General features: G+C 37.2%; 1 pseudogene; it reads left to right on the plus strand.

Annotated features, from left to right (window-relative positions):
- The first annotated feature begins 4,792 nt into the window (after positions 1-4,792).
- LOC132437145 (CWF19-like protein 1) lies at positions 4,793-110,444 on the plus strand (annotated as a pseudogene).
- Positions 110,445-144,179: the final 33,735 nt, after the last annotated feature.

The raw sequence follows: 144,179 nt of genomic DNA on the forward strand, positions 1-144,179 counted from the left end.
CAGAGTTAAGTAAAAAAAAGGAAACTACAGGTTTTTTTCCATTTTTATCATCATTAAAATTGATCAATCAACCATAGAGTGCATGTAATTATAAGACCTTAGAATCAAAATATCTTTCATTTCAACATAAGAATCATAGTTTTCATCATTCATGGGGTTGAGAAGTCAAGGAGTGTGTGTGAGTATGAAGTGTGTCTGTGTGCAAGGCAGCTACCACTTGGCATCCCTGGCATGCTCCACAGAAATAGTAGTGTCTATGATTAAATGCATGAAAATAGCTCAGTATGTTTTCAGCTGAATGCAATTCAACCTACCCTACTTTACTGGTGGCAAACGCCTCAGCATGAACATATTCTTTGTCTATATTCACTTATAAATACTCACATCTATATCACTTTGCTTGTTTGTTTGTTTTTTGACACACAGCTTGGTTTAGCTGTGAAACATTAAATAGAAAATATTCCTGCTTGATTTGGCCTTTCCACCCATGTTCAACGAAACGGGCGTTATACAGTTGTACCCCCAGAGGTTCTGTGAAACATGGTTTTAAGGCCCTTTAAAACCATGAAAAAAACTATGAAGAACTATGAAGAATGAAAACTATGAAGAATTAACTTCTCTTTAAATGGTTTGTCAAGTATCACTACTTTGATTTATAGCAACAAATACTGCAATTTTCATAAATTACACACTTCTCTATTCTTTAGAATCTGAAGAGAGCAAAGGGAAGGTTTACAGAGGTATTGGGGGTGGGAATCAACTATAGAAAAGTTTTTCAGACTATTTTGAATTCCAATTGTCCTGCAGTCATTTTGCATCTGTCTTTCTAATAAGAGTCTAAAATTTCAGTTTTAGAGGGAAGTTTAAAAATGACACCTTCCTTTAAAGTATGAATTTGAAATTAGTTAGCAAATATATTTATACTTTGGAATTTTCTAACCAAAAAACACCGACGGTGTGTGTCTGTGTTTTATCGCAGTTGCCATGGGAATCAAATAAGCAGCCCTAGGCTTTCTCACAGCCTCGCTGTCATTCAGATTACATTTTTCTCACCATCATTTTTCAGCAATACACGTTAATGAAAGCAATATTATCTTTCACTGCAAGTTAATAAAGATCCAACAGCCATTAGTTTCCCAAGCGTTTGTTTTTAATGGTTATGAAGTTTGTGTCGGAATATAAAGTGCCAGGATATTATCCTTCTCGAGGCTTTTGGGCAGAGCGCTCACAGCTGCAGAGCACTACATAATTGCATTTCTTCACTGCTAAGTTCATAACTATTAACCTTTTGGCAAGGATCACCAGAGCCACCATGTCAGAAATAACCGCCTGGCCTCCTTATATCAAACAGCTTGAAAAGAAGAGTTGTGGGCTGTGGCAGCCTGGCATGGGAGGCCCTGCCCCGCCCAGCAAGATGAAGCTTCTTCCTGGCTGACTCTTTCGACTAATTTTAAAATGAAGTGCTTAAACTCTTTAATCAGCATCACACCACTCTACAGAGCAACTCTAAAAATTATGTTTCCATGGTAACAACCAGAGACGTAGTCACAAGTCCTCATATTGCCTACCTAACCTATTTAATTACATGGGAACCATTAAACTATGTATGTATATGAAATTAAAGCTATATATGTATATTCCTGCATGGAATTAATCCTGCACAGAATTAATTGCCAAGCCTCATTACTTTAATAGGATTTTAAAATACATATGTCTAGAAAAATCTTCAACATTTATAAAAAAGACAGCAGAGAATAAAAATCCTCACACTTGTTTTTGGATCTCACCTTAATTGATTTACAAACTCTGCCTAAAATGAAACCTGTATTTTCATTCCTCATAAAAATTACTTTGGAATGTATGCGTCAGTATTCCTAGAAATATTAAATTATTTATCTGAGACATAAAGACCAATTATCCTGCCTTTCAATTCACCTGAATTTAAAACTAGGTAAGTAAATACATAAATTGATAAGATGGGCAGGGCAGGGAGAGTGATAGGTTATCTGCATCACTTTCCCTTTGTCTCCAAAGCATATGTTTATTTCTTTCAGCACATATCAATGTGGTGATCAATCAATGTGCTGATATCAATGAGTCTCAGGTTCTGTATAAGGTCCTGGGGGTAAACCAATGAAATACAAATAAGCAAATAGTTCATGTTAAAATTGATGAACACACCACGTGCAGTGGCAGCATCTAATATAGACAGTGGGGGTAAGCCAAGAAGGCTTCCTGGAGGAGGTGAAATCTGAGCTGAATTTTGATGAATGAGGAAGAATCTGCCCAGCAAAGTAGGACAAGGGAAGGATTAAGGCATCCTCAGAAATAAACAGCATGTGCCAAGCAAGGAAGACACTCTAAGTAAGAAAGCTCCGATTGTGTGCTGTGGCTAGAACATGGAGTGCACTAGGGGTGGCAGGTGGTCAGCCTGGAGAGATACATGGACAGCCATCAGTCAGGGTTTTGAGAAGTGTCTGAAGTTTAGAAAGGTCATTCTGGTGGCTGTTGAACTATGTCCTAAAGGGGGGCTCAAGGTAAAGAGACCCATGTAAAAATTAAGAGAGGCTGGACAAAGGGAATCTGGTGGAGATGGCAGGGATACCTCTGATAAAGAGGTAAAATTGCCAGTTTTTGGTGATTGATTTTATCCAGGAAGTGAGAGAAGTTTTAAGTGGCATCAGGTTCTGTACTTACATTATTGACTTCTTAAAAGGAACACGTGCAATCACTGCCTGCATTTTCAAGTATTATCCTCGTTCCTCAACCCACTTAATTCTGGATTCTACCTCCACCACTCTACTGAAATAACTCACACTAAAACACCTCTGGCGTCAATGTTGCTAAATGCAATGGATCCACACTTTACAGTTGGGCTCACTATACCATATCCACTTACTTAGATCATCTTCCACCCTCAGCGTCCATGATGCTGTACCCCCCCTGCCCGGTTCTCCTCCTCCTCTGCATCATCTCTTCTGAACAACATTCCTGTGTGTCTTACTCCCCGCAGGACTCAGGTTTTTCCAAGTTACCACAACTCAATATACCAAATCCTAAATTCACCATCTTTCCCACCTGCCCTCACTCCAGCCCAACACTACCTTTCTCAGTGCCCCCATCTCAGCAAATGGTTCCGCAATCAACGTTAGTATTTTAAGCCTTAACACTCACGTTTTTTATTAACTGTTTCCTCTCCCTCAAGTCCTCTATTCAACCAATGACCATGTCCTGTTGATTCTACCACCTAAAGATCTCTCATTGCCATCACCTGAATCCAAACTACTAGCATCTCTTTTAATAACGACCCAATTGCCTTTCTGAATTCTCTCTTGCATTTCTCCAATTTGTTTTCCAGACAGCAGTGTGATTTTTTAATGCAAATCTGACTTTATCAATTTGCTACTTAAAATAGTTCAATCGTTTTCTATTGCATGAAGGATAAAGTCCAAAATTGGTAACATGACCTATGCTGACTTTGATTATCTTGCACCTGCCAATATTTCCATTCTTGTCTGGCATTGCTCTCCCCCTAAGATGTCAGCACTTAAGATTTCAGAGATGGAGTATTTCCCACTGTTAACTAATATCCAATAAGTGTTCAGAACGAAAAGACAAAGAGTTAAAGGTCAAGGACATAAGAGATGATGATAGTGTCATCTGTATGGACACGAAATTTACAAAGGATGATGGCAGGAGTTAGGGTAGAAAAAAAGTAATTCTCCATGAATTATTTGTTGGTTTGGTTTGTTGATAAAAGTTTGCTGATTATAGTAACAAGGGAGATAGAGTAACAGTACAAACATCTTGTGAGTTAATGTACCAAGTTTCATTCAAGGAAAGGAAAGTAATGGTTTAGTAACAACAGTAAAAAGCTTAGATAGGCCAGTGTTTACTAACATCCTGCATTCTGGGTACAACCCAGAGGCCACAGAATATTACAGGAAGAGCTAAAAGTTCTGAATTGAGACCTGATTTTGCCCTTCGCTTTTCTCCTCATGCTGGGCATTGAAATACCTGAAACAAAATATTCTCTTCAATAAAATGGGAATTAGGCCAACTTCCCTGACTACCTCAGAGAGATGCTAAGAAGATTAAATGAGATAATGTGCATAAATAAACTCTATGTTCTTTATAAACTCTATAGCCTTGAACAACTTATTTTTCCTCTCATTCTCATATAAGATGGACACACCCCAGCCAACTTCTTAAGGTCTTATTATCTCTAAATAAAGTTTACTATTTTTGTTATCCAGAAGTAATTTAAGAAGTATAACTTGCTTAATATACTATCATCAAATACCTGAGCCCTTCATCATCTAGTTAAGCATCCTAAAGAAATGAATCAGTAAAGCAGGCCAAAATAGCCAACAATGCATCAGGAGGGTGGGCTCGCCACCAGCAGGCTCCAGAGTGTTTGTAAACTGTCCTTTGCAGGTGTACATTTCAGGATGACACCATTTTTGCAGTCTACATCTCCATCAGTGAGGGTCCTAGCTTCCAGTTTTCCACCATCCTCACCAGTGGGCAACCACAACCCTCCTGTAATCCAGCTGGCATTCTGGTCTAGGCAACAGGCAGGAGAAGATTAAGGTCACCCATTCCATAATTAGCATCATGAAATCAGAGCTCAGCATCCAAAAAAGAATGAAAACTAAGATTTTTTTCTGAAGAAGGGCTAAGGAGGAAATATGTTGTCTAAAAATAAAGACTAGCCACGGATTTAAAGAGGCAGCTCCAGGCCTGAATTATGACGTAACTCGACAAGCTTCGTGTCTCCCAAACCCCAAAGCATATGTCTAATGCTCCAAAGCAGGGTGTTCCCCTTCCAAGTCATCTGATCCATTTTCTATTTTGTGTTCCACAGGAACAAGAAGAGGCCTTCAGCAAACATAATTCTTGTATGTAGGTAAGTGTTGATTTAATGAATTACTTAAATTCTTGTTGTTGTTTTTTCAAAATCCACATTCAGGTGGAAAATGTCTGCAAATTTAGTATGTGTTCAAGGTTTTCTGATTCTTAGTTTTATGCTTATATTGTTTCTAGCAGTAACACTCAACCCTTGACAATTGGAGTGCCACTTACTCATCTAGCATAGCTGCAGGTAAGTGACATAATAATGTCTAAATGGACTTGCGCTGACATGTTGAAATCATGCTAATGAGTTTCCAAATGAAGAGATTACAACTGACTCTTACAGACTTCATAAATGAGGTGATTATTTCTTATATCTTATATTTCAGGTTCAGCTATACAAAATAAGTAGCTAGTAGCAATAAGGGATTTAACACTATTTTTTAATGACAAAATAACAGATTGCTTTTTTATCCATTTCAGATTTATACTTTCAACATGAATCCCTTCATGCAAAGATTTTTACAGTGATGACTCTAAGATATTGGCAAGTCTTGTTCAATTTAAGCCCCAGCAATATGATGGGAATATAGTCTTCTTAATTCCCTTTCTAACCACCTAGCCCAGGAGAAAGGGTTATAGGATTAAAGCCATTGCTGTCACATAAGATTAATATATCCATATGTAAATTACATTCAGAACATAAATCTATCATATGCTCAGGGCTGTACCTAAGAAAAATCTTACCAGTGGCCAGATAACTGGACATTATATAAAAAAGGTTACAGAGAATATGTATGAAAACAAGTCATTGTGACAGATCTTGATGGAAGAATAAGACTATAGGAAAGTCATAAAAAATGTCATATTTGTGATATAGTTGGAAGTATGTTGAATATTAAACTGTAATTAATTTTCAGAGACATGGAAGAAATAAAGATTTGTTTAATTAATTCATCCAATAAATATTTATGGTGTCTTTGCTATATGTGGGCGCTGTTCCAGGTCCTAGGGGATCAACATGAAATGAAGCAGAAAAATCCTCCACCTTCATGGAGCTCATATTCTTATGAAGAGACACAAATAATAAATAAATAAATAAATAAATAAAAGAGCATGAAATTCTCCTTCTGGCCAATATGAAGTAACAGGAAATCAATTTAATCTCTCATTTGGAACAATCATAAGATGGAAAAATATATGAAACAATAGCTTTCAAGACACTAACCATCATACAATGAAGGACAGTGATCCCTGAAATTAACTGATTTTTCTCATTGATTATTTTTCCCTCTAGTGGTTTGAAATAAATGCATCTAATTTTCCTGTTTTACCCTTCATTCATTCAGCTAATACTTAATGAGCATCTACTATGTACCTGACAATCTTCCAGGTTATAGTGATGTAGCAATTAGGTAGAGGAGAGGTAGACAGATAATAAATGAGCAAATAAATGTATAGTAAGCCAGATGATGCTAAGTGTTATAATAAATAGAGTAGGGGATTTGTTGTCTGTGGGAAGAACACTTGCTGTTTTAAATGAAGTTATCAGAGCTTTGCTTAGAAAGCAACATTTGGGCAAAGATCTATAGTTTGTCAAGAAGAAAGCTATGCAGGTATCTGAGATAAAGCTGAATGATCAGTGGAAGTAAGGAAAAATGGTATGTGCATGCCACGAACTTTGAGGAACTTCTTCATGATACAGGGTGTATGGTTCAATGTAGAAGGAGGCAACCCTAATTGACTCACAACTCCCCCCAAATATGGAAAACAGGATGCTGGAGAAATAAATAAAGGCATCTCAGAAGAACTGTATATCAAATCCCTAATTTGGCAAGGTAAAGGCAGGCAGTGAGGTGGGTAGCCAAAACCAACCATTTCAGTACAACAGGGATTCCTTTAAGGCTAAAACAAATCAAGAAACTGTGTGGTGTGGCTTCCTTCCAGAGCAGATGTCCCCCACAGGCAAACAATACAAAATAGAGTCATAGAGGGAAAAAGCCTACCCTAGTGTGATTTTCTTCCAGAACAGGCAGCCAAAGACAGAAATCTAAGGTTCTAAGTCCACTGAAATAAGCAACAGAGGAAAATAACATTAAAAATATTAGGAATTTGTTTATTGAGGGTAATGGTTGAGTTCTTTGTCGCAGACCACGCTTACCCACCCTTCCAAGAATGTCTAGAACAGCTGTTCACAATACTTACATACACATGAAAAAAAAATCTATTGGAAGACACCAGAAAGCTACTAAGTCAGATAGGACTTAAGGGGACAGGGGTCACGGAGAAAAGGGAAGCTCATTAGAGAATGATACGCACCCTTGTCTTCTGTGGTAATTTGTAACAAGCTAGACAGAATGAGAAGGTGATCAGAAAGGAGCTGTTAAGAGCCTATGAAGCTGAGCAGTACTAGTGGAAATTTCATGAAGCTGGGAAGACAAAACATACATTTCAGGATACACAAAGGAGGAAGGGCACTGGTAAATACCCCAGGCACCCAACCAGGACATTTGGAAGAACTACACTGTAAAAGTAAGGATTATGGGAAAATGACCAACCCTAACAGAAGTCTAAAAACCAGCTTCCAACCAGCTTAATGCTATTCTGGATTGAAGTAATCTTTTCTACTGTAGCTGCCAACCAGAAAGAAACTTCTCTGTCGATGAAGTTCATTTTAACCAGAGTCCCAGAATATCTCTACACTTTTTCAACTACTATGTCTGGACTTTGAAGAAAAGTTGCCATGACTCAAAGCAAAATAAATAAAAGCCAAGAGAAAAAACAGAAAACAGAAATAGTTCCATACATATCATAATACCAGATATTGGTTTACAAAATATGAACTTTAAAATAAGTGTGATTAACATGTTCAACAAATAAATTACAAAATGGAAAATTTCACCAGAAATCAAAAATATATAAAAAAGAATTACATGGAAATTCCCGAGCTGAAAAATATAATAACTGAATTTAAGAACTCAATAGATGGATTCAGTAGCAGATTAGACAGAGCAGAAAAGAAGATTAGAGGATTAGTGTACTGAAAGATAGGCCAATATATCCAGACGGAAGGGTACAAAAGGAAAAAAAAAAGGTGGAAAACACACAAAAAATTAAATAGTATTACAAGACAGGGCTTGTCAAGCTTTTTCTTTTTAGGTTTTGTGGGTCATATGACCTCTGTCACAACTACTCAACTCTTCAGTTGTAACACAAAAGCAGCATAGATAAGACATAAACAAATGGGTGTGGCCGTCTTCCAACAGCCTTCATTTACAAACAGAGGTGGTGAGCAGAACTGTGCCCTGGAACTGTACTTTCCTGACCCTGATAGAGGACAAAGTGAAAAATTTAACATACATGTAATTGGGGTTCCAGAAGTTGAGGATAGAGATGATGGGGAAGAAGCAATTTTGGGAGAGATATTGACTAAGAATTTTCCAAAAAAGACATGTCACAGATTCAGGAATCTCTATTGCTGGCTCATCACATAAAAACTGATCAGCTATAGCCAAAGTGAACATCTTAAAAGCAGCCATAGTAAAAAGACCCATTACCTTTAAAGGAGCAACAATGATGCTGATGGCCATTTTCTCAACAGAAACAGTGGAAGCCAGAACACAATGAACAAGATCTCTAACGTGAGGAAAGAAAGTTAATTCATGGTCTAGAGTTCTAGAGTTAGCAAAAATACCCTTCAAAAGTAAAGACAAAATAGTGACATTGTCATACAAAAAAAACAAAACAAAAACTAAATCATCACCAGACAATCAACAGCATAAGAAATAAACAATAAAGAGAATGCTCCAGGTAAAGAAAATAATCCCCAAAGGAAGGGTAAAAAAATCTACAAAGAAAAAGATTAATAAAGAGGTTAAATGCACGTGTAAATCTAAATGAATATTTATAGTGTAAAACAATGATAATGTTTTATTGTGGAGATTTTAATATACGTAGAAATAAAATACATGAAAACAGTAACACAAAAGGTGGAAGGAATAAAAGGAGTTAGTGTTCATTCTTTGCTTTGTACAGAAAATGATAAAAGCATTTTTAAAAATATTTGACTCTAATAAGTCAAGCATCCATGCAGTAAACCCTTGTGCAATTCATAGAAGAATATAAAAGGAAATATAACTAAAAAGCTAATAGAAGGGGGAAACGGCATGATTGAAAAAAGGACAATGGAAGTGCAAGGAGGTGAATCACCCTGTAGAATCAGAGTGAGGGTTAAATTACATAATGACAAGAACAAACTCAGAGAGATGAGGGATGAGCAAAGAAAAGGGTAAGGACCTGAAAGAGCCCCCTGCAGGAGTGAGACAAGGCTGAAATAGAGGCTTGTGGAGAGAAATCAGGATGAAAGCGGTGACAGAGTCGGCAGAATTGAGACAGGAGAAAACAGGATAACAGGAGGTCGGCAAGAGAAAAGGCTGTGAGGTCTCTACTATGTGAAAAGGAGAATCACTGAAGTAGTAGAAAGGTAGACAAGAGATATATTTGGGAGGTTTTACCATGCAAAGCTATCTTCTATATCATAAAACACAGATAATGAATATATCACCTTTAGACTGGTTAATATTTAAAGAGGAAAATATCACTTTAGTAGCACTATAACTCATTCACAGAAAAATTCTACCTGTCCAACCCTAGTTTAAGCATCTTTAAGTTTTGACATGCAGCACAAACTTCATATCATGGCATAAAAATAGGCATAAAAATGTTGAAAAAATGATGATACAGGCCAGCAAGGAAAGATTACTAATAATTGAAAGCAAACTTCATTGTAAAAAAGAGTGATGTATTTTGCTACTTTTCTGATGTGACTAAGAGGAATTAACACACCAAATTTCTATGATGCCATGTTTTTTTCATATTACATTATTTCAGTTATTGAAAGTGTGAGAGGATGCAATGAAATAGAATTTGGGATCAGGCTTTAGTTCATTTGAATTTCAATGTCTGGAGCAAGAATTTCTTGTGTTTAAGTTAATCATCACAGGCTGAACAATGGAAATTCTGAATCAGATAGCACTAGTGATGGTGTCTGTATGACTAAAGAAATAATGAAAATATATTAAATGCAGCTTATGAAAGTTGACATTTTGCTTTCCTAATAAAACATTTGAGTTGAGAAACACTGAAGACTTCTTGTCAAAATGGATCTATAGATTCAGACTTTGGTTAAATTTATTTGTTGCTGTTATAGTGATGATGGATATGAAATAGGAATTCCAGACTCAACATCACCAATGTCCAAAATAGAACAAAACCTAAAATCATGAGCAGAACAGAAGGCAGAGAGGCCAATTTGGCCCCTCATCCAGGAGCAGGCAGTTGGGGCCAGGCATTCTGTTCCCCTGGGATAGAAAAGGTCAAAGGTGTTCTTTGTGGGTGGGAGATTGAAGAGCTAGAAAACCCGAGCCTAAATCTGCTTGAAGCCAGGACCACAGGTGTCACTGGAAATGATTTGATGTGGTTTTAGAAGGATGCTGACCCAAGGAAACACAAAAAGCATAAATTTAGGAGCTGAACCAAGTTGCCCATTTGTCTGATAACAGGATCTTCATAATCCCATTAACCATGATGGCGGAGGATCCCAGATGCACTTATAGGACCTGATTCTGGACCAGCAGTCAGGGAGTCTGGAGGGATGCAACTGTTATACAAAACTCAAAGCCAGAAAACTGTTTGCAGAGAGAGTGACAAAAAATATAAAATAAAAAGCAAACACATAGAAAATTTTCTACTCAAAATAAGACTTGAAAACCAAAATTCCAAAATATCTAATGCTAAGAAATTTTAAAAAATCAACAAGCAGCTAATGAATTTACTTCAAGTGAAATTACTTTTATGAAACAGTCTGGAAAAATACCTTAAAATTAATGTAAATTAGATATTTAAAGAGAAAATAGGATAAACAACAAGGTCCTACTGTATAGCACAGAAAACTATATTCAATATCCTATGATAAACCATAATGGAAAAGAATACTAAAAAAAGAATTGTGTATATATGTATAACTGAATCATTTTGCTGTACAATAGAAATTAACACAACAGTATAAATCAATTATACTTCAATAAAAATATATATTGATAAAAAATAAAATTAAAAAAGAGAATAAAAATAAAACTTCCTTTAAAGTAGAACTGAATTTTTTTTTTTTGAAGATGTTGGGGGTAGGAGTTTAGTAATTTATTTATTTATTTTTGCTGCGTTGGGTCTTTGTTTCCGTGTGCGGGCTCTCTCTAGTTGTGGCAAGCGGGGGCCACTCCTCATCGCGGTGTGTGGGCCTCTCACTATCGCGGCCTCTCTTGTTGCGGAGCACAGGCTCCAGATGCACAGGCTCAGTAGTTGTGGCTCATGGGCCTAGTTGCTCAGTGGCACGTGGGATCGTCCCAGACCAGGGCTTGAACCTGTGTTCCCTGCATTAGCAGGCAGATTCTCAACCACTGCGCCACCAGGGAAGCCCCTAGAACTGGATTTTTTAAGCAAAAGCAATGTAACAAGGATCAGTAGACATGAAAAATCTTGGAAGGAAAAAAAAAAGTTGTTAAAAATTTTTAAATGCAGCAGATAAGATACAGTCTACACCAATGCAAATCAAACTAATTTTGGTAAAGAATCATATTTTTTCCAATCTGATACTTTTCTAAAGTAAAATAAAAATGAATTATTATAGTAAGTTAAATGGAAAAAATCCAGACATGCAAAATACAAGCAAATTTTTATGATATTCAATAGACATAAAACTACATTTTAATAAACATAATCAGAATGAATACAATATAAGAAAAAATAAAATAATTTCAAAAATTATACATCTACTTTGAAAGTTTGCATATAGACAATTAAAATACAGAATCAGCACTATTTACAATAGCCAGGACATGGAAGCAACCTAAATGTCCATCAACAGATGAATGGGTAAAGAAGATGTGGTACATATACACAATGGAATATTACCCAGCTATAAAAAAGAACAAAATAATGCCATTTGCGGCAACATGGATGGACCTAGAGATTGTCATAATGAGTGAAGCAAGTCAGACAAAGACTAATATCATATGATATCGCTTATATGTGGAATCTAAAAAAAGGATACAAACGAACTTATTTACAAAACAGAAATAGAGTCACAGATGTAGAAAACAAACTTATGGTTACCAGGGGATAAGGGAGGAGAGGGATAAATCGGGAGACTGAAATTGACATATACACATTACTATACATAAAATAGATAACTAATAAGGACCTACTGTATAGCACAGGGAACTCAGTACTCTGTAATGGCCTATATGGGAAAAGAATCTAAAAAAGAGTGGATGGGGCTTCCCTGGTGGCGCGGTGGTTGAGAGTCCGCCTGTCGATGCAGGGGACACGGGTTTGTGCCCCAGTCCGGAAAGATCACACATGCCGCGGAGCGGCTGGGCCCGTGAGCCATGGCCGCTGAGCCTGCGCGTCCGGATCCTGTGCTCCACAACAGGAGAGGCCACAACACTGAGAGGCCCACGTACCACACACACACACACACAAAAGAGTGGATGTATATTATGTACAGCTGATTCACTTTGCTGTACACCTGAAACTAATACAACATTGTAAATCAACTATACTTCAATAAAAATTTTTAGAAAGATACAGAATCACTATTACATTAGCAACTTTTTGAAATTCTGCAAATATTTATTAGTGAAATAATGATTTCTCCTTCTTAAACACTTTGAATGATATCAATGTATATCGATAAATATTTGAAGTTTTTGATGTGACAAATAGGCTTTCTTTTTGCCTATTAACTTATCTAGTTTAAAATAGATTGGCAAAAATACTCCTCAAAGGGGATAATATACTTATAAAATGTTTCATCTGTTTTGTTTTAATAACATTAGTAGTAGAGAAATCAAATTCAAAAGAGATCTCAGGATTTTTTTAAGCTTTTATCCAAAATGAAGCAAATGACACTGAATTTTCAAAATGTCATCTTCAATTCTTCATCACTATTCAGATCCAACAATTTACACCATAAAATTATAATTTCATTTAAATTACCTTCTGGTAAAAAAAAAAAAACTCTGAAGCCATGATTTTTTTTTTCTGTCCATGGATTTCTTCTGATAAAAAAAAAAATCAAAATAGTCTGCCACAAACCCCAGTCTAACATGAGAAACATTAGATGAACTCAAATTGAGGGACATTCTACAAAATACCAACCCTAGCAATATTTCTCAAAATTATTAAAATTGTAATACATACATACATGCATATATACATAAATAAAACAAGGCAAAACTGAGAAATTGTCACCAATTGGAGTGCACTAAGGAGACATGACATCTAAATGCAGCATGGACTGGATCCTGGAAGAGAAAAAGTATGTTGGTAGAAAAACTGGCAAAATCTGAATAAGTCTGGAATTTAAGTTTAGAAAGTATAGAAAGTATATCTAATCCATAGATGTTCAGGGATAAATTTTTGCAGATGTGCAATAGACAGACAATAACTTATTTCTTTGGTAAATGATATTAACTTACTGAACTTGTCATAATAATCTGTAGAAATGTATTTTTCCTTTCCATCTTATCTACAATTGAAAAATATGTATATTCCTTCCTTTGCATGGAAGTATTTAGATCATTAAAAGCACTGAGCTATGAGACAATTAAACAGGACTGACTATCCAAGTCACATGTTTAAAAAATTGAGACCAAATAGGTTTCTAACCTTTTGGAAACACTAGGAGTTTATGCCCTAGTTCTCATATTCTTAACAGAATATTTCCCCTGGAAAACTATCATCATTACCAAGCACAATGTTGTTTATGACTGGCTGTCATATTACCACATAATAAAGATAATAATAAAAAGAATAATTTTGATTAACACATTAGCCTTTAACTAATTCATAATTCTGCATCATTAAGTGCATGATTCTACTGATGTTTCCTCTCAATAACCATTGAACCTAGCACAAAATATCAGTAATTTATGACAGTTCTTTTTAAAAGCACATATGATTGGTAACTTAAATATGCAAGTCTAAACAGCTTGTTTGATAAAGATCAAATCATATTGGTCATGAAAAAGTATTTAAAATTGAAATTAAAAGACCAACCTATAAACCTGTTAGTTATAACTGAAAGCAGTCTTAACAGAACTAGTATAGCTTTGAATACACTTTTTTAATTACGAAAGGTTTTTTAAATAATTTCAGCATTTAAGTCAAGCAGCTAGCAAAACAACAATAGAAATAACATAAAGAACAAAACAAAAGATATAATTAGGATAAAAGTGAAAATAAATAAGATAATAATTGATTCAACAAAGTTGGTATTATATCAAAAAAGCAAACTACCTAACATAAATATTTATAGATATTGACCAAGGAAAAAGTTGACTCGAATAAAACATATGAATGAAAGGAGGACATGACCACAGCTTCATTAAAGATTTTTTAAATTTTACAAGTTTAAATAGCTGCTCAAGAAAAATTGGAAACGTGAATGAATTAATGACCAGTAAATCAATTGAATTGATAATTAAAAATCTTACCCTCAAGGACTTTCCTAGTGGTCCAGTGGTAAAGAATCTGCCTTCCAATGCAGGGGATGCGGGTTCGATCCCTGGTGGGGGAACTAAGATCCCACATGCTGCAGGGCAACTAAGCCCACATGCCACAACTACTGAGCTTGTGCACCTCAACTAGAGAGCCACATGCTGCAAACTACAGAGCCCACACACTGCACTAGAGAGAGAAAACACCTACATGCCACAACTAGAGAGAAGCCCACGTGCTGCAAAGAAAGATCCCACCTGTAGCAGCTAAGACCCAACGCAGCCAAAAAAAAAAAAAAAAAAAAAGAAAGAAAGAAAATAAATTAAAACAAAAAAATCTTACCCTCAATGACCTCACTTACCCACAGAATCTCCAGGCTCCCACTGCTTCTATATAGGATTTATTTTGCCAAGCTGACAAAGAAAAAAAATAATTTTTTATTGCAAAAAATTATTTCAAAGAATGTTCTAAATGGGTGAAGTGCCTCATTTTATAGTACTAGAATAACTGGAAACTAAAATCAGACAGAGATAGCACAAGATAAGAAATTTATAGGCCAATCTCACTTTTGAACACATGTAAACATGCTACGTAAAATTCTAATATAAAATGCAAATAAAGATGAATCATAAGCAACTTGGTTTTAACCCAGGAACAAAGGAGTATGCAACGTCAGAAAATCTAATGATGTAGAACACAGCATTAAGATGGTAAAAGAAAAAATCCATCTCAGAAGATGTCTATAAGCCTACAATGCTAGTCAACACTCATTCATTGAAAAAACTTAGCAAGCTGAGACTAGAGACTATCTTGAACATATGAAAATTACCTATGAAAAGCCTAAATCTAAAGTAAAATTTAATGATGAAATTTTAAAATCATTCCTTTTAAAATGAGAAAGCTTCCATTCAAAATTATACTTCAAATTTTAGCTATTGCAAGGAGACAATATAAAGAAATTAAAAGCATAAGAACTGAAAGATGATATTAGGCAAAAAAAGTTTATTACCTTGAAGATGATGATTGTTTACATAGAAAATATGAAAGAATCTATAGACAAATCATTAGAACTAACAAAGTTCAACACTTTTTCCAGAATGAACATAAAAAACCAAGAGTTCCAATATATCAGTAATAAAACTTTAGAAACAGCAAAAGAGAAAAATCTCATTTAAAATAGCTACAAAAACCTTAAGATAAGTAGGAGCTGATTTAACATAAAATGTGAAAATTCATGGGAAAAGTGTAAAACTTTATAAAGGTCATAAAATAAACTATAAATTAAGTTTAATTATATAACCTGTGTTATATATTTTATAGCAAGATAATATCATAAAGACATCATTTCCTTCTGAATTATTTGTTCAATGCAATTTCAATAAAAATCTAGAGTTTTTCTTGGAACTTGGTATACAAACCTCAAAATAGAAAAGAAAGGGCTAAACATAGGTAATGGGTTCTGAAGACTAGCCAGGTATAGAGATTTAAAATATACTACTAAATATTAATTCTTAACATAAAGAAAGAATAATATGCAAATAGAACAGAATAATGTGGTGGACTGGAAGATGCTCCATGAGGTCTGCCTTCTTTTCTTTCTTTCTTTCTTTTTTTAATTGGGGTATAGTTGCTTTACAATGTTGTGTTAGTTTCTGCAGTACAGCGAAGTGACTCAGCTATTTGTATACATGTATCCCTCTTTTTTGGATTTCCTTCCCATTTAGGTCACCACAGAGCACTGAGTAGAGTTCCCTGTGCTATACAGCAGGTTCTCATTAGTTATCTATTTTATGCATAGTAGTGTATATATGTCAATCCCAATCTCCCAGTTCATCCTTCCCCCCATTTCCCCCCTTGGTGTCCATACATATAGAGACTGTCATACAGAGTGAAGTAAGTCAGAAAGAGAAAAACAAATATCATATATTAACACATATATGTGGAATGTAGAAAAATGGTACAGATGAACCTATTTGCAAAGCAGAAATAGAGGTCTGCCTTCTTTCGGAAAGACCTTGTATGAGCTGCTACAAACGCTGTGTGTGGCTGGCTTCTGGTGTCAGATCCTTCAGGGTTTGCCTCAGCAGAGGGCTGCCTTCCCCATGGCACACCTTTCCCAGAGCGACCCAAATCCAAGGACTGATTGTGGAGAGGGTATAAAGGCTGGAGCTTTTTGCCCACTGGGGTACAATTTTTAGGGGTTGTTATATTCAGAGCATTCTGTAGGGTTAGCTGAGTCTTTCTTAGCCATTAATCAGTCGACCTAAGAAAGAAATGGAAAATTTTATTCAAGCCAAATTGAGAATTATAACCTGGGAACAGCCTCTCAGAAAGCTCTGAGAACTTTTCCGCCCATTAGAGGTCAAAGCACAGTTATATAGGTTTCAGACAGAGGGCTGTACATTGAATGACATATTATTGACAGTTCACACAATCTAGCGAATAGTGGGCCATGGGTCATCATGGCCCCTTACAAGATTAAGAAGGAATGTTATCTTTTAAGGAGTTGTCTTGTTGGTCTAGGAGAATGTTGCTGTTTGTGGTCAATCAGGTTTTTCTGTGGATGGGAGGTTTGGTTGCTGCATTATGCAGATACACAATGCACAGTAAAGGGGAGAGAGGAGGCCAAAGGGCAGAAAAAATTTTTCATGTTTAAATTTTTCTTTTCTTGCCATAAAATATGAATTTTATTTCATACTATGCATCACAAGTTGACTTCTCATCTGCGCAATCCTACTTCCTCCTCTTCCCTCCATAGATGCCAATCCCTAATAAATACCCTGCACACCAAACTACATCTCAGCACTGCTTCTGAACCTCCAGCCTGTGACATAAGGAGCCAGAAACAATCCACAGGCATAGGAATCCTGATAAATGACCACAGTCACACTATAAACCAGTGGAGATATATTCCATCCATTATAAGGTGCTAAGACAAATGAGTACATGGAAAAAAATTATAACTCACATCATACACAACAATCTACTGATTCACGATCTAAATTCAAAAAGAAAAACCTTAACATTTTAGAAGACTCTACAGGAGAATACTTTTAAGACCTTGGATGAAACTTCCATACGACAAAAGACACTAAATAAAATTGAAAGAGAAACCACAAGCTGAGGGAATAAATTTGATGCACATATAATTGAGAAAGCTGAAATTTATAAATATCTTTTATGAATCACTAAGAAAAGGCAATCAAATAAACAAACGAGTAAAGCTTATGAATAGTCAATTCACAGGGGCAGAAATTTAAATTGCCAATGACAGTGTAGAAAGATGTTCAAATTCATTAGCAATCAGGAAGGAGCAAAAAAAAAAAGGCAACAGGGCTTCCCTGGTGGTGCAGTGGTTGGGAGTCCGCCTGCCGATGCAGGGGACGCGGGTTCGTGCCTTGGTCCGGGAAGATCCCACATGCCGCGGAGCGGCTGGGCCCGTGAGCCATGGCCACTGAGCCTGCGCGTCCGGAGCCTGTGCTCCGCAACGGGAGAGGCCACAACAGTGAGAGGCCCGCGCACCGCAAAAAAAAACTGAAAAGACAACACTTCTCTCCTACTAGTTTGATAAGAATTTAAAACCTTGACAGCGTCTAATGTTAAACCAATTGGATTTCATATACACTGCTCATAGGATCGTCATTATTAACCTCTACAGAGCAATTTACCAATAATTCTCTATCAAAGTACATACACTAGTAACACTCTCCCACATTTTCACAGAGGCTCATACTAGACTATTTATTTAGCATTATTCAGAAAGAAGAATTGGAAACAATCTAAGTGGCAATCAATAGGAAATGGATAACTATATTTTGCATGTTCACAAAGGAATATTATATGGTAATGAATATTCATGAAATAAGATCATTGATATCATCAAGAAAAAGATCTTGAAAATAATGTGGAGAGAAAAAGGTGCATAAATATCTGTACAATATAATACTATTTACTTAAAGTTTTAAAATAATCCAAGCAATAATACATATTTTTATGGGTGTATATATAAGTAAAAGTGTTATAAAGACATAAGTAAGTAATAAAGACAAAACTCAGAGTGGAGGTTACTTTTGGGCAGAGAGGAGAGTGAGTGGGATCAGAGAAAAGTATAGAATGTCTTCAACTCTATCGAAATGGTTTATTATTAGTGTTTTTAAAATCTAAAGCTGATGCCATTTCTTCTATGCTAAGTGTAACGATGGTATATACTATTTAATCTGAAGCTTCTATGGCAAAAAACAAAAAAAGATTTTAAAAGCCTAAGTTAACAGATAAATGTCTATTAAGTTAATCCCCAGAGTTTTTTAAGAGAGATAATAATCTTTCAGCTCTACTGATCTTGGTTAGTGGAACTTATTAGGTCAACTAATCAACAAATATTGGGAAAAAATGGATACTCAAATGTTGGGAAATGACATACTAGCTGCACGCATAGCGCTCAAAATATAATTTTACACTTCTTTACATGTTGTTTATGTGGATTTAGTCTACATTTCAACTGAAACACTTTCCCTGTTTTTCTTGAAGTAAATGATACCTACCAATAATCTGGTATTAAAACAGAGCAAGATATGATGTTGGGTACGTTTACAATCTTTAACTCCTTAGGTACATGCAATATTACAAATGCCCTTTCACTTCTTGATACATTGTTCAATAAATAAGAACCGTTACAGCAGTCCCCAAACTTTTTGGCACCAGGGACCGGTTTCGTGGAAGACAATTTTTCTACAGATGGGGGCGGGGGGGGGGGATGGTTCAAGCGGCAGTGTGAGCGATGGGGAGCGATGGGGGAGCGGCAGATGAAGCTTCGCTGGCTCACCTCTCACCTCCTGCTGTGCAGCCCGCTTCCTAACAGGCTGCAGACCAGCACCGGTTCTCGGCCCTGGGGGTTGCGGGGACCCGTGCCTCAGGACACGTATTTTTAGATAAATTATATTTTTAATTTAGAATAAAAACTTTCTGCTACTTTGATGACATTCTATAAAAATATAACAAACATTAACTCAAGCAAATTTTTTACTTTATTTTGAACTACATTTTCCCTATTTTCATTGTATAAGAAAGGAAGAATAAAAAAGAGAGTACAGGAGAAAAAGGTATTCGTAACTGTTCTACCACAACAATAAAACTTTTGTTAATTTTTTTGTCTTGCATTCTAGTACTTGAAATAATTACATATAATATGTTGCATACATAATCAGAAATAGATCCATCAGGCATTTTTGCTTAAAGTAATTTGCCAGCCTTGCAGCCCAAAGTGTCCCAATATTTGAGTTTAACTATCTATTTGCATCTGCTCAAACCAACAAGCTCTCTGTGGGCCCAAGACTCATAATGTTCTCCAAAATCCATGTTTTCTTCCCCATAAACAAAACCCTCTCGCATCAGGCATAGCCTGGTGACTTATTCTTGCCAGTGGATGTGGGTGAGAGCGAAGTTTGCCTCTTCTAGGCCAACACAGTAAAGCCTAGCCGTGCTTTCTCCACATGCATTGACTCTGAGGGCTTAGGGGGCTGGACAGGCCACTGTAAGCCAGAAGGCTGAGTCCCTGAATGACTATGACTCACAATGGCCTGTGACACAAGCTAAAAGTAAACTTCTATAATGTTAAGAGAATAAGATTGCATGGTTTGCCTGAATAACAGCTAGCATTACTTACCCTAATACAATTTTTAAAAATAACAGAAGACACAACTTCACTTTTATAAAATAAATTCAACAGAAAATATTAACAGGAAGTGTCATCTTAGCAAGAGGCCTCTCATGATCACCTACTCACCCACACCTGGAACTCCCTACTCCTTTCCCTGCTTTGTTTCCTCCACGGCACATATCACCATCTGATACAGCACAAATTTAACTTATTCATTTCTTTATTATCTGCAGCTCTCTATTAGAATGCAAGGTCCATGAGGGAAGGAACTTTTCCCTGTTTTTTGCTCACAGCTTTATCCCCCAAATCTATAACAGTGCCTATCACATAATAGTTTCTTAATAATTACTGACTGAATATCTATTGAAGTACAGTTTCAATTCAGAAATTGTAAAATATCTAATCCCATTTAATAATCAAAACTTCAAATTATCAATATTTAAATTGTCTTTTCTCCCTCAGTTAGGGTCTTCTGTAGGTAGAAGGCCAGAGGAGAGGCAGTCTTTCTTCTCTTCTCCCACCTTCTAGTCTTCAGTCCCATTTAGCTGAGCAAGTTTCCTCACCCCTTTTGGGTTGGAGCAGAGATTGAGGAAGAGACTGGGCTAGTGTTGAAGGAGCAGAGCATTTCTGAGTTGACTGTTCCACATTAAGATGGATCCCAGCAGTCAGAGCCAGGCAGGTGCATAAAGCTGATGTATACCTCGTGAATTCTTCTGAGATCCCTGGGAACATTCCCACGAACAGGTGATTCATTTTCCTCTGTGCAAGTGTTCCTCCCTCACCCCTTCTTGCATTGATGACTTACTCTAAACAGATGCTCCATCATTCTTTCATGTAGTATTCTTGAAAAGAATTAAAAAGGTCTATAGGGCAGGTCTGTCTGTCCCCACTTAACCCACCTCTAAGCCCACAAGAAATTAGCATCCTTTACCCCAACAAAAGGCAAGAGGGTAGTCCAAACTTATCCTAGCATCAAACTCTTTTCCCTCAGCCATCAAAGCAGCTAGCCAGCCATCTCTTGTCCTCTAGATTTCTTACTGCAGTAAGAAACCAAGTTCTCTGTGTGACTCTGTTGGAGGCCCTCTTACATGACTTGAAAAGAATATAGAAGCACTTCTCCCCCACCATGGACACCCAGAAGAAGGTTTGACCAAAGGTCTGGGTATCCGAGGTCCAGTCAAGTTGACACATAAAATTAACCACCAAAAAGTCTTTTTAAAAAATACTGTCTGCCATGATGCATATATCCAAACTATAAATAAAAGAGAGTATAAGTCAAGGGTTAAGATCCAATCTCTCCTCAGTATGAAAATGATGATGCATTTTGCCAGGAATGTCTGCCCTAGACCTACCTCAATTCTCATTCATCCTACTTCTGTGTCATACACTGGTCCCCTTTCCTGTGCCCATTGATCTCTGCTTCCCTGTTTGAGAACTTCTGTGCCTACTGCTGAAACTTCTCAGCAGATCTATCTGCAGTTGTTCAGGGTCAGACTTGGAGCATAAAGCCTTCGTCAGCTATCTTTCTACAGCTCTCAGAAGCCCTACTCCTCATCTGCATTGCACAAAATCTTTGCAGCCCTAGAACTTCAGGGAAGCTTCTTGCTGTTACTGGGTTCTGAAAAATGCCCTGAGCAGCCTTCTGTTGCCAGCAACTGCTGTTCTTCCCTGTATAATTCTAAGTAAATGGGTTTGAGAATCACACAGTCCTGGCTTCAAACACTGGCTCTGCCATTTACAATTTGTATCTCTTTGGGAAATAAAATTAATCACTCTGAGCTTCAGTTTCCTCACCTAAAAAAATAGTTAAGACATGAAATATTGGTGGTGACAATATAAGAAGATGATGAATATTAAATATTTGGCACAGTGGTTGACACAGAATAGAATCTCAACTACTATTATATTGTTATTTTGGTGGTTATTGTTACTTATGTCCTTGTACCAGCTCGGGAAGAGGCCACTTTATATAGGCCACTTTAACTTTGGCAAGAAGAGAATGGCCTCTGGCCAGGGGACTCACTAGTAAGGCCACAGCATGCTTGACTCTGTGAGGCACCCTGGCAAGAGTAAGATATGGTAAGCAACTCCCTGGCCTGTGAGACAGGCCAAAAGTTTACTCTTTAACAATTTTTTGTTACATATTTGAAAGAAGACAAGAGAAATAACATTAATTAGAACCAGATATGCACCTGCCACACTGTTAGGATCTTTCTACTTTAACTTAACCTAACTGAGCTTCAGTTTACTTACTTCTAAAATGAGAATAAGAATAGTACAAACTTCATAGAGCTGCTGCAACAATTAAATGATATAATGGATTAAAATTACTCATAGTGCCTGAGTAAATAATTACTATAGATCATGAAATATCATTAAGTAGAAATATTTTATTTTAAAAAATATACATGTATATAACTCACTGCTTGATATTTGTCATAAGATTTTCTTATTATGCTTTGGGAAAATACAAAGAAGTGAAAGCTCATTCATCAAGTTTGAGTGAGCTTGAGGAATTAGTTAGAAGAGTAGGTTAAGTTATACAAGTTTACACTGTCCCTAAGGCATAGAGCTTAGACTCAAGCCCAACTCTGTACTCTTTTCAATGCACTACTTCCTCCCATACATTCATATAGGTTAATTATTCATAATTTTTAAGTGGTTCTTGTACTAGAAGAGCCCAGCAGTTAAAAAACTTTTAGTCTCTGGACTCTTTTAAACTCTTAAAGTTACTGAGCAACTAGTGTTCAGATCTTGGTTTCTAATACTATTTCTAATAAAAAAGGACCAGGTATCCCTGAAGAAATGGCTGATTCTAGGACTGGGGCAAGAAAGGTACAAGATGAGCCTGGAGCATCTTGTAACGCTAGAAAGTAAGGGAGTGGAAAATAAATAAATAAACTGACATTGATAGAAGTGTGTCAGAGGTATATAGGAGCCAATAGAAGGGTTGCTCAGTGGCCAAATCTGGAACAATTTGAGCAATAAAACAAATAAAACAGAAAAAATTATAACTCAGCATATAAAATAAGTATCCAACTTAGAGGAGGGCACAACTATTTTTAGTGCCCTTCTCTCTACCCATCTCCCCAAGACTCCTGCTGTGCAAAAAAACGAAGCATTCTGGTGATACTGTGCGTTGTTTGACAAGAATGTTAGGCAAGTGGCTCTTTCCCATGTGTGAAATAAGCCTGGGAAGAAGTGGTTCCAGTTTATGGGTACAGTAGTTGTGAAAGAAGTAAACATGTTTTCTAGATCTGTGAGATATTCCAGAGAGGCCAATCTGATAGGAGTAAAACATCAATCAGTTACTGAGATGAGGAAAGAAGAGTAAAAGGGAAAAGCCACAGAGATGGAGGGAGTAAGGGACATGAGCGCCGTGGAGTTTGGGGAAGAGCAGAATTCCCACAGGGCAGAAGTTAAGCTGTAATGCTCTCAGCGGCTATGTGTGGTCAGCAGCCATTCGTTTGCTGGTAGCTCCAATTTAAAAGAGTTAATTTGACCCAGTTACCATGGTGTTCGACTTTGTCCATCTTCCCACACCGAGTTGAAATTCTTTTCTTCCTGAAAGCTATGATGTTGGACTAAACAACACATCCTGTGGGGTACTCTTTGGATTTTAATGAGCATCTGGGAAAACCTGGGAGAGAGCCGTGTTCTCACAGCGCGAGGGCAGGCTCGATGCTTTCAGCTGTTGGCACCGTTCACAGTAGATAGTGTTCTCAGGAGAAAGAGTGTTAGTAAACCTTTATTTGTGTGTGTGTGTGTGTGTGTGTGTGTGTGTGTGTGTGTGTGTGTGGCTGCAGAGAATTGGCTGCAAAAGAGAAGTTCAATTCTCTTGTTTCTGAAAGCAGTAAAGAGGTTTCCAAATGACTTTCTCTAATGCATTTGGTCAGTTGCCCTCAGAGACTATTGTTTGAACCTCTCAAAATATAGGCTTAAAAATCCCTCTAATGTCTTTCATTACAAAAAAATCTGTTTAATATTTGAAAAGATGAATTTGTTTACAAATTTCACCGTTGCCCATATTGGGAATAAGATGGTACCCTGAGAAATTCTGGAAGAAGAGGTTGAAGAAGGGGGAGTTTCAATGAGAGTTGATGTAAGCTCTCCTATCCAGTGTAAGAGCTGTTCAGGAAAATTCTTTTGACCACTCCACCACACAATGATGGAGGTGCTGATGCTGGTATTCCTGGTGCTTTCCCAGGAAGAGAAGAATCAAATATAGCTAGAGGTAACTACAGATGTAGAGTAGCTCAATTTGCAACTCCGTACATTCTATTCCGTTCACCTAGAGTAACTTTCCCTTCTTATCCCAGGCCCTCTTTTATTAAACTCTTACTCATCCCTCAAAATCCAGCTCACTCTGTACTTCCTCAGGAAAGCTTTACCTAAGCATCAGGGAAAACTGGTTTATGCTATCCTTGTACTAAGACCTATGCATCTCCAAAACACTTTTATTGTACCTCGATTGAAGGCCTGACATCTTCTACTCTTCCACTTAATTGTCCCTCATAAGATTTGTGAAATCTTTTAGAACAAGGACCATTTCACTTTTTATCCCCAATCCTACTGCAGTGCCTAATATTTCTGAATGAATGAATGAAAAAACAAGGCAGGACAGAGAAGGGCAAGACAAATAAAGCTGAAGATATGCGACAAAATAGGAAGGAGGAACAAATAGCATAGGTTGAAAGTATGTCAGTCTGGAGAAGCAGACCAAGTCAAGAAAAGATAGAAGGAAAAACAAGTAGTATGAAGATATATGTTAAAGGACAATCAGTCTATATCATAAAAAGAACGTGGAGAAAATGGGAGGAGAAAGACAGAGGCACTGAGCTAGGGTAAAGCAGAGTCTGAAATGTCAGAAGGCCTTATCTCTTTATAGGGAGTCAAACTGGTGCCCTACGAGATAGAGTGCTGGACTCAGCTCCTAAACTGTTGTTTCTCCGGGAACTAGACTGATGAAGACCCTGGCAGAGGAATTGCCTTTGTTGCAGTCAGGGCAGTTAAACCTGGAATTGAAAGGAAAATGAGACCTGTAATAGCAAAGCAGTTATTTCCAGGGACAAGAGAAGATGTACATCAGTCTTTATTCCATGCCTACATTGCTTTAAATTGAGGACAGGAGTGGCCAAAGGGAGAGCTTAGTTCATAAGTTTTGGCCTGCCACAGGGGAATCGCCCCCAGCTCTGCAAATGTGCTCTGTATATGTGGACCATAGGCCAAGCTCTGCTCTACACGGGGTCACCACTGAATTTTGGAAGCAAACAGTATTATCTCATTTCTATCTTGATTTTCTACCAGATTATAATTTCCTCAGGGAAAGAGACTATGGGTGTGCTTCTGGAATCAATCCTGGTATGAAACTGATAGCTGTTCCTCAGAAAGTGATTGGTCCAACATGATGGTAGTCTCATTACTGGTCTAATTTGACCACATAAGTTAGCATTCAGCTAACTTATTCAGCATCTAGATTTCAGACCTTTTAGACCTATTTTCCTCATTGCTTAGTCTCTGCCCCTAATTATTCCATACTTTAACTGGGGGAGGGCTGATCATAAAATTTTATGCCTACATTTTTTCCTCAATTTTTTCCAAGTTCTCCATCTTACTGTTAATTCTATAAAGTCTCATTCTTCTTCCTCAGGACCTCTTTCCCACCAGCTCCAGCCCTCTGAAATCTTGAGTGCTTGCCCTCTAGGCTGCCATAGGCCACTAATGATGGTTCTTCTTATCTTTTATTGCTTTCTGATGTAGAAATTGTTTCCTGAGTCATTCTTTTCCTTAGCTGACACCATTATTTTGTTAATGTGCATTTTCAGATTTTTGAAGAAAGGGTATCTGGTGTATTAATTTTCCTAATCAGATAACGGCTATACTCTGCCATCACACTTGAACAGTATTCTAGGTAAGTTTAGGATTCTAGATGGGAAAAGATTTGTCTTCAGTGTTTGAAGGCATCATTCCTCTATTTTCTATCACCATAATGTAAATGAAAAGTCTTAGACCAGGCTTACTTTCCTTTGTAGCTTAACTTCCTTTTCCTCCCTAAAATTTTAAAAATATCTTATTATTATCCTTGAGGTTCTGAAACTTCACATTGATGTGTTTAGATATGGGTCTTTTTAGTTTATTATGCTCAGTGGTACACTGGCCCCTTTAACATTTATGATACATCTCCTTTCACTCTGAAAAATGTCTTTGCATTATTTCTTTTATAGTTTCCTCTCTCCTAGTTCTTCACTCTCCTTTTATTTTACTCCTACTATTCAGATATTGGATCCTAGCTTGAGATTCTTACACCTTTTATATTTTATTTTTGTACTACATTCGAACTGATTTCCCAAATGTTATCTTCTATTTCTTTTTTTCTAATTTTGGCAAGCACATTTTTAAATTGCCAATAGCTCATCTTGGTCTCTAAAAATCCTATTTCATAGTATGTTGTTCTTTTTCTGTGGTTATAAAATTCTCTTAAATCTCTCTGATTCTAATAATCAGGGTACATATATGTTGGGGTTTTATTGCCTTTAATTTCTTTTCCATTTCTTGAATTTTTTATTTCTATTGGGACCCATTTTTTTCAAGTTGCTTTGCTTCATCTTTCTCTTTTATACTGCACAATTGCCTTGAATGTTAGAGAAAACCTATCTGAATACATACATTTGTATAGACGTACACATATACATAATTATATATATGTATTTAAAAATAAAAAATATGAAGAGTGACCAGGAGTTCTTTGAGTACTGGAAGAACTTGTCAATAGGGCACACTTTGCTTTAAGATGAAGTGCCAGGGCTTCCCTGGTGGCGCAGTGGTTGAGAGTCCGCCTGCCAATGCAAGGGACACGGGTTACAGCCCTGGCCCGGGAAGATCCCACATGCCGCGGAGCAACTAAGCCTGTGCGCCACAACTACTGAGCCTGAGCTCTAGAGCCCTCAAGCCACAACTACTGAGCCCGCGTGCCACAACTACTGAAGTCTGCGCACTTAGAGCCCAGGTTCCGCAACAACAGAAGCCGCCGCAATGAGAAGTCCACGCACCGCAACGAAGAGTGGCCCCCGCTCACCACAACTAGAGAAAGCACGCACACAGCAACGAAGATCCAACACAGCCAAAATCAATCAATAAATAAAGTTATTTTTAAAAAAAAAGATGAAATGGCAGGGGGCTACTTTTGACAGTGCAAGTGTTCGAGTGAACTGGGTCCCGCTGCTTGCCGCTTATCAAATCAATACTTAAAGATGTTGATAGAAAGGAAAAGTGCCTTTAATCAGAATGTCAGCAATCTGGGGAGATGGGGGGACTCAACGTCCCCCCAAAACCATCTGCGAAGATTCTACTTGGCCGTGAAAGGTTTAAAGGGAAGTAGTCTCAGTTAATCATTGAGATAGGGGGTCAGAGTCATCACCATTCCCCACTGCGTGCAGGCAAGTTAGGCAAAGAATTGTGTAATTAAAAGATTTGAAAGGTGTGCTTGGGCTGGAGATGAGTAGAACATGGGGGTGCCCGGTTTAAAAGTTAGTTACAATATAGCTTTGCTAGAGTGACAAGAAAAGGGGCTTCCTGCTGAGGGCAGTTTTTTGCAAAGAGCTGCTTACACAAGGATCCAAATTGCTAGAATGACAAGGACTTACCCTGAGGTACATCCAAGCTAGCTCTCCTCTTTCTCTTCTTTGATTTTGACCTGGGCTAAATTCAATAGCTACAGAAAGGTCTTGTGAGGAAGGGGTTTAATGTGGTTGTCTGTTCTCTACACAGACCTTTAACAGGCAATGAGACTGAGCACAGGCATCCAGAAAGATAAAGAGAGGACAGAGGGAAAACAGTGTCCAGGAAGCCAAGAGAAGGATGAGCTTCAAAAAGGAAGAAGTGCTCGATCCTACTGCAAATAAACCAAGTAAGGTGCTCCATGACGCTGCCTCCTGGTCAGTACTGATTGTTCTCTGGGTGGCATTTGACCCAAATTGGGCCAATAAGTAGTCCCTTTTTCTCTCTTAGATTTTGTTTCTTTGTTATTTATTTAGTTTAGATTGAGGAAAAAGAGTTAGTATAGTATCTCTCTACTGGCTTTGGCTGTAATATTTAGGTGCTGTCATTACCCATGTTTCCACCATGACATTAAAGCTGGTCTGCGGTGAGAGAGAAGCAGGGAGCCCAAGAGCAAAGAGAAATGGAGCTGAGTGATAGAGGGCATCCAGGCTTGTCTGAGATGCTCACTGGACTTTCTCTTCTCACCATGTTGCCGTGTTCTTACCCGTGGGTTCTGCGAGGTACTCAAGCTGTCTTATAATACATTTCCCTTTGCTTAATCAAGCCTGGGCTATATTTATGTCATTTGCAATTGAAAGAGCCCTGATTAAAGCAACAGTATTTCTGCTATCATTTGTCTCAACTTTAAAATGTATTAATACACTACAAAATCTTTTTAAAGAATGCCTAAGTGAAGAAGGAAAAGAAGCTTAAAAATGGCAAAGGAAATATATATGACTTTTCCCTAAAATGTGGACCATGAAGATTGTAAGAGCAAATTTTCAGAGAGGTACCACCCCTTCCAAGATGATAGGAACATTATAAATAAGTTACAAGTAAGTACATTTTAGGGCTGCATATTTGGTATGATTCTAGTTTCATAAAAACCTGATTTTTCAGGTTTCAGTATTATACAGGGCATAAGGTGTGCTTAAAACAGAATTTTGCTAGGAAAAAAAACTGAGGTCTATACATTAAGCCTTAAGAAACTCTTAAATGGTAGTTCTCCATGTTGACCACTTGTTTTTTAAAAGATGTGATTCACTGCCTTTTTCAAAAAACTGTGCTTGTAAGGTACCTACAAGAGCAGAGAATGGCATTCTTTCGTTGCTGTGGCAACAGCAGAATGAGTGAAGCAGGAAAGTTAAATACTTAAGCTTCATCAGGAGCCAACAAGAGTGGAGGGGGAAGGGTGTTTCATTTATATTCTGAGACACGTAACCAGTTAAGTGATGATTTCTGCTAACTTCTGGCTCCTTCAGGCTATCTATTTATGGACTTCATTTACTCAAAGAAAAAACCCAGGAGGCAACCCTAAGGCTTGACAGTTTACTAGCTAGAACCAGATTTGATCTATATTTATGTCTATCTGTTTATACTTTTTATTTCTTTACATATTCATACAGAAAAGAACATAGCACCTATATATTAATAACCCCTCAGTCTCTGCATTTTCTGGGTGTGTAAACTAGGGATGATAATAAACCTACTTCATAGAGTTGTTACAAAAATCAAATTTGTTAACACATGTAAAGTACTTGGAATGGTGTCTGTGACACAGTAACTGCTATGTAAGTATTAACTGTTTTATCAGTGGCACAGTAGACCGTAGCCATTCACAATGTCAACCTGAAGTACAGGCTTTAAGGTTAGAGGGAGGGCTGGCAGCAAGTAGTAGCCTGACCCTGAGAAGACACTGCTGACTACTGGAAGCTTCTGGGAGTTACTGTGCATTCATCCAACAAATATGTATGAAACACATGTCATATCACAGTACTATGCTGTGTGGTAAAAGAGATATGAAAGTGAATGTGACATGGTTCAAATATCCTTTAGGAAAAGCATAAGAAAAAAGGTGAAAACATAGGAGAAAATGGGGGATAAACGATCCTGTATAAGAGAAGGCAGAAATATATAGTATGAAGAACACAGACGGAGAAGTTGGCCTTGAACACAAAAATAGACATTTAACCATTGTTGCCTTCCTGAAGGGCAATAAGGATGAGAATGGGCTTTGCCAAATTTGCAGGTTGGCTGGACAAGCCAAGAAATGGCAATGAGATCCCACCTAATGGGCTCAATTTTCCCAGTTTGTCAAGTGGGCAAGTTATCTGCACAGGGACAGGTGGAAGAGGGTTTTCTGGTAACCTGAAGGAAAGTGGTGAAGGTTTGAAATAGACATTTAGGGGAGTAAAAGTGGAAGCTAAAGCAGGAAAAAGGAAAATGCTGAGAATCACAAGGGATCCAGATGATGTTGAGGTCCTAATTTTATGGGGACACCATTGTACAAGCTTATTTAGTTTTCTCAGCAGTTTTCTACTAATTGGGTAGGGGAAAGATAAAGTGGATAGTAACACTGACCCAGAGTTGGGAATTTGCCTGTTATGTACAGGGAAAGACTAACAATAATACTAACAACAATAATAATACTTATATAGAATCTGCCATACGCCAAACATTGAATATTACATGTGTATTACTCCTTAATCATTACCCCTTCTACGTTTATGACCCATAGTGCCTCCTGTAGATACGTGACTTGTTTAGGACAGTGAAATGTGAGCAGAAGTGGCCATGTGCCAGTTCTTAGCAGAAGCTTCAAGGGGAATCCTGATTCAGCTAGAGTGCCTGCTCATTTCCCACTTCCAGACAAAACTGGTTCCTTTAGTCTGAGTCCCCAGAATGAAAAGACACATGGACCAGATCCATGGCAGCCGACCCACAGCCTCTAACATGTAGCCTGAGCAAAAAAACAAATGTTTTTTAGAAGCTACAGAGACTTGAGAGGGAAGAGGTTGTTTATTACCCAATTATTAATTGTAGATACTAGTCATCCCTATTTTACATACTCCCTCCCTTTCAAACTAAAATATAAGAATATTTTTGACAGTCAGCGTGCCAATAAACACTTTGGGCACCTATGTAACATGACAGGAGGTATAAATAAAATCAATCTGGTTTATCACCTTGGAGAAGAGACCCTGTCACCGCTTAAGAGATTGTTTCAATTGACCGAACAACAGGCAATGAAGTCCTAGACTCTGGCAGTGGCAGAAAAATGGAGAGAAGAAAAGAGATTAGAATGAAAATAAGAATGGCTTTGATGTATCAGAACAAATAATAGGAATCAATTTAATTGAAAATAATCTTCAGAGCAAAAAAGGTGTCAAGAGTACACTGCTTTAAATATTATCAGCTCTCTCGCACAATTAAAGTTGGTGCTGTGCCATTACATCTCAATTGTGGAATTTATAGCTTGAGACTTATCCTGAAATCAGTTCTCTGCTGATGTTTTCACCAACTCATTGATTCTTGATCTTTGTAGACTATAGAAGCTGGGAGCAAAACAAGATTGGATAATGAAGAGAAGATCACATGTCTATCCTAAACTCAAGGTAATCCAGTAAAAAGTCTACTTCATGCCATGGAATCAGAATCCTTTTCAGGATGTGGAGGGCGATCCAAACTGTGTGTTTAGGGAAAACTTGGTTTTTCAGCCTGAAACTAGCCTGAAAGGTGATGCTAGGAGGAAGTGAGACTCACGGAGAGACTGAAAACTGAAGGTGGGAGGAAAGGGAAGCACAGCACCTTCTTACAACATGGGCCTCGTGGCTCCTTATTTTGTTGATGTTGCAAACGCCCAGTTGCATCCAGCTTCAAGAATAAATGCTATGTAATCCCAAAGTTAAATATTCTGTAAGACCTTCCCTGCCCTAACCCTGGTTTTTATTTTCTAACTCCCCTCCCCTGCCATCACTTTATTTGCTCTTAGAGCCCCCAGAGTCTGGCATATTGTATTTTTACATGTATGTTTATTGTCTGCTCCCCAAGAATGGCAACTTCATGGGGGAAGGAACTTGTTTTTGTTCACTGCTGCACCTCCAGAATCTAGAACAGTGTCAGGCATTCAGTGAGCAATTTAACAAATATTTGTTGAATGAATGAATGAATAAAAATATCCACGAACCAAAACCTATGAGCTTGAGAATAATCCTGGAGAAAAATGCCTCCTTGTATGCTAAAACAAGGCAAACAAACACTTTTAAGAAAACAAAACAAAGGAAGAGCCTCTGGTCTTGCTCTCCACAGATCCAATCCCTTCTCAACACTACAGCCAAGTGATCTTTCTAAAACCCAAGCCTCATGATATGCCATCTTGTTGCTTCAAATTCTCAAATGGTTTTGCGTATCTTTGAAGATAAAGGTCACGCTGTTTGGTGTAGTATGGTCTTCACAGTTGGTGAACTGTTGGTCTTCACAGTTGGTCTTCACAGTTCCTACTCAGGTTTATCACTCTAGGATCAACAAGTATGATGCCCTCACATTCTCTCTGTTAAGTCCACTCATAAGAAATGACTGGTGTATTCTTATCACGTGTTTATTCCTGCTTACCTCACTTCCTTCCGGGGATTTATTTACCTGCCCCTGTCTGTCTTCCTATGGCATCAGGTAAAACCCAATCACAGTACTTATGGCAGGAAGAGGCTTCCATGTGCTTAAAAGCAAACAACAGGTAGTTCTAGTTCAGCTACCAATGATGTCACACTTGCTGAGAGGGATAGGCGACCTGAGAGCAAAGTGAGGTTGCTTGGGACAACAGAAAAGGAAAAAACAGCTTTTAGAGATTGTTTGGATACAGGAGAGAGAAAGAAGATACTCTAAGAAGCTGAGAGTCGAATAAGAAAAATAGTAGAGACATTGTAAGGTGATTTACAGAAAGCTTGCTGTGTGGGAATTCACCATCACCTCACAAAAATCCTTCACCAATGATATTCTCCTGCGTTTTAGGTGGTGTTTTTAGAACATTATATTTGCTACATTGTGTGCATGTGTGCATGGGTGCATGCATGTGCGTGTGCTCTGAGAAAGAGCTAGGGCTGTCCTATGGTCCTGCCTGGAACTCAGTCCTCTTATGTAAGATTTCTAATAAGTGAAGCCCTAAGGAGTGAAAGAAGCGTGTTCTGAGGTGGGTGATGCCCCTGGTGTTGCTTCTAGTGAGGAAAGGCTGGTCCTGAGAGGAATCTGGAATCTGGCAGTCAGCCCTGGTGTCTCACAGGCTCCAGGACAAAAGGCCAGTCTGTCAAGACAGAGCCAGAGAGAGCTGAGCAGAGGCCACCCACATGGATCCCATCTCCTGTGGCTGCTGATCTAATTAGCTGCCTCACCTCACATATCGTAGGCAGCTTCGATGCAGGGCCAGTGTTACAGTCACTTAATATCCAAGAGTTCAGGCCAAATAAATGTTTGTTGAGTGAATGAAGTACGTAACCTGGCCTGGAACCTGTCATCAGTAATATCTAGCCCACACTACAGAGAAGAGAATTTCAATAATATTTAGGACTATAAAAGCTTCACCTAAGAAATGACAAGCATAATGTGACTACCACCAGGGCCCCTTCCATAAGCTCAAGGTTTATAAAATTTAACTATTTTATGTTAAATATCCAGACAGAATAAATATGGGTTTCTTTAAATTTCATGGTGGAACCAATGCCTGGACTACTAAGGTGAAAGGCTTTGTTGTTGCTTCTACTAAAATTCTACAATGATTGTCAAGCGTTCTTTATTTATATAACACCCTAAAGCAGGGAGGGGGGACACGGTTAGTGCTGAAACAGAAGAGAAAAAATTGTATGACGCCCCTGTGAGTTACTATCTACTTCAGACACGGAAACAAAGAACCTCTTGGAAATAACTGTGGCATTGAAAACCAAAGTTCAATTTCAGAGCTAGGATTGAATGTCAAGCTCATGGCTTCCATTTCGTGGCTCAATCCAAGACTTAAGTTTATCTGCAATTGATTATCACAGCTAACCTAAGTATTACATCATACTTTAAGTCCTATGGGAGGACACTCTTAAAACCTTATTCACTTTCCACTATCCTAACATTTTTTTATGACATTTGACTCACCTATCTCATTCTAAAGGCTTTCTAAAATGTAGAGATTTTGCAGCTAGTCTTTTATTTTGCTAATTCTTACATTAAAAAGTGAATATATAGGGAACTATATTCAATGTCCTGTGATAAACCATAATGGAAAAGAATATAAAAAAGAATGTATGTACACTTTGCCGTATAGCAGAAATTAATACAACATTGTAAATCAACTATACTTCAATTTTTAGAAAGTGAATATATAGATACCAAACATATTAAATTTGATTTTTTAAAATACACTTTTTAAGTAAAGTTTTCTTAACTGCCTGAAAAATAGCTAGCACTTATTGAACCAGGGTACTTTAACATACGTTAATTCTAATTACCACAGCGACCCTCTTGAAAATAATTATCATTATACCCATTTTAAAAATGGAGAAACTGAGGCTCATAGTATCTAAGTAACTTTCCAAGATAAACCCTGCTAATTTGTGGCTGTGCTGAGATTTGAACCACCACCCGCCTAATTCCAAAGTTCTTGCCATTTCTCCCAAACTGTTACAGCAGATAAATCTGGCAGTCAGGAAATATTCATGAATTAAAAATCTTTACCAGTGTTTTCAAAACTGCAGTGTTTTATGTTTCTATCTTCATGATTTTTGTCATATCAGCACTTGAGTGGCATTTGCTTATACTTTTCTACAAATGAAGTTACCTTTAACATGCTTATTTTATAAAGAAACTATTGCTATAGAACTGAAAAATCACTATTACTTGTTATAAATAGACTATAACTATAAAAATAAATAAGATGAAAAATGATGCTATCAAATAGAAATTAAAGCATAAAATAAATAAATGCATGTAATATTGAATCTAATTAATTTAAAAACAGAATTCAAAATAATTTCCGCAATGATAAGAATAAAACAATTTAAGATTTAATCAGGAATGAAAGGATAACGGCTTGAAATCATTCAAATTTTATATCAATGTGACAATCTCATTTTTAGTTTTGTTGTGACTTATCATTGAGAATTTCATCTCATGTGTGTGTGTTCTAAAATTGTAGAAGGTATTGAACTGACTTTTCTGATAGGGTTGGACACTGAGAAATCATTCCTAACCAAAATGGTGTGACTGTCATTCAACAAACCAAATAATGTCTTGAATCTCTTCTGAATGTGTCAAGTTTGGGTTAAAAAGGTGAAAACAAAATCTGCTTCTTAGCCACTCATAAATGTAGTCTTCTTGAGAAAAATGATTAGAAAGTTTATCAGGTGTTTCTTAGTACTTCTTGGGACTGTTTAAAATAACTATCCTTTAGTATAGTGCCCCTGGATAACTTTATAACCAAGGGGTTCAGAAATAATCACAGGCATTCAACTCATCTTGATCAAGATAAGTAGTCCACTGATCCAGTTTTGTGATTATTGCAATTACATCTTCCGTGGTAATTATTGATAAAATCTCATCTTTTGAAAAGATAAATATTTGGTTGTTCAAATAAGCAAATAAATCTCAGGGTATTGGAATTTTCAAAGCAAGACATTGATGTCATATGATCTCACTCCTCCAAAAAAAGTGAAGTCCCTCAGACAACCTTGACAAGAGAGGACTTTCTGAGAAAACACTAACCAGAGTTACTTCACTTTGAGAAGAAAGTCCAAGATGTATGGGCCTACCTATCATGACTGATAAATTTAACAACCTCAATAAGTGCTCTTGAAAATCTCCCTAGGTTTTCAAGGAGGGAGAGCTCACTTGAACTTGCACAGGGAGTAGAGTTTGTTTTTGCTCTGGGTATGCCCACTTGAATCCAGAAAAACATCTCTAAGCAGAGGATTCAAATCACTCACAATCTACTTTGTACATTGTAGGTCATCACAAACTTACTACTGGGTTAAAATTCTCTTCTTCAGTCGCATGAATTGTCAAGTTTAGCAAAATAACATATTTTAACGGATGCCCTTGTGTTCACTTCTGTTCGAAAGAAAAATATTATATATAAAGCTGAGTTCACAACATAAGTATATCCATAAGTCTACAATGAATTTCTGGCATAAAAGCTTATTTGGGGGGCATAGTTATAACATTACCACAATCTGTGCTATTTTATAAAACCCCCAGATCATCATCTTTTCCAACATTTATTTTCTAGAAGTTTTTATGTGTCTCACCAATAATATTTGTAAATGTAGATCAAGCAGCAGTTTTAAATAATTGCCTTTAAAGGTTATGCTAGTTTTTAATAATCTACAGTCCCACAAAAAAATAAATAGATAAATAAAACTACAACAGGATAACAACAGATGTTTTATTTCCAGTTTTTATTGAACTTATGGCCTATCAGAGTTAGCAGCTCTTGCCTTTACTTATATGTTACACTATAAATGAGGCTACTGTGGATTCTGCATTTTCATCCTGGTCATATTGTGCATGACTGATCAGGAGACTTGACTATCCTTTTACTTGGTGAAGAAAAATTCTATAGTTTTTCCTGGTGTTCATTGTTTGTTTCAAAATTGAACTTGAGCTTGGTGGATTTATCTTAGAATTTGAGAGTGTCCTCAAACATAATGGAATATGTTCACTCTGTTACCAGTAATAAACATTCACATTTCAAATAATTTTCATCACATTGTCAGAATTATTACTTTTCACTTGGTATTTTATGACAATAAATAAGATTCAGGCCGGTTCATTCATTTTGTCCTCACATCTATCTGAAGGCATGTGGCTGATTTCATCACACTCACCACTACTGCTAACATTTTCATCACAAATTTCATCTTTTCTAAACTTAAAAATGTCTTCTCTATGATGGATAATAAAACTCTACCATAGAGCTCTAATTTAAAACTATGCATATTAATACATTATTCCCACACCTAATAAGTTTCAACATGTGGAAACAAGGTTTTAATGAGCTACAGAGATGTGAAACTGGATGTGTCTGCTATGTACACACAAAAAAGCACAGAGAACCATTCTGCAGAGAACTGGAGAAAGAACTAGTTTCACAAGGAATAACAGGCAAAAGACCATATGGTCTCAGTGGAAAAGAGATTGAGACAATAAGTGTGTTAGATGCTGACAACTCTATAGTTTCCTGTCTCATCTCTCCTGAGACTTGATAGCACTTTCTGCCCTTGGGTTCTAGGAGATAGTTTAATATCCTAACGATAAAGTTCCCAGTTTTGCTTAAAGTAACTCGAATAGATTACGGTTACTTGTAATCAAATGAACCTTTTCTAAAATAATTTCTGACCTACCTTTGTGTTTGGTTAGGTTAACTGAATGGCTATGAACACGCAATCCAAAGTTAAATGAGTTTCTGTAGACTCAGAGTATGAAATCTTTTAAGAATCATTAGCATGAAGTTATACTATTTTTAATAATAAAATATTTTGACTTAGGCAATAGCCTCCCCCCCCACCAAAAAAAACCCTAATGGTGTAGTTGGGAAAACTGACATAAAACGAATACAGCCAACGTACAGGGTTACTGAAAATTTTATGGCCAAGAGAAATCTCAAGAATCCTCTGATAATTTTGAAAGATTGATGTAAATTTACTGCATAAAAATCCTAAATTCAGGAAAATTGAAAGCCAGAGACATCAATTGTTATAATCAATGCAAGATTTCACCATAAGTTCCTTAAGGTCCTGGCAAAACTACAACTGCTTGTGGCCATGCATCTCTCTGACTGTCCAAGAAATCAGGGTAGATGTGCACCACATGCGTAGCTCTTGACAAAATCAGGCCTACAAGTCTGTTCTGGAAACATATCATTAACCACTGGATATACTTTTTTTAAATCACAGCATATGTCCTAATACAAAAAAGGGAATCCTAAAATAATGAAATATACAGTGTATTGGCTTAATTTCAGCAAAACCAAAGAAAATATAACTAGCAAAAAGCCTAATCATATTAATGTTTAAACGCAGAAATCAGTGACCACTTCCATTCTCAGAACTAATAGTGATGTTATATAAAACCCTTATATTAAATAAAGTATTCTCAAATTACCTGCACATGTTAGACCCAAATAAACACTACTTTATTTCCTTTCCCCCAATCTTTGGATAAAAGATTAGCAAAACTCTTTAGAGGACACAGATTAGAGTTTAAATTTTCCCAATATGAAAAATATACTTGGAGGGTGAAAGAACTGGCAAAAATAAATAAATGAAAAGCCAAATTTATAAACATGACTTTGTAATTAAATCCCTTCCTTAAAATAATCAGATTGCTTTAATCGTATACTCTCATATTCAAACTTAACTGATTCTCATCTTTATGGAAATTGAACTTAACTCCAAAACTTCAAGGTATGACGATGCATTTGTGTGTGTTCTCTTCTAATGGTATTAATCCCTTGTCCTTAGTAATTATCTCTAATGTTAGTTGGAGGAATCTCTCCAAAATATATAGCCTTAGGTATTACTTAAGGAAATTATGTTAACTCACAGTTCTGATTTTAATTTAACTATTTTTAATCTATAATCACATTACCCATTTGAAGTTATATTAATTCCAAGAATGTGACTTTGGAAAAAGCTCTGACTACATATATGGAGAAAGGATTTTTTTAATTTGATATCGAAGAGTTCAATCTCTGGCATTTATGTTATGAAAGCCATTGCCCTTTTGAAAGTGGTAAGCCCTTCCTTCCCTGGGGTTTCAGCTGCAGAGATATATGGAATAGAAATACGCATACTTAGGTCAGAGACCTATTTTATAATATGAAAATAATTATGGATAGAAAAGTCCAAGTCCAGGAAAAAAAGTAAATTCCAATGACTCCAAATATATATTTAAAACAACAGCAAGGATTTGGAGACAATCCGATATTTTCAGGAAAGGACCACTTGGCCATTCTACCACCTAAGAATGGTTTAGTCATTCAGGCTAGCACCCATCCAAAGAACGTCCTAGCTCCTGGTTTACAGCATCACACCAGATACGAGAGGAAATGGAATAGGGTTGATGTATTAGTCGAATGCAATTTCATGAAGTTCAGTTCAATGACAATGAAAATTCCAAACACTGATGCCATTCCCGAACCAGCCCCTTTTGGTCCATCTGGCCCTCATTTAGTGGGCCTACTGCTCAGAAAGTCTGGATATCCTAGAAGCCGTACACACAAGAGCCTGCTGGAACCACACCAGATTTCACAAAACCTCTTGGACCAACTAGTCAGTATCCATATTTTATCCAAGGACATATACTATGCTGGTCTCAGGCCTCAAAAACTGCCCTGGAAACAGAAACAGTAACTAACATCTTCTCCAATAATCTCATTTATATTAATAAGTTGTTAATGAAATAGATAGCAAATATAATATTTTGTTCATTTTTATAGACAGAGATACTCAGAGACACAAATTAAGAAACTTGTCTGTTCTTGTCATCTACATTATAGTAGCAAAAGTTCTAGCATCCTTTCTCAAACTCATGATGGCTTCCAAAAGAACGCTGTCACTTGCTCTAATTCAGAGCACACTATTTCTGGCCTATGTGTGTAGCTGAAACCGCCCTTCACACAGGTTGTTGGTATGTGTGCCCTGACGAAGGGAGATGTTTTTATAAAATCTAATTTAAACAATGACCCAAATTATAGCCTCCCTTGACTCCCCAGAGTTCAATGGATCTCTGAGTTGCCCAGGGTACTTGTCTTATAAAAATAATTGAACAACAACAACAAAAAACCCAACCAGTTCCATGTTATATAATCTCATATACTCTCATGAAAAACTAACTTTATTGAAGTCATTTTATTTAAACTATTATGTTCATTTTCAGAGATTCATGTTTTCCCTTATGAAAATGAAATCATAACTTGGGGCTGGCTGTGGTGCTTCTTCTTGGAACTTAGGTATTAAGAGGCAGGGTCCTAAAGGGTCTCATTCATTCAGGCACAGCGTGTATTAGAGTCAAATGTTTTTTGCAATTGTTCACCATTAAGCCTTGCCTTTTGGAGACAAGTCCATGGCCTGGGTGTTACACCATTCACCAAAGAATGTGAATAATACTCATATAGAATGATAATAGTGGTATAACAAGGCAGCTCTACTCAGTTACTGAGCACCAATTTTGTGGCATGTTCTGTTTTTAAAAACCAGAATTTTTTAATCATTAGAAGTTGATCCTATTAAATGATTTACTTGACCAAGCACTGAGAGTATTTTCTTGATAGTTCAAGTTGTGAGAATTCCATACTCAAAGTATTTTATTTTAATTTGGCTTCTTTGGGGATACAGATTTGTGAACATTAATTATACTGGTAATAAGGCAACCTGAGTTGAGATAGGTCCATAGTTCTCAAATTTGAGTGTGCATCAAAAGTGTCGGGAGAGCTTATCAAAACAAAGATTGCTAAATCAGAGTTTTTCAATAGGTCTGAGGTGGTGTCTGATAATTTACATTTCTAATAAGTTCCCAGGGACCACATTTTGAGAATCTTGAGATAGAGGGCACATATCATCATAAACTTTTAAGAGAAAAACCCAGGGGAAAACAGTGAAACAAATTTTCAGAAGAGAATTTAGGTAACCTTTCTAAAATTTAGGGTTGCCAGATAAAATACAGAATGCCTAGTTAAATTTGAATTTCAGCAATTCAAAGGAATATCATAGAGATGACACTGAAATGGGGTTACAACTTCTGAGTAATGCTGTCAGAATTGTAGAACTCACCAGAGAACCAAACTTAGGCAGTGGTATGTGAGTTACCAAGTGTAGGAAATTTATAGAAAATTCCCCATGGAATGGCAAACTGTAATTTTGTCTGTTTCCGCATCCTCCATGGCTGTTTGCTAGAGGCTTCTACCCAGCTTCACCAGCTAAACGGGATCCCCCAGGATTAGTCACAACCCAGGGTCCTGAATTAAGGAGGCCTTGAATCTTCTGCTATAGACTAAGTGTAACCATAAACTTGAGCAGTGCAAGAGAAAAGAACTTGAACTGTGTTATAACATGTCATAGAAACAGTACAGGAATGGATAAATTTAAAGGCAAAGATGGGCTGCCATTTATATGAAAGGCCATGCACTGAGAGTTTATATAGATTCAAAGTCCTAAAGGCAAGTATGTGTGTGCAGGATTGTCTCACTGTCCTAAAAGGAAGGCATGGTCAGAATTTCAAGGACTAGGACACATATCTTTGTGTAGTGAGTGTGAAAAATATGTTCCATCTTCACGATAAAAGTAGGAGAACTATTCCAGCAGGCTCTCTACTCCAGGCCAGAGGAAAGAAACTTGGAGGCTCAGAAGTTTAGTTCACATAAGGGTAACTTACAGACAGACAGAAACTAGTAAATAATATTAAATGGCATGGTCACCCTAAATAGGTCCCCAAATTCTCACTGACAGCAAAGTCAATTAGGGGAGAAGGAAAAGGAGGTAATTTAGTCAGACATCATGGAGAAAGACTGACAAATGGAAACCAGGCCTGAGACACCGTGGTATCTGTAGGGAAAAAGGAAGCTATGCAACTATATGCCATAAACACAGAAAACCAACAAGCTGGTCCTAGTGCACAGAGATAAGAAAGTACCCCAATCTTGGTTGAAGATTACCCACAAACTTGCTTCTTATATGTATGGTATAGTGGTACAATGCTAGATTAATATCCTTGTTTGTCCTTTTACCTCCTGGAATTTTTCAGACTTCAACGTACTTAGGATAAAACCTGAACTTCCCCCAACTTTACTTTGGTAGTGACAAAGACATAAATTTAGTGTCTAACTGACCCAAAGCATCTTTTCCTACTATAACCAAAGAAGTCAACCTTGGAAGAGAGGAGCTTAAATCTCCATGTTTTCCCCATCTCTCAGCTCTAAGATTTGAACATGAAAATACGAAGGCCATACTCTGATCATGGCACTATCTCCAGAGTCTCCAAAAGGACTCAGGTTCAACTAGAAGGAGAAAGAAAGCGAGGGAATGGACTCTAAGTAAAAGGAGTACCAAGGCGATCCAAACAAATATCATTCCACTCGATGTGAAAGATCTCAAATATGCAGAGCACTGAAGCGAAATGGAGGACTGTATTCACCAGCAATGCTCCATGAGCATTTCACATAAGAAAGTAATCAGCGTTAAGCAAAGAACCTTTTGTGCCATTGACCATGGAGTCACCTGGTCCTCTAGCCATCTTAGAAATCCAGCACATCAGTGGGTCAGGAGCATGAATCCCAGTGGCTCCTTGTGGCCAGAAAGTGGTATAGTGTGACAGGGTATGTGGAGGATAGGAAGGGGTAAAGGAAATGAGTCAGCTAAACATGAGAAAATCAGAGCTATTTCTAGCTACTGTTCTTTGTAGGAAACTTCATGGAAAGGGTATGATTTCTGGGAAGCTTTATGTATTGTTCAAATAAAACCATACATTCATGGTTTGTATAAAACCCCAAAGTCAGTCCCTTTTAAAAGATAAACTATAAAAATCAACATTATTCTTTCAGGTTGCTGGACTGTGGTTGTACATATGTTATTAATACATTCATTCATTCAGTCATTCATATACTCAGAAGTAATTCTTGAGTCCCTACCATGTACTAGGCACCATTTAGGGACTTTATATGTGATTTTTCTACAGAGAATGTGACAAATGGGTGCCCTAGATTTATTAGGATCATGTAATAAGGAAATAAATCAATCTGCTGATTATACACTACACAAACCCACTGAGGGCTGGCTTCCTTTCATGAATTTATAACAGTTATGAAAACAACCCTATGTAAATTCTTCGAAGTTCTATCGCACCACCTGAGGGGGAAAAATTCTGAAAACTTTTACATAATTATCTGTTCACATTTAAAAGAATCTTCACAAAGCATATGACTTAATGCCTCTGAAGGAGACACTGAATAAATAATACACCACGTTCTAGAACAAAAAAAAGGAAGTTCCGTAGGAGAGGTTTTGTCTACAAATAATGTTAAACCCAATTCAAAGTGGTTTAAAAGTAGAGAACTCAATGGCTCATGTAATTGGAATTCTAGAGAGAAGGAGGCTTTCAGAATTTCCTTAACTTAGATGGGTCTTGCTCAGTTTCTTTGTGGTCTCCTAACTGAGCCCCCCGTTATGTTTTTGGTCCATCCCCAGGCCGATTTGTCTCAAAGTAGGGAAGTGGGTGTGCTGTTCCAGGCCTTACATCTACAGAGGATGGCACTCAGAGGAAAAGAAAGCTCCTCTTCTGGTGCCTTTCTTTAAAGAATGAAGAAACTTCCAAGAAGCCCAAGGAAACCTTCCCTTCCTTCCCTTTGCCTGAATTGAGTCACATGCCCAGTCATGGAGCGACTCCTCTCGCCAGGGGAAATGCCATTTGTTGAACAGCCAAAGCTTGACCTTCTGAATTACTTACTCTGGAAAGGAATATGGATTACTTTTCAACCAATTAGGTCCACTCATAAAGCCAGGGAAGGGATAGAATTCCACTGAAACTTCTGAGCTGCATGGCAAGGATTAGACTTCTGTTTTCTGTTTTTATTTTTTGGCGGCACTGCATGGCTTGTGGGATCTTAGTTCCCCGACCAGGGATTGAACTTGTGTCCCGCACACTGGAAGCATGGAGCCTTAACCACTGGACCGCCAGGGAAGTCCCAAGGATTAAACTTCTGAATGAATACCAAGATACTGTAATGAAGACGGAAGAGGGAATTTATGATTAACAGGTAGCAAAAATCCACTACAGGAAGTCTCTCTATCCACAGAAATGCCTCCTGATATTTCCCACCTAAAGAAAAGAGAAGAGCAATTTGGCATCCTGGCAATACATTTGACCCCATAGATGTTCCGCATCATTTAATAAAAGTGTCTTCTTTGGGATGTAATGTACAACATGATAAATCTAATTAATACTGCTGTATGTTATACATGAAAATTGTTAAGAGAGTAAATCCTAGCAGTTCTCATCACAGGGAAAAATTTTTTTTCTATTTAATTTTGTATCTACATAAGATAGAGGATGGCCATTAAATTTATTGTGATAATCATCTCATGATATATGTAAACCTAATCATTATGTTGTATAACTTAAACTTATACAGTGCTGTGTGTCAATTACATCTCAATAAAACTGGAAGAAAAAATCTTAAAAAAAATAAATTGTGTACCTTCTTCTTTAAAAAGGTGCCTTGTAAACAGGCGTTAACAAGTATACACTCCCATGGATTTTACATTTCTAAGCATTTCAGTGTGATTGTGTTAATGCTCTAAAACTAAGATGAAATGAAGTCAATTTGCTAGATGCCTTCCCTTGATGAATCAGGAATGGAAAGGCTTTGGAAGGCCATTTGATGTTTTCTTGAGTGTGGTTATTTATTTACAACATAAAAACCTTTCCCTGGTTATGGCAACACTAATGTTATCTGAAAGGTAGCACCACATGGGGATTGTACTATCTTAAGCATTCAGGCCAAGTTTGGTAACCTCACTGCACATTATTCTGCAAGAAACTTTATATTGACTTGTCTATGTGACATTTATTACCAATTTAAAATATTCCCATTGTGACTGCAGGGAAACATTAAGAGAAAGTTGCTCAGTCAGCTCTGTTCATGGACTCTGCAATACCATAACATTTTAAGATAAGATGAAATAAAATTTATTGACCATTTATAGTTTGAGAATGCCTACAATAAAGCCTGCTTACTTTCTCACAGATATTTTGTACAGGATTCGACATTATGCCCTTGAGGTAATATTGCAATAAGAACCAATCTGTGTCTGAATTTTCAAGCTTGTTACAGGAATTAATTTGGTGAGTAAATAATATGTTTCTTTTTTTTTCTCTTTCCTTTTAAACTGATGTCTTTACATAAATCAAGAATACATTTCTATGTTAATACAACTAAATGAAAATATTAACCAATAATTCCAACCAGTATATTACAACAGACTATGACAATAGAACCAAATTAGGGAAATTCAAGTAGCTGTTGTCTTTTCTTTCTATTTAACCAATCCTCAACTGTAAGAAATCATTGCTTACTTTAAATTTTGTTTTTCCTGTGCTTGAGTGCTTTTATAAACTATTCGAGAATTTTTCTTCTTCTACTCAAGTATCCGTTTAGGAGTATATGCATCTTCAATATTTTATTCTCTTTTAATATAATTCAGGTTTTTTTCCTTGGTAACTTGTCTTGGACTTTCTCATTTAAAGAGTATTGTTTATGACAACATCTACCTAGTCAGCCACTGAGACTTCCTATATTTTAGCAGTAGGAAGAAATCCTCTTTCAAGCCATAAAGCTGGGAAAAAGAAAGGACTCTGATCAATATCTTTGTTGGCCTTAGGCAATAAGTTAGCTTGAATCTCAGGCACATGTGTCTGTGGGTAAAGGGTGGAAGCCAAGAATAGGATGATTAGAATTACAGAGACTGATCATTTTGAGAACAGCATTTGTTGACAAAGTCTAAAATAAAATCAGATTAAATTTGTCAATCTTGGAAAAAATATTCCATTAAGATTCTGTTACAAAAACAGAATCAATACTATCCAAATTTTTGAAAATTTATTTTGAACCATCACCTTGATTAGCTAAAACTTCAAAAATAACAACACACAAAAATCTTAGAAAGGCATACTTATAATTCCTGATACAGAGCATTTGATTATTCAGTTTTTGTTTCATGACTGGAAATCTTTAATTTCTTCAGAAAAGAATAACATATTTGTTGAATGACACCTTCTGTTTAGTGACTTATTAGATAACCACTCAAGATGTATTAGGTAAGTGCTCAAATTGTTTTTATGTAATGAAAGTAAAAAGATATTTGGAAATGTTCTTTATGCATTATTTTTAGGCCATAATTTACACAGTATAAAACTTAGAAATAAAAACCTTCTCAATTAATATTCTCATTAAAGTTAATTGAGTCAAATGGCAAATAATACTAAGCTAAGCCCTGTCATTACCTTTAAAATCTAAGTTTCTAAAAAACTACAAAAATGATCGGTTCACAACATTAACTGTCAGACAAACTTTGTTTAAAAACTGAATGTAATATTTTTCCCAAGACTAATACAAATTTAATCTGATTTTATTTTAGACTTCGTTAGCTTCCATTTAAATGATAGCAGCATTTTTTGTTCTTCAGACAAACTGAAGTAATTTTAATAAGGTTTAGTCATATTTAAATAGCAACCTTCTGTACTGTTTTTAAAACTCTAGTCTTTTGACCATTTTAACTTTTTAAATTCAAGGCATCTTTACCAAGTACACTGGAAGGTCTATCATTGGGAGAACTTGTTGGGAGACAATAACAACTTTTGATGATAAGTCATTATTTGATAATAAACACCACAAATACTGCATCTTGTGATTTATGAAATTATAAAGAGAACACTTCTGTCAAGCTCCAAAATTCGTATATACTTTTAGGCCATAAGAGTTCATAGTTTTATTTATGACTTTGTAGATTAAGTTATTTCTGTATGAAAAAAGGCAGGAAAATATTAAGGAGTTCTATTTACAGAGAATTTCTTTAATATGTTACATTTCTTAAATGTAAACATATATTTTTAATGTATACCTAAGTAATATTTAAGGAAGCCAAAGTAATGATCCAATCACAGTAACATGTTGTCAATGACAAAAATAAAACCACTTCAGTGATTAAAAAAAAAAAAATGGAACACCATTTGTTAAAAAGCATTATGGAACACCATTTGTTAAAAAGCATTATGGAACAGACGTGTCAAAATAAAAGAAAACCATTAAAATAATGATGCATAGCTATCTCTGTTGATCTATAGAAAATCCAGGATATAGCAAGTAAAAATAATAAACTACAAAGAAGCATATAAAACGACTCTATTCTTGTTTAAAAACACATATTTATATATAAATATTTTGTGAATAGCGTTTATCCCTGGAGGTGAGATTAAAGGTGATTTTGCTTTCTTTTTTACACTTCTCTATATTTTCTGAATGTCTTAAAAGAGTGCATATGAATTGTCATTCCAAAAAAGGTTATAATTCCATTTTCTTTTCCAAGTACAGTTAAAAACTTTTAAACAGAAACAGATATAATGTGATTTAAGCAAATCAAGTAATTATGAACTTAATTACATGTTTTTTTTTCTCTCTCCTAACCTAATTCTCACTATACTGATTAATAGTTGATATTTTTGAATTTTTGCCTGGTAACAAAGGACAATAGCTTTTCTAGGCAGCAATTCTGTATCATCCAATAATATGTTGTAATCCTTTTCTAGCCTTGTATTAAACTCATCCTTGGTTAATCTCAAACTGCCTTTTAAATGAAAAGACATGCTTTTTACCTAATATGTGGACTGTTATTTTCCAGAAGGCTAACTTAGCTGACAGATCAGCTGACTCTGTCTTTTCTTAGCTGCCCTTGGTGTCTTTCCTTCAGGTATAATACCCTTGCCTCAATGTAAGGACCAAGTAGAGGAAAGAGCCTCAGCTTTCTATGCCTGTGACCCTCCCAACCATGGGTTCACTAGAGGTTCTCAGCATTCAGCTCTATCTCTTACTAAATTTCTTCTTGCTAGGAATTCTAGGCTTGTGACCACAGCGGACCTATAGCATGTAACTGTTTCTACATTCTAAAATGCCCAGAGTAAATCAGACTCCCAGTGCTACTGCTAATTAAAATAAAGCTTCTTGTGGTCTTCAGACAAGACCTCCCCTAATTATTTCAGAGGCCTGAGTATGTCTCCCATAAGGATAACCTCCCTAGTGTGTTTTCAAAGCCCAGTATAATATTTAACAACTCTCCCAGCCAAGAAATTCTCAATACCAGCGCATTTATTCATCCATCTCATAGAAATTTATTGAGTGCCTACTACATACCAGGCCCTGGGGAAGAAGCGGTAGACAAGAAAGGCCATGTCTCTGACCTCATGAACTTGCAGTCTAGAAGGAAAGCCTGACTTCCAACAAACTCTTTCAATCCAGTGTGATGTGGGTTATGAAAAGCAAGAACAGGGGCCATGGGGGCAGCAAGCAGGGGGCCTATCATTATCTATGAGGTCATGGAAGTGCATTAATTTCCTGTGGCTTCTGTAACAAATTATCATGAACTGGGTGGGTTAAAACAACAAAAAGTTATTCCTTCACAGTTCTGGAAGCCAGAAGTCAAAACAAGGTGTCTGCAGGGGCGCACTCCCTCCAGCGGTGCTAGGGGAGAATCCGTTTCTTGAACAATGACAAAAAAATGTTTTGCTGTACTTTTTTCTAGTTAGATATTGTATTCTTTTGTTCAATATTTAATTTCTTTTCTTTCATTTACACTTTTTAACTAATAGGTAAAAAGCATTCCTGTTAATGTGCCTGATGAGACAGAGCAGCCCAGCTCTGCAAAGGCAGACTGCACCCCCAAACAGGCCTCTGACTCGAGAGACTGTCTCAGGACCCTGAAGATAGTTCTGTGGGGAAGCTTGACAGTCTCCTCCCTAAATCACTGCTCCTGAGAATTCAGCAGGTCTTCCAGCTAAAAGGCTTTCCCCAAAACAACAAAAAAAAAACCTCTAGATCCTATTATAGCTTAGAAGGGCTACTAAAATTTTGGTTTTGTATCTTCTATATAGAAAAGTATGGGCAACAAGGCAATTATCCCATAATATGGACTAAGAAGGAAATAGAATATATAACAACAAAACCCTCAATGTAATCATCTCCCCAGTTTTTTTTTATATTTTTTGTTTTTTTCTTCCAGTTTTATTGAGATATAATTGACATAGAGCACTGTGTAAGTTTAAGATGTAGAGCACAATGATTTGACCTACATACATCATGATGTGATGAGCACAATAAGTTTAGTGAACATCTGTCATCTCATACAGATGCAAAATAAAAGAAAAAGATAATTTTCCTTGTGATGAGTCTTTTAATGATAATAAAACTGAGTCCTAAAACATTTCAAAATAAGTTTTAAGAAATTTTACCAGAGTTACTTAAGAAAGATACTAGAATATCTCTTCTAATGAACAGCCTTTTAGGGAAAAAAAAAAATTAACTAATGGTCAACCTTCTATCAGTTTAAGTTTCCAAAGAATTCTCAGTGTGTACAGTTATTCTCAATTCCTTTTTCTCATCAATAAAAAACATAATAAATAAATAAAAGATGAGGCTAATGCAAGTGGAGGTGTTTTCACCAACTTTAGAACTGAGGTGGTTATGATTCACCTAGTTTGGTAAGTTCCTTTAAAGAGACAGAGCCCCAAGCCACCTAGCCATGCCCACCATTGCAGTGTCAACCAACAGTAGAGGCCCTGTAGTACTACAACCATACTGTGTAAGACTCCAAACCTCCATAAAGGACTTTCTCCTAACTATTTCCCTTAGGATAAACAGAGCAGTGTGATGTGAAAGGGGTCTTAAATGGAGCAAAAGATGGGGGGGGGGGGCATGTCAAGGAGCTCACTGATCACTGGCAAAGTGCAGCTGGTTAAAAATTAGCAGACATCAGTTTCTGATAGAGAATGAACAGACTGTTAGAGCTCATTGGATTTCTTTCCCCAAGGACCGAATGAGGAAAAGGGAAGAGGAGTGAGAAAGAAAACCCACACTGTGTAGGATAAAGGGAGATGAGCTGCCGCTGGTTCTATCCCTGCCCTCAGCACAGGGGTCTGTCTGATTCAGACAACAGAGTGAACCCAGAGGAAGAAGATACATCAGTACGCATCTGCCCAGGAAGTAAGGTGTGCCAGAAGGTTGGAGCAGCTGGATCATTCCTGTCTAACCAAGAAGTGAAGTGGAAAGTGGATGGGAGCAGGGGCTAGGAATTGAGACGAGACAACAGTTTTCTGAGACACCCCAGAAGACAGTGTGTTTTTTATTACCCTGTTCTCTAAACTTAGGTTTAGAGAACTTAGCTGCTCTTTGTTCCTGGTTCCTGGAGGTAGCCTTTAAATGCTTGGAATTTCTTGGGTTATAAGAATATTTTTGTTATTCGTAGTGGCCCCTGGCATCTCACTGGAGTTTATGCTAATGAAGTGACTCATGGTGGTCCCCTAGATAATTTCAGGATGGGGACTGGCCATGCCAGAAAAACCAACCATGTGATTAGAGAGTTGGAACTTTGATGCAGCCCAGTCTCTGGGGAGGAGAGCGGTGCTAGAAATTGAGTTCAATCACAGAGCCAATGATTCAATCAATCATACCTATATAGGGAAACCCCAATAAAAACTCTGGACACCTGACCTCCAGTGAGCTTCCAGGTTGGTGATATATATCGATGTCCCAGGAAGATGATGCATCCTGAGGAAACAGAAGCATTTAGGATCCTCCTAGACTTGCTCTATGCATCTCTTCTCTTGGCTGGTCCTTATTTGTATGATAAGTACGATACTTTTCTGAGTTCTAATGAATCACTCCAGTGAATTATCAAACCTGAGGGGGTAGTGGAAACCTCCAAATTTGTAGCCAATTGGTCAGAAGTTCAGATGACTGGGGAACTCCAGAGCTTGCAGATGGCATGTGAAATAAAAGAATACTTGTAGAAGGAATACCCTTAATCTCTGAACTATGACTTAACTCCAGGTACAGTCAAAGCAGCACTGAACTGAGAAAGTTCCCATTGCTCTTGAGTAGCTTTGAGATTCTTCCCTAAGAACTAATGTTTAAGGCACCAGGCTCTTGAGACACCATCTGGTATTATTTTTGCCAGTCAGATTTCCCCATATCCAATTTCTGCTTGATCATTCACAAATTAAACGTGGCCCCCTTTCATGGTGATTGACCTGCCCTCTGCAGGCTAACAATTTATCTTGGTCACCCTACCCTTCTACATCCACCCTTTCTACCATTTATACTCAAATATTTCCAAAGCAGAAAACTCTCCTCTGTGTTTACCTGAGTTCTTATCTAACCCTTACTTATGGTGTTAATGCAGAGAAGCAGACTAAAAGCTATCTCCTTTTTCACCCCTATGTGTAACCCCTTAATTGTGCCCACAATATCAGGAAGGACAGGTAACAACAGGCCATGAGCAGAAAGGAAGTCTTACCATTAGACTTTCTCACATACCTTTGGGGCACAGGCGTAGTGGCAAACACTTCTCTCTAGCCTATTGAGCCTATTGAGTCAGTTCTCAGCCTTTAGGGACATATTTTGGATGGACCTTAAGAAGTTCTTTCTTTCCCTAGTCTCCCCACACTCTTCCTTTCTCACCATCCTTTCAGGCTATTCTATCTCCCCTTCAAGCTCCATGGAGGGAACAGAAGAGCAGATCCATTGAGTCTTCCATTCCACTGAAGGTAGCTTTGTATCCTTCAGTGTCTTCAGAGATAACACCTACTAGAAACACACATGTTCCTTGCCATTATCAAAATCTTTCAATAACAGCATGACTCATCAAGCCAACAGAGTCAGTGTCTCTTTTTCTCTTTCACCAAAAATATCCTCCATGGAGAAAAGAGGGGAAAAAGGAAAAAAAGGGGGGGAGCAGTGAGTAAGAAAATCCTATAGAATGACAGAATGTAGCCTAAAAGGATAAGTTGTCATCGTTTTCACTGCTTCTGACCCTGATGTTATCATTAAAACTACAACCTAATAGCTAAAATCACTCTCCTAGGATGCAGTAGGATGGTAAACCATATACAGAACCCCCTTTCTTCTCAGACTTTAATGACTTTGCTTGATAATAGAAAGGAGCAAATAGTATGTGGACAGCCAATTATATAACTACCTGAATGTTAGTTCTGTCAGCTATAACATGAAAGCAATAATAATAATCTTTCAGGATTATTGTAAGGATAAAATGAGATAAAGTATATAAAGGATATGACCCAGAGTAGGCTTGAAAAAAACAGTAGCTATTATTATTGCTGTTATTATTTTCTTTCTTGATCTTATTGCCACAGTTAAAATTTCCGGTTTAATGTTAAATAGAAATATTGTTTGGTTTCTCATTTTAAAAGAAATGCTTCTAAAATTTCATCATAGCCTTGACTTTAGATTTATGTTTTTCATAGGTGATTTTTTCTGCTCAAGGTAGTTCCCAGTTCCAGTTTGCCTAGATTTTTTTGAACATCTTCTGAGATGATTCTATGGGGTTTTTTTTAGTGTACCATCTTAATGCTGTGTTTTATATTACTAGATTTTCTGATGTTGCATGCTCCTTCAATATTTGGGTGAAAACCAAGTTGTTTATGGTTCATCTTTATTTGTATACATTTTATATTGGAATTTTATGTAGCATATTTGCATCTGTTCAAAAGTGAGATTGGTCTATAAATTTCTTATCTTGTGCTATCTCTGATTCTAGTTTCAAGTTATTCTAGCTCTGTAAAATGAGGCACTTCATCGATTTTTAAAAATTCTTTGAAACAATTTGTTGCAAGAATTTTTTTTCTTTTGCTAGCTCAGCAAAAGAAATCCCATCCAGAAACAGTGTGAGTCTGGAGATTTGGGGGGTAGAGTGAAGTGATCGGGGGTAAGATTTTTGATTATCAATTCAATTGATTCACTGGTCATTAGTTTATTCACATTTCCAATTTTTCTTGAGCAGATGTTCAATGGTTATAAATATAAGCAGTATACTAAATGGTTATAAACAGACTGTTTTCGAATTGGGCAGCACAGGTTTGAAGGCTGTCTTTCCCAGTTTCTATCCATAAACCTTGACCAATTTGCTAAGCCTCTCTAATCATTGATTTCCTCATCCATCAAAGGTGGATAATAAATACTGGCTACCACAGTTGTTTTAAGCATTAAATGAAATAATACATATGAAGTGTTCATCATAGTATTTGGAAAACTGTGAGTGTTCTGTCGATGTTAGCTATTATTAGCAGTGGTTGTGGTATAGAAAAGAATGGATTTTTAGGAGATAAATTCATTTTGATCAAGAACCCATACATTTTGCACATACAACCATTCAACTGGGTAATTTTGGTGAAGGCTGGACATGCCAACCTCCCTAACTGGAGAGATTCTGCTTTGATCTACTTGCTTCAACATTTAAAAATAATAAGATATTTTTCCTTCTGATTCTGACCCATCTTCCTGGATATGACAGAAAGACAGACAGATAGATACCCCTCTATCCATGTGCATCCAGATTCTCCAAGTATACCCAAGATGACTTAGAGTGCATTCTAGAAGGATTCCTCTTGCCTCCACGCTGAGGACCCTGGTTGTATAATTAGTGTTAAGTGGCTCTATGCACAAGTCCACATTCAGTGAAGGCAGGTTCCACAGTTGATTTCAGTGTCCCCTGGACTCACGCTGACCCAGGCCCGCCTCTACTACTCACTCCCCATAGCCTTGGGCAGGTTACTTAAGTTTTCAAACACCAGTTTTCATTCCTAGAGAATGTGAGTACAGGTTGTAATCCCTTATCAGAAACTCTCAGGGTCTAGTGTGTTCTGAAATTGAGACTTTCTGAAGTTTAAGTTAATGGGGCAGACATATACCATATATTATGTAACATCCTAGCTGGAGTCTTGAGAAGTTCCCTAAAATCAATCACATGGACATTTCATAAAAGAAATGTAGCATTATTCACAATAAGTAGGTACCTACACAATGGTGTTTTGTACACACTGAATGCAGTTGTGTACAGTAAAGTGATCCTAAGCCATATTTCCACTACCGAGAAGTGCTCTTCAAACAGAGCGTTTATAACCCCAGGGGCACTTGACGCCATAAAAACAAATATAGTATGTCTTCCTATAGCAAATTCTCTTGTAATTATCTTTTTATTCCCTTTCTCTCTCCCTCTCTCTCTCTCTCTCTCAAATATATATTTATATATCATATTATATAAATACATTTATGTATTATTTATATAACATTTTTATAAATATATACAATAAAATATATTTATCATAAATTTTACAACATATAAATCTTATATCTATATTTTCTAATGGTCTATCTTGAGCATGAGTAAGGGGAGCCACAGCACTCCACCTGCTGTGGGAAAGACCACTGTTCTAATGTCCCCCTTCCAGCAGAAGGAGTAAAGAGGGAGCTCCTGAGCAATGTGAGTTTCATGAAAATGCTGTTTCCTGTTTCCTGTGCCTTCATACCACCATTGGTAGAAATTAAGAAAAGACCTTCAAATTCTACACCCTCCAAATTCTAGACCCACCCCTGCTCCGTCTGCCAGCACTCCCAGTCTCACACCACTATCTGCCTTGGCACTTTCAGAATTAATCTCATTCTGCCCTACATTTCTGTTTACATCAAACCCTCAAAGAAGCCCAGTACTCCCAGGTCATCTCTTAATCCCAAGACTCTAATCCCCATAGATGACTCCATCTCCCACTCCTACCCAAATTCTGAAACTCAACCACTATGCCCTTTGGCACTCCTGGTCAGTTATCCACAAGATTCCCTATTTCTTCAACATCTTCAGATTTTTTTCTTGTACCAACTGAAACTGTAACATTGCTTCTCCTGCAATTTCTTAGGAAGTGATTGTTTTCTGTCCCTTAAAACTTTTACCTCATTGCATAGCTTCCAGAACATTTCCATTCTCTCCTTTCTAAAAATCCCTGATTTTGAATCCCATAAGATCAAACTAGAGCACCCGTTCATTCTTGTTATGGTCAACCTCAGAGCTATAAGTGACTCCAATTCATGCCTTCAGAAATCTGAACTCCTGGATCACTTTTTTTCTCTTATTTAATTCTTGTCATAACTGATGGTGATTTCAAAATTTACATGTATAACGTCTGTCATATCCTGTCATCTCAGTACCTTGACCCCCTGCTCTGCAAAGATCCTGTTCTTCACCCTAAGCCACAGACTTCTATTGTTGCCTCCAGGACCATTTCATTATCAATAACTGCACCCCTTCCAAAATTCAATTGTAAGCAACACACCTACTGTCTACCCAGAGTATATCAACAATTCTCCAACTCAAAGGAACCTAAAATCCATTTATTCAACTACATTTTCACCATCTATTACTACTTTGACATCTAATTCTTCATCTCCCAGCTTAAATTCCACAGTTTTCATTAGAATCACTTCCTTGCATTCCCTCAACTCCCTTGCCCCCCATTAATTCATCATTCTCATCTGTCGAAAGCCCAGTTCTGGTTAAATCCAACTCTCTACTCAGTTTGTATTTTCACTCACACAGCTGAACAGTGCTGGAGCAAACAGCATAACCACACTGAATGGCCCCATGTTAAATTCATGACCTTGAATTCAGATCCACAAAGCTTTCTGGGTATGAAATGCAATGAACATCTACTAAAATAGAAAGGCAAAGTTTATTGAAAACACAGGTTACAAAAGAGTATGTACCATGTAATCTCATTTGGGTTCAAAAATGTGCATGTGTATGTGCATAGTTAGGTAGGTGGATAGTTGGCTGGATAGACAGACAGATCTGCAAGGATGCACAGTCGTGATTTCTGGAATTATGTCTTAATTTTTTAAACTTTTGCTTCTCTGATTTTCTGCAATGTTCCTGTGCTTCTTCTGTAAAAATAACAGACTATGTAAAATAAAATAAAAATGAAGTAATTCCCCAAAATCAGTCAATCAATAAACAATGTCTTAGATCCTAAAATAAATAGCCTAGTTCAAGGTGGCAGATGAGGAAATCTTACTAAAATAATAGTAATTTTTAAAGATATAAACCCTAAAAATAAGGAAAGTATGAGGGAGGCCATCTCCAGATTGAACCATATATATATATATGGTCATATACATATATATATACACACACACATACGTATTTAAATTGGGATAGAAAGAGAAAGAAGATTATGGAATATTTGATAAATGAGACAAGGCAGAGAGAGTTGAAGGCTTTAAAACATACCGAGTGGTTAAAGCTGAGAAAGGAGGTCTTTCCAGCAAAAATCTAGGGATTCCTCAGACTCATTTTCGGTATTATGGAGGATGGAGTGAAAAGTGGGGCTAAAAACGAATTAATTGAAGGTTTTGAAACCAGTTAATACCTCTTCCCACTCATCAGTCTCTATACTGAAAATAGAGTCTCTTAAGAATTTACCCCTAGGCAAAAATAATATATACGTGTATAAAAATGAAAATTTGAGAGAGAAATTTAGAGATTCAGTTCAGAAAGTCCAACATCCAACTATTAGGTTTTCCAAACAGAGAAAACAGAGGAAAAATGTGAAGGAACTCAACAACAACAAAAATATACAGAAGAAAAATTCCCAAGCGTTAAGAAAGACATGAGCCTTCAAACTGAAAATGCCCACCAAATGCGTGGTTAATTTTAAAGTACTGCCTATCTTATAGCAGTACTGTGAGACGGTATTCATTCACTCAACACATACATATCAAATAATTATTACATGCACTGCATATGAGTACTCACAAAGTAGGCAGGCTTGCTGCTGTCCTCAATCTAGTGGAAGGAAATAATGAAAAATTCTTAGTAAAGTCCTCTTAAAATTGTTTTAAAATGTATATTCAAGTAAAATATTACTTTTAAATTTAACGTTCAAGTTCATTTAAGGCTTTACGAAGCTCTGGTACTATACTATCCCAGTATTTTCAGTAAGCACATATATTTCAATGTATACTTTCATAAGTACTAGACAATCTAAAGTTATTTATATAACACTAAAATAGGACTTTCTCATATCATTTTGGCTTAAGAACTTTTAAGTAAGTCAAGATACAAATTAATAATCATGATAAATATAGAAATTCTGCTACCACATTAATGTTAAAAACAATTATAAACTGTTGGTCCACAATAAATAACCAGAAGCAAATGATCTTTAAGAGATTTGGGGAGATTGTATTGTGTTAGTTTTATCTCGCAAATAAGTGTAAGATATCTAGTGCTGTTCTGTGAGTGAAGATTATAAAAAGAATTGATTTCCATATCATATTCCATCTAAAATGTACTATAGTTCTTTGGGTCATAAAACATAGACATTCCATTTGGTTTACAATGCTTAAGCAATCTGGAGTCAGGTTTTTTTCTTTTTTTGCCAAGGGAGCTTGTGCTTTTCCCTTGTTTTGAACAATAGATCTTTCAAAGACAAGAATCCAATGACCTTCTTCAAGGGTCATTTGGAACCTTGGGCAAAATGTAACAGTTCTTACTGATGGATTTCCACACACAGTTACTGGAGACGCAAAGTCTATGGTAAATAGAGTCTAGGGAAACACAAACCTGGATCTGTCTGCCAGCTCATTATTAATACATCTGAATGGCCTGAACCTCTGACCTATGCACTGATTCTTTAAGCAAAACTTCCCTTCTTCCTCTCTCTTCTCTATGGCACTGTGGTCCTTGCTGGCTTTGCTTACTTTCCTCTCTACTTTGTATTCATGTAATCTCCATTATAATATTAAGTCAGATTTATTTTGTTTTCCACATCTGCTCTTTTCAGCCCTATTGATAGCACTTCGTGACAAGACGAGCTCGGGAAAGAAAATAACCAGAGCGTGTGGGGTTTCAGGAGTAAAAATGGAGCTCTTTGCCTTTGATCTCCAAAGTCCTGTTTCTCCTACAGAGCTTCCTCTAATGCACCTTGGAAAACTTTAGATGCTAAAGTCGTACTACTGTGAGGTTTGGGAATAGAAAAGGAGAAAGAACAGACAACAAAAACCCTGGAATTAAAAACAAGGACTCTTTACACGGCTCTTAAATATTAATCTAAACATTCAAGAAAAAACTCAAGTGAATTTGTGAAAACTACGTAAGAAACTGTATGCATAAATAAAATTATTTGACATATTTAACCTAAGACTCAAAACAAAATTATTACTCAGATGATTATCTGATAGGAAAAAGAAGAATTCTGTCATCAGCAGGAGCATATTAAATGTTGCTACAAAACATGACATCTTCCCCTGAAGTTCTCTACTAGTATTGCAATATCAGAACTTGAAGGATTTAATTTTCTGTGATGGTTCATCTCCACAGACTTAGTTGTTGAATAAATAAAGAAATCATTAGTAGCAACATCGACATGTTCATTGCCTGGTTCCTCACTGGCTTAACCATAACAACTTAAAATCTAATCTATATGTTTTCCTTAAAAAGCTAATGAAAGTTCTCTGGTCATTGAAATCTATGCCTAAATGTGATTTTAATTTTGCTTCACTATTATTTCACTCCCCACTTTTCTTCAGGTTAAGAAAAACCCCATCAAATTGTAAGTCTGGTTTTGCCCATTAATTTGGGTCCCAAAGAGATTATAGTGAATCATTTAAGTTTTTAAATTACATTCTTTTTAGGCAGGAACTGTACCATTCCTTCCCTACAGCTCCTCTCAAAAAATCCAGAAATGGGTTTATGGCTGTGAATGTGGAAGAAGTTGTGCAGAGTGTTTTGAAGTGTTAAATCTGAGCTGAAAAACATGAGTCCTTCTGCAAGCAGTGAAAAACCAGGGAATCCTTTCATTGTCACGACCCAGTAGCCAGCAGATGCTTAGAATTCCATGTATTTTAAGGACAAACCATTCAGTGAACTCCTTTGACACCCAAAGTATGCCAATAATTCAATGTATTAGTTGGATGCAAATTTTATACAATAAGGTATGGAAAGCAAACTGTAATTGGGGCTGCCAGAGTGAATGGAGCTCTATCCTCTGACAGGGCCCATTGTTGAACTCCAGCCTGAACCTCCGACCCGTTACTTTGCAGGGATACAATAGCCTTTGATATGAGATGGTGGGAAACGGACTTAGAGACTCATTTCACATTCAGTTGCAATTCATCAGTTTGGCGAGGACTTTTAGCAGCTTTAATGACCACAGCAATTGATGGTTAAATCAATTTGTGCCGGTGACAGCATGGCTGGCCTGTAGACTGTAACAATCCAGGATTGCACCAGGCAGAAAAGACTCTGTTATTCAGATGTGCACGGCTCCTAACTCAGTTCACAGTGAGAACAACAGGGAGACAGTCTCTCACAGGGCAGGCCCCAGAGAATACACGCATTCACTCCAGTTGACCACACAATGCCGGGGCCTCTCTGTAAGTGGTGCCATAGATTTTTTTAAAGTATTGTTGCAAAAGCAAAAATATACAGTAGAAGACAAAGATTTCTAATATTTAACTATATCCTAAGAGAAAGTAGCAAACCAGAAAGAATTTAACCTTTGTTCCCTTGATCAAAATGGGTGGTCCTACTCCCGCCACCACTAGACTTCCCTCCCCGCTAAAAACAGAAAGAAAGGAATAGAAAATCAACAGTGGAGATTATGACAGAGGAGGTTACGTTTACAGGAAAAAAGAAAGGTGAAATAGGAATTTACAAAACACCACTGCATTGTGTCAAAAAGAAGGAAATACTGCTCCCTCTGCTGTTTATCAGAGGGATTTTTTTCCAAATAGAAGACCTCTCTTTTTAAATTTTTAAATATAAATGTTCATAATGAAAAAATGGCAGTGTCAGCACAGTGGGACAGCTGACGTGACTTATTTATAATAAAAAAATGTTAAACAAATAAATACTTTGCTGAGCCTACATTTTCATGTTTGAGAAATATATAACCAAAATTGACATTTTAAAGGTGGGGGAAGGGACAAAAAGTCATTTCACATCAACAAAACTTTTTGTGTCAGCATAAATCAGTGTTAGAATGACTAATTAAATTATATACAATACAAGTCTGCATAAAATGTACTAAGTAAGGCATCAAACTATAAGTTCAAGTAATGGGGGATGCCAATATATTATTTAAACGTCTGAATTATAATGGCTGAAATAACCTAGGGTCCACAGATGTACTTTAATGGACTTCTAAGCTATGAGAGATAATTTACATTACTGCCTGGGTTTTTTTGAAAAAGGCATTAGTGCTACAATTTTCACAAAATAGAAATGATCTCCCAAAGTACAGAAACAATGTATATGTAGTATTAAATTCAGGATGTAATAAAACACAACAAAGATGGAATATCTGTAATCCTGAGTTACCTTTTATGCCATATTAAAAATCAGACCAAATAATACAAGTTTTTTAAGCTATGGTGGACAAGGCGGGGCGGAAATAATCTCCTTCAGGACATGGATAGATCCATGGGAAATGTGTTACACAAAACATACAGCTGTAGTACTGTGGAAAAAAAACCATAAACAACATTTTCCACCAGATTTGTCTAAACACTGAAAGAACATTGAGGTTGTACAGAGGAGGTCTTGGCACTGAGTCCAGAAGCTGTACTTGGTAACTGGGGAGGGGGAAGACAAGGAGGCGAGTTTCCATGGCAACGCTGGTGCTGAAAGCAAATGGAACTAGCAAGCATCTTCCCAAGGGAGGAAGGGAGCATGGAAAGTGGAAATGGAGGGGGAAGGGCAGTGGCAGCTTCTGAAAAGCTAGTTTATGCTGAATAAGTGTTTTGTGTAAAGATGTGACGTGATCCATATCAGAGTGTGTATTCTGAGAGATCTGACATCCTCTTGTAATGTACTGCTTCAGTGATTAAAGATCACTTTGCCTGGGAATATATATTTGTCTTACAATTTCCAGTTTGGATATATAAAGATACTGAAGTCATCTTGATGCTTACACTTCTCCTGCCTTTCCAATAAAATAATGAGATGAATAGAACTTTGTGTGTCTTTGTCTTTGTATCTGGGAGTCAAGTTTATATGTGGGGGAAAAAACCTTTTATTTCCTTCTCTCAGCATTCAAAGGCAGATAGCAGTGGTTTCTCATATTTGTGACTATGAAACTCTGATTCCCTCCTGACAACAGTGTTTCATGTGTCACAAGGCAGTACATTATTCCTAAGGAATAAGACTACCTAAAAGCTAATCTTATTTATCTGATTTAAATGATCATGATTAATATTTTCATTTCATTATAAATGGCTCATTGTAAAGATTAAAACAGTAATGGCACCAAGAGGAGGTGATAGATGGAGGGCTAACTCTCCTCAATGCTCTAGAAATAAACACATTACCACAGAAGAAAGCCCTTTCATTAGAGGTCAGATTAAATTACAAATTAGCACTGAATAGAGCTGCTCTAATAAAATATGGGTTTGGCTGCACAGGAGTTAAACTTACACCATGACCTGATGGTTTTAATAATAAAAATCTGGATCAGACTATACACTTGGTCTATAAGCTCTGTGAGGGCCATGGCTATGTCTACCTTTTTCCCATAGACATACATAATATTCCCAGCACTCCACAGAGCCTGCACTTAGCAGACACTCAATACATATTTGTTTACTGTTGAAAGAGCAAGATGAAGCATTTTTCAAAACTGTGAGATATAACTTGTAAATGCACAGGACAGAAATGCGCTTTTTATTCACTATCTCCAACATAATTATTAAGGCAGCATGCTCGTGTTATTTTAAGACTCACAAATACCTGGAAAGGTAGTTATTATTATCCTCATTTTACAAATGAGAAGAGAATCCCTGGAAGGCTAAGTTATTTTTCCAAATTTACACCCCTGAAGAAGCTGAGACTCAAATCCAGTCCTGTCCAAATAACGCCTTTGTGATCTTTCAACTTGTCCACACTACTTACTTTACACCAGAAAGCATGGACTAACTCCCACTTTGGTCTAATCGGAAGAACTGAAATGCAAAGGATTTACTCATCATACTCATACTCTCCTTGGGACCCCCCTGAAAGCGCAGGGAACAAGGCTTTGGATCTCCCATCAGCCCTGCCCCTTGGAGGCCAGTATCTGAAATCCAATGTTGAATTAACCAAGTATAACTCTTACCCTTTGTATATAACTGGGGTTGAAACTCTGTAGAAGTAAAAATATTTGTGTTCCTAAGTTCTGATGGGATCTTGGTACAACCCACATTTCCACTGTCCACTCTAATGCGCTGCTTCCCACATTCTGTGATTCAGTCTCTGCCAAGGCTGAGCCCCCCTGGACTGGCAAAGCTTTCCCCAGATCCATCTCAACCCCTCCTCTTCCTTATCCTCCCTCTACTGATTCAATGAAAAAACATCAGTTCCAGTGATTCCAATGGAACCTCCATCCATTATCACTATGTTTTACTATGAACTTAGTTTCTTCATAGAATAATCCCTCTAATGCATCTTCATGGTTTTCTCTTTCATCTGAAAAAGTTGTTCGTTTTTCTTCTCCTTATATTTCAACGGTCATAACACTCCTGAATTCCCACCAACATTTTCACACCATTATTCTTTCACCCTTGTTCCAAAAGATGGGACGCACCTATAAGTGTCCATATATTATGAGCAAATAATAACATGACAGGCGTTGTCTGAAGACATTGGCTTATTTTCTGTAAATCTCACTTCAAACCCATGAGGCAGTGATATTTAATTTCCATATAACACTCCTTGGAAGTAAGCTTCAAACAGGTTATGTAACTGACCTAGCTTTTGAAGTGGAGTGGGAATTGAACCCCTAGTCAGGTTCTCTTCACAGCATCATTGTTCCTCTCCAGCTGGGTAAACCAATCTCTTTCCACCCTCATTTCTGCCACCCATCATCTCCACACTACTCCCTACAGTCACTGAAGACGCTTACAATTAACTCACATTGTACCTCTCCATTGCCAACATCTTGGGGCATGCTCACATCCACCTTGATCATGCATCTTAGTGTAGCATTAACCTCTGCCCTGACGATCTTTTTTTATATTTCAGAAAACCACTCTCATGGGTATGCCCTAAGCAGTTTCTCAAAATGTGGCCTGGAGATCTTTGATGATTACCAACGATGTCAGCAAATATGTGGCAGTTTAAAACAAAAGATAATGAAACCGTTTAATTTCACAAATCTCATTCATTTAGTCCCTAAATTTCATTATGCATCAACTAATGGCCAGGCACTATTGTTGCACTGAAGATACAGCAGTGAATAAGACAGATAAGATCCTGTTCTCATGGAGCTCATGATCTCAGAGTTAGGGGAAGGGAGAAATAAAACAATTACAAAAAGAAAGAAGCAATACATTATCAAGTAGCCAAATTTAATATTTATCTATTCAACAAATATTTCTTGAGTTTCTAGTCTATATTGGTCACTGTTGTACACAGAGGGGATGCAGCAGTAACCATAAAATGCTAAAGCCAGAGAAACATTTACCCCAGGAAATATAATGGTATGAAACTTATCATATGACCTTATTACTAGAGGAAAAATTATTTTAGCCAGCTTTGGTCCATGACCTTGGTTTCAATATATTACAAAACCTTGTTCTTTATCATTTACCATTGTCTGGGATTAAACATGCAGGTGTTTGTGTCATCATCTGTTCTTTTCTGTGTGTATAACAGGCTTTGTTCATGTGTTTAGCTGAGAACTTCTTGGAAGCATGAGTTTCCTTGGCCATGAAGTTGAATAAGCCAAGCCTAGGTTTTTTTAATCTACTGAACAGAGTGTTTCGTTTGTTTTTCCCAGGATAATCAATGCCCTTGCTATCTTGGAGATTCATTTTTAATCAAGGGGAATCATCTATAAGTAAACACTAATAAATTTATTTTACAGTACAGTGCATGAAGAAATAAAACATGGTAGTGTGAAAGGGAGAGGTGAGGGTTAAGGTTTGAGGTCTGGGAAGAAGAGAATAAATATGGCGCTGGGGGAAGGCCCTTCAGAAAGAGGAGACTTGAGAGCCGAAGAATAAGAAGTGCCAGAAATCCTATTATGTTCTTAAAAATCATCACATGCTTAATGGATGCACATGTACAACTGAAACAGTCAATAGTTTTTATCTAGCATTCAAGTTTAGAGCCATCTCAGCTAATATATTGTTTCAGAATGTATCTGTTTCTGTTTGCAGTTGTTATTATCCTATAACATATTTCAAATTTAGGGAAAAAATGGATCAATGGCTCAAAAGTTGTTTATTGAGGCACAAAAGTGGCAAAAGTAATCAACAAATTACTAGAGCCAGGCAAGTTATCAACAGTGAACCAAACTTCATGATGACATCTGATGTGAGCCTCTATGAGCAAGGCAAATGACTCTGCAAGTGTAATCATTTCACATGAATAGAAAAGGACAAAATGACAATAGGCTACATAATAATGAGTATCTGAAAATTCAATTTTATTGAACCAGTGATCAATTAGTCTCAGCACATGTTCTGTTGAAAGTATATCAAATAACATTATAAAGTCGTAAAAGCTTTTATATTGTTTTCAGAAAAGCACAGTGACCTCTCTGGTAAACCAACTGAGTTCTTCCAGAATGAGGAAAAAATAATGATGAATTTGCTTGCCAGAGGCAGAGAAGAAACTAAAACAACAACAGCAACTTTCAAAGTCGTATGCCTCATAGCACAAACAGGTATAAGACATACTATTGCTGAGAAGCTTATAAGGCCATCATCATAGTCAATTTAGTCTCTCTCTCTCTCTCTCTCTCTCTGTGTGTGTGTGTTTTGGAAAGAAAGCAAAATAAGTTGAATACAAAATACACCAGTGTATTTTGCATAGTATCAATGATGTATCATTTAGAGGAGCAACTGCTCTTCTGTTTGTGTTAACTGTGCTGATATTCTGTTTTACAGTTCTATAAATGTCACTAATACATAGAACATGAATTAGGTCCAAGTATGTGTGGGATATATGAGGACAAAGTGCTATGTGATTATTTGTTCTGCACTGACAGAGATGTGATTTTTGGTAGATGATGATGACTTTGCAACCCAGATACAGACTGGCGAAGTTCATTTAGATCAATGCGGACAAATTTTAACTATGTGTGTGGCAACAGGATATGTTGCTGCACAAATAAAACTAAGCGCACCTGCGCATCAATCAATACACATACTCGTTCACAAAGAGCTGTTGCTAATGAACACCGTACCCCTCCTCATATGTAGATTCAGTGTTGAAAGAAACATGAAACTTTGTGAACATAACTACGCGGGATCACTGGGTGTATGATATTTGAACACTTTAAGGAGAAATAGGTAGGGCAGTGAATATAAGAAAGTTTGCTGGTTGTTAAAGGGAAAGATACTGATACATCTATTTTTGAACTAAGGAATAAGATATAAACACTTCATAATGACACTGATATTGCTCAGAACTATTTCAAGTGGCTTTCTCAAATGTTCTGCCTTGGATAACCTGCTTTTATCACTTAAACATTAAAAAACTCACACGTTTTAATGTTGAGAATCATCTGAAAAAACTACGAGGATTTCTTACAAAGATGGAACTGCTGTATTTTTAGGTCAGTTGCTGCAAGTTTCATGCTTCCCCAACACTTCATGATTTTTTTCACACATTGGAGATATTGATACCATATTATCAAGTTTTTTAAAAATTGTGGTAAAAAAAGTCATGAAATTTACCACCTTAACCAACTTTAAGTGTGCAATTCAGTAGTGTTAACTATATTCACATTGTTTTGCAACAGATCTCCAGAAATTTTTTGTTTTGCAAAAGTGAAATTCAATACCAGTTGAACATCTTCCCATTTCCTCCTCCTACCTGTCACTTTCTATCAGTCTGACCACTTCAGGTACTTTCACACAGTGTTTGCATTTGTGTGACTTGCTTATTTCACTTGGCATAATGTCCTCAAATTTCATCTATGTTGTAGCATATAATAGGATCTCCTTTATCAAGAATGAATAATATTCCATTACAAATATATATATATATATATATATATATATATATATACCACATTTCATTTATCCATTCATCCATCAATGGACATTTTGGGTTGCTTCTACCTCTTGGCTATTGCGATTAATGCTGCAATAAACATGGTTGTGCAAGTATCTTTTGAGATCCTGCTTTCAATTCTTTTGGATATCTATCCCAAAGTTCAGTCACTGAATCATATGGTAATGGTATTTTTAACTTTTTGAGGAACTTTCGTACTATTTTTCCATAGAACCTTCACCATGTTACATTTCCACCAACAGTGCACAAGGATTTCAATTTCTCCACATTCCCACCACGACTTGTTATTTTCTGGGTTTTTTGATGGTAGCCATCCTGATAGGTATGAGGTAATAGGTCATCAGGATTTTGATTTGCATTTCCCTAATGATTAGTGATGTTGAGCATCTTTTCTTAGCTTGTTGGCCATTTATATATTTTCTTTGAAGAAATGTCTATTCAAGTCCTTTGCTTGTATTTTAATTGGGTTGGATTAAAAAAATTGGATTTTTTTGTTGTTGAGCTATACGAGTTTTTATATATTCTGGATATTAACCGTATATCACATATGTAATTTGCAAATATTCTCCCAGTTTGTAGGCTGCCTTTTCACTCTGTTGATTGTTTCCTTTAATGTGCAGAAGTTTTTAAGATTAATGTAGTCTCATTTGTCTACTTTTGTTGCGTATGCTTTTGTTGTCATAAGCAAGAAATCATTGTCAAATCCAATGTCATGAAGCATTTCACCTGTTCTCTTCTGGGAGTTTTATAGTTTGAGGTCTTACATTTAGGTCTTTAATCTACTTTGACTTAATTTTTGTGTAGGTAAGGATCTAACTTTATTGTTTTGCATGTGGATATCTAATTTTCTAACACCATTTGTTGAAGAGACTGAGCTTTCCCCATTATGTGGTCTTGGCACGATTGCCAAAGATCTTTTGATCATATATGAGAGGGTTTTATTTTTAAACCACATTCAAATTCTATAAAAATTAAAGTATAATTTACAGAGATAAATGTAACTAAATAATGGGTTAGAAATCTGTTTGCATGTATCTTCCAATGTCTACTTTGAGTGGGAAATGTTTGTTAACAGTACTGTAATTAGTTTACATGAGAAATCTCTCTGAATTTCTGGACGCACATTCATTCTGAAGAGCCAGCACTATTTGACAGCCACCAAGTAATTATTTCTATTCTGCAAACTCACGATTGGAAGTATAGGGCTTATTTAATACAAATAAAGATTAAGAATACAAAACTGCTGAGTATCATACATAATCTATGTATTAAACTATCTACAAATGAACTTGATACCAAAACCTTGGTGTAAAGCTAGGATAACTCCCTCAATTACATTAAGCAATTATCATTATTATTAACACATATTAAAATACTTATTTATTCTTTATTTTATGTGGTCATAATTTTTCTATTTTCAAAATATTGCTCAAATATGTTCCATATAGCCATTAAATTATCTAAAACCACATTTTGAAAAGCTGTCTTGAATCTATAAATACACATCCACTAACACATCACCATCCAGTAGAAATATAGCATATAATACATATATGCAAGCCACATATGCAATTTTAACTTTTCTAGTAGCCACATTAAAAAAGTAACAGATAAAAGTAATTTTAATAACATATTTAACTAAATATACCCCAAATATTATTATTTCAACATGGATTAAATATTTTAAAATATTGAGATATTTTGCATTACTTTTTTCATACTAAGTCTTCAAAATCTGGTCCATATTGTACACTTACAGCACATCTCAATTTGGAGTAGCTGCATGGGACTAGTGGCTACTGTACTAGACCACATGGTCCTGAAACCTAGCCTTAACAATCACATTCTCTGATCTTAACCTTCCATCCATTCACTTCTTTCAGTATTTTTCTCTCATTAAGTCAAAATTTAAACCTCAGGAGACCCTGTCCTTTGACGCTCCCCTTCTCAGAGTCCAGCAATTCCCTCTGGCTTATGTTAGGAAAGCTCTCTGTTTACTTGCTCTCTAACCAGCATGCCTCGCCTGCCAGACCATGTGACAATGCTGGATCCGTTTGAGCACTCAATTTTCTATTTCTTCTCCAGGACCATGAGCACTACTGAAGAAAGTACAGAGCATGTTGACTGGTACTATCTCGCATTATCTCTTCCACCCCCAGCTGGTGCAGGGGGGGGGGGGGTCTTCAATACTCTATTACAAATTACAATACTTGTATTCATTCTTAGTGGGATCCATTTTCCACTCCTTCAGCACACAGTCCAAACTGAGATCATGCTGCTAATGGCCCATCCCCCTCCTTCCCCCTAGACCTTGATGGACAGTCTAGCTCCCTACTTCAGAGAAAACAGAGATGCCTGAGCACACGCAGCCCTTACCTCTTCCAGGCAAATGCCTGGAAGCTTTCAACACATCCTCTCTGAGATTCCTTAATGACTGTGGGTAAAACAAGAGGACAGAGGACATCTAGGTTAAATACTGATGTGATGTGATTACTCAAGTTTTTAAGGAAATTTTACATTATTGTGCCCATTCTGGTACCAGATATGTGACTTTAAGCAAGTATTTCCAGACCTCAATTTTCTCCGCCTTAAAGGCAGGCTGGATGAATTCTCTTTTAGCTCCAGTGTTTTTTTTGTGTTTTTCTTTTTAACATCTTTATTGGAGTATAATTGCTTTACAGTGCTGTGTTAGTTTCTGCTGTATAGCAAAGTGAATCAGCTATATGCATATGTATATCCCCATATCCCCTCCCTCTTGAGTCTCCCTCCCACACTCCTTATCCCACCCCTCTAGGTGGTCACAAAGCACCAAGCTGATCTCCCTGTGCTATGCAGCTGCTTCCCACTAGCTATTTAACATTTGGTAGTGGATATATGTCCATGCCACTCTCTCACTTTGTCCCAGCTTACCCTTCCCCTCCCCATCCTCAAGTCCATTCTCTTTGCCTGTGTCTTTATTCCTGTCCTGCCCCTAGGCTTATCAGAACTTTTTTTTTTAGATCGCATATATATGTGGAAGCATACGGTATTTGTTTTTCTTTTTCTGACTTACTTCATTCTGTATGACAGAATCTAGGTCCATGCACCTCACTACAAATAACTCAATTTTGTTTCTTTTTATGGCTGAGTAAGAGTCCATTGTATATATGTGCCAGATCTTCTTTATGCATTCATCTGTCAATGGACACTTAGGTTGCTTCCATGTCCTGGCTATTGTAAATAGTGCTGCAGTGAACATTGTGATACATGACACTTTTTTTTTTTTTTGCGGTACGCAGGCCTCTCACTGTTGTGGCCTCTCCCGTTGCGGAGCACAGGCTCCAGATGCGCAGGCTCAGCGCCTATGGCTCACAGGCCCAGCCGCTCCGCGGAATGTGGGATCTTCCCGGACTGGGGCACAAACCCGGGTCCCCTGCATCGGCAGGCGGACTCTCAACCACCGCGCCACCAGGGAAGCCTGAAACTTTTTGAATTATGGTTTTCTCAGGGTATATGCCCAGTAGTGGGATTGCTGGGTCGTATGGTGGCTCTATTTATAGTTTTTTAAGGAACCTCTATGCTGTTCTCCATAGTGGCTGTATCAAATTTACATTCCCACCAACAGTGCAAGAGGGTTCCATTTTCTCCACACCTCTCCAGCATTTATTGTTTGTAGACTTTCTGAAGATGGCCATTCTGACTGGTGTGAGGTGATATCTCATTGTAGTTTCGATTTGCATTTCTCTAATGATTACTGATATTGAGCATGTTTTCATTTGTTTGTAGACTATATATCTTCTTTGGAGAAATGTCTGTTTAGGTCTTCCGCCCATTTATGGATGGGGTTGTTTGTTTTTTTGATATTGAGCTGCATGAGCTGCTTGTATATTTTGGAGATTTTGGAGATTAATCCTTTGTCAGTTGCTTCATTTGCAAATATTTTCTCCCATTCTGAGGGTTGTCTTTTGGTCCTGTTTATGGTTTCCTTTGCTGTGCAAAAGCTTTGCAGTTTCATTAGGTCCCATTTGTTTATTTTTGTTTTTATGTCCATTTCTCAAAAAGGATCTTGCTGTGATTTATGCCATAGAGTGTTCTGCCTATGTTTTCCTCTAAGAGTTTTATAGTGTCTGACCTTACATTTAGGTCTTTAATCCATCTTGAGTTTATTTTTGTGTATGGTGTTAGGGAGTGTTCTAATTTCATTCTTTTACATGTAGCTGTCCAGTTTTCCCAGCACCACTTATTGAAGAGGCTGTCTTTTCTCCATTGTATATTCTTGCCTCTTTTATCAAAGATAAGGTGACCATAGGTGTGTGGGTTTACCTCTGGACTGTCTATCCTGTTCCATTGATCTATATTTCTCTTTTTGTGCCAGTACCATACTGTCTTGATTACTGTAGCTTTGTCATATAGTCTGAAGTCTGGGAGCCTGATTCCTCCAGCTCCATTTTTCTTTCTCAGGATGCTTTGGCTATTCAGGGTCTTTTGTGTTTCCATACAAATTGTGAAATTTTTTGTTCTAGCTCTGTGGAAAATGCCATTGTTAGTTTGATAGGGATTGCACTGAATCTGTAGATTGCTTTGAGTAGTATAGTCATTTTCACAATGCTGATTCATCCAATCCAAGAACATGGTATGTCTCTCCATCTGTTTGTATCATCTTTAATTTCTTTCATCAGTGTCTTTTAGTTTTCTGCATATAGGTCTTTTGTCTCCTTGGGTAGGTTTATTCCTAGATATTTTATTCTTATTGTTGCAATGGTAAATGGGAGTGTTTTCTTGATTTCACTTTCAGATTTTTCATCATTAGTGTATAGGAATGCCAGAGATTTCTGTGCATTAATTTTGTATCCTGCTACTTTACCAAATTCATTTATTAGGTCTAGTAGTTTTCTGGTAGCATCTTTAGGATTCGCTACGTATGGTATCATGTCATCTGCAAACAGTGACAGCTTTATTTCTTCTTTTCCAATTTGGATTCCTTTTATTTCTTTTTCTTCTCTAATTGCTGTGGCTAAAAATTCCAAAACTATGTTGAATAATAGTGGTGAGAGTGGGCAACCTTGTCTTGTTCCTGATCTTAAAGGAAATGGTTTCAGTTTTTCACCATTGAGAACGATGTTGGCTGTGGGTTTGTCATATATGGCCTTTATTATGTTGAAGTAGGTTCCCTCTATGCCTACTTTCTAGAGAGTTTTTATGATAAATGGGTGTTGAATTTTGTCAAAAGCATTTTCTGCATCTATTGAGATGATCATATGGTTTTTCTCCTTCAATTTGTTAATATGGTGTATCACATTGATTGATTTGTGTATATTGAAGAATTCTTGCATTCCTGGGATAAATCCCACTTTATCATGGTGTATGATCCTTTTAATGTGCTGCTGGATTCTGTTTGCTAGTATTTTGTTGAGGATTTTTGCAACTATGTTTATCAGTGATATTGGTCTGTAGTTTTCTTCTTCTGTGTCATCTTTGTCTGGTTTTAGTATCAGGGTGATGGTGGCCTCATAGAATGAGTTTGGGAGCGTTCCTCCCTCTGCTCTATTTTGGAAGAGTTTGAGGAGGATGGGTGTTAGCTCTTCTCTCAATGTTTGATAGAATTCGCCTGTGAAGCCATATTGTCCTGGGCTTTTGTTTGTTGGAAGAGTTTTAATCACAGTTTCAATTTCAGTGCTTGTGATTGGTCTGTTTATATTTTCTATTTTTTCCTGGTTCAGTCTCAGTAGGTTGTGCTTTTCTAAGAATTTGTCCATTTCTTCCAGGTTGTCCATTTTATTGGCATATAGTTGCTTGTAGTAATCCTTCATGATCCTTTGTATTTCTGCAGTATCAGTTGTTACTTCTTTTTCATTTCTAATTCTGTTAATTTGAGTCTTCTCCCTTTTTTTCTTGGTGAGTCTGGCTAATGGTTTATCAATTTTGTTTATCTTCTCAAAGAACCAGCTTTTAATTTTATTGATCTTTGTTATCATTTCCTTCATTTATTTTTCATTTATTTCTGATCTGATCCTTATGATCTTTCCTTCACTAATTTTGGGGTTTTTTTGTTCTTCTTTCTCTAATTGCTTTAGGTGTAAGGTTAGGTTGTTTATTTGAGATTTTTCTTGTTTCTTGAGGTAGGCTTGTATTGCTATAAACTTCCCTCTTAGAACTGCTTTTGCTGCATCCCATAGGTTTTGGGTCATCTTGTTTTCATTGTCATTTGTTTCTAGGTATTTTTTGATTTCCTCTTTGATTCCTTCAGTGATCTCTTGGTTATTTGGTAGTGTATTGTTTAGCCTCCATGTGTTTGTATTGTTTACAGATCTTTTCCTGTAATTGATATCTAGTCTCATAGTGCTGTGGTCGGAAAAGACACTTGATACGATTTCAATTTTCTTAAATTTACCAAGGCTTGATTTGTCACCCAAGCTATGATCTATGCTGGGGAATGTTCCATGAGCACTTGAGAAGAAAGTGTATCCTGTTGTTTTTGGTTGGAATGTCCTATAAATATTAATTAAGTCCATCTTGTTTAATATGTCATTTAAAGCTTGTGTTTCCTTATTTATTTTCATTTTGGATGATCTGTCCATTGGTGAAAGTGGGGTGTTAAAGTCCCCTACTATTAATGTGTTACTGTTGATTTCCCCTTTTATGGCTGTTAGCATTTGCCTTATGTACTGAGGTGCTCCTATGTTGGGCGCATAAATATTTACAATTGTTATATCTTTTTCTTGGCTTGATCCCTTGATTATTATGTAGTGTCCTTCTTTGTCTCTTGTAATAGTCTTTATTTTAAAGTGTATTTTGTCTGATATGAGAATTGTTACTCCAGCTTTCTTTTAATTTCCATTTGCACGGACTATCTTTTTCCATCCCTTATTCAGTCTGCATGTGTCCCTTGGTCTGAAGTGGGTCTCTTGTAGTCAGCATATGTATGGGTCTTGTTTTTGTATCCATTCAGCCAGTCTATGTCTTTTGGTTGGAGCATTTAATCCATTTACATTTAAGGTAATGATTGATATGTATGTTCTTATTACCATTTTCTTAATTGTTTTGGGTTTGTTATTGTAGGTCTTTTCCTTCTCTTGTGTTTCCTGCCTAGAAAAGTCCCTTTAGCATTTGTTGTTAAGCTAGTCTGGTGGTGCTGAATTCTCTTAATTTTTGTTTATCTGTAAAGGTTTTAATTTTTCCATCGAATCTGAGTGAGATCCTTGCTGGGTAGAGTAATCTTGGTTGTAGGTTTTTCCCTTTCATCACTTTAAATATGTCTGCCACTCCCTTCTGGCTTGCAGAGTTTCTGCTGAAAAATCAGCTGTTAACCTATGGGGATTCTCTTGCATATTATTTGTTGCTTTTCCCTTGCTGCTTTGAATATTTTTTCTTTGTATTTAATCTTTGATAGTTTGATTAATATGTGTCTCAGTGTGTTTCTCTTTGGGTTTATCCTGTATGCTACTCTCTGTGCTTCCTGGACTTGATTGACTATTTCTTTTCCATGTTAGGGAAGTTTTCAACTATAGTCTCTTCAAATATTTTCTCAGACCCTTCCTTTTTCTCGTCTTCTTCTGGGACCCCTGTAATTCAAATGTTGGTGCAGTTAATGTTGTCCCAGAGGTCTGTGAGACTGTCCTGAATTCTTTTCATTCTTTTTTCTTTATTCTCCTCCCTGGCAGTTATTTCCACCATTTTATCTTCCAGGTCACTTACCCGTTCTTTTGCCTCAGTTATTCTGTTACTGATTCCTTCTAGAGTATTTTTAATTTATTTAATTGTGTTGTTCATCACTGTTCGTTTGCTCTTTAGTTCTTCTAGATCCTTGTTAAATGTTTCTTGTATTTTCTCCGTTGTGTTTCCGAGATTTTGGATCATCTTTACTATCATTACTCTGAATTCTCTTTCAGGTAGGTTGCCTATTTCATCTTCATTTATTTGGCCTTGTAGGTTTTTACCTTGCTCTTTCATCTGTAACATATTTTTTTGTCGTTTCATTTTTTTTTTTTTTAATGGGTGGTGCTGTTTTCCTGTCTTACTGATTGTTTGGCGTCAGATGTCCAGCACTAGAGTTTGCAGGCAGTTGGATGAGCTGGGTCTTGGTGCTGAGATGAGGACCTCTGGGAGGCCTCACTCCAATTGATATTCCCTGGGGTTTGAGGTTCTCTGTTAGTCCAGCAGTTTGGACTTGGACCTCCCACAACAGGAGGTTGGGTCCGACCTCCAGCCTGGGAACCAAGATCCCACAAGCCTCATAGTGTGGTAAAACAAAAAAACAAGGAAGAAAGAAAGAACAAAAGGAGCAGTACAATATCAAAGAATAAAAAACAGAATAAAATTAGAAAGATAAAAAATATATTAGGAAAAATAAAACTATAATTGAAACAACTGCAACAAGGTAAAATAAATCCACAGCAGAAAAAAAGGAAAAAAAAGCAGGGGGTAGGGGGGCAACAAGCCAAAAGGAGAGAAAAATAACAAAGTATAAAATAAAATTAGAAAAATTAAAGATTTATTAGGAAAAATAAAAATATAAAAGAATCAACAACAATGAATCAGCAAGGTAAAACAGAATCCCAATCTAAAAGGAAAAAAGAAAAAAAAAAGCCTTGGCTATGGGGGCGGAGTTTAGGTGGGGGTGGAATTTGGGCAGGGGTGGTGTTTAGGGTGGGGCAGGACCTAGGCGGGTGGGGGGGGACGTTTGAGCGTGGGGCGGGGCCTCTCCTTTGGACCTGCGCATAAGGGGAGAGGCAGCGCGTGGAAAGGAGGGCCTCTGGAGTGTGGAGTTCCAGAGTTTGGAGGTACGTCTCTGAGTGAGGCTGTGTGGGCGGGGTTTAGGCCCAGCGCGTTGAAGGACGTCTCCGAGTGTAGAGGTGGGGCCCTGGGTGGGGGTGTAGGGGCGGGGCTTGGGTTCTGCCCATCAGGTGGGAGGCTCCGAGGGCACAGGATTAGGCCCGAGAGCCCAACAGGCTTCCCGGTGCCTAAGCGCACAGGGAAAGCGCTGGCTGTGTTCCCTTCTGTTCCTTTGTGCCCTTCCCCCACTGTCTCCCCCAGGGCCTCCCCCATCACGGCTGGACCCCTAACCGTGGGTGGGTCCCGCTGGGTGTACGAACTCCTCCCCTCCCCCAGCCACCCCTCAGGGGTGCCAGTCCCAAAGGTCCAGTCTTTACTTTCGCTCCCCCTTCCCTCCCTCCCCCTCCCTCAGGACCCACATGGCCTCGGTGGGCAAAGGGTCAGGCCCGAGATCTCAGCAGGCTCCTGGGGGCCCAAGTGGGCAGGGGAAGCCTGGCCAAGCTCCCTTTTGATCCTCTGCCCTCCCAATGGCCCCCCAATTTCCCCCTTAGGGCGTGTGATCCCTTCCCCTCCCCCAGCCGCCCCTCAGGGCCACCAGTCCCATCCCGCCAACACTTCTCTTCCCCCCCTCACTCCCCCCATGCCCCACGTCCTACCCTGTCAGTGGGGTTCCTCCTGTCCCCTTAGGTGTCGGTGGTCCCCCACTGGTGCCTGGTAGGTGCCCTAGTTGTGAGGAGACGCGAATTCCGCGTCCTCTTAGTATGCCATCTTGACTCTGCCCCTCCAGTGTTTTTAAATCCACAATTCCAGCACAATAAAGAGTGAGCTTTGAAGTGCTGAACAGATGCAGACTACAGGATGAGTATGTATAGAACCAGGTGGCCTCAGTTCCTTTCTGGCTCTGCAACCTCAGACAGAGACCTGAACCTCTGCAGGATTCCATTTCCTCATCTATAAAGTTGAGATAATAGTAACCACTTCACAGAATTGCTTGGAAAAATTAAAAGGCATGGCCGCAGGTGGGCAGCCTCTCCCAGTACAGTGCCTGTGCCATTCACTGTTTCAGGCACGGGCAGAGGCGTTGCAGTGATTGCTGCCCATCTGTACACAGGTGCACCCCTGCCCTGTTCCTGCAGACTGTGTTTTCCAGGCTCCCTTGCCAACTGGTTTTCTGGCATGCTTGGCCAGTCAGAGGCACTGGTAGAAGACTAAAGGTAGAAGGAACAGAGAAATACAGAATCTCTCCCTCTTTTCCATGCCTCACACAGCATTTTACATGGTTCTAGGTCCCTACCTTAATGGTCCTGGCTTTTTGTCACAAGAGGCAGCCCTTTGGGTTCTGCTAACACCACCTCTTGTGTCCCTCCACCTCTCCTGAGGTTCCTCCCTTTGTTTAAAATATTTAGTGATTCCTGCTTCCTGGTTGGGCCCTGGCTGGCACAGCTCTGATTAGTGTCAGCTATGGCTGGAGAGGAGGTGAGGATTTTAACACTGAGGTAAAGGAAGGAGCCAAGTAACCCATTGAAACCCCTATTTGATTTCAATGTTCTGATTCTTATACTTTGTCAAATGTTCATTACACTAATTTCATGGCCTGAAATTAGCTGACAACTGACAATTAGATGGCTTTATGCTTAGTTTCAAAGTTTCACAGAGAAGTGCTGAGTTCCTAGAATGTGCGAAATTCCAGGATATAAATTTTGGTGAGTCCAATGCACTACAGCTGGTCCTAATAGCAAAGCCACAGGGTGGAAATTGTACAGACTGAGCTACACTGAGCCAGACCAAATGTATTTTATGATCCCAGGTCCAGTTTTCCCATGGCATATCCTCCCACAGCTAATGGCTTAGGTGATTCGAAACTCTTCCCCCATTCCTCCAGGCCTTGCTGTGTTGGAATGTTAAGATTTCTAATGCTAATCTTAACCACATTCTCCCCTCTGTGTGCTGCACCAGGATGGTCCAAAGCAGATGCATATATAAAACAAGATGTGGAGGAAAAAAAACCCTTAAACTTCCCTTGGGCCTAGATACTGTGTGGGAATTAATTTCTTTTTTTTTTTGAAAGAGTAAAAACAACTTTTACTATTAAAGCATTACTATTGATTTCTATAAACATGAAAATAATATTCCTTCTAGGCCCATTACACAGGTAATAACAACCATTCATTTAATTAATACTGACTCACAGTGAAAAATTCAATCTGAGTACTTAAAACATACACATTAATATCAAGAAGATTCATTAGAATTAATACCACAATAAATATAAAATGAATTAGTAATGATTACAGCATTATTTTAAAGCATTCCTATTTGTACCCCTGTATTTACTTTAATCACCATCGCTCTAAATAGCAATTAACAAAAGCTGGGCTGGGCATTTTTGTGTAGAAATAACAAGGCATATAAATGCAACCCAGTGCAAGCCCTGCACATTTTTATCTGCCCTCATGCATCAACACACCCAAGAGTACGGCACATATATACAATGGAATATTACTCAGCAATAAAAAGAAACGATATTGAGTTATTTGTAGTGAGGTGGATGGACCTAGAGTCTGTTATACAGAGTGAAGTAAGTCAGAAAGAGAAAAACAAATACCGTATACTAACATATATATATGGAATCTAAAAAAAAAAAAAAAAAGTGGTCCTGAAGAACCTAGGGGCAAAACAGGAATAAAGTCACAGACCTACTAGAGAATGGACTTGAGGATATGGGGAGGGGGAAGGGTAAGCTGAGACAAAGTGAGAGTGGCATGGAATTCATTTCTTGAACATCAGTTACTCAGAAATACTCTGCCTTGAGCTAATAGTGAACTGCCTCGCCAGAAGTTCCAGTCGCTTAGAAATGTCACATTACTGGTTTCCCCTGACACCCTAACCTCTCTACCCCTGTGCTCCTCGGTTGCAATTTCAGACATTCCATCATTATAACTTTTTGCTTCTCCCTTGACCACTAATTTGTCTAAGCTCCTGCATAGCTGACAACTACATGGCTTTATATATAGTTTCTTACCTAGAGGTAGAACTAATGACATTGTACTTCATTCTAATATTCCCTACATAACAATTGTTGCTGCACAAATAATTTTCATAATTCTAACAAACATTTATTGAATCAGGCACTTTTCTAAGCACTCTATGTACATTAGTTCATTCGATATTCGCAACCACACTACAAAGTAGGAAGCACTGTTTTCTTCATTTTACAGATAAGGAAACTGAAGCACTTAGAGATTGATTTGAAAGTTATGCAATTAGCAGGTAGTGGAGCTGGGATTCAACCCCAGGAATCCCAGTGCCACAGCCTCCATTCTCAATTACGACCCTGACTGAGATGTAGGTTTATTAGTAATTGCCTCGGTAGTTGTCATTTTTTACCTAAATTTTTTAAATTTAAATTTTAAATAATTTCAAACTCGTAAAAAAGTTACAAAATAGTATAATTTTCACATTACCTTCACCCAGACTCCCACAGCACAATTACCAAAATCAGGAAATTAACATGAATACAGTACTACTAATTAATTAATATGGTACTAATCTATAAATATTATTCAAATTTTGCCAATTATCACACTAATTTCCTTTTTCTTACCCAGGGATCCAATCCCTTCTTTGTTTTTCATGACCTTGACACTTTGACCTCACCATTTTGTGGACTGTCCATTTGAGTAACCAGAATAATCTTGAGGCTTGGGAAAGCTGGGTATGAATCATCAGGAAGTCCTCCCAACATCACAGAAAGGCCCAGCATGGATGTACATCTAACCTTATATCTGATGGGATGTAAGATCTGACTTCTCAAGGAGAATCCAGAGGTTGGGTCTGGGATCTATTGCTGCCCCTCCTCTGCATGCCCTTCCCCCACCAGCACTCCTTTTTCAGAGCACTATTGGTTTGTAATGAATTAGAGAAATATTTCATTCTGCTGAGTAATCTGTAGGAATGTGATCTCTCAAGCATTTTCTGCCCTGAAACAATTACGGGGAGAAGCATATGAAGGAATTTAGTTTGTTTTCCTATATAGGTTCCTCCTGAGTATTTCTACCTAATTGGCTCCAGATGAATTCCGTGCATGGATAAAAGCCATAAATGCCACATTTCTATTATTATATAGGTATCATAAGCAATGTCTCCATGTTTTATAATCTAAATTGAATACAACTATTTGCCATCTTCAGGTTATTACCTAATATTTCCCCTAGATAATCAAGGCAAAATGTGTAGCAGTTGATGCTGCTTAGACTAATCCCTGTGTCCACTATAATTATCACACTAGAATTTTTCTCAGTGGACACTCTATATACTGTATGTAACAACATGGGGAAGGGGCAAAGAAAGAACCCTTATTAATGTTAGGTAACACATGTAATATAAAACAGACATGCTTAAAATTGGTGGGTGCCAGGGAGTGAGGGCTTCCTCATAAAGTTCAATGAAAAATGACCCGTTTTCACCACTACGACCATTCTCAGTTTACACTGTCCCTTCTCTTAATCAGGGGAGTTATCGTTCATTAATCAATGTGCTTAAATCTCCACTTTTCCACATAGGTGGAAATACACTACTACTTTGTAAAGTAACAGCAGCTCTCATGTTTATTGGTCTTAGGACCCCTTTATACTCTTAAAAATTATTGAGAGCTCCAAAGAGCTTTTGTTTAAGTGGATTATACCTGTCGCTATTTATCATACTTGAAATTGAAACGGAGAATATTTTAAAATATTTATTTATCAATTACTTAAAGTAATAGTAAACACAAATAACATCTTTGTATTATTTTGAAAATGTTTTTGACCTCACAGATCCCCTAAAATGGTCTCAGGGATCCTCAGGGTTTCCAAGATGACATTTTGAGAACTGCTGTATAATAGACATTTCCTGGTAGATCCCTGATGCATCACCAGGAAAAATTTAAGTCACAGCTAAGTTTCCAAATTATGATATTTTTAGTAGATAGATTTAAAAACTGCTAAACCAAGTTCCTCAGGCTGAGAAGATAAGACTCAGTAAAAGATTCCCCTAGAGGAAACTGACAGCCACTCTTTATGTTGGTGGGGATGGAATTTTAGGCAACATGAAAGCTGAATATAGAGTAGTGATTATTTTTATCTTTTATTTTGATTCCCAATTCTGTATACAGCATTATTCTTCTTTGATCATCCAAAGATGGGCAATAATATAGTTAATAAAATAATCTACATAATACTTTCTTGCCTACAAATAACATCTTTCTTTACTACTTTTAGCACATGTACTTAGAAAATAGCAAACTGATTGGAAGATTACAGGTTAGGACCAAATAAAAATGGTACTAAAATTATCTAGAAACTAGATTACTGACCTAAGAAGCCAAGAGGTGACAACATTTTGTAATGTATTATATCACTCTGAAATGTGTTACCAAGATTTCTTAAATCATTTTCCCACTGTATTTTCACTTATCAAAATCAAATCCTAAAGACTTTGCTATCACTCAGTTCAAGAACTGTTTCATATTGCAACTTCTCATATATTACTGTTTTAAATTAACATCATTTAGCTCCAGTATTCTTACAATGACCTACAATGCATAACTACTTAATTGTCATAAACAAAACCTTTATCTTTATTAAAGTCCTTTAAAAACTAAAAGAAAGGTGAATTTAAATCTTCAAGCCACAGAAAAGGGATGAAATAGTACTTTACCACCATTCCCCTTGTCTAAAGCAGCAGACTTGCAGACAGTTCTTAGCTCTGCTTTAGCCTGGCTCCTGGCCCAACCATTTCTCATTAGAGGCTCTATAAAGTGTTTGCAATAATTAAATATGTTCCTGGAGCATAACACAACTCAATAGAAATAACCTTAACCAAAACACAGCCTTTTTAGTTGCAGAGTTGTTAAATTTTATGAAATATTTATTTCTGATATATTTTTTCTAGAAATCACCTTCTGTATCACCACCACCACCACCACTACCACCACCCCCAGACATTTTTAAAACATAGATCAAAGTGATAAAATCTAGCCCTTTACTTCTATTACCTTATAATCACTGCTGCAAACATAAACCGTTTACAGGTTTCAAGTGGAATTGACATATCCGCAAATGCTTCACTTCCGATTAATAACCAAAACAAAATGTTTCAGTTTATCTGATGACGCTTTCCCAATCTCATTGGGAAATACACTAATTAGGATTCTAGTTACAGATGACATTAACCCAACTCAAACTATCTTATGAAAATAAGAGTCCGTTGGGTGGATACCGGGCCAATTCTTTGACTCAGTGAAGAAATGCAGAAGTCGAGACAGCTTTACAGACTTTGGGGACTGTAATGAAGGATTCAGATGCCGAAGCCATTGTCTCTGTCTCTTTGTCTCTCTTTCTCCATGTCTGAAGTGTGCACGCACACCTCACCCTGGCTGCTCACTGCTTGTCAGCTCTATTCTCCCAGGCTTTATCTTTACTGGGGAATATGGCCACCTGCAGCTCTGAGGTGCAATCTTTACAACTCCAACCGCATAGAGCAAGGCCTGTCTTGGGCCACTTATCTACCCCTTTAACCAAACTAGCTAGGAGGTGCAGAGCCCTGATTGGACAAGCGTAGGTCATGTGGCCACCCCCAGGTCAGGAAAAGGAAGGAAGGAAGCCAAGGGAGCCACCACGAAAACTACTTGGTTGGAATCAAGGAGAAGGTTCTCAAGGGAAGATGAGAGCTATTTCCAGAAGAATGGGGGAAAGTCATAACTTTCAATGAAAACAAAAGATTGCAACTATAGAGAGCTTTTTTCTTTTACAAATATTGATTTTGAAATTATTACATATATGTCTTAGATTTAATTAATCATTCAATTCCATTACCTTTTGTTTTTCTTAAAATAACTAATATCTTTCCTTTACTTGCCATTTCACAACTGCTATCCTACTACAGTCCCTCAATATTTGACCCATTCATCTTCCCCCAGATGGCCAAACGACTGATTCCTCTTCATTCGACATCCTGAAGTGTCACTTTCACACTACCCTGCCTTAGCCAAAGCCGGTCCCAGGAAGAGCTTTCTGACAAGTGACATAGTTCTTGCATTTCTCAGGTCTTAGAATGCCCCTCCCTCCCCCACCTCTGTCTTCAACCCTGAACCCTTCCTTTACTTCTCTATGAAGTCCCAGTCCCCTGGGAAGTATTTCCCGTTTAGTCAGCTCCTCTTCTACTAGCACATATAATTGATGTGCACATTATATAGATCTTTACTGTTGCAATTCTCAGGCACTAGATCGGGTGCCTGAGGAGAGGTGTCAGTTTTTACAATTTGTATCTGCTGCTGTATCTCCCTGGTCTATAGCTCTTTAAGCTTTTATTGATTCTGAGTGTACTCTCACCATACCTTTCTTAGGTTTTATATCTGCCTTATATATTTCAGCTTTATTGTTCAAAGTTTTTCTCATACTTATTTCAATGAAATACTTCCTAATCCATGCAATATCTTAGCAAACCTTGGATAGCTGAATACAATCTCAATGCAAAGCTTAAAACGCTCTACTTTTTAAATAGTATTTGCATTATCTGGATTACAGGTGTCTTTGCTTACTAAAGTACATTACTAAGACTTCAACCCTAGTTTACTGGGTGAGCACAATAATGGTTAATAAAGGAAATAATTTGAGAAAGAGAGAAATGGAAATATACAATAGTGGAATCTTATTGTACAGACATGGATTTATTTCAGACCTAAGAATATAGAGGGAAATGAGATAATCATGAAAGGTAAACTATCTCAGTTGTGAGGGAAGGTAAAAGAGAACATAAAGAAGCCAGGAAAAAAAAAAAGTAAAAAGGACCATAAGGGCTTCCCTGGTGGCGCAGTGGTTGAGAGTCCGCCTGCCGATGCAGGGGACACGGGTTCGTGCCCCGGTCCGGGAGGATCCCACATGCTGTGGAGTGGCTGGGCCCATGAGCCATGGCTGCTGGGCCTGCGCATCCGGAGCCTGTGCTCCGCAGAGGGAGAAGCCACAGCAGTGAGAAGCCCGCGTACCGCAAAAAAAAAAAAAAGGACCATAAGCCATCACCCATTCTTCAGCCTTTATGATATATCTGCTTTGCACTTATAACTTAATGGCTCTTTCTTCTTGGAGTAGTCTCCCACCTCAAAGTAGTTTCTGGATACTACATTTAAAATGAAAGTTAAATAGTGGGAGTGAATTAAACCACATGGGCCTTGCCCCTTAGTACATACAATTCTGATGATTGTTGCTATTTAGTAACTAGCTCTGCTATGACAAAGTCTTACAATTTCCCTGTGTTTATATAATTTCCTCTGTGAATTGGTGTAGGTATGCCCAAAACCCTACCAACAGGATATGTGCTAAGTATACCGCACATTGGACCTCAAAAATAAGACCTCCTGGGCTTCCCTGGTGGCGCAGTGGTTGAGAGTCCGCCTGCCGATGCAGGGGACGCGGGTTTGTGCCCCGGTCCGGGAAGACCCCGCATGCCACGGAGCGGCTAGGCCCGTGAGCCATGGCCGCTGAGCCCGCGCGTCCGGAGCCTGTGCTCCGCAACGGGAGAGGCCACGACAGTGAGAGGCCCGCGTACCACAAAAAAAATAAAATAAAATAAAAAATAAGACCTCCTAAGGCTCAGGCAAGCACACCAAGTGAGCTTTTATTTTTTCTTCCTCTTTCAGCCACCACACCAAACCAACCCTACTAGTATTCAGGGCAGGGAAAATCATTCCCTTTGTTTTGCTTTTTATAATTATTCCCTCTGCTATTTAGAAACCAGGACAACGTTTGTGGCATTCTTTTTTTAGGCAGAAAGCAGATGATACTCCAGTGCGTGTGGAATTGTAATATGACATTATTAAGAGACATAAAAGCATTTAGATCATTTAAGTCAAGTACCTTGTCCAGGACTTGCCTCCAATGATAATCACTGCTCTGTAGAGCATTTTGTTAGATGGGGAAGAAAAATCCATTACACCCATTATTTCAAATAGCTCTCACTGATGTGAATAAATTTGAAAAAGAGAAAAAGAAACCATCTAATGAAGAGATCTCACAGAATGCCATACTCTGCTGGTTTAGAATGCTGTGGTCTATAATGTGATAATGGATTTATGAAGTATATAGTCTACAGAGGTGATGGTGTGAAGAGATCTTGGTGTGACAGCATTAGGTGCCTTTAAAATATTTTTTTGATGGCGTACAGTTCTTGCTGCAACATGCGACTACCCTGTTTCCAGTGGGAGGAAAAAAATAGACAGGAAAAAAAAGTGCCGACACCGGTTGCTATGACAGCAAGTGCAAAGATTGAGCCTGAATTCTGGGCCAAGTTAATGAATTTAGCATTTACAGGAAAAGAAATGGATTTCCTGTCACACACTGTAAATCCACCACAGGAAATGAACACATTGTAGACATTTTGGGATGTTTAAAACCCATTTAAGATGTGCAAAAGTGGTAGAGAAAGTGCATCAGATTACCTCAAGGGGCCCAGTCCTTCCCCATCAGTGTGTTTCCATCCATATCTGTAAGAGGGAAGAAGAAAGAGCCTTCAATATTAACCTGGCAGTTTGTACACAGCAGGTCCCAAAGGAACAATGACATGGCCCGATTTTTCCTCTGAGCCTCATGGTTGCTCTGGACTCCTGAAAGCCTTCTCTCAGGGAATGCTCCTCAGAAGGACATTTCACCCCTTCCTTGACACTTGACGATTCTCTTGTTCTGACTTCTGTCCATTTACAAGGTCATCCTTTAATGAGGCTTCCTGAGCCCACTCCTAGGCTCTCTCCCCCCGTCACAAAAATAGTTGTGATATGTTTGTCTCTGGGCTGCTAAGCTGGCAACCAAACAGGCCATTTTCAAAATACGTATATATATGTTTGTACATGTGTAAGTACAAATGCTGTATCTTATTGAACTGAGGAACAGACATAACACATAATTTAGAAAGTGCTAAATATTCAGAGATCCATGGGTAATCCCTCTTAAATAACATTCACTCTCACAGATACAATCATAACTACCTAACTAGGATTATACATTACACTTAGTAATGATGTTGAGATGCTTAATATGTGTTACAACAGACCTAAGTCTCAGAAATTTAATACTAAAAATATTTATTTTTTATTGATGGGCCTGCCTGATGTAAGTAAAGAAGCCCTCTTACATTGTAGCTTTGCCATCTAGAGCACTTGACCTCCAAGGCTGACTAGGGAGGGGAACAGAGAAGGCTGAAAGAACAGCCTTGGAAGTAGCATCCTTTACTTCTAACCACATCTCATGGTCAGAGACCACTCACAAGGCAACCAGGACTGCAGGGAAGCATGGAAAACACAGGTAAACATGAACCATTTCTACAACCCTAATTTTCTAACACAGACTTTAATGGACAGTATGTTATATTTTGAACATTGGAGTGACCTTGGTTATTGATTGAGAAATACAAGTCAAACTTAGGTAAAATGATATGGTGGCTCAAAAATCTACCTAAGAAATGAGTGGCCTTCATTGGCAGCTGCAGTGAGCCTCTTTATGTCAACATTATTCCTTCTGTATGATTTCTTTATGCCTCACCTGTTTTTTCTAAAACGTAAAGGTGCAGAAAATGATATCTAGACTTTACTAGAGAAATATTTCTATATTGACTAGAATATTTCTGTAAGGAACAAGAAACAAAGGTCATGATGACAGTCTTTCACTGTACTTTCAGGAAAAATTTAAAACTCTTACATTCCCAGGATCCTCTTTCCCACCTTTCAAGCATCCTTAGACTTAATTTTTAAAGAAGTCCACATAAAAGTGCTATTATCACAAAATATCTTCATATCACTTAGCAATCCAGTAACTGCATCCTGATGTCAGTATAAGTGCCTTCTCACCATTGTTACTTCTATTCTCTCTGAGGATAGTTAGTGTAGTCAGAATAAAATAGAATATCAAATCAAATACTGTTTATTTTTTATATTTCTTTATTAAACAAGGCAGAAAGCATGAGTTGTCTCAGTCCATTTAGACAGAAAGCAAAGAAACAGAATTCCCAAGTATAAACTTGCCTGAACCCCTTTGGAAGCCCAACTTGCCTATTGCTTTAGAAATTAATGGACTGCAGATGTTACTATATTTTAACAGCATATTGTACCCAGATCAGAGTCTATGCATGGTCCCAGCAGGACAGATGTTTTGTTCAGTCAGTGGAAAATTCAATCAAATAAGCTGTAATTGCAGAAGTAAAGTTCACTACTTACAGTAAATACACTCAGAAAACTTCAATAGTTAAGGAAAAGCAACTTTCTTCTTCTACCATCACATCAGACAAAATTAAAAATGAAAGAATTTGATCACTAGGGGCAAGGCAAAGGATTCTCTTCCAGTCCAGAGGTAAATAAATAGTTGCAAAGAAGTAATAAAAGAAGTTAAATTAAAATGCTCAGGGATGCTTCTTATAATAAATAATTGAGATGACAAAACTATGGGGCACAGAATATTATCAAGCACATTGATGGCAGATTTGGACATATAATAAACTTCAAAATAGTTATATAATTTCAAAATTGTACTATCGGGAATATTATGTAAGAGGTTAAAAATATGGTAGATCTTGCCAGTTTCCTCCAAGCTCAATATCTGGTCTTTTAGTATAGCTCTGAGGAGTGACTGGGGATTTCTTGTCCTTAAAAGTTCAGTGAAGTATCACCAATCATGCATTTTATAATAGTATCACAATAGTTAACATTTTTTAATCTACTTCCTGTGTACCTGGCACTGTGCTAAGAACTTTACAACAAACCAGTGAGAGAGGTTCCGTTATTTTCCCCATTTTACAGATGAAAATAATGAGATTAGAGAAGTTAGGAACATCCAAACATCACACATAAATGGAGAAGTTGCGATGACAAACGAGGCAGTTATACTCCAGAGGCCATGCTCTTAAATACTTCATTATATTGATCAGAAAGTCAGCAATATGAATCTTACTCATTTAAACATTATTCATCTACAATAACCATTTGAGGTAGCTACAACATTTTTTAAAATCACAGGCTATTCATGAATATCTTAGAATCTCCCTTGAACTCATTTACATCTTCAGCCTCTCTGATTGTTATGTAAAGTGTCCCCTTTGATCCTACTACTATTTCAAACTTCAAGATTCAAAGAGAGCTGCTCTATTGTACATGTTCTGAATTTGAGGAATTAAGGATCTTGCTCACATTTTCCATGAATTAAAACATTTTAGATATGTCTTTATTTATTCTTGTGTTTCCTTTTAATTCTTTTTAGTAAGCCCTATTTTTTTCCCATTTGTACTAATATGTAACCCATTTACCCACTTTATCAAACCATTATTATTCTTCAAATTATTCTATGTGACATTACAGTTCTTTTATCCTTTAAGATATGGCAAATTAGGATTACAAAAATTCTAACTTTGAGTAAGGCCAAGCTAATGTTTTCAGTTTTGCTCCCCTCCTGGTAATACTTTTTAACCATAACTAACACCTTGGGTTAGGTCAAGAAATAGGCAGTTACTTCTTCCTAGAAACCTTTCCTAGGCTGTAATTTGTAATACATTCATTTCCAATTATTGTTTGCATTCTTTTCAAAGTATCTCATATTTACCAATATTAAGTTTTAAAATTTCAAATTCTATTACCCTGAATTTTTAAAAATGAACTAATAAGAAGAGTTTTAAATGACAATGCTAGCTTTTGATGATATTATTGATCTTTTATTAACAGATTCCTTTCTGCGCATGGTAGCTTAGTAAACACTGAGATTGAGGTATCTGCTTTCAATTACATTTTGCTAGAAATAATTCCCTACACTGGAGGTAATTTACAAATATGACAAGAGAAAAAAACAAAATGCAAGGTAAGGAAATAGCCTGAAAAATTAACTTCCAAAACCATTCATATATAAAAATCTGATTAATCTACTGCTTCTTAAATGATGGGTCTCAGAACATTAGCTCAATAACATTAAACTTAATGGGTCTATTGTCTTAGAAATCAGTAATTAAACAAGTTAAACAAGTTTTTATACTCCAGATATCAGTTCTTTAATTATACTTAAGTTCATTATGAATTTCCAAGAGAAAACATGATATGAACTATTTCCCACATTCCTTTGGCCCCAGAGCCCTTTTATTCACAGACTTGCTCTCAGTTCTAATACTCTATAAAGCACACACTGGTAAACACAGAGGTAACTATTATGTTCCACAACCTACTATTCGAAACTAGAATGATTTCAACTTATAAAATGTCTAGCAGTGGATAATCTAGGTACCATCATAATATAAGGATTTATTCCAATTGGAAGGACCCTGGAGATGGTCAACATAGAAAAAGACGTTGCTGAGGAGAGATGAAGCAGGGTGACAGGAAACACATGCAATTAATTATCAATATAACCTCAAAACTTAATTTCCTTAACTTTTCTCTTGTTTTCAGATTGTCATTCCCCTGTAAGCATTTGAAATCAAGACACTTTTTTCACTAAAATTTAACTTTCATTTTACTGCTATATATGTTAACACAGATGTAAATAGTATGTAAAAAATTTTCCTGTCCATTCAAAGTTTTTAAGTTGTTAAAGCACAGTGTTAGTAGTGTCTATAACAAACAAACAAAAAACCTGGTTTTCTTTAAACAGAGTAAGTCTCTAATGGGCTCACCAGGATTTTTTTCTACCAAAAGTTGTTAAGATTCCTAAGATTTCTTAAAAATCTATGGGAAATAGGAAACCTGCCAGTTTAAAACAAAACAAAAAAAACCCCACACAGACACACACACACACATCATTCTCACTTATATCAAATTGTTGAATTTGTATGAAATTTGTTTATACCATATGCCAAGGAATTAAAAATATGAAAAAATGCTTATCTTTTGGTCACAATAGGAAGGAATTTAAAAAACAAATTATTAAAGATTTTTAATTTTTTAAATGCCAGCACTACTAGCAGCTTTTCTTGTATAATATTGCAAGTGCTGCAAGGCTGAAACATCTTTTCTTGTCCAGTAAGGTCTTAGCTTCAACAAATATCTTCAATTCCTAAGGTAAAATTTGATGTACCTCCTATTTAAAGATATTTTTTTGGCCAAAAGGAGAGAGCTATATTTAGATTTAAGATGAGATTTGACCAGTTCTGAGCAGTGTCACTGGAATTTGATCCCATTGCCCATTTCTTTACCATTATAAATAGCATCATTCCCTTGGATACTGAGGAATATTCTGTCTTAAAGCATGAGCTAGTAGATATACAAATGCTCTACAGTAGCAGTGACGTCAAATGATAAGAAGACAACAGTGAACAAGACGTTTTGCTTAGAAAGGGTGAGAGGGCGGAGGGGAGAAGGGAGAAATAATATGGAAGTGAAAAGTACAGAGGAAAAGTTTCACCTCCTTAGAAAATGTCTTATCTGTGGATACAATAATTTTCCAACTACAGAACAATTAGTGGCAAATAAGACTGCAGAAAAGACACTACAGGGGGAGAGGGCAGACAGCAGAAGCAAGAAGAACTACAATCCTGCAGCCTGTGGAACAAAAACCACATTCACAGAAAGATAGATGAAAAGTCAGAGGGCTATATACCAGATGAAGGAACAAGATAAAACCCCAGAAAAACAACTAAATGAAGTGGAGATAGGCAACCTTCCAGAAAAAGAACTCAGAATAATGATAGTGAAGATGATACAGGACCTCGGAAAAAGAATGGAGGCAAAGGTCGAGAAGATGCAAGAAATGTTTAACAAAGACTTAGAAGAATTAAAGAACAAACAAACAGAGATGAACAATAAAATAACTGAAATGAAAACTACACTAGAAGGAATCAATAGCAGAATAACTGAGGCAGAAGAACGGATAAATGACCTGGAAGACAGAATGGTGGAATTCACTGCTGTGGAACAGAATAAAGGAAAAAGAATGAAAAGAAATGAAGACAGCTTAAGAGACCACTGGGACAACATTAAATGCAACAACATTCGCATTATAGGGATCCCAGAAGGAGAAGAGAGAGAGAAAGGACCACAGAAAATATTTGAAGAGATTATAGTTGAAAACTTCCCTAATATGGGAAAGGAAATAACTGCCCAAGTCCAGGAAGCTCAGAGAGTCCCATACAGGATAAACCCAAGGAGACACACAGTACTCAAATTGGCAAAAATTAACTACAAAGAAAAATTATTGAAAGCAGCAAGGGAAAAACGATGAATAACGTAAAAGGGAACTCCCATTAGGTTAACAGCTGATTTCTCAGCAGAAACTCTACAAGCCAGAAGGGAGTGGCATGATATACTTAAAGTGATGAAAGGGAAGAACCTACAACCAAGATTACTTTACCGGCAAGGATCTCATTCAGATTCAACGGAGAAATCAAAAGCTTAGAGACAAGCAAACTCTAAGAGAATTCAGCACCACCAAACCAGCTCTACAACAAATGCTAAAGGAACTTCTCTAAGTGGGAAACACAAGAGAAGAAAAGGACCTACATAAATAAACCCAAAACAATTAAGAAAATGGTCGTAGGAACATACATATCGATAATTACCTTAAACGTGAATGTATTAAATGCTCCAACCAAAAGAAACAGGCTTGCTGAATGGACACAAAAACAAGACCCATATATATGCTGTCTACAAGAGACCCACTTCAGACCTAGGGACACATACAGACTGAAAGTGAGGGGATGGAAAAAGATATTCCATGCAAATGGAAATTAAAAGAAAGCTGGAGTAGCATACTCATATCAGATAAAATAGACTTTAAAATAAAGAATGTTACAAGAGACAAGGAAGGACACTACATAATGATCAAGCGATCAATCCAAGAAGAAGATATAACAATTATAAATATATATGCACCCAACATAGGAGCACCTCAATACATAAGGCAACTGCTAACAGCTATAAAAGAGGAAATTGACAGAAACACAATAATAGTGGGGGACTTTAACACCTACTTACACCAATGGACAAATCATCCAAAATGAAAATAAATAAGGAAACAGAAACTTTCAATGACAGAATAGACCAGATAGATTTAATTGATATTTATAGGACATTCCATCCGAAAACTGCAGATTACACTTTCTTCTCAAGTGCGCATGGAACATTCTCCAGGATAGATCACATCATGGGTCACAGATCAAGCCTCAGTAAATTTAAGAAAATTGAAATCATATCAAGCATCTTTTCTGACCACAATGCTATGAGATTAGAAATGAATTACAGGGAAAAAAATGTAAAAACCACAAACACATGGAGGCTAAACAATACAGTACTAAATAACCAAGAGATCACCTAAGAAATCAAAGAGGAAATTAAAAAATACCTAGAGACAAATGACAATGAAAATACGATGATCCAAAACCTATGTGATGCAGCAAAAGCAGTTCTAACAGGGAAGTTTATAGCTATACAAGCCCACCTCAAGGAACAAGAAACATCTCAAATAAACAATCTAACCTTACACCTAAAGGAACTAGAGAAAGAAGAAAAAACAAAACCCAAAGTTAGTAGAAGGAAAGAAATCATAAAGATCAGAGCAGAAATAAATGAAATAGAAACAAAGAAAACAATAGCAAAGATCAATAAAACTAAAAGGTTCTCTTTAGAGAAGATAAAATTGATAAACCATTAGCCAGATTCATCAAGAAGAAGAGGGAGAGGACTCAAATCAATAAAATTAGAAATGAAAAAGGAGCAGTTACAACAGACACTGGAGAAATACAAAGCATCCTAAGAGACTACTGCAAGCAACTCTATGCCAATAAAATGGACAACATGGAAGAAATGGACAAATTCTTAGAAAGGTATAACCTTCCAAGACTGAACCGGGAAGAAATAGAAAACATGAACAGACCAATCACAAGTAATGAAATTGAAACTGTGATTAAAAATCTTCCAACAAACAAAAGTCCAGGACCAGATGGCTTCACAGGGGAATTCTATCAAACATTTCGAGAACAGCTAACACCCATCCTTCTCAAACTCTTCCAAAAATTGCAGAGAAAGGAACACTCCCAAACTCATTCTACGAGGCCACCATCACCCTGATACCAAAACCAGACAAAGATACTACAAAAAAAGAAAATTACAGGCCAATATCACTGATGAATATAGATGCAAAAATCCTCAACAAAATACGAGCAAACAAAATCCAACAACATATTAAAAGGATCATACACCATGATCAAGTGGGATTTATCCCAGGGATGCAAGGATTCTTCAATATACGCAAATCAATCAGTGTGATACACCATATTAACAAATTGAAGAATAAAAAACATATGATAATCTCAATAGATGCAAGAAAAGCTTTTAACAAAATTCAACACCTATTTATGATAAAACCTCTCCAGAAAGTGGGCATAGAGGGAACCTACCTCAACATAATAAAGACCATATACAACAAACCCACAGCAAACATCATTCTCAATGGTGAAAAACTGAAACCATTTCCTCTAAAATCAGGAACAAGACAAGGGTGTCCACTCTCACCACTATTATTCAACATATTTTTGGAAGTCCTAGCCACGGCAATCAGAGAAGAAAAAGAAATAAAAGGAATACAAATTGGAAAAGAATAATTAAAACTGTCACTGTTTGCAGATGACATGATACTATACATAGAGTATCCTAAGGATGCCACCAGAAAACTACTAGAGCTAATCAATGAATTTGGTAAAGTTGCAGGATAGAAAATTAATGCACAGAAATCTCTCGCATTCTTATATACTAATGATGAAAAATCTGAAAGAGAAATTAAGGACACACTCCCATTTACCACTGCAACAAAACGAATAAGATACCTAGGAATAAACCTACCTAGGGAGACAAAAGACCTGTATGCAGAAAACTATAGGACACTGATGAAAGAAATTAAAGATGATAGCAACAGATGGAGAGATATACCATGTTCTTGGATTGGAAGAATCAATATTGTGAAAATGACTACACTACCCAAAGCAATCTACAGATTCAGTGCAATCCCTATCAAATTACCAATGGCATTTTTTATGGAACTAGAACAAAAAATCTTAAAATTTGTATGGAGACACAAAAGACCCCGAATAGCCAAAGCAGTCTTGAGGGAAAAAAACGGAGCTGGAGGAATCAGACTCCCTGACTTCAGTCTATACTACAAAGCTACAGTAATCAAGACAATATGGTAATGGCACAAAAACAGAAACATAGATCAATAGAACAAGATAGAAAGCCCAGAGATAAACCCATGCACCTATGGTCAACTAATCTATGACAAAGGAGGCAAGGATATACAATGGAGAAAAGACAGCCTCTTCAACAAGTGGTGCTGGGAAAACTGGACAGCTACATGTAAAAGAATGAAATTAGAACACTCCCTAACACCATGCACAAAAATAAACTCAAAATGGATTCAAGACCTAAATGTAAGAACAGACACTATAAAACTCTTAGAGGAAAACATAGGAAGAACATTCTTTGACATAAATCACTGCAAGATATTTCTTGATCCACCTCCTAGAGTAATGGAAATAAAAACAAAAATAAACAAATGGGACCTAATGAAACTTAAAACCTTTTGCACAGCAAAGGAAACCATAAACAAGACGAAAAGACAACCCTCAGAATGGGAGAAAATATTTGCTAACGAATCAATGGATGAAGGATTAATCTCCAAAATATATAAAGAGTCATGCAGCTCAATATTAAAGAAACAAACAACCAAATCCAAAAATGTGCAGAAGAGCTAAATAGACATTTCTCCAAAGAAGACATACAGATGGCCAAGAAGCACATGAAAAGCTGCTCAACATCACTAATTATTAGAGAAATGCAAATCAAAACTGCAATGAGGTATCACCTCACACCAGTTAGAATGGGCATCATCAGAAAATCTACAAACAACAAATGCTGGAGAGGGTGTGGAGAAAAGGGAACCCTCTTTCACTGTTGGTAGGAGTAAATTGATCTAGGCACTATGGAGTTCAGTATGGAGGTTCCTTAAAAAACTAAGAATAGAATTACCATATGATCCAGCAATCCCACTACTGGACATATACCCAGAGAAAACCATAATTCAAAAAGACACATCCACCCCAATGTTCACTGCAGCAGTATTTACAATAGGCAGGTCATGGAAGGAAACTAAATGCCCATCGACAGACGAATGGATAAAGATGTTGTGGTACATATATACAATGGAATATTACTCAGCCATAAAAAGGAATGAAACTGAGTCATTTGTTGAGACATGGATGGATTTAGAGACTGTCATACATAGTGAAGTAAGTCAGAAAGAGAAAAATAAATAGCATATATTAACACAAGTATGTGGAACCTAGAAAAATGGTACAGATGAACCGGTTTGCAGGGCAGAAGCTGAGACACAGATATAGAGAACAAACGTATGGACACCAAGGAGGGAAAGCCGCAGGGCGGTGGGGATGGTGGTGTGCTGAATTGGGCAACTGAGATTGACATGTATGCACTGATGTGTATAAAATCGATGACTAATAAGAACTTGCTGTATAAAAAAATACATAAAATTCAAAAGAATAAAAGACACTAGAGGGGCAAACAGTGGGAAACAAGGGAAAGAGTCCCATTTTTTACTATGGGTACCATTATTTTTCATTTTTTTAACAAGGAAAGTAAATAAATAAATAAATAAATAAATAAAATAAATAAACATTTTTAATAAATGTTTTTTTAAATAAATAATAAATAAATAAATAAAACATTTAAATAAAACATTTTTTAAATAAAACATTTAAATAAATAAAACATTTTTTAAATAAAACATTTTTTTTTAATTTTTAAGTTTGAGGGATTAAAATCTCAAGCAAGGAAACACAAAGTAAAGGAGAAAGAATACCATGAAGCCTCGCATCTCATGCAGCCCATCCAGAGGTCAGATGTCAGGCTAATTCCAAAAGCAGGACGTGACCAGTGGAGGCAGGATTAGACCCAACCTCACTCTTCCTACAACAAAGATTTGAAAGAGGGTTTCTTTTTCTTCCCAAATTTATTGCAAATTCCACAACTGCACAGATAATGAATGAAAGAAAATATAAAAATGAAAGTGCATTATCACTTCTTCTCAGGAATGGAAAACAAAACACCTAAGTTAATGCATCAGCATTGAACACTGAAGTGAATACCAAAAAATCTTTCCTAATGCAATAGTAAAGTATTAGTATAATCAGTGGGACTCAAGTAGTAAGTAATGTGGCAAAGAGTTTTAAACAAAATACCATCACTGCCAAAACTATAATTCAAAAAGATTCATGCATCCCGATGTTCATAGCAGCATTATTCACAATAGCCAAGACATGGAAACAACCCAGATGTCCATCAACAGATGAATGGATAAAGAGGATGTGGTACATATACACAATGGAATATTACTCAGCCATAAAAAAGAATGAAATAATGCCATTCGCAGCAACATGGAGGGACCTAGAGATTATCATACTAAGTGAAGTAAGTCAGAAAGAGAAAGACAATACCATATTATATCACTTATATGTGGAATCTAAAATATGATAAAATGAACTTATCTATGAAACAAAAACAGTCTCACAGACATAGAGAACAGACTTGTGGTTGCCAAGGGGTAGTGGGGGTGGGGGAGGGAAGGACTAGGAGTTTGGGATTAGCAGATGCAAACTATTATATACAGAATAGATAAACAACAAAGACCTACTGTACAGCACAGGGAACTATATTAAATATCTTGTAATAAACCATAATGGAAAAAATATTAAAAAGAATGTATGCATATGTATAACTGAATCACTGTGCTGTACAGCAGAAACTCACACAACACTGTAAATCAACTAAACTTCAATCAAAAACAGTTATCACTCCTTTAATTACAAGTCTTAGCAGAACACTTAAAAATGAGATGGATTTTTCCTTTTTGCAATGTACATCATAAACCTCCAAAGTTTTATTACCCATCAATTTTCTCAACATATGAACGATATTAAAAAAGTACACTTTTTATTGTTAATTTATATATATATATAGAACAACCATGCCCATGGAACCACCACTCATAATTTAAAAATATTATTTGTCTGCCACATTTGACACTAATCTTTTTTCTTCACTAAAGGAAATAAAATATTAAAACTCAATTCACCTTTCCCCAGTTTTGTTCCCTACCCTTCCTGTCCCCAGAAAATCATTACCCAGAATTCATTATACATATATATATTTATAAATATATTTACATATATTTATATATGTATAACTCAAGGCATTTAAAAAATAATCATGCTACACATATATACATCTAAATGTAATTTTGGGAGTTTTTTACTTAGTGCATTGCTAAATATTTTTGTGCAAGTTGGATTTTTATTAAATATTATTTTTCATCTAACCTATCCATATTGGTACATAGACCTAGTTTATCCATTTCAATTGCAGCAGAATATTCAAATTTTATTTTTGATGTACTTCTTAAAGAATTTCACTACTTTAATAGAGTTTTCATATAATGGCTTTTTCTTCTGCTTCCCTGTTTCCCTCCCTTTCTGGCCTTTCTGATCCAACACACACACACACACACACACACACACACACACACACACACACTCAGAATTTTTATTTTAGGGCTCTTAAGCCCCAGATTCTGTTGGAGAATGTTCTCGTATCAGGTTCCCTGGCTCTAAGTGTACAAAAGGCTGAGATGTAGAGTGTGGACAGGAAATACCTGAACTTTTGTCTGGACCCCCTTGGGTACAGTAATTATATATCACTCAGAACCTGTTTGCAATTGAGTGTGAACATGTGAAAATTTAGTGACTATGTTTGGAATGTCACGTTAATTTTCCCAAATGGTTAAGTGGCACTTAAGGAACAAAAACTAGGGTAGGATAGGGTGTTATAGATCACTGACTTAACAGGGTGCTTCCACTGACAATGCTTTTCAGCTTTGTAATTTGGAAAGGAAAGTGAAAAGGAAGGGTGAGCTCATCAGCTCACTCAGAAAACTAAACTCTCTCATAAAGGTTTGCTCTTGGGATTGCTTTGGATGAAAGAATGCTGCAGCCTCCCTGTCCCCGGGTCCCATTTCTTCCAATTCTGGATTTAATTAGTATTACATTCTTTTCCTACACACACACACACACACACACACACACACACACACACACACACACACACACACACACGTATCTCCAAGGTCAAACTATAAACCTGAATATTCAAAATAATTTAACTATATTTTTATGAGTAAGATTATATTTGTCCCACATATTGTGACAAATCTTACTTCCACCTCCTTTATGTTTCAGAATTGAATGTCAGTCGATTAAAATAATTAAATGCCTCAGAAGAGAGCAGCTCAAGCTAATTTTCATCTCCTCCCCTCAAAAATATCATATTTTACTTTATAACTATCCACAGGCTACTGATTACATTTATGGAACTTTATATATACAGTGATTCTGTATTGTACAATTAATGTGAGCAACACTGTGCTATGGATGCTATAAAATAAAATAAAAACAACAACAAATACAAAAATGATCCTTTTCCTCAGGAAGTTTACATTCTAATAAGTGGAATGACACAATCAGAAATAAGTAGCATTGACTATTAATATATTTTAATAGGGAAGAAGGGAAAATTTTACCCATTAAGAAAGAAATGTGGCTGGAAGCCCAGGAAGAGTTTTGTCAACTATACTCATCAGGAAGCAAGGCACCATGGAACAGGACAGGATTGGAGACTGGGAATTCTAAAACGTTTTTCTCCACCCTGGCTCTACTCTTACTTACTTAGCATCATGCCTGACACACAGTAGGTGCCAATGAAAATTTGTTGACTTACTGTGTGGACTTGAGAGCAACACAGTTTCTCACAGTCTTTGTTCCTCTCCCAAAAATGGGGATAGGAGATAATTCATAAAGGTCTCATGAGGATCAAATAAAATAATATATATGAAAACATATATAGTAAGCTTAAAGGCACTAGAAATATATTGCTTACCATTCTTTGGGGAATTTTAAAGTGAGTCGCAGAATTTTTAAACCCTGTGCATCACAGTATGAAGGTAACTTTTCTGTGAAGAGCCCAGGGTTGGGAAAGGGAAAGAGAAACTTAGCTCACTGTTATCCTCTTCCTTTGGCCTCAGCCATCCCCCAGCCCACCTTCCCTCCTTCCCCTGGTCAAGAGGTGGCTGACCTTCCAAACTTGTGATTTCCTTTCCCATGGGTGAGTGGGACTTTTCCCAGAAGAATGTTAAACACAAACTACCTCCACACCTAAACCGACCCCACATTGAAGCCAATCAGTATCTCCTCTACAAGCCCCAGCATATAACAGTCTTAGAGAGGAAGATTTAACAACTGGGTTTGTAAAGCTGTGGCATTATCTGTGATTTAAAATTCTCATTCTAGGCCAAACTGCTTGCTAGAAACAATGGAAGAGCTGTGTGTATACTACCTGCAATTTCCATGTTCTGTGGTGGCCTGAGGAAAGATGCCCGGATCTGGAAATAAAACACAGCACAGTGTAACCACAGTGATCAAGAGGTAATGAGGAACCTGCTCTCACAGGTTAGACATCTAAATCACACCCTTGGAGATAACATTTATTATCTGAAAATAGGAACATTCTGAGCATTGTGACATTGACCAAACCTTCTGTACAATTCCTCAAAACAGGCATTGTGTGAATACAGTATGTCAGGGGATTGTATTTCATGTGCTAATCTTTTCATGACACTCTCCTTCTACAGCATTTCAGTGATGGTGTAAAGAAAAAAAATATGAGTCAACCAAAAAGGGAGATGACTAGGATTATCCCAAAAGAAAAAGAGACAGAGGGAAAGGAGGAGAAAGGAAGAAGGGGAGAAAAGAGGGAGGTGGGAGGGAAGGAAGAAAGGAAGGAAATGGAAATAGGATGGTCCCTAGTGGAGCAGGTAAAACAGATTAGGCAAAACATAGGACAATGTATGGTGCTCAATCTACCTTGGCGTATTTGAGAGAGACTATTTTATTAGGGTATTTTACTATTGACAGACTTTCTATTAAAATGCAAATTGTGTACATATTAGTAGTAACCCTCCACCTATAAATCAAATTGGTTCTAAGTACATGCCATTCTTCTCAAAGATGCCAATAAAGTGTTGGGATTACAGCAAAAATAAAAGAACAGTAAGGTCCTATAAATTTCCATGAGCTGTATGATTCATTCCTTATCAATCTAACTAGTTAGAATCTTTTCAATCTTTTGTTTAAATTTCTTCTTCCTCATATGTAAACACATCTAATACATTTATAGTTATGACATTCTGCACAGTGTCCAACACACAGTATTTGTTCCCTTCCCCTTTTCCTCATATCTTTCTTTTTTTCTATGGTATCTGCCTAAACTGGTGTGTATGTGGTACCATCAAACAAGGTGGCATGAGTAAGAAGAAGTGACTGTGAAGAATAAATAGAGGTGATTTCAAAAATAGAAAAGTTCTTGGGTAGGTAGTTTTCAAAAAGGGTAAACTGACTTTCCGATGATATATAAGTTGTTTCCCTCAAAGTATTTTCCTTCTTTTAACCCTCACGTGTCCCCATTTCTTTGCAATCTTTCTCTCTCTGTTCTCCTTTGCTTTCAGATGACTTTTTGTCTTTTTCTACTACTTTTTTCTCTTTTTTTCTGTTTTCCTCTCAACATTGGAGGCTACTGCTTTAAGGGTGTTTCCTCTCTTCTTTCCCACGGGATTTTTCATGGGAGTCAATTTGTGGGTGAACCTCAGTATGTCGAGATGCAAGCGGATGAATATATTGCCAGATTCTCACCACAATGCAGTTTTTTAAGAAAACGTTAAGAGACTGTATTTACAAATGCTTCATAGAGAAAACCTTCAGAAGCCCCCAGGTTTCGGAGTGGATCTCTAAATGCATACCAACGTATCAGGGGCAGCGTGGTGCAGTTTTCTTCAGCCACATCCCTCACGCCCCACTTAAGGATGTTGCCATTCATTGGCTCCTCTGTGGTTCAGGTTTTTACAAGTAGAGCCAAGTCCTCAGGCATCTACTCTTCTTTATCATCCTTTCCCCCAGGCCGGACAGCGCCACACCGGAACAGCCCTGAACCAGCAGCGCACGTGCGGTTGGCAGCGGCGACAGAAGGTCTGTGCAAGTTTAGCGGATGAGCAACCTGAAAATTCGTCCTGTCCGCAGGCCACCGGACAGGACACAGCCAATCCAGAGCTAAAGCGGGTTGTTCCAAAAAAAAGGAGTTCTGAATCCACATCTTACAGGGAATCACTCTAAGCAGATGGCATTTTTCTATAGAACAATAAATACACTGTTTGGGGTTTTCATTCCTAAACGGAGTCAGACTTCAAATGAATCATAAACATGACCAGCAATGTCTTTAAAGTGAAGGTACAGTAACTGTAAACTACTGGAAAAGCTAGTGAAATTCCAAGTCCTAAGAAATAGATTTTAAATGTATAATTTACATGGATGATTATGTTATAAATCCCTGTTATAAAGTGTCTCTCCAAAGACCGAGGACTCTCCTTAATTTAGTTTAAACCTAATGTTCTAGGTATAAAAAATACAGGCCAGGGGCTTCCCTGGTGGTGCAGTGGTTAAGAATCCACCTGCCAATGCAGGGGACAGGGGTTCAAGCCCTGGTAGGGGAAGATCCCACATGCCATGGAGCAGCTAAGCCTGTGCGCCAAAACTTTTGAGCCTGTGCTCTAGAGCCCGCGAGCCACAGCTGCTGAAGCCCGCGCGTGTAGAGCCCGTGCTCCGCAACAAGAGAAGCCACCGTAATAATGAGAAGCCCGCGCACTGCAACGAAGAGTAGCCCCCACTCACCGCAACTGGAGAAAGTCCACGTGCAACAACGAAGACCCAAAAGCAGCCAAAAATAAATAAATAAAATAAAAATAAAATTTCATTATATTACTAACATAAGTTCAGCATAAACCCGCTTGTAAGTAGGTGTTAAGCTGAATGTAAAAGAGAAATTCTGAAGGATTTTTCTGCAAGCATGTCTCAAGTATCTGCCCTCAAAGCTCTCTCTCAAAAGAAAATTAGCAAATAGGCTATTGAGTTTCACAAGTATCTTCACACAAATAGTTCCTCCCCACTGGCCACAACCGCGCGTCTCAGACTTTGGAACAAAACTTCGAAAAACATCCTTTATTTTTCGAACTGTAGTTTTGCTTTTGGAGATGCAACATTGCCTTGAGGAAAGTATTGGGTTGGCCAAAATGTTCAGTCAGGTTTTTCCATAAGATGTTACGGAAAAACCAAAACAAACTTTTTGGCTAACCCAATAATTTGGATTGGAATCCTATTTTATTTGAATCTTGGTTTCACTAATTATTGGTCTTAAGCTAGAGCAGGTCCTGTGAGCCTCTGAGCCTGTTTACATACCTGTGAAATCATAATACAATAACACTGGCCCACCCACCTCACAAAGGATGTTTAAAGCACCCACTATAATAATATATAAGAAAATAATTTGCAAACTTTGGTTATGATCCTTGTGGATATTTCACGTATCACCCAAATACTGTCCTGATAGTGTTTCATAACAATTTTCACTCATAGTGGTTTTGTTTTTTTTTTTCCTAGCTACAGGATAACTCTATTAAGAACAAAGACTAGATTGTGTGAGAAATTCATGTATGTTGCTATAAGGATAAAACTGTGACTGTCTCCTTAGTGAGGAGGTACGTAAATGTTCTACAACAAGGGATGAACTGGAGATTTTCAACAATAAGTTCCTGCCTTTATTAAGGCAATTCTTGCCAACAGAATCTTCCATCAGGGCAGCTCTGGGTGCCAGCAGCTCCAGGGTGGTTGTTCTTAAAGGATTAACTCCTAGCAAAGACCTTCTATGTAATTCCCATTTGCTCCCCAGAGGTCCCAACACCTTCTCTTAAGAGTGACTCTGGTCAGCTCTCTGAAAGACCTCCACCTTTCTTGTCAATTCCTAGTCCAGTGTCACTGTCTCAGTACCATCTGTCCAACAAGTATTTATTAAGTTCCCACAATTTGCCCAACACTGTGTTCAATGCTAGGGATAAAAGAATGCAAAGCAATATGAGAAACTTATAGGCTAGTGTTAGCTACAGACTCACCTCCAGAGACAGATATGCCTAGCTGACATTCAGGTGACTGCCAACTCATAAGGATCCCAGCTAAAACCAGAACTAGAAGATTATGAGCTAAATAAATGTATATATTTTTAACTCACTAAGTTTTGGGGTGGTTAGTTAAATGGCAAAATCTGATAAAATAATGATAAAATGAGGATGAAATAAATATTGTTCATAAGAAACTATGCTAATTATATTGCTGATGGTGATAGAAATGGCCACTACTATGGAGCAAATACAGGGCATCACAAATGGCACATTTAACCAGAGATGTTTAGGTTTTACAGCAATGCATTTTTAGCTCTTTCAGCTCAGGCTGTCATAACAAAATACCATAGACAGGGTGGCTTAAACAACAGAAATTAATTTTCTCACAGTTCTGGAGTCTGGAAAGTCCAAGATCAAGGTGGCAGCTGATTCAGTTTCTGGTGAGAGCTCTCTTCCTGGCTTGCAGAGGGTTATCTCTTCATTGTGTCCTCACATGGCGGAATGAACTCTATTGTCTCTTACTCTTCTTTGTAAGGACACCATCCCTACTGGGTTACGGGCCCACCCATATGACTTCATTATTCTTTATCACCTCCTCAGAGGTCTTATCTCCAAATACAGTTACATTGGGGGTTCGGGCTTCAACATATGAATTTGGGGGAAACATAAATGTTCAGTCCATAACATCTCAAAAAGCACTATTATTGTTGAAATTCCTATAGAAAAATTCACTTTGTTATTGCAAGATTGAAACTTTCTAGTCCTTAACTCCTTTTTCCCTGTTAAACAATTACTTTTAATAACAAAATTTCTTAGGAATGCAACTTTTGCAATATTAAGCTGAACATATAAAACTAATTCTCTCTAAAATTTTTGCTATAGAACCCAATATTTTATGTAGAAAAAGCATTATACTTGAAGAAATAACTTGAGCTTTAGTAGCTTTTTAGAAGTGAAGGTAGTCTTTAAAACAAGTAAATCAGGGACTTCCCTGGTGGTGCAGTAGTTAAGAATCTGTCTGCCAATGCAAGGGATACTGGTTTGAGTCCTCGTCTGGGAGGATCCCACATGCTGTGGAGCAACTAAGCCCGTGCACCACAACTACCAAGCCAGTGTCACAACTACTGAATCCTGCATGCCTAGAACCCATGCTCCACAACAAGAGAAGCCACTGCAGTGAGAAGCCTGTGCACCACAACGAAGAGTAGCCCCCACTCACCGCAACTAGAGGAAGCCTGTACACAGCAATGAAGACCCAACACAGCCAAAATAAATAAATAAATAAATAAATTTATTTTAAAAATAATAAAAATAAAACAAGTAAGTCATGTTTGATGTTTTACTCCTTAGAAAAACAATCCTCCAAGGTCCACAAACTCATCTCATTTGGCATTTTTATTATTTCCCTTTCTTCTCATATATTTTTATTTTTACATTTTAGAAATAAAATGTCAACTTGTGATATTATTTGAATAACAAAATAGAAACAGTTATATTAAGTAAATGGCAAAGAATGTTTAAAGCCTGTTAGATATTTGTTTATGCTTAGTGCAATAAGGTAGACAGAGAAAGACAAATAATGTATATCACTTATACATGGAATCTAAAACATACAACAAACTAGTGAATATAACAAAAAAGAAGCAGACTCACAGATATAGAGAACAAACTTGTGGTTACCAGTGGGGAGAGGGAAGTGGGGAGGGGCAAAATAGGTGTAGGGGATTAAGAGGTACAAACTACTATGTATAAAATAAATAAGCTACAAGGATGCATTGTACAGCACAGGGAATATAGCCAATATTTTATAATAACTATAATTGGAATATAAGCTTTAAAAATTGTGAATCACTATGTTTTACACCTGAAATTTATATAATATTGTAAATCAACTGTACCTCAATTAAAAAAAAGAAAAGTCTATTAGGTATTTGAATACTATAAGTTTACCACAATGCATATAAAGAGACATTTTTGCAAATTTTGTATTTCTCATGGCACCATGCTACAAAAATATCACTGCCATACTGTTTCACATTTGAAGTGTTTTGTATTTTATTAAGGAAAGAAGGCTAACGTATACAACATAGTGGCTACATCTTAAAACATAAAAGAATGGCCTATTCAATTCAATAAATATTGTTGGTTGTCTACTATTATATTATTTCCTTTTTTTATACACCAACATGAAGTCAATAGATATAGATTATACCCTACCCTGATATCATGAAGATATTTTCCTGTGTTGATAATTTTGCCTTTCAATTTCAGGTCTTTAATCAACCCAGGGTTCATTTTATGTATGATATAAAGTAGGATTTTTATTTGTTGTTCATATGAATACAGGTGTCCTGAATAGAATTTATGAAAAAGATTGTCCATCCTCCACTAACCCTCCATGTCATCCCTGTCATATATATGTCTATATGTGTGTGCATCTGCTCTTGGGCTCTCCATTTTATTTCATTAGCCGGTCTATATCTATATCCATGCCACATTATCTTAATTAATATAGCTTTATAATGTCTTTTTTTTAAATCTAATTTCCCCTCTTCCTACCCCCCACAACTCTGGTAATTACGAATCTTATTTCTTTTTCTATGAGTTTGTTTGCTTGTTTGTTTGTTTGCTGAAGTGTAATTGACCTACAACACTAAGTTAGGTCCTGGTGCATAACACAGTGTTTCCATATTTCTATACATGTGTATCTAGGCAATAAGTCTTAATATACAGTAGAGCAATTCTTTGCAAGACTGTATTTATATGCAGTCTCTTGAATTTACATATGCATTTTTTATCAACTTGTCAATTGTTATGGAAAAAACATGTTATGATTTTGACTAGGATTGCACTAAATCTATAAATCATTTGGAGATAAATTAATATAATTTATCTTTTCATTTATTTAGGTATTGTTTAATATCTTTCAATTATTTTTTAAATCTCCTCATAGAGTTCTTGAACATGTTCTGTTAGATATGTTTTTATATAATTTGTATGCTTGGAGCTATTATAAATGGTATCTTTAACTTTTTTGTCTGTATTCTTACCATTTATTATTCTTCTATAGGGATGTAATTATTTTACTATACAGACTTTCATTTAGCAACTTTGCCTTCCTCTTTTATTAATTCGAGTAATTTATTTGTAGGCACTTTGGGTTATTCCTTGTACAATTATATGATTTGCAAATAAGTTTTCACATTTTTGTTCTTTTCTATCCTTAAACACATTTCTTTTTCTTGTCATACCACACTGTCTAGAAACACTGGTAAAATATTGAACAAAAAAGGTAGTCCTTAGAATCTTGGTCTTTTCCCAAACTCAGAGATCAAGGCTTCAGTTTGTTCTCACTGTATATAAAGTTAACTGTTGATTTTAAGTCAGATTAAGAAAGTTGCCTTCTGTTTCTAAGTTGCCAAGAACATCAACATCAATGAATATTATACTTTATTGAGTGCTTTTTCTGCAACTCTTGAGGTAATTTTATGGTCTCCTTTAATCTTGTATTATGGCAAATTATATTAATATACTTTTTAATATTAATACAAACTTATCTTCCTGAAATAAACTCAACTTTGTCATGGTGGATTATACCATTATGCCTTATAAATGTTCTAAATTCTTTTTGTAAGTATATTATTTATGATTTTTGCATCCTTGCCTCATAAATAAAATTTGCTTATGTCTTTGTTACCTTACTATCTTTGTTGCATTTTGGTATTGAAATTACACTAGCTTCATAAATAAATTTTTAGTGCCCTGGAAGAGTATGATTAAGCTTGAAATGATTTGTTCCATGAACACTAGTTTGAACATATCGATAGAGAGAATCTGTGCTTGGAATTTTCTTAGAGGGAATATCTTTGGCTACTGATGCAATTTTTTAGTAATTATAGCACAATCCAGATCTTCCAACTGTTTTTTAGGTAAATTTGCTAATACATATATATATACATTTTATAGAAAGTTGTCAATTTAGTTAATATTTTAAGTCAATTAAAGCATAAGGTTAAAGCATAAAGTTTTCATAAAACTGTCATAAATGTTAAAATTCCTGGAAATATCCAAATAAGTTATAAACTCATGTCCAGACAAAAAATCTGCACATGAATGTTTACAGCAGCTTTGTTCATAATTGCCGGGACTTAGAAGCAACCAAATGTCCTTCAATAGATGAATGGATAAGTAAATCATGGCACATCTGTATGATAGGATATTATTTAGCAATAAAAGTAAATGAGCTATCAAGCCATGAGAAGATGTGGAGGAACCTTAAATGCATATTGTTAAGTGAAAGAATTCAATTTGAAAAGTCTACATACTGTATGATTCCACCTCTGTGACATTCTGGAAAAGGTGAAACTATGGAGACAGCATAAAGAGCAGTGGTTGCCAGGGGTTTGGAGAAGGGAAGATGGGATGACTAAGTGGAGCGCAGAGGGTTTTTCAGGGCAGTGAAACTATTCTGAAATATACTATGACAGTGAATAGTGTCATTATACATTTGCCAAAACCCATAGAATATATCAATACAACACAAGGCGTGAACCCTGATGTAAACTATAAACTCTGGTTGTTAATAATGAGTGAATAAAGGCTCATCAGTGATAACAAATGTTCCACACCAATGCAAAATGTTAATAATAAGGGAAACTATGTTCAGGGAGGAGGGGTATCTGGGAATTCTCTGTATGTTCTGCTCAATCTTCTGTAAATCTAAAACTGAATTTAAAAATAGTCCATTAAATAAGTTAATTAATAAATAAGCGTTACATTCATTTACTTTTTCCCATATGATGTTTCCTAGTTTCCTTTAGAATTGCATTAATCTTTGAACATATGTTTCCATTACTATATTACATTTTTATAAGGATGGAATCCAAAGCTAAGTCCTGGATCCAGTTTCCTCTTTTACAAGCTCTTTCTGTGTAATTAAAACACCACATTTTTTCCCTAATTGACTCATTTTTATGAATATGTTACTTTGATAGACAGTTTTGAGAAATGTTCTCAAAACTGTAGGTTTCCTTCCTGAATAACGTTTTTTTAAAAAATTAAAGTTTCATTACTGTTGGCAAACTGTGACATTTTTTAAGGTCAATAACATTTGTTAAGCACCAGCTACACCAACTAAGATAATTCTTAGCTTACCTTAGTGCACATTTGCCTGAAATGGTCAATTTAATAAATTTATTTATTTATATTAACATAGCAGTCACATAAATCCTTCAGAGCAGATATTCCACAACTTTAGATAAGTTCCATAACTCTGATGGATTGATGATATTTTTCCAATGAGCACGGGAAACAGAAAGAACCAATTCAAGCAATTAAACAAAGACATATGGCTCAGGACACACTGAATGTCCGATGCTCTCTTTCCTATTGAATGCAGCCCATCTGCACAAAGATGAAAGTTATGCATGTGGTCCTCTAATTGCCTGAGAGAATCTGGTTATGTTTTATTTGAGATGTTTAGTTAAAATGATTTTCCTAAACTTCAGAATTTAATCCACTTTTTTCCTTTGGCAGCTATTTTTCCCTCAAATTACAGATGATCTACGAAGTTGAAGGAAATCGTAAGTTTGATTCTTCTGCATTGACTTAAGCAGCAAGTTTGAAATATCAGGATTATTTTATGAGATTCCCTACAACTAAGCAGAAAATTTATTTGCTACTATTAGTTATCTTTTTGAAAAATATTTGATTAGAACGAACATTCTTTTGTTTATTCTTTCTTTTGTTTATTTGATTTGGAGGAACTATATGAATGAAGGACAGAGGAAAAATAAACTATCGTAATACATAAAGTTTGAGGTTTAGTTTATAATTCCAAGCTCTTTTATTTCGGATAAACTTGAAACTAATTGAACTATTTCTACTTCAAACTCCTAAATATCAGGAACTATGATACTAACAGTAAGAATGAAGAAAATAAAGAGTCTTTTTTCCGTCCTCTGGGCATGTGGTTATGTGTTGGACTTCATTGTATTTTCTTACCTGTAAGTCTCAGGCACAGAATTTCTACTATATAGCTATTTGCTAACAAAATCAGTTAGTGGGCTTCCCTGGTGGCGCAGTGGTTGAGAGTCCGCCTGCCCATGCAAGGGACATGGGTTCGTGCCCCGGTCTGGGAAGATCCCACATGCCGCGGAGCGGCTGGGCCCGTGAGCCATGGCCGCTGAGCCTGCGCGTCCGGAGCCTGTGCTCCGCAATGGGAGAGGCCACAACAGTGAGAGGCCCGCGTACCGCAAAAAAAAAAAAAAAAAAAAAAAAAAAAAATCAGTTAGTGATCAAAGTCTAGAGCAGGAATTTTTTAGCTTTCTTGAATAAAGAAATGAATCATATTTCAATACTTATTTTTGTAAATGTCCTCTCAAAGGCGAAACTCACTAAAAGTCAAATTTCTACACTAGGTCAGTTGCTTAGAAAACAGCTGTGGAATCACCCTGATTGAATCAGTCAGGTCTAATCAGCAGAAGAACCCAGACCAAGTAGTCCAATAGAGGTTATTAATAGAGACCACTAGTTACAAAGGAATAGGAGGAGCTAAAGACACTGAGGGAATGGTGAGGATACTCAGAGTTCAGTGTCAGCACACAGAGATTAGTATCAGCCGAAAGTTCTTCTAGAGCTGAAGAGATAAAGGAGGTGATGCTACCAAAGGCCTGAATACAGAGCATCCAGACAGAAGCTGAACCCACAGAGGAGCAGTCACTGAGACCTGCCCAGTGGAAACTGTGACCACAGAGAGGTCTGCCAGAAAGAGATGAAATAATGGAGACTCAGATTATGCTAGAAATGCAGCCCAAAGCCAAGGGAGATGGCAAAGAAGTAACCTAGCTTCTCTCCCTTAGTCCTCCAATTTCCCATTTTTGTCTCCCATTAGCCATATCTTTTCAGAAAACAAATGGCAAAGGGGGTGTGGAAAATCAAGTTCGTAGAGATCAGTACTTTGAGACACTGAGTAGGAGTAGCAAATGGATCCTTTCTCAAAGTGAAGTAGTCATGATTTGGTGGAATTCGGCAAAATATGCAGAAGCTTGGACTAGGAAAGAAGGAAGAAATGTAGGATTGGAAATTCCCATAATAACTCTAAGAGTGACATTGTAACAGACAGGAATATTCACATTATTAGTGTTTATATTAAGCTTTATAGCAAAGGACAAAGGTTTCAAAAATGTTTTAAAAATATCTATGAGCTCTTGAATAAGTAATAAATCTTGCTTATGAAATTGTTGCCAAATTTCTTGTAATAGCAGCCATTTGTTGAATGCTTATTATGTGCCAGGCATGGCACTATACATGCATTTTCTTATTTATTCCTCACAAGAACTCTATGAAGTAGATATGATTATCTATCTTCACTTTGTAGATAAAGGGACAAAGACTAAAAGAGGTTAAACAATTGTCTGAGTTTACAATGGTAGTAAGTGGGAGAGTTCCTATTCAAACCCAATTTTCCCAATCTCCAAGCTGTCATGATCACCATGCAATTCTGCCCCAATCAGTGCTGGCCAAATGAAGCTTCATTATGTTACTCATAATCACCTTTCTGGAGCAGATGGCTCTCTCCCACTTCCACAAGGCTGGCTCACAATAATGATGGTTAAAATTAAACAGGTGTTTTATATCCAACCCACACACAGAAGATGAAATCATTCTTACTTATATGACCAATGATTTGTTTAAAAGCTGTATGTACATTTTCTATCATCTCTGCACAGATGCAGGAAGGAAGCACCCATCTACTGGCAGTGATAACAAGCCTTCTCCTTACCCAAAGCAGCCTTGCAGGCCTCCCCGGACTCCAGGCCCTTGCTGGTTTTGCCTTGCCAGCCCTGAAGTAGAAAGCGTCTGGTGGTCAACACTGGCACGCATTGCTACCTTGCTCTGGCCAAAGGAGGCTTATCTGATGACTGTGCCCTCATTCTGCCCATTGGACACTACCATTCAGTGGAAGAGCTTTGGCAGAGGTGGTGGCAGAGGTGAAGTGTAATGCTACACTGGGGCAGTTTGTTAAGAGCCGAGGGAAACGGTGTGTTCTATTTGAGAGAGATCGTTGCCAAAGCTACTCAAAACCCATCAACCCCCATCTTTAGCAGGAGTGTCCTTGCTCAAAACCTGCCAACTCCCCACCTTTAGCAGGAGTGAACATAAATCTTTAAGTTAAAGGGTCCAGAGATAAGAAAAGAAGCTACACACACACACACACACACACACACACAAAACAGAAGGAACCAGCTGGGACCAAGATGGCAATGAATCTGACCTCCAACAGACCCTGAATCTCATTATACATTGATTTTACTATATCAGCATATTAAATGACACGCCTACCAGTAGCCATGACCAGACATTAAGGACCAAAAAAGGATAAAAATGGGGTGGTATCCCACTCCCTCAAAATAGCCCTGTCCCTTCCCCGGCAGACTAATGCATACACCTCCCCATCATTAGCCTCACTTCTCCTCCCTTTGTCTTTACTCTAAAATTAAATCCCTCTCGCCAGGTGGGTGAGAAGTTGATTTGTGAACTGCTTCTCCATTCTTTGGCCACTGAATAAAGCTTGTGCTGTGTCCATCTCACCTTCGGTTTTGTTATTCACCTACTTTAACCTGAACAGAAAAAGAACCTTCCCCTTCCAAGGCAGAGAGCCTCGGGCAGGCTTGGGCCTAAGCAGGGTCCATATGCCTTAATTCGGTAACAAGATAATAAGAGACATCACCTCCAACACCAGGTCATTCTTGTGCCATCAGCCAGGACACCACTGATGACATTAGAAATGCCTTCATTCCCCGGGCACAGGAACGACAGATAGTGCTCTCGGACACCCCAGCACTCTGCCGTGAAGCAGATGGCAGAGCCAGGAGCAGCAGCATATTTTTATGTTGTATTTGACTCGGGAGAGAAGCTTTTCCACAGAATTAAAGGAATTTTCCTTTGCAGTTTGGAAGAGAGGTCATGGCCAGTAAAGCCATCCTTAATATTCCTGACAAGTCTGACTGAAGGCAGTGTCGGAGCTGCAAGGAAGAGGAAGAGAGCCTGACTCACCAGGCTTCATTCTGGATGACTAAGCAAAGGGAGAGGGGCTTTATGAACTTCACAGGAAGTACCAGCAGCCTGTTTTTAAAGAAACTACAGTCTCCCATGGGGACTGTGGCCCTGCTTCTTTTTCGTGCATTCCCATGGAACCTACCTGCAGCAAAAGGCCTGAGATTGAATGGTTTTCGGAAAAAGTCACATTCTCGGATAAAAATCCAATATGTTGAAAGCATGTCTGTCACCCAGCTCCAAGTACAGCTTGTATTTATCAACATTTTCAAAAACGTTTAAAGTATAAAAATCCAAATGCTTTTCCATGAAAAAAAATATGTGTGATGGGTAGGAGCAACACAAATTCTGATATTTTTACTTTACACTAAATTAGACAGGTATTTGGTTGGATATTTAAGCTTAAAGAGCTTGATTAATTAATACTTATCAACTTCTGATACACTATATAGGGTGTATGTGGGGTGTGTGTGTGTGTGTGTGTGTGTGTGTGTGTGTGGTATGTGTGTGTGTTTAGAAGGAAAGTGTGCAGTGTACTATACCAGAACTCTCTCAAAATTGGATAAGCCAATGGCATTTAAGAACCTTATTTTTAATGGGTATTAGTATTCAGAATAATAGAATATGTGCTATATAGTAATGAAATTTAATCCTTATATATATGTATATAATGCTACCCAGGTTACACTGGACATGTTTCTCAAAGAAATGTACTTCGAAAAAAAGTAGTAAAGAGAAGAGTATCATTCTTCAGTTTCACCCATTGAGTATCATAAAAATATATTTTCCATCTCTGGGGCCAGCATGGCATTGGGTAAAGGAATTCAGGTGTCCCACCCGTCTCCTCCTTTTCCGTATAACCTTGGACATCTCACTTAGCCTTTCTTGTTCACAGTCATTTCTCCAAAGTGTGAGGCAATTACTTCCTCAAAATACATTCGAGGTAGGAAAATGTAAAACGAGATGGTTGATGTTAATGCACTTTGCAAATTATAAAATGCTATACAAATTTTTAAGTTACAACAAAAATTCTTCTGAGTTCTTATGTGCTGGTTTAGATATACAGACACATCTATTATAAATGATTTCAAGCATGTGTGCACGCGTGCGTGCGCGCGCGCGCACACACACACACACACACACACACACACACACACACACACCCCTAGAGGCCTGAGAACCAAGTGTCATGCCAAGTATGTGATGCACACTTTTATATGTTAGGATGCATGGATCATAAGAGGTATGATAGCGTACCTTGCCCTGGCCTCTATCCTACTGCTGATCTCTCTTACTATGTTAAACAAATAGAGAGAATCGTGTGCCATTCACTGCTGGGAAAGGTATCTGTGGCAGAAAATCAATATTCCTAATTATATTGTGGTCCCCTCAAGGTTTTCCTTAGTGAGACTGGAAAAAAACACATTACCATCTCATCTCCATTTAGAAGAATATGGGATGGTACTTTCTCAGATAAATTACAAAAAGAACTTTCTCATGATTGACGTCTAGAAAAATAATAAGAAACATCGATTGTCATAAAGAGCAGAACTGTATTCACTATTATTTTAAATAATATTTCTCTATACAAGATAATTCTACTAACTGAAAATTGGAGAAATGAGAAATTTTCAATTTGGGGGAGTTAATTCCAGCCAATTTATTTTCTTTTTTTATCCAACACAAAAGTTCAAAATGCCATGTCCTCTGGTTGAATTATTAGGCCATCTTTTCTGTAGCTGTTGCCAAACAATTTATCATTATTAACTTTGCTTATTATTTCCTAGGTTTTTGGTTGTTTGTTTTAGATATGCCAGAGAGCAGTCCTTTTGATTGTCTTTATTTCATGAACTACTTCATGGAAAATTCCAATCTACTCATTTATGTGTTGGTCTTAATTTTCTTCTTGACTTCATAAAGTTTTTAGTTATTATTTTTCCTAAATTCTGAAATAAAATATGTCACACACCAAGTAAGGGACATAGTACAGAAGGAAAGCTGTATGTGAAAATGCTTAAACTCTTAGACTTCAGAACATCTCTCACACATAATAGAGAAACATAATTAAATAGATTTGGCCACATGAAAATAATAGCTCCTGATTTGGAAGTGCTGATTATTATATTTTATTCTGGTTTATTTCCTAAAGCAGCAGAGGTTTGCATTTGTCTTTTGTAATCAACCTGAATTTATATTACAAATAAAACTGACAAACTTCTGGGCAGAATAACATGATTTATTTGGTACCGATACCAGGTTTCTAGATAGTGGGACTGGGAGGGTGTAATGGCTGACAGTAGGGCTGGCCATCTTTCAGTTTCAGATGACCAGGACATCTGTGGTGAAGCACAGGTGAACCATTAATGGTTCTAAGTATAGCTCTGTTCCCTATTTAATTAGTATAAAAAATGTTCACAGATCACCCAATAATTTGTCAATTTTTATTTGAGGTATTATTGAGTTTTTGTCTTTTTCTATATCTTCATAGACATTTGTGCTGCCAGAATGATGACTGAAATACAGATTCAAACAGAAATTATAGAAAAGAAAGTAAAATATTCTTGAAGAATGAGAAATTCCAGTTGAGAGATGGAAGTAATTGTTTAACTTTAAAATGGGAAATTAAAGTCTCTAGTTACCTACTGTGGCATTTGAAAGGAATAAAACTGAGGCTTAAAATAACATTTATTGGCTCACAAATCTGCAGTTTGGGCTGCACTCCACTGAACAGTCTTTCTGCTAATCTCACCTGGGGTCACTCATGCAGTTTCTGGGATTGAGAGCTTTTCTGGGAATGGATGGTCCAAAATGCCTTCACTCATGTGTCTAGTGGTTATCCAAGACAGCCACCCAAGGCACCTCAATTATCCTATCCAAATTTTCTTATAGGGTGAAAGCAGATATTTTAAGGCCTCTCAGGATTCAGGCATACAAACCATACAAGGTCCCTTCTACTATTCTATTGGTCAAAACAAGACACAGCCCCATTCCAATCCAAGAGGTGGGAAAATAGATTCTATTTCTTGATGAAGAATAAGAAATTCACATTGCAAAGGGGCATGGACACAGGAGTATGATTCACTGGAGGGTCTTATTGTCCCAACCTATCAGTCAAGACATAAAACTACTTTTTCACAGTAATGATTATAACAACTTCTAATATGTATTGAAAAATTTACATGTGTCAAGCAACTTTTCTAAATAATTAACATATATTAGGGACTTCCCTGGTGGCACAGTGGTTAAGAATCTGCCTGCCAATGCAGGGGACACAGGTTCGATCCCTGGTCCAGGAAAATCCCACATCGCAGAGCAACTAAGCCCGTGAGCCACAACTACTGAAGCCCGTGTGCCTAGAGCCCATGCTCTGCAACAAGAGAAGCCACCTCAATGAGAAGCCTGTGCACCGCAACGAAGAGTAGCCCCTGCTCACTGCAACTAGAGAAAGCCTGCGTGCAGCAATGAAGACCCAACGCAGCCAAAAATAAATAAAATTTTTAAAATATATATATATATATTAAATTTCAAGCAACTCTCTAAGATAGGTACTGATATTTTCATAATTTTATGGATGAGAAAATAAGATCATGCAGACATAAATGTATTAAAATTGTTTCAATAATTAAATAGTAGTAACATGAACCCAATGCAGAAGTAGACAGACATAATTAGAACAAAACAGAGAGTCCAGAGTTAGGCTAAACTATATGTGAGAATTCAATCTAATACAAAGCAGGCATTTTGCAAATCAAAATTACAGTCAGAATGGGCATCATCAAAATATCTACAAACAATAAATGCTGGAGAGGGTGTGGAGAAAAGGGAACCCTCTTGCACTGTTGGTGGGAATATAAACTGATACAGCCACTATGGCGAACAGTATGGAGGTTCCTTAAAAACTAAAAATACCATACAACCCAGCAATCCCACTACTGGGCATATACCCAGAGAAAAACCATAATTCGAAAACAGTCATGTACCATAATGTTCATTGCAGCTCTATTTACAATAGCCAGGACATGGAAGCAACCTAAGTGTCCATTGACAGATGAATGGATAAAGAAGATGTGGCACATACATACAATGGAATATTACTCAGCCATAAAAAGAAACAAAATTGAGTTATTTGTAATGAGGTGGATGGACCTAGAGACTGTCATACAGAGTGAAGTAAGTCAGAAAGAGAAAAACAAATACCATATGCTAACACATATATATGGAATCTAAAAAGAAAAAAAGGGGGGGGGGGTTCTGAAGAACCAAGGGACAGGACAAGAATAAAGACACAGATGTAGAGAATGGACTTGAGGACACGGGGAGGGGGGAGGGTAAACTGGGATGAAGTGAGAGAGGGGCATGGACATATATGCATTGCCAAATGTAAAACAGATAGCTACTGGGAAGCAGCCACATAGCACAGGGAGATCAGCTCGGTGCTTTGTGACCACCTAGAAGGGTGGGATAGGGAGGGTGGGAGGGAGATGCAAGAGGGAGGAGATATGGGGATATGTGTATATGTATAGCTGATTCACTTTGTTGTGCAGCAGAAGATAGCACACCATTGTGGAGCAATTATACTCCAATAAAGATGTTAAAAAAAAAAAGCAGGCATTTCAAATTACTAAGATAAAGTATACTATGCAACAAATTCTTAAATTATTTGGTAATTGTTTCATAAAATAGATGATCAACAAAATGGTCAGTCATTTGGAAAAAAGTAAACTCCTGATAGACATCTCACTCACCAAAATGAATACAAATAGACTGAATACATAAGTATATAAATATTAATACTATAGAAGCACTGAAACAAAGTGTGAGTAAATACATCTAAAATCTTAGACTGCTCAAGAACAATTTTTTGAGTTTTTTTATTGACATATAGCTAATTTATAATATTATATTAGTTTCAAGTATACAATATCATGTTTCAGTATTTTTATAGATTATACTCCATTTAAAGTTACTACAAAATAATGGCTATATTTCCTTGTGCTGTACAATATATCTTTGTTGCTTATTTATATGATACATAGTAGCTTGTTTCTCTTAATCCCATATCCCTATCTTGCCCCTTCCCCTTTCCCAAACACATTTAGATCACAAAATCTTAGGGTAAGGCTGGCTATGAAAACCTGAACATCAGAAAAATAATTATAGATTTTATTACATAGCAATAATAATAGCTAAGACTCATTAATAACTTATAGGCAGTACTCAAAATGTTTTACAATTATTATAACATTTAACATTCACATAGTGTCTCCAAGGTAGGTGCTAGCATTACTCACAATTTACATAGGAGAACACTGAGGTATAGAATCGCTAATTTTCTATTGTCACATAGCTTATACTCGGCCAGCTAGAATTGGAACCTCAGCACTTTGACTACATAGCCTGCACTCTGCCATAAAAATAAAGTAGTTTTTTTTAAAAGGCCAAAAAAAAGAAAAAATATAAAGTTGAAGACATGAAAAAAGTGGGAAAGGGAAATAGATAAAATACATGGTAAATGAGAAAAAGTCCTAACAAAGAAGAAAAATACCAATAGAAAAAAAAATGGGCAAAGAATAGAAAATGGGAAATTCATACAGAAAAAGAAATACAAGTATTCAATAGAAACAAAAAATGTTCAATAGCATTAGCAATCAAACACAAACAAAAGTAGGAATAAATTATCAAATGCCAATTATTAGCTTGGGAAACATAGGAATAATGAATAATGCCCAGAGCTTACGAATATTGTGAAATAGCTACATATATGCATTGATGGAAGGGATATAAATTAGAGGGTGATTTAAAGAAATATCCCCAAAGTTAGAATGATCACACCCTGAAAACTGATAATATTTCCTGTAAAAATTTATCCTGAGAAGATACCTAGACATTTGCACAAAGATGTACTTTTATCGCATTGTTGTTTGTAAAATGAGAAAGAAAAGAGGAAGCCATTTTAAAACTCCTCAGTAAGGGACTGGCTAATAAATTTTAGAACAACTGTGTCATAAAATGGAATCCTGTCCAGGCATTAAAATGGATGATGTAAATCTATTCACACTGACACTGAAATACCTACCCACTATCTTGGTGAATGAAAAAAGGCTGTAAAACATTCTGTAATGTGTGGTCCTCTTAATATAAAAGTACATGTTAATGCATTAAGAGAGTATGAAAGAATATTCACACTGAGGTTAATAGTAGTTGTAGTTGAGATACAGAGGAATTGATTTTTATTATTTATCCCTCTATGCATTATTTAACTTTTTTACAAGAAGCAATTTTTTTTTTTTTTTTTTTGTAAAACAGAAAGCTTGGCTTTCTGGATGTGGCAGCATGAAGACAGTGTAGAATCCTCTCCCCCACCAAGAAAAGCATAAAACTGGACAAAGTTGTTAAAAACAAACATTTCAGTACCATAAAAATACTGACCAATGATAAAAAACAAATTGAGACATAATTTGGATTTAAAGACACAATTAGGTTGAAAGTAAAAGGGTGAAAAAAGATATACCATACATTCAGTAGCCATAAAAAAGCTGGAGTGGCTATACTAACATCAGGCAAAACAGAAGTTAAGACAAAAAATATTTCTAGTGACAAAGAAGGTCATTTCATGATACAAGGGTCAATATATATGGAAGTTATAAATGCCTAATATTAGAGCCTCAAAATACATAAATATATACAGAACTGAAAGGAAAAATTGACAGTTCAATAATTACAGGTGGAGATTTCAATATCCTACGTCTAGCAATTGATAGAACTGGGCAGAAAATCAATACTGATATAGAAGATTTGAACACCTCAATCAATTTCACCTGACATTTACAGAACACTCCACCCATAAACAGCAGAATACACATTCTTTTCAAGGACGAAGGGAACATTTCCCAAAACAGACCATAGTCTAGGCCATAAAATGTCTCAATAAATTTAAAAGAATTGAAATCATATAAAATATGTTCTCCGAGCACAATAAAATTAAATTAGAAATTAACAACAGGAAAAATTTTGAGAGATCCCAAATATCTGGAAATTAAACAACACATTTATAAATAACCCAAAGATCAGATAAGAAATCACAGTGAAAATAAGAAAATATCTTGAATACTTGAAAAGGAAAACACAACATATCAAAAGAGAATGCAGCTAAAGTAGTGCTTAGAGGGAAATTTAGTGCTTTGAACACTTACATTAGAAAGTAATAAAGATCTAAAATGACTAAGCTTCTAAACAAGGAAATAATAATACTAAAAACAAGGAAATAATAGAGATTACTGCTGAAAGCAATGAAAACAGAAAACCAATAGAGAAAATCAGTGGAACCAAAAGTTGGTTCTTTGAAAAGTTAACAAAATTGATAAAGAGTTGCACTGACAAAGGCAAGAAAGAGAGAAGCACAAATCAATAAAATCAGGAATGAATGAAGGGGCATTAGTAATTCTCCAACAGAAATTTAAATGATTATAAGAAAATATTGCAATCTACTTTATGTCAACAAATTTAACAACTTAGATGAAATAGACATACTGATACAAATATACTTATTACCAAAAGAGACACAAGAAGAAATAGAATATCTGTATAAACCTATAGCAAGTGAAGGAATAAAATTAGTAATTAAAAAGCCTCCCACAAAAAAAAAACAACAAAAACAGATCCAGGTGACCTCACTATGCATTCTACATAACATTTAAAGAAAAAAATGATACCAACCAAACACAAACTCTTTCAGAGAAGGAAGAAACACCTTCCAATTCATCCTGAGGCCAGAAAACTGTAAAGAAATATCCTAAATAAATATAGATACAAAAATCCTTTTATAAAATATTAGCAAATCTAGCCAACATAGCAAAAGGATTATATACCATGTCCAAGTGGGATTTTCTCAAGGAATACAAAATTGGTTTAACATCCAACAAAAATCAAATAGTGTAATACACAATATCAGTGGAATAAAGGACAAAACCACTTGGCCATCTCAGCAGAATCAGAAAAGCATTTGAAAAAAATCCAATATCTACTTATGATTAAAAACTACTTTCAACAAATTAGGAATTGTAGGGAACATTGTCAGTCTCACAAAGGGCATCTAAAGAAAAGCTGACAATTCTTAATAGTGAAGGATTGAATGATTTCACACTTAGATCAGGAACAAAGAGAAGATGTTTGCTCTCGTCACTTCTATTCAATACTGTGTGAGAGGTTCTAGACCGTGCAATCAGGCCAGAAAAATAAACTAAAAGCATATATCGAAAAAAAAGAAGTAAAACTGTCTTCATGGGCAGACAACATGGTCCTGTGTGTAGAAAATCTTAAGGAACCTCAAAAAAAATAAGACAAAAGAAAATGTAGAATTAGTAAACAAATTTGAAAGGTCAAAGGATACAAAATCAAAATTAAAAACACAATTATGTTTCATAATACTAGCAAAAACAATCAAAAACTGAAATTGAGAAAACAGTTTCATTCACAATAACATCAAAAACAAATACTATACTTAGGAATAAATTTAATAAAAGAAGTGAAAGACCTGTAAACAGAAATCTAAAAAGATTACTGAAAGCATTTAAAGGAGATCTATAACAAAATAGAAACCCATTCTATATTCATGGATTGTAAGACTCAATATTTTTAAGATATCAGGTCTCCCCAAATTGATGTATATATTTAATGTAATCTCTATTAAAATCTTTATAGTCTTTTTTGAAAAAGTTGACAAGGTGATCCAAAAATAAGTGGCAAAGCAAAAGGCCTGGAATACCAAAAAAGCTTCGAAAAAGAACAGAGTTGGAGGACTTATACCACCTGACTGCACAACTATTTATAAAACAACTATTTATAAAACTATAAGACAGTGTGATATTGCATTAGGAGACATATAGATCATGGATCAGAATAGAAAATCCCAAAATAAAGGTTTACATATCTGGTCAATTGTTTTGTTTCGTTTTCTAGGCATGGATATTTAAGTAAATGTTTATTTCCCTGGTTATGTTAAGTTTTCTCAAAAGTCTTTTTTAAAAAAATAAGTGTTTTGTTTTAGAATAGTTTTAGATTTACAGATAGTACAGAGAGTTTCTGCATATGGTGTACCCATTTTCCCCTATGGTTAATATCTTACATTACTGTGTTCATCTGTCATAACTAATAAACCAACCTTAATATAATATTATTACCTAGACTTGAAACTTTATTTGAATTTCCTCAGTTTGTACCTAATATCCCTTTTCTGTTCCAGGATCCCATCCAGGATACCACGTTGCATTTAGTCGTCACGTCTCGTTAAGCTCCTCTAGACTGTGACAGTTTGTCAAGCTTTCCTTGTTTTATTGACCTTGACAGTTTTGAGGACTACTGGTCAGGTATTTTGTAGAATGTGCCTCACATTAAGTATTTCCAATGCTTTTTCCCCATGGATGTACCGTGGTTATGTGTTTTGCAAAGAAAGATCATAAAGGTAAAGTGTCCTTATCACATCATATCAGGGATACATACTATCAACATGACATCATGGACGATGTTGACCTTGATCACCTAGCTGTGCTAGTACCTGTCAGATTTCTATAGTGTAAAGTTCCTCTTTCACATCTTCCCACCCCCATCCATACTCTTTGGTAGGAAGTCACAATGTAGCCCTCACTGAAGGGGTGAGGAGTTACGCTCCACCAGTGTCAGCTGGCAAAGTATTTGTTACTATTCATTAATTGTTTTCTAAAGAAACTTTATAGCAAGTTAGAGTAATTTTTATCTGCTAAATGTAGACTTGTGTTCTAATACATCTTTCTTTTATCACATGTTATCATCCTTGTTTTATCACATAATCCTTTTTTATTGTATTTTAATTAGACATATGATAGGCTGAATATTAACAAAAACAACAACTTATTTACCAGAGTTGGAGAAGCAGTGATCTTTAACTAGGTGAGTAAGCATGAAAAAAATCTGAAAAATATAATACTGAGTGAAAAGAGAAAATTTGAAAATTATATGTACAGTGTATCACCAATGATTTTGCAAATAAATATATACTTGGTAAAATATTTGTTACATGTATAGTAAAATGAAATGGTAAAATATACACAACTGTATAGTAAAAAGTGTAGATATGTACTGATGAGCCATGCATGAGAATGATATACACCAACCTCTGAGTAGAGGTACCCTCTGCAGAAGGGAGGGAAGTGGGGAGGCAGATAGACTCGTGGAGGATTGGAGGCTTCAACAGTATCTGCAGTATTTTGCTTCTTTTTAAAAATATATCTGGGACTTCCCTGGTGGAGCAGAGGTTAAGAATCCACCTGCCAATGCAGGGGACATGGGTTCGATCCCTGGTCCAGGAAGATCCCACATGCCGCAGAGCAGCTAAGGCCGTGCGCCACAACTACTGAGCCCACGTGCTGCAACTACTGAAGCCCGCGTGCCTAGAGCCTGTGCTCCGCAACAAGAGAAGCCACCGAAATGAGAAGCCCATGCACTGCAACAAAGAGTAGCCCCTGCTCGACACAACTAGAGAAAGCCCGCGCACAGCAACGAAGACCCAATGCAGCCAAAAATAAATAACAAATTAATTAAAAAATAAAATAAAATAATTAAAAATAAAAATATATCTAAAACAAACATGGCAAACTCTAAATTTTTTTAAAGCTTGCTTGTGGGTATGTGGGTATTCATTAAATTAGTCTCTACCTTTTATGTTTGAAATATTCTATAATAAAATACATAAAAGTAAATCACAGTTTTTTTTCCAAATGCAATATAAATTGCAGATTGTTGGACATTTTCCATAAAAACAGGAAAGAGATCTAAGAGAAGATCAAAGTTTTTCTGAAGTATCTGACAAACTTTAACAGATTAGGTGTCTTTCCAAGGTCAATTATTGAATATCAACTATGTATGAAGAACTCTGCAAGGTATTAGAAGTAGAGAACACTATGTGCTGAGGATATAGGAAAGACTATTTGAGAGAAACCTGAGACTAAACCAAGTGCTTATGAAGCCAGATGTCTTGATACATTCCCAAAACAAAACTAGATCTGTATCTTAGATGGACAAGATTTTACCTTGAAAGAGACAAGATTCCCACTGTTATTACTTCATTTTGCCACATTACCATTATCTCATATTATACTGGTCTTAGCACTATCACCTGGTGAACTGGCATTTCTAGGAATAGACAGTCTGAGGTTCATAAGAGAGACAAAGTTTCTAACAACAGATGCTGGGCAGATGTTCTCCCCTCTTTTCTTTCTTTTATCTTTTTCCTTTTCTTTTTAATTCGGAAGTTGGGCAAGCGTGATCTTTATGCTGTTGTTTAACTCTGCAGGCCAGCTGCCTCCACAGCAGCCTCAGAACAAGTGGATTTCCTCTGTGGGTCTGAAATCATCCAACACCAGATGTCAGCCTAGAGGTTTCCATCCCTCTAGAGTACTGCGCTGCCACATTACCGAGCACTGGGAATTATGTTTCAGAAACAGTGATTTCCTATCCCATTTCATTAAATTGAATGTGAAGTGAGAGGGAATTTGACCTCCTTGAGAGGATGGTTTCTTTGACCTATGAGAAGTTTGCTGTTATGAAATGAAAATGCAATCACCGGAGAGACGTAAAATACAAAGCTAAGCTGGGCAGCTTGTAAATCATTTAAGAGTCTGCATGTGATTTAGTAGTAATAGGGTCAAGGTTTCCAGAGAAAATAATTTGATGCTGATTACAAGATACTAAAAAGTAGAGATGCTTCTGTGTGTCACTGAACAATGAGGACATAGAACAGCAATAAACATTCTTTATTATGACTCTGCCCCTCTGGGGTCTGGTCACTTCAGATATCCTTCAATGGAAACTTGAGCAATTAAGATGGCTGATTTCCCAGGGAGAGAGCTTTGTGTTAGCAAAGCACAACTGAGCACAAAAGCTGAGAAGACTGTCCTAAAATAGCAAACTCTATTGACTCTAAAATTCCTCTTCTCTTAATTTACAGCCTAAATTAAAACCGACCGTTTCTCAGAACAAATTATCCCAACTGTTAAAGTAATCTGAAAAGAAAATCTGGATTGTTGACATGAATTTAGAAATTTGCCTTGCAGAATTTTGCAGGGCTCTTTTAGAGTCATTTTTCAGATCTAAAGGAAAAAAATCAGATCCATTTTACTGAGAAAAGGAAAATGAAATCTGCCGCAAGTAAAAGTTGGGAGCTATTCGTGACATTCTCTTTTTTATCCTCTGTCACGTTTAAGGAATAAAAGCTGAGGCAAAAACCCAGTCTGATAGAAACCTTGAGATCAATGGTTCCTAAGCTGGTTTTGTAGCACCACGGCGTATCTCCAACAAACCTCCAGATTTCCTAATTAATTTTCCACCAATTAAATGTTTATGTTAAAACAGAAATGCAGGAGCAGAGGAGTGTTTCAGGGAATTGCAAGCCCGAATCCATACTCTGTCCACTCTCGCCCTGTGGATGTTAAAAGCAATGACTCTCCAGCAGGCCTAGAAACTTGCTTCTGCTACGTCATAGTAGCAAAATCACTCAAACCCTCTGCATCTCCTTTCCTCATCTATAAAATGGGAAATCACCTATATCACTATTCTGAAGAGTAAAAGGTTTATTTTAACATGTGGTAAGTACACAGTGCCTCTTATAAGCAACATGTAAACATTAGCTACTCTATTATTAGCCTTAAAATTTTGTAAATATCTATCTGCATTTTAATATAGAGATATAGATATACATGTTTTAAAACAGAAGGGAAATGCCAGAAAATGTGGAGTGATTACGGGTATAGTGACATTTTTTTTGATATGTTTTTCTATTTTCTAATTTTTAAATAATATCTCCTATTTTCCAAATTTTACTTTTGTAATACAAAAATAGAATTTCATGAGGGAATAAAAGATAATAAGTTAAAGTTCTAGCATTTGATACCTTGTCCTCCAGGACACCTGAATTCCATGTTCTTTTAACAAGCTGGACTCTGATGTCTGCTATTTCCTAATTGAGGGACAACTTTCAATTTATGTATCTGACACTACTCTTCTAAGAAGAAATTTCCAGCTACTTTTAAGATTGAACTCTACTGACAACATCTCTAGGAATGGGTTTCTCATTTAGTGTAATTATAACCATTTTGAGTTCTTCTTTTGTCTACATTAGAAACATCTACAAATATAATTGCAAATACTAGGGATTAGTCTTGAAGCAGCCACTCTAGTATTTGGTACTGTATTCACTTTATTCACTCCTCTCTGAAGGAGCTGAGGCACCAGGTTAACAGGTGGCCTAAGTGAGGGCATAGGAAATTTGGTTTCTCTTCAGAACCACTCTGAGATCTTTTTTTAAACATGGCTTCCCCCTCTCCAATCCTATTGAATTAGAAACTCTCAAGAAAGAAATGAGAAGGAAGGAAAGACCTGCATTTTTGAATGCCACTTAAGTGATGTTAGTAATTGGGCAACTTTGTAAACAGTTATAGTTTGGGACCAGGTAATATTAGGAGAAAGGCTCACTAATAATTGTATGTAGCTCTATTTTATATCATATGTGTTATGTACTATAACATACATATACTACATCTATACATGTTTTGTATATTTGATGTATTTTTTGATTTATATGATCAGTTTTCCATCACCTTGAGTAAATGGAGATGTTCATAATTCCTGGTAGGCAAATAATCCTCACTCAAAATATTACCCTAGGTTCATTTATTTGGTCCAATATTTGGGTGGTTAGTCCTCTACAATTTCCCTCAGAAGATTTCTTTGTGTTAAGCCTAGCAGTTTTCCGTTACAGAAATGCAAAGAGATATTCTGGCAGGACACTCCGTACTTTCGGCTCCTTGCATTTGGACCACTTCTGAAGTTGAAAGGTGTTTGGAAAATGGTTCAGAGGAAGTGCAAAGTGACTCTCTAATAAGGCATTAGGCTTCAGGTTTATGTGGACAGCAAATGAATGTTGTTACTTGTATGTGAATTGTTTGGCTACCTTCCAGTCCAGCTATAATGTCAAAGCATTATATAAGTACGCTGCGGTACAACTGTACTGATTTTAGGTGCTTGAGTTTGGGCTGAAAAGTTCTTTTTCAGTCAAGTTACAGACATTAATGTTACTTAAAGAGTGGCCGATATAATAATGAGAAATTCCCAAATATTTTGCCAATTCCTTTCCCCCAAAATTAACCTTCTGCTTTTTCCACTTATGTAAATTTTATGGGTCTTGGGAAATAAATATAAAATTAAAATGCAAGCAATTTTTCCCCCACTGAGGGAGAAAGATGTGATGGATATAGAAAAGTAGGAGTTTCCCACACTCAGTTTTTACCATAAGAACAATTTGACCAGGCAGGTGACTTGCTAGACTATATCTCCCTATACCTTGGAACTTGAATAGCATCAATCCTGGTGATTCAAGTCAGGGTTATTTCTAATCCTCATATTTAAAAAGTCATGTCTATTAAACTAAAGAGAAGATTCTTGAAGGATTTTATCATCCCCCAAAATAAGTCCATAGTGATATTCTTGTTTTATAGGTTGAGATTGCTCTTTAACTAGGCCAAAAAAATTTCCAAGATTTAAATTTTAACATTCAACTTTTCAAGTAACCTGTCAGTATACACTCTGATGCCACATTCTCAAAATTAAAATGCCAAAATTTCAAACAAAGGAATTATCTGAGAAAAACGAATGATGAATTCATAGTGCTCTGGTATGCCGGTTTTGATTGCTGTATCTTAAAAGTGATTCTAAGATAAAAGCTTAGTTTTTAATTACAAGATTATTTATCATGTCACTAAGGATGAGCTTTTTCCATATGATGAGCCAGGTTTGAAGAGATTCCAAGCCAATAATTGAAAAAACCCAAGTCTGAATCCAAAGATATTGAGTGGAAAGGATCCTGCTTTGATAAATCTCACTTGAGAACGCTTTAGTCTGAGGACCTTGGGAGAAAGCAGCAGAGTGCACTATAATTCCTTTCCAAATCACTTTCACTGGAGAATAAGTGACCATCCATACTGGGAGAGACCAAAAAAGGGGTCCCTAGTAACTTCAAGAAACCAAAGGAAGGAGCAGATCAAAGGAAGTGATATTTTTTCTTTCCTTGATAAAAAGCTGCTACTTTACAAAGTTGCCCCAAACCAAAGGCCTCTTGTGTTCCAATTTATTTAGTATTCTTTTTAATACCATGCATTCAAAGAATTCTTTCCTTCTCAGGGAAATTCAGAAAAAAATCATATTTAATTAACCAACCAAATGAATGAAAATTTCATTTGAAGTTAAATATTTTTGAAATATTTGGCTTAGTCCCATAATGCAATGCCCGAAGTGCCTTCAGATTTTTATTCCTAAGTGGGTTTTCAAGTTCAATTAAATTCTCTGGCTTCAAAGCTACTTAAGAAATATTCTGGGCCAAAGATATTTCAGTTACCTTTAAGCCCCCTGGGGAACACCCCTCCAAAAAAATCAGGTCATTTATTCTTGAAACTCATAAATGTCAATGCAAACATCTCCTGAAGGTTCATTTATCACACAGAGGTTGAGTGAACCTATGATTGGAAGTAGAAAGAATAGTAATAACTTCTGAATATGTTCCATATTTTTGCACACCCTGTAGTCTCCAGTATCAGTTTTCATTTGGTACTGCAGAGCTGGAATTTATTAAGGTGTATTAGGGATAGGATCCAGATTCATATTTCAAATATTTCTGCCAATCTCTCATGCAAAAGTAAAAAATAAGTGTTCATTGATACTGATAATTCCCACCACTGTTGACAAGTTTCACTGTTTTTTCTTATTTTTCCCAGCTGAGAAAATACTTGCTGTTGAACATCTGGCTAAGGAATGTGGAAAAGTCCAAAGGCCTGGAGTATCCTCTGAAGTGGACTTTTTGAAGAAAAGTAACATGGAGTATTAAGCAGTTTCCCAGAAAGGGATTTTCAGAAAAAAAATGTCCAGTGACATTTCATGAAAGTCAGAACATTCTGAAAATGGAAGGATGGAAGAAAAGACTGTGATCAGTATGGTGAGTTATTGTGATGTGACTATTGAAATGTGTCATCATGGGAGGCTCAACTGAGAGCCATGTAACAGCCACAGCTGACAGATGCAGGCAAAGACAGTGCCAGGCTGGTACCGACGATAGCATCATCTACTGACATCTGTGCCTAGCAGGGAAGAACAGGTAAAGCTCTCAGATTAGGATGAGAATGTTCTTCCCCACCTGTGTTAGCACTCCCCCTGGGAACCAGGAGGAAAGTGCATAAAGTTGCTCTTACTGAATCATCTGGTCAGGCACTTGACCATCCAGGGTTGAATTCAATATATCAATATTTTTGTGCTGAAAATACATATATGGGTGGAAGGAGTGGTTGGGGGTACACTTCAGCGCTGGGAGAGCTTGTGGCAAATTAGAGTTTCCTTGCACGTGTACAAACAAGCCTCCAAAAACTAATATCTTTTGAGTTACTCTAACACCCAACAGGTCAGCAGCACAGGCTGAATGAACACTTATAACCTCACATCTACGTGCCTTATATCCACCAAGGGCCCATACTGATTTGCATCTGCTTATATTTCACTGCAAAGCCTCTATACTGATTATATTAATGTGTTTCAGAAACAAGAAGCAAAAATGCTACTCCTTTTACACAAGTGAGAACCACTCATATCATAATGTGAATTCTGCAAAAGTAAGGATCTTATCCCCAAAACCTGGCACTAAAAATATTTACTGTCTGAATTTAAATGTGTCCATTTAATACATAGAATTTTAAATCTGCAAAAGGACAGAGACATCATCTAGTCCAATCTTCTCATCTGGCTGAGTAAGAAACTGTGATAGGAAGTGGGATATTTCTCTAAAATTATAGAAATAAGTAGCAGATTCAGAGTCACTACCTCTTTCTACCACACTGTAAGAATTCCTTTATGATCTTTGTCATGGTGTTTCTTGCCTTGATGATTAGAGGACGGTTTTGTTTTAGGTTTTCTACTAATTTTTGAAATTGTTCAATTCTTCTTCAGTGGAACTTTTTTTTCTTTAATTCTGAAATGCTAATATGGAGAAGATGAGATGCATGCTAGAAAACCAAGGCCAACAAAAGGGGCTGAGTGCTGATGTGGTGCAATGTCACAGCCCAGGACCTAAAAATAGGACTCCCGGGGGGGCCTTTTACTTTCTCCCTTTCTTTCTCCCTTTCTTATTTTCTTTCTTCCTTCCTTTCCTTTTTCCTTGGTAATAGTTTAACAAATACAGTTACTACCATGACCAGGGAAGTGATTCCTTCAGAAAGGTGCAGTCTGATACCCATTACATTAGAAATTGGAATTTTAACACTTTCTCTTGAAAAATGACCACTTCTTTTGGAATGGTAATAATTTTCCCATTTACTTATTGCTAAATTGCCTCTCTTTTTTTTTTTGGCTGGGTGCTTTTTCTTTCTTATTTATAAAGGCAGAAAATAAAAGTTCTCCCACAGTGCTTAGTGGTCTGGGTTTGGGTTGTGAGCTCTTCTGGGGGAGCAGAGAGGCATAAACTGCTGCCTTTGAAGCCTGATGTGGGTTGTCCTTTCCCTGGGGCTCCTACAGATTATTCACAGCCAAACAGTGGAACAACTGCAGGCCGATCCAGTTCCTGTTTTATTGATAGCTTTCACTCCCAGATCCAATTTTCCCTCGTGAATCCTGTTGGAAACCCAGCATTCCCACACATGCGCTCACATTTTCTCATTTTCAACATTAACAAAGAATGCACTATTATTAACAGAACCAGAGAACTGGGAACAATGTTAGCCTCATCCATGTAACAAAACCAAAACCAAATAAGCAAACAGAGGCCCCGGTCTGTGGGAGGTGAGTCACTAACACCAGGAGATGACTGCCTTCTATCCCCTAGAGTCTTGTATTATTCAGAGACTTCTTGGACTATAATAAATTAGTTTGACAAATTATTCCTCTCACCAGACTTATCCATTATCAACCTTTCCGAGAGGGGTTTTAGCAAAGGGAGCTTTGTCTGCAAGTGACATGCTGAAGGCATCTGTTTAACAGATTCATTTTTTTTAAGGATCTGTGAAGGCTGCTTTCATCAGGGTAGAATGCAGGGTGCACCAGGCTCTTCATTCTCGCAGAGCTCACACCCCATGTGTCACTGTCAATCTTCCCGTCACATCTCTGATCTGTCCTTTCCTTGCCCTCTGGAGTAGTGTATCTGCTCTCAGAGGGACGGCTCAGCCCACATCACATCCTGTTTTGCAGAACACGTACCTGCCACTCACATATTTCACAAATGCATTTTTCTTTTATTTGGGGGAAATCTATTTCCCAAAGATCATAAAACAAAAGCCAATACATTTTAATCAATAAATGTGTTACCATGTTTCTCTTCAGCATAATCATTAAGATGTATTTTTCATCCTACCAGAGATGAACAGCAAGCAAATCCCTCTACCATAACTCTTCAAAAAGGCATTGCCACAAATCCTGCAAAAATAAAAAGGCTGGTCTCTCTGTGTCCAGCCTTTCCCTCTCCGATCCATTCTTCACATTGCAGATAGAGTCATCTTTCAAAAATACAGATCTGAGCACATCATAGACCTCAGCTTAAAATCCCTGAATAATTCACCACTCCTCTTATAATAAGCCTAAATTCCTTAGCCAAATGTATAACACCCTTTACGATCTGGCTTCTGCCTCCCTCTGAGACCAGTTTTATCTTTCAGTGAATTACACCACCACCCTTGCAACCTGTACATCAACCCAGTAATGCCTTTAGTGCATCCAAGCGTGCCTTATATAATGACTTACCCTTCTTGCTCTCACCCCTGGTCTTTGAACATGCAGTCCCCTCTGCTTGCAACATTCTTTCTCCTTGCCCTCCTCCTTTGGATGAATCCTAATATTTATGTCTCATCTTAGTTGCCATTCCCTTTGGGAGGATCCCTGGTCCTCCAAGATTGGGCTAAATGCCCATAGTCCCAACCAACTCAATTGCACGAATCAATCCAATTGCAGTGGCCTATTTTCTTCTTTTTTTCCCCCAGTAGTCAGTAAATAAAGTCAGTGCTTTAAGATAAGGAGTAAATCTAATAAGTTATTATAGTCCCAGCATCTAGAATAGTGTCTCATACAAAAAATGGCAAAATGTAATAATTTGTTAAATGGTGGACCTATTACTGTAAAATGGCAACTTTACTACATGCCCTCCTAGTGGTGATGAAAACATAGCCTTTCTGCTCTTTATTTGGAATAATGATAATTCATTTTTTTAAAAAATCATTAATAAAAGAAATGAGGCACACGACTATTGGATACAAATGCTATATTAGTAAAACAAAACAGAAACTATTGCTATAGTATTTGATAGGGAAAGGGCATCACAAACTATGTAGCTAGGGGGGCTCTTATGGGGGTGAGATTAGCCCTAAACTGTGAGAGACTGGCCTCCTTGAATAAAAAGAGAACAAGGGCAGAAATGAAGGATCAAAGAAAGGAAAGGTCCAGATGGAAAAGCGTACATATAAGACAAGTTCAACAAGCAATGAGTGACTGGTTAATCTGGAGAGAAAACAGGAAGAGGATTGTGGGACTATTCCTTAATTCAAGCAATGTACATCGCACATGTATTACATGCCAGGCAGTGCTCTCAGCACCTAGAAAGTGGCAGTGAGCTAAAGACAATGAACAACTGCCCTCGTGGAGTTCACCCTCCAGTGGAGGGAAGAAAACAACAATTGTACACAAGTCCATAATCCCTTCTTTGCAAAACAAGTCTAAACAGGTCTAAAAATTTAAAGTTTTTCCTGAGTTTGTCAGTAAACTTGATCTGAACTGAACAACTACATATAGTTATTCCAATTAATAAGCTTATTTCTGTGTTTTCCTTCAGAAATATTAATGTATTTGAGCACAGAACCTAGCTATGGATGAGATGTAATATATGGTATATACGTGGCATTCTCTACTAAAATTCGAAAAAGGCTAAATTCTGAAACGCATCATCCCAGTGGTTTTGGATGGAATTGTGGACCTAGAGTGTTGTTAGGAACAGTGCCATGGGAAAAAGAAAATGTGGAGCAGGTTGAGGGAGATCTGGAGGGAGGGAGGTGGGGAGGGGAGCTGGTGCAGAATTAAATAGGGTGGTCAGGGGAGGCTCAAGAGGGAGGGGATATATGTGTAAATACAACTGATTCACTTTGTTGTACAGCAGAAACTAACACAACATTGTAATGCAATTATACTCCCATAAAAATTAAAATAAATAAATAAATAGGGTGGTCAGGGCAGGCCTCATCGGGAAGGTGAGATTTAAGATTTAACCTTCACTTACAGAGGTGAGGAAGTTAGCTAAGCAGGGACCCAAGGCAAGAGTGTTTCCCGCAGCAGAAACAGGAGAGAAAAGGCCCAGGAGGCAGGGGAATGCCTGGGCACTCCAGAGACCTGTAGGGAAACACAGAGACATGACCAAGAAAAAGAGTAGAAAAGACAATCAGAGGAGTAATATGTGACAAAATCATGTCGAATCACTAAGCCACTTCAGGGTTTTGAGTAGAGGAGTGACATGATATGACTTCGATTTTAAAAGTATCATTCCAGCTGCTGTGTGGAAAATAATCTGTAGGAAAACAAGGGTAGAATCATGGAGACTTATTAGCAGGATATTGTGATAATCCACATGAGACCATGGTGGTTCAGACAAGGGTGATGGTAATGGAGATGGTGAAAAGTAGTCAGATTCTGGATCGATTTTGAAGACAGAATCAATAGGATTTCTTAACATAATGGAGAGAGAGAAGTCACAGGTGACCCCAAGATTTGGGGCCTGAATAATCAGACAGCTGGAGATGTCACCATCAAAATGAGAGAAACTAAAGCTGCAGCAGGTTTGGAGGGGATGATTGGGAGTGGTTGGGCTTATTTTAAGATCAAGACGTCTGTGGGTCTTCCAAGAGGTGGTGTGGAGTAGACAGTTGGACATATGAGTCTGGAATTCAGAAGAGAAATCCAGCCTGGATATACATTTGGGGATTATTAGCATAGGACTGGCATTTAAAGCCATGTGACTGGGCTTCCCTGGTGGCACAGTGGTTGAGAGTCCACCCGCTGATGCAGGGGACACGGGTTCGTGCCCCGGTCTGGGAAGATCCCACATGCCGCGGAGCGGCTGGGCCCGTGAGCCATGGCCACTGAGCCTGCGCGTCCGGAGCCTGTGCTCCGCAGCGGCAGAGGCCACAACAGTGAGAGGCCCGCGTAGCGCAAAAAAACAAAAACAAAAATAAATAAATAAAATAAAATAAAGCCATGTGACTAGATGAGGACTGTCAGGAAGCAGATGTAGCTAGAGAAGAGACAGCCAAGGATTGAACTCTGAGAAAGGCAGAAGATAAACAGAGGAAAAAAATACCAGTGGGGAAGGTACACATGCATATCCCTAGAATTGAGTATTCATGCCTACTATCTGTCATCTCAAATAGTATTGAACTCAAAATAGTAGGAATGAGTCCAGTAATCCCTAGATATAAGGTTGGGAGTGGGAAATAAGACACATTAGAAAATGAACATACATTTCCTGGCTCTTAAAGTATTGGCTGGAACTGGAAACAAGAGCTTACTAGAGTAACGCAGCTCTCCAGTGCCTAATGTATTCCTGGCAGGATTCAAATCAACATAAAACTATGTCATTCAGACCCAATTTTTATTCCCACGGAGCTGGAAGAAATGTAATAAATGCTTTCAGTTACTATAATAATAAGCATCAATTATGGTAACAATGGTGTTTGCTGCTGTGGTGAGAGCTAATAGGCAGTCTTTAAAATGTGCCAGGCAGTGTTCTAAGTGCTTTATGCTTGTTAACTCATTAACTCTCACTGCAACTCTTTGAAATAAATAACATTATTAAGGTTTAAGAATACTGCCCAAGATCACACAGTTGTGAGTGATAGAACTTGGATTTGAACTCCAGCATTTTGACTCCAGCGTCCACTTACTTTACCATCATGCTACACTTCTTGTTAGGATGAACATTCACTACTTGGCATCTGATTTCTGTAATAAGTTCTAGAAGTGAATCTATCTCTCCAGGGTGAGTTAAACCAAACAACTAACAGAATATCTGGGATTTACATCAGAATACAGACTCAAGTTTACGTTCTTTCATTCTCTAGCCATGTGCCCTGACTTAATAATTTAACAGCCCTGAACCTGATCTTTCCTATGCAAATTAGGATAACAGTCGCACCTAATTCAGCCTATCTATGAGGGTTTAGGGCAAGTATATATGAAAACAGTGCTCTGAAGTGCACATATGTTATTTTCTAGCACCTGACAAATGGGAGGAAACCCTCTGGGAAGAAAATGTCTTTTGATACAATGACAGTCCCAACCCCACAGTGACAAGGTACCATGCTCAGTCCCAGAGTGGGGAAGCCTCATTTTGTTATAGTTTTCCCCAGAGGCCAGATTTGGTCCCTTCATTATGCCACTTCCTCCCCTTTTCTTCTTTCATAATATGTTCTCATCCATTATAATTCTGGCCTATTGCACCCAAGGGCCAATTACCCCCAGCTGCCTACACCCAGAAGCTAACCTTGACAAGTCTCTGAGCTGGAACTGGAAGACACTAGTGTTAAGCTGCTTGCCTGGATTATGTGTCTTACAGTCTTCCAGAGCAGCAAGAGCACAATTATTTTCGAGAAAGTGGAACTGTGACAAAGAGCTCCTTTAACATATTAGTAATCTCTATAAAGGCTGATTTTGTGCATCAAGGAATTTCCTCTTCCTTGAAAATTTCCCCTGAAGGTACTTGGTCATTGAGAAAGCTGTATGCTTTGTCTGCAACGTGTAAGCAATAATTTCCTCCCACTGAGGGCTGAGCTGTTTAACAAGGAACATTCAGAAGTCACTCTGCTATGTTACAAGCTGTGAAACTGACTTAGACTGGTAGTCAATGACTAAACTCTCATAAATTAATTCATTTTTTATGGATTATCAGGGGGTGAAATCTGTGGAGATAAATGTGAAAGCAATCAACATTGCTTAACTATCATATTTATCAGTCCTGTGACCTGTATAAATTCTATCTATTGCTCCCAAACTTACATTATGACCCTGAATGCTGCATCATTTTTCTGTATGGGATCCCATTAGGGAAACTCTCAGAAATGAAGGATAGAGCATCACTGCTACTGAAGCCACATTGACTTTTGGTATTTTCCAAGGCTGTATTCCACATGGGATGAAATCATCACCTCTGCCATCAGCACCTGTTTCAGGTCTCTTTGATACCACAATAGTTGAAATGAATTCATGCATGTCTGAGAGCACATCCTGAGGGATAGGAGAAGTAACACAGGAAAGAAACACTTCTTTTTCTCTCTAAAATTTGTTGGAAAAAAATTAAAAATTGAAGTAGAGCTGTTTTCTGATTGATGCTTTGAAGTAGGCTAATATGTGGGGAGCTTTTCTTTCAGAAAAGCTCCTGAACATTGTGTTTGAGAAAACCAAATGATGCAACTATTCCAACAATAGCTTTTTAGACACCATCTGGCTCAGCTGGTGGTAAGACATTAAAAAATCCTACAAAAAAAACCAGTGTGATGAAATGCAATCTTATGAAGAGGAAAGTGGGCTGCTAAAAACTTATAAGCTCCTATTCTGTATTAAAGAAATCAAATTATAAATAATCTTTAAAATGTTCCTGATAGATCCAATTGCCAACCTCACCATTACTGGCCAAACACATCCTTCCTCAAATACAAACTCAGAGTGTGCTTTTAATTATCCAGTAACAAGCAGAACGCTCTCAGGTATTTACTTGAAGGCATATCAGTAAGGGCAAAGGCAGGGTTTTAATAAAATAATTGGGATCTTTAATACCGATTCAGATCCTTCTTTGTTTTAGGACATATTCAGATTCGAATCTCTAAAAGACTTTGAAAATATTCTCTAGCCCTCCAGCCCCACTTTTCACCCCCACCTTACATTTACAAATTTACTGAGAAAAGTATGCAGTGGTCCACTTCTCTGCCAAAAGACAATCTAGAGTTCTCTTAAATTCTACTCTTCATGTTTTACTTTTTAAAACAGCTTTATTGAAGTATAGTTGGCATGCAATCAACTACAGAGTATTCAATTTTGAGTTTTAAAATATGTAAATACTAATCAAACCATCATTAAAATTAAGACAATGAAAATGTTCATCCCCCCCAAAAAGTTACTTTGTGACTCTTTGCAATTCCTCCCTTCCCTCCTCCTCCCAAAGCAGCTACTAGTCTGTTCTCTGTCATTACAGATTCATTTGCAATTTCTAGACTCTTACATAAATGAAATCATACAGTATGTAATTTTTTGTCTGGCTTTTTTCACACAACATAATTATTTTGAGATTCATTCATGCTGCATAGTTCACTCCTTTTTATTGCTGGGTAGTATTCTATTACATGGATATAGTATAATTTGTTTATCCATTCACTTATTTCTAGACATTTGGGTTCTTTCCAATTTTTCCTATTTGAAATAAAACTGCTATAAATATTTGTGTCTTTGTATGGACATATGCTTTCATTTCTCCTGGTTAAATACTTAGGAGTGAAATGATAGTCACATGATTTGATTTTTTTTTTTTTCCTTGCGGTACGCGGGCTTCTCACTGTTGTGGTCTCTCCCGTTGCGGAGCACAGGCTCCGGACGCGCAGGCTCAGAGGCCATGACTCACGGGCCCAGCCACTCCGCGGCATGTGGGATCTTCCCGGACCGGGGCACGAACCCGTGTCCCCTGCACCGGCAGGCGGATTCTCAACCACTGCGCCACCAGGGAAGTCCACATGATTTGATTTTTAAGAGTCTGCCTAACTATTTACCAAAGTGATTGTACCATTTTATATTCCCACCAGGAGTGTATGAGAGTTCCAGTTTCTCCACATCCTCACCAACACTTGGTATGGTATTTTTAATTGTAGCCATTCTAATAAGTGTGTACTGGTATCTCATTATGATGAAGTGTGAATACTCTGCTCCACCAGACCTACCTTAGTGTAATCATTGAGTTGGGAGATATCATCCCTGCAAAGACTTTGAGCATGAAACTCCCAAGGATATATATGCCTTCGGGGCATTTGGTCTCTCTGCTAGAAGACCTCCTGAAAGCTTCTCACTTCCCACACCACATTTACCCTTGCCTCTCAGCTGCTCCTCCCTTTGCCCCACGGCTTTTCTGTCTCCCAAATGGGAAAAAGCTGTATATATGGCCTGATCTTTACTTTATATTGGGCACATTTTCATATCAGTACACACAGATCCACCCCACCTTTTTAAGGGGTGAATAATATTTCACTCTCTGGAGGCCCTTTAATGCATTTTTAAACCACTCCCTATTGATGGGCATTTCAATAGTTTCCATAATTTTGCTATTAAAAGAAACATGTTTGTGCTTTTTTACCTGCATGCAAGTTCCTGTTAGGAAAGCAGTGCCCATTTGTTATTGGGATTGTTGCTGCATTTTCTATAGAGCACTTCCTTCTCAGTTTATGTCCTTGCTTTCCCAGTCTCTCATTCCGTGCATTTTTTCACATATAAAGAGGCACCAGTTAAATCCTCAGAATTAATACCTATAGTGTCACTTTGTGAGGAGAAAAAGCAGCCAGCCAAGGGGAAGCGAGTGCTCTCTGACTTGCCCTAAATCTCTGTGACCCCAACTCTACTTACGCAAGAGGTGGTGCACTTAGTGGGAAAGGCTTGGAGTCAGACTGAACTTACAATTCAGCCCAGCCTCTAATTATCTTTGCCCCCTCCAGCAAGTCACTGTAATACTCTGGGACTTGCCTTACCTATTGTCAGTGGGATAACTGGGGTGGTAGTTGAATAAAGTTGGGTGTGAGGGGGATACCCCTGCAAAGTTCTTAGGAGGCTGGGATGGAAGGACATACTCAAGGAGCTCAGGGCAGCAGTTATTTCCAACTGGTACAGAATCACATTTTAACCACCACTGCAGCCTGAATCATATCCACCTACAGAAGAACATCAGTAAAAAGCATTGTACCTGAAACTTGGTAGGGGCTTAATATTTACTTCTTTCCCTGTATATTATAAAACTCATTTCTTTTCTATTTCTTTCATAAGCTGTTCTGTCCTAGCCATACATTTTTGGTTTGTCATGCTTCTGATAAAGGAGAATAGCATCTTCATGGAAGGTTTTCTAATATCTTTGTTTTCTAATATCTTTGTGATGGAAATGGTAATATCAGCTGTCAATTTTTATAGAAAACCAATTCTATTACACATGCTAAAGAAATCTTACTTGATCCATTATCTTCTATATCTACCACCAGTATGACTAATGAGTAACTACATTAGGCCTTTATATTAAGGCTAGTGTGGGCATTCTGTCCTTGTTTGAGTGAGGAACAGCAGTTACGACAAGCAGGGTAGCCAACTCCAAGATGTGACAAAGGTCCTTGGGTACCGTTCAGTTAAAATGAAGACCCATTTATCTCTGCATCTCCCAGCACCATGCCTGACAGAAGGGGGCGCTCAAGAAAAGATATGTTGAGGAAATTCCCTGGCGGTCCAGTTGTTAGGACTCGGCACTTTCACTGCTGTGGCCTGGGTTCAATCCCTGGTCAGGGAGCTAAGATTCCGCAAGCCATGTGGTGCGGCACAGAAAAAAAATAATTAATTAAAAAAAAAAACACCTACGACTTGTTGAACTGAAGTGGACCTGTGATGGAGCTTTGGTAGAGCTATGATACTAATTGGAATGCTTCCACCTGTTCCTGCTTTTTCTCTCTAGTATATGGAGGAGCCAAGAAAAACTGGAATGGGAGGCAGGCAGAAGAGAGCAGTAATGAAGAGCTCAGGGATGAACTAACAAAACACAGACTAGAAAATAATCATGCTACACTACAAGTCCTATATACATAGCAACATATGAAGACAGATGTCCAGCTGAAAACCTACTGGTACCAACAAATCCTTGTTTGCACTCCCTCTCTTTCATTGTCTATGTCTTCATAAAGTTAAGTCAATGCACACACCGCACAGCCCTACATATGCCGCTGAAACTCTCAGGACCGGGTTGCTTCATTCATCATTACGGTCATAGGAACAGCACCAATAGCAAAGTATCAATGTGGAAACGAAATGGGTGTTTGTATTCATCTAACTAAGCTCTGGTAATGCTTCTATTGGAATCCCTTTTCCCTGCAAGGAGTCTTGCTCTCATTCCCACTAACTCAGATTGGTCCTAACAGTTCTTGCTTCTCTAATTGGGCACGTTTCTCTAATTGGACACGTTTCTCTAATTGGGCACGTTTCTTACTTCAGGGCTCATGTGGGCTTCTCATTGTCCCAGCTAATAGGTTTTTAATATTTTAACTTCTCAGCTATGTTTGTTTTACTTGGCCCCATTGCACTAAAATTAATCTTTCCTTGTGGTGTGTTTGCTGTTGTAGTGAAGGCTGAGGCAAGACCCAGGTCTCCACTCGGAGATGAGCCAGCCCCAGGATGTGGCCTCTGGCCAAAGGAGTCCAGGTGTTTTGAATCAGCAGTGGAATGAACTGTGTTCCTGGCTGGGACTCCCGGATCAGAATGAACTTTGGACTAATGAAGTGAGAAGGGACTGTGTCCAGCAAGGTGAACCAAGTGGCGTCTGCCTCAGAGGTTGCTGTGCCTGTCTAGAGAGCCCCTCGGTGTCGCACATCTGAACAACCTCACACTTTTCTAGCTGCTATGAAAGTGATTCTCCAGGCCTCCTTCTTTGAGGCCCTTTCCTAGTTTTAACTCACATGGCCTAAAGGACTGGAATGTAATAGGAAGTTGGCTACTCTCTGGACAACCCAAAGTCTAAAAAAGGGACTAAATGTTTCCAGGCACTTGGAGATACAAAACATGGATGTAAATGGTCTTCAATGAAAAGATCACATTAAGTAGGAGCATATGCATTATGTCAAGAGTATCATTATGCCCATTTCATAGCTAATGCAACAGAGAGTCAAGAGATTAAGTGATTTTCCCAAAGATGATACAGTTAATTAATGATCAGGCTCAGAATAAAACAGGTTTCCTAGCTGCAAAACTATATTCTCTCATCTTCTTTCCCCTTCAAAAACCTTTCCAGGGCCTCCCTGGTGGCACAGTGGTTGAGAGTCCGTCTGCCGATGCAGGGGGCACGGGTTCGTACCCTGGTCCAGGAAGATCCCACATGCCACGGAGCGGCTGGGCCCATGAGCCATGGCCGCTGAGCCTGCGCATCTGGAGCCTGTGCTCCGCAACGGGAGAGGCCGCAACAGTGAGAGGCCCGCGTACCGCAAAAAAAAAAAAAAAAAAAAAAAAAAAAAAAAAAAAAAACCTTTCCAATTTCTCTATTCTTTAATTCTGAAAACAACAGCAATATGAAACTGTAAATTAAAATCCTACTTCATTGTGATAATTTTTTTTTGTATAAGCTTTTGAAAAAAGCTCTTACTATATGTAGGATATAAACGGCTTTTGATATATAAAAAATTGGTATGCCAGTGGTATGCCCATACCAGAGTATATAAGAGACTCTGTTTTAAGGGCTCCACAGACACTAACTCGCTTACTCTTCACAGCTTCCAGTGGAGGAGGTACTATTATTACACCACCAATGAGTGATGGAGCTGGGATTTGAACCCAGGCAGGCAAATGCCCAAGTTTGCATATTAAGTATTCTGCTTTACGCAGCTTCTTAATATTTAGTAAATAAAAACAGACACTAATGTCCCTTGCTCAGAGAAACACATTTTCTTTTCTTTCCATCCAACCAAAAAAAATGCTAAGATTAAAATATGATACACTATGTACAAGATTTTCTGAATCTCTACCTACTCAAATTGTCTGTAACTTACCTCTCATGAGCATTTAAAATGGATATATAAATTAACGCTTTCTATTGAATAACAGCTAGAGTCAAGTTTAGCTAAAATCCTTGAATCCACTTTAGCTGAATTCCTTGAATAAAATAGAAGACTTTGCCGAGATGTCAGTGGGTCCATCTTGCTAGCATTTTACAAATATTTTCAAAAATTATTCTCTTTCTTTGTTAAACTGATTCTTAGTCACTCTGTTGAATAACATACAGAGTTTAACATTAACTGGAATGAAATTTTAGCCATAAAGTATATAGTGGGGTTTTTACATTTGGAATAGTATTGTTTCTAATGCTATCACTGTTTGTATCAACAAACTCATTAAAAATAATCAATCATGGATTGATTATAGGAATCAAGGAATATAGAATACACCCAATTGTTTTTTAAATGGGCTGTTCCTTTGAGAGGTTAAATGATTCACTTAACAAAACCAGCAGCTATATACCCTCAGTCACTCAATTAAAATAAAACTTACAGTGTCCTAGAAGAACAGAACAATGATTGTATTCTCATATTTCCAGACTATGGCTCTGGTGGTGTTCAAGGAAAAGTCCTTTATGTCTGATGGAACCTTGTAAAAATGAGACTCATTTTTTAACGGTTCCTGCGAATGGTGAGCATTTCATTTCAGTTTTACTGAAGTTATCAGTGACAATGATTGATGCTCATAAAGAAGGAACATTATTCTCTGACTTGCAATTTCATTATTTTTCAAAAAACTGATTTTTCTTTTGGGCATTTTGAAACCATTTTTCAAGATGCAAAAATAGATTTCCTATTATTGGTTGGGACCTTAACAAACTAATAATGATAACTTTCTTCTAAAGACACTGGTTTGTAACCCTTCTTGAATTTTAATGATTCTAGGGACTCATGCAATAAAGGAGAATCAAATACATGATTGAAAGAATGAAACAATTGTTCTATGTGTCAGTTATCTGGACTTATGCCACTTATGTCCACAAAAAATTTATCTGCTCCTTGCCTGTGTGGAGTATATTCAAAGCAATATAAACCATGGCCTTTTGCATTATTTTCTTCTTGTGATATTTTGTTAAACAGATGAATCCACACAGACATATTAAGGCTTTATATCACTTTCTATTGAGAAACATGATGATTAGATAAGAAATTGCAAATATAACTACACCCCTCTTCTCCAAAATGATAGGAGCTGTCACTTGATATAATGGGAAGAATAAAGCTTTTGAAAGTCAGACGCGCATTCCAGTTGAGGTCTTTAACTTCCTAACTGTATGACTTTTAACAGAGCCTAACCTCTTTGAGCTTCAGTTCCTGAGCTAAACACCTTCTACTTGTTCACCCAGATGCACTATCCACTCCTCCACTCCATTCTCCGTCGTCACAGCAGGCTGACCTCCAAGGACAATGTCATCAGATGACCTTGCCCACTGGCTTCCCTTCAAGTTCAGCTATGGGGAGCCTGGCAGAAAATTGGCAGGAGGGAAATGAGGTCCAGTATTCACTCCCCAGCTCCCTTTCTGCAGAGCCCCTCCAGTCAGTCCTGTCATTTGACTAAAGGTCACAACATCACTCAAGGCATCCTGCTCTACCAGTCTCCTTCCAGTTTCCAGTGTCCAGTCCCACTTCCTCCCCTTGTTCTTTGAGTCTGGGTGTGGGCATAGCTCTGTAACAACCTGCCCTAGGGGATTGCACTACCCACTGTGGGTTCCTCGCCCTGAGGACGCCTTCATAAAGAGTCCTTTTATTAAGCCATACTTGATTTATCCTAATTCAAGCGTCCCACCTGCTTCCTACTAAAACCCTGATATAGTTCTCCCAACCCATACAAATAGGAATAAGCACACCCACCCCATAGCGTTATTATGAAGAGGGAAAAGATAAATGTGTGCAGGGCCAGGCCCTTCCTTGGCATTGAGTATACATTTGTTTTCCCTATAATTCTTTGGTTCAATTATGAATTTTCATTATGTGCAAAAGCAAATGTGTTATATGCTTTGGAATGGATCATCAGATTCCTCAGTTTAAAAATTGGTGTGATATCTGTGTGCTACAAAGACTTCAATAATAAAATGCTAGAAACTCAAGAGGAATTCTACTTCACCACCATCAGGCACTTTGTTTTCTAGTCACACAACACCCTGTAGTATACATAGATTCTTATTCCCACAGGCAGTCTCTGAACAGGAACATGAAAGAAAAATTACTCTATGAGATATATTGTATCCAGATATGGATAACATCTTACTACAGATGTAACTAAGCTGCTTAAGTAAGTAACTGTCTAAGTAACATGTAAGTAACATATATTAAGTAAGTAACATCTTACTAAGTTAAACAGGAAACTGGCTATTCTTTATGCTCAAGAAATATTATATGGGGTTTTTAAAGATAATTTCTGGCTTTGGAATTCAACCATGCTGGGCTTATTTCATTTAAACTCAAGTTAAGCATATGTATGTTGTTTTACCATTTTATTGCAAAAGAAATGTCTAAAATTGTCCTTTTATACATCACATTATTCATTCAACCAGTTTGCCAGGTTTTGCAAACATTGCAATTATTTATGTATTTTTTGATTTATTGAGCCCATATATACAACTGTTTATATATTTAGTTTCACCTAGAATACTTGATAATCACTTTTATAACTTTATAAATCATTCTGACTCTTAGAACAGCAATTATTCACTAACAATGACATGGTTGCATCAGTTCAAGAAACCTATTTAATATCTTCATTTCAAATACGGGGCTGATTATGCTAACCACTTCCAGGAATTATGTTTAAATAGATTAGATATTTGAAGAACTCTGAATTGGTATGTATTCGCTGAGCTTAAGAGAAATATTTAAAAAGGGAGTTTCAAGAGAGAGGGAAACATCCATTCTCTCTCTAGGTCAATGGCAAAGAACACTCTTTTATACTAAACTGATATAATAGTAACCAAACGTCTATCAAGCTTCTTTGTGTGTGCTGAGAATAGTACCAAGCATTTTAGATCTATTGTCAAATCAATCTTCATAACTCTAGAAGATAGTATGTAAATGAGGAATTGCTTTTGGCTGCACCTATTAGAAAATCAAAACAATGTTGACTTAACTAAATAATGGCATGTTTTTGCATGTAACAAGAGTCCTGAAGGAGGAGATGCCAGGCTGATGGGGAAGCTTCACCATGCCCACAGCAACCCCTTCTCCTTCCAGCTGCAGATGTAGTCTACAACCTCATGCTCACAAGATACCTTGGAGCTCCAACCATTGCATCCATCTCCTTGGCAGGAACAAGAGGAAGAGGAAGGAGCAAAGGCAAAGAGACACCAGTCATGTAAGTATACCACCTGTCAAAGCCCTTATTAAACAACCTCCACTCACATCTCTTGATCCAAGACATGACCAGCTCGCAAAGTATCCTCCAACATGTAGTTATATAGCTGGGTACATTGCCAATGTCATTGAATTTACCATTATTTTAATAAGAAAGAATTCAAGAATGGATATTCGGTAGGCAGCCAGCCTGCCTCTATCATAGGTAAGTACTATTGTTATCTCCGTTTTACAGATGAAGAATTTAAGCAAACTACCTTTGGATATACCACTAGGAAGCAGCATTAGTAGTACAATTATGACTGGAATCCTTGTTGGCCTTACTATGAAACTTGTGCTTTATTTTGTTTAATTAAACTGAAAATACCAACTTACTATATTTGCCATAGGGAAAAAAGATAATTTTCTTCTATTCCCTTCACACCAAGAGTAAACCTTCAAACGTTTCTTCAATTTTATGTTAAACATTTTCAAACCTCCAGAGAAGTTGCAAGAATACCATAAGAAATACCATTATACCCTTCACCCAGATTTACAAATTATTATTTCACCATATTTGTTTTTGTCTCTTTCTGTTTATACACATACATGGATACACAAATATACACACATACATATGTTTATGTACATATATTATAGCTGGAGACGTTTAAGAATTACTAGCGAACAGACATCATTATCCTTTATATCAAATACTTTGGATTATATCTGATAAGAACAAGGACATTATCCTACATAACCAAATGCAGTTATCACCAGCAAATACTAATATTATAATATTATCTATTATACAAGCCATATCCAATAACCCTCACTACCCTTATAATGATCCAGGACTCCATCAAAGATCACACACTGCATTTTGTTTCCCTGTCTCTTTAGTCTTCTTTAATCAAGAATAGTTTCTCAACTGAATTGCCTTTCATTTTCATGTTATTGATATTTTTGAAGACTCCAGGCAGTGGTTTTGCTGAATGCCACTTGATATGGATTTGTGTGACTTGTCCTTATGATTGGATACAGGTTAAATGCTTATGGGAAGAATATTCTATTTTTCTTAGTACTTTGCCTGGTGGTGGTGGGGACGGTGTTTGTCCCTCATTAATGATATTTTGATCACTTGGCTAAAGCAATATCTGCCAAAGCTAGAAGTTGGTTTTGAGGCCTCTCTCCTTGGCTTGTAACTGGCTGCCTTCTTCCTGTGTCTTCACATCACCTTCACTATGGTTTTGCCTGTGTCCAAATTTCTTCTTTTTATAAGGTCACTAGTCTTACTGAATTCAGGCCCACCATAATGACCTCATTTTAACTTAATTCAAAGACCCTATCTCCAAATACAGTCATGTTCTGAGGTACTGGGGATTAGGACTTCAACATATAGATGCGGGGGGAGGGGACACTATTCAGTCCATGACATGTAGGAGGTGAAATAGAATTCTTCTGAGGGTTTCAAAAATTACTTTTGATGGGAAGGCTCCTCTCAATGAGATGCTAATCCTACAGCTTTGCAAGTGAATGGGCAGAAATGCTCTAGTGCAAGGGCTTCTATTATAGTTGGAAAGAACATAAGGACTTTATTCTGGGGGTGGAGTCATTTAGGTTTCACTCCTGTGCGTAGCTGACTTCCTTATGTTCTTTTTCTCTTTTCTGTCCATGGTGAATGTCTGAAGTTACCAACTGCCATCTCTTCCATTTGACTCCAGTGCTTATGTTAAACTTCACCCCCCCACCCCAATACACACACACACACACACACACACACACACACACACACACACGCACACACACACACAAACAATAAACCCCCACCCACTTTTTTGGGAGGTGCTAT

The sequence above is a fragment of the Delphinus delphis genome, chromosome 14, assembly GCF_949987515.2.
Source record: "Delphinus delphis chromosome 14, mDelDel1.2, whole genome shotgun sequence".
Taxonomy (NCBI): domain Eukaryota; kingdom Metazoa; phylum Chordata; class Mammalia; order Artiodactyla; family Delphinidae; genus Delphinus; species Delphinus delphis.